At 47.8% G+C, this 135,850-nt stretch overlaps 17 protein-coding genes and 1 long non-coding RNA gene across 25 annotated transcripts; 6 read left to right on the forward strand and 12 right to left on the reverse strand.

The window, feature by feature from the left end:
• Positions 1-2,252: 2,252 nt before the first annotated feature.
• On the forward strand, positions 2,253-6,879 carry LOC117837450 (phospholipase D beta 1). 2 transcript variants are annotated; one of them, XM_034717079.2, is made up of 10 exons: positions 2,253-3,735; positions 3,945-4,061; positions 4,184-4,378; positions 4,533-4,781; positions 4,872-4,940; positions 5,033-5,180; positions 5,360-5,508; positions 5,645-5,815; positions 5,969-6,166; positions 6,368-6,879. In XM_034717079.2, exons 1-10 carry the CDS (start codon positions 2,839-2,841, stop codon positions 6,659-6,661), a joined length of 2,487 nt encoding a protein of 828 aa, XP_034572970.1. In that variant the 5' UTR covers positions 2,253-2,838; the 3' UTR covers positions 6,662-6,879. The 2 variants fall into 2 exon arrangements, with proteins under 2 accessions (XP_034572970.1, XP_034572969.1); XM_034717078.2 differs by having other exon boundaries at positions 5,645-6,166.
• Positions 4,106-5,870, reverse strand: LOC117837454 (uncharacterized). Of its 2 annotated transcripts, none has more exons than XR_011897126.1 (3): positions 5,732-5,870; positions 4,714-4,810; positions 4,106-4,610 (listed from the first exon to the last, which is right to left on the reverse strand). It is a non-coding gene; the product is annotated as an uncharacterized lncRNA (long non-coding RNA). The 2 variants fall into 2 exon arrangements; XR_004636358.2 differs by having other exon boundaries at positions 4,106-4,618.
• Positions 6,880-7,887: 1,008 nt separating the features above from the next.
• Positions 7,888-9,736, forward strand: LOC117837451 (uncharacterized). Its single transcript, XM_034717080.2, has 4 exons — positions 7,888-8,105; positions 8,542-8,789; positions 8,897-9,083; positions 9,422-9,736. The coding sequence occupies exons 1-4, from the start codon at positions 7,914-7,916 to the stop codon at positions 9,542-9,544; spliced, it is 750 nt and encodes a 249-aa protein (XP_034572971.1). The 5' UTR covers positions 7,888-7,913; the 3' UTR covers positions 9,545-9,736.
• A 437-nt stretch (positions 9,737-10,173) lies between these two features.
• On the reverse strand, positions 10,174-12,892 carry LOC140221355 (uncharacterized). Its single transcript, XM_072290885.1, has 3 exons — positions 12,298-12,892; positions 11,074-11,924; positions 10,174-10,557 (listed from the first exon to the last, which is right to left on the reverse strand). The coding sequence occupies exons 1-3, from the start codon at positions 12,830-12,832 to the stop codon at positions 10,552-10,554; spliced, it is 1,392 nt and encodes a 463-aa protein (XP_072146986.1). The 5' UTR covers positions 12,833-12,892; the 3' UTR covers positions 10,174-10,551.
• Positions 12,893-14,345: 1,453 nt separating this feature from the next.
• Positions 14,346-19,286, reverse strand: LOC117837452 (hydroxymethylglutaryl-CoA synthase). The gene is made up of 13 exons (XM_034717081.2): positions 18,980-19,286; positions 18,733-18,839; positions 17,474-17,580; positions 16,946-17,078; positions 16,607-16,750; positions 16,306-16,464; positions 16,137-16,210; positions 15,979-16,054; positions 15,751-15,806; positions 15,549-15,636; positions 15,322-15,462; positions 15,072-15,221; positions 14,346-14,890 (listed from the first exon to the last, which is right to left on the reverse strand). Exons 2-13 carry the CDS (start codon positions 18,802-18,804, stop codon positions 14,696-14,698), a joined length of 1,395 nt encoding a protein of 464 aa, XP_034572972.2. The 5' UTR covers positions 18,805-18,839; positions 18,980-19,286; the 3' UTR covers positions 14,346-14,695.
• A 2,503-nt stretch (positions 19,287-21,789) lies between these two features.
• Positions 21,790-24,295, reverse strand: LOC117836046 (protein HOTHEAD). The gene is made up of 4 exons (XM_072290884.1): positions 23,975-24,295; positions 23,233-23,880; positions 22,077-23,145; positions 21,790-21,978 (listed from the first exon to the last, which is right to left on the reverse strand). Exons 1-4 carry the CDS (start codon positions 24,063-24,065, stop codon positions 21,915-21,917), a joined length of 1,872 nt encoding a protein of 623 aa, XP_072146985.1. The 5' UTR covers positions 24,066-24,295; the 3' UTR covers positions 21,790-21,914.
• Positions 24,296-26,570: 2,275 nt separating this feature from the next.
• On the reverse strand, positions 26,571-27,292 carry LOC117836047 (uncharacterized). The gene has a single exon (XM_034715405.2). It carries the CDS (start codon positions 27,175-27,177, stop codon positions 26,839-26,841), a length of 339 nt encoding a protein of 112 aa, XP_034571296.1. The 5' UTR covers positions 27,178-27,292; the 3' UTR covers positions 26,571-26,838.
• Positions 27,293-30,522: 3,230 nt separating this feature from the next.
• On the forward strand, positions 30,523-34,057 carry LOC117840439 (uncharacterized). Its single transcript, XM_034720950.2, has 5 exons — positions 30,523-30,948; positions 31,723-31,984; positions 32,611-32,810; positions 32,896-33,083; positions 33,622-34,057. Exons 1-5 carry the CDS (start codon positions 30,839-30,841, stop codon positions 33,906-33,908), a joined length of 1,047 nt encoding a protein of 348 aa, XP_034576841.1. The 5' UTR covers positions 30,523-30,838; the 3' UTR covers positions 33,909-34,057.
• A 3,578-nt stretch (positions 34,058-37,635) lies between these two features.
• On the reverse strand, positions 37,636-41,203 carry LOC117841103 (cell division control protein 2 homolog). The gene is made up of 8 exons (XM_034721677.2): positions 40,985-41,203; positions 40,727-40,911; positions 40,324-40,444; positions 38,744-38,917; positions 38,416-38,579; positions 38,239-38,326; positions 38,068-38,121; positions 37,636-37,977 (listed from the first exon to the last, which is right to left on the reverse strand). The coding sequence occupies exons 1-8, from the start codon at positions 40,991-40,993 to the stop codon at positions 37,888-37,890; spliced, it is 885 nt and encodes a 294-aa protein (XP_034577568.1). The 5' UTR covers positions 40,994-41,203; the 3' UTR covers positions 37,636-37,887.
• A 6,177-nt stretch (positions 41,204-47,380) lies between these two features.
• Positions 47,381-50,589, reverse strand: LOC117837042 (UDP-galactose/UDP-glucose transporter 2). 3 transcript variants are annotated; one of them, XM_034716601.2, is made up of 8 exons: positions 50,456-50,589; positions 50,052-50,331; positions 49,618-49,646; positions 49,330-49,531; positions 48,604-48,846; positions 48,425-48,526; positions 47,932-48,039; positions 47,381-47,837 (listed from the first exon to the last, which is right to left on the reverse strand). In XM_034716601.2, exons 2-8 carry the CDS (start codon positions 50,178-50,180, stop codon positions 47,601-47,603), a joined length of 1,050 nt encoding a protein of 349 aa, XP_034572492.1. In that variant the 5' UTR covers positions 50,181-50,331; positions 50,456-50,589; the 3' UTR covers positions 47,381-47,600. The 3 variants fall into 3 exon arrangements, with proteins under 3 accessions (XP_034572492.1, XP_034572491.1, XP_034572490.1); XM_034716600.2 differs by having other exon boundaries at positions 50,414-50,565; XM_034716599.2 differs by lacking the exons at positions 50,052-50,331; positions 50,456-50,589 and having other exon boundaries at positions 49,618-50,045.
• A 6,156-nt stretch (positions 50,590-56,745) lies between these two features.
• On the reverse strand, positions 56,746-61,830 carry LOC117835051 (uncharacterized). Its single transcript, XM_034714399.2, has 3 exons — positions 60,951-61,830; positions 58,984-59,179; positions 56,746-57,601 (listed from the first exon to the last, which is right to left on the reverse strand). Exons 1-3 carry the CDS (start codon positions 61,488-61,490, stop codon positions 56,895-56,897), a joined length of 1,443 nt encoding a protein of 480 aa, XP_034570290.1. The 5' UTR covers positions 61,491-61,830; the 3' UTR covers positions 56,746-56,894.
• Positions 61,831-64,417: 2,587 nt separating this feature from the next.
• On the reverse strand, positions 64,418-65,890 carry LOC117836249 (ethylene-responsive transcription factor ERF024). The gene has a single exon (XM_072291103.1). The coding sequence runs from the start codon at positions 65,500-65,502 to the stop codon at positions 64,888-64,890; it is 615 nt and encodes a 204-aa protein (XP_072147204.1). The 5' UTR covers positions 65,503-65,890; the 3' UTR covers positions 64,418-64,887.
• A 136-nt stretch (positions 65,891-66,026) lies between these two features.
• On the reverse strand, positions 66,027-69,154 carry LOC117836248 (protein-ribulosamine 3-kinase, chloroplastic). Its single transcript, XM_034715638.2, has 9 exons — positions 68,941-69,154; positions 68,403-68,556; positions 68,196-68,286; positions 67,780-67,854; positions 67,603-67,691; positions 67,392-67,510; positions 67,111-67,251; positions 66,815-66,891; positions 66,027-66,376 (listed from the first exon to the last, which is right to left on the reverse strand). The coding sequence occupies exons 1-9, from the start codon at positions 69,071-69,073 to the stop codon at positions 66,230-66,232; spliced, it is 1,026 nt and encodes a 341-aa protein (XP_034571529.1). The 5' UTR covers positions 69,074-69,154; the 3' UTR covers positions 66,027-66,229.
• Positions 69,155-74,000: 4,846 nt separating this feature from the next.
• LOC117836375 (uncharacterized) lies at positions 74,001-78,605 on the reverse strand. Its single transcript, XM_034715784.2, has 11 exons — positions 78,411-78,605; positions 78,021-78,172; positions 77,735-77,914; positions 76,851-77,009; positions 76,319-76,644; positions 76,103-76,200; positions 75,815-76,002; positions 75,547-75,720; positions 74,689-74,841; positions 74,405-74,575; positions 74,001-74,319 (listed from the first exon to the last, which is right to left on the reverse strand). The coding sequence occupies exons 1-11, from the start codon at positions 78,565-78,567 to the stop codon at positions 74,296-74,298; spliced, it is 1,782 nt and encodes a 593-aa protein (XP_034571675.1). The 5' UTR covers positions 78,568-78,605; the 3' UTR covers positions 74,001-74,295.
• Positions 78,606-88,179: 9,574 nt separating this feature from the next.
• LOC117838438 (riboflavin biosynthesis protein PYRD, chloroplastic) lies at positions 88,180-92,435 on the reverse strand. Its single transcript, XM_034718468.2, has 4 exons — positions 92,063-92,435; positions 90,750-91,048; positions 89,761-90,313; positions 88,180-89,221 (listed from the first exon to the last, which is right to left on the reverse strand). Exons 1-4 carry the CDS (start codon positions 92,339-92,341, stop codon positions 88,370-88,372), a joined length of 1,983 nt encoding a protein of 660 aa, XP_034574359.2. The 5' UTR covers positions 92,342-92,435; the 3' UTR covers positions 88,180-88,369.
• A 533-nt stretch (positions 92,436-92,968) lies between these two features.
• On the forward strand, positions 92,969-95,199 carry LOC117838440 (peroxisomal membrane protein 11-1). 4 transcript variants are annotated; one of them, XM_034718472.2, is made up of 8 exons: positions 92,969-93,119; positions 93,686-93,881; positions 94,017-94,091; positions 94,177-94,251; positions 94,348-94,428; positions 94,508-94,582; positions 94,686-94,859; positions 94,959-95,199. In XM_034718472.2, the coding sequence occupies exons 2-8, from the start codon at positions 93,690-93,692 to the stop codon at positions 94,998-95,000; spliced, it is 714 nt and encodes a 237-aa protein (XP_034574363.1). In that variant the 5' UTR covers positions 92,969-93,119; positions 93,686-93,689; the 3' UTR covers positions 95,001-95,199. The 4 variants fall into 4 exon arrangements, with proteins under 4 accessions (XP_034574363.1, XP_034574364.1, XP_034574362.1 ...); XM_034718473.2 differs by having other exon boundaries at positions 92,975-93,119; positions 93,681-93,881; XM_034718471.2 differs by having other exon boundaries at positions 92,987-93,197; positions 93,681-93,881.
• A 6,209-nt stretch (positions 95,200-101,408) lies between these two features.
• Positions 101,409-104,934, forward strand: LOC117839634 (uncharacterized). The gene is made up of 8 exons (XM_034720020.2): positions 101,409-101,810; positions 102,038-102,189; positions 102,679-102,861; positions 103,669-103,821; positions 103,996-104,252; positions 104,377-104,393; positions 104,497-104,684; positions 104,779-104,934. The coding sequence occupies exons 1-8, from the start codon at positions 101,792-101,794 to the stop codon at positions 104,932-104,934; spliced, it is 1,125 nt and encodes a 374-aa protein (XP_034575911.2). The 5' UTR covers positions 101,409-101,791.
• Positions 104,935-105,477: 543 nt separating this feature from the next.
• Positions 105,478-106,665, forward strand: LOC117835833 (uncharacterized). Its single transcript, XM_072290978.1, has 3 exons — positions 105,478-105,667; positions 105,804-105,974; positions 106,045-106,665. The coding sequence occupies exons 1-3, from the start codon at positions 105,533-105,535 to the stop codon at positions 106,396-106,398; spliced, it is 660 nt and encodes a 219-aa protein (XP_072147079.1). The 5' UTR covers positions 105,478-105,532; the 3' UTR covers positions 106,399-106,665.
• The last annotated feature ends 29,185 nt before the right edge of the window (positions 106,666-135,850 follow it).

Here is a 135,850-nt window from a genome sequence, read left to right on the forward strand (position 1 = left end):
CTGTGAAGGAGAAGAGAAGGGTGTTACATTGCTGTTGCTGTTGCTGGCTGGGTGTCCGTAAATGCCAGCCAGGAAACGTCACAGGAGTAATAGCGAGAGGCAGCAGGGAGCTGAGCTGAGCTCGCGCCATTTACTGAAGACGCGTCCGCGTCGTCATACGCGTACAAAAAGGCGGCCATAACTCCCCCGGTTTTTTTTTGTTGTTGATACTTAACTCCCCCGTTTTGAAGGCGCTCCTCCTGCTCGCCACCATTTCACTTTAAGACCACGCACATCACCTTCCCTTTCCTTTCCAGCCTGTAAAATTCATTTCCTGCGCCGTCGTACTAAGTGAAAACGGGGCAATGAATTCCTGCCCACCGCTGCTCTTTCTGTACGTGCCAGCAATTGTTGCAACCTGAAGCCGCAGCATACGGTACCATGCTGGTCCTGACAGTAGACGCGAAATTCCTCAAAAGGGGGAAGAAGAATTCAGCTCACACGATCAAGAACGGCGGTTACGGCCATTAATCGCAATGTAGTAGTGTAGGAGGATAAAGCATCGCGATGACGACTTGACGACCATGTAACTGCATGCCAACAGTCAGCAACTCCACTGTTGAGAGTTTAATCGTGCCTGCTGGAAGGAAATATCTCTCCTCTACCATGTGACACTGTATTAAGTGGGTAACAGCAGCAACAAAATGAGTAGGGACGCTTTGGTGGGTACCAGGTACTCCCGAGATCTAGCTTTGCGTTCATTACCTGCTTGACCGTAAAATTGGTTCTGTTACCATGCACTGCACACCAGCCCAAACATTCAGCTTCAGTCTTCAGCAATAAAATTCAGAAAGACTGAGGCCTTGTTTAGTTGTCCAACTTTGAAGTGCTCAAATTACTGTAGCAATACTGTAGCGTTTCGTTTGTATTTGTGAATTATTGTCTAAATATTGACTAATTAGGCTCAAAAGATTTGTCTCGCAAAGTACAACAAAACTGTGCAATTAGTTTTTGATTTCGTCTACATTCAGTACTCCATGCATGTAACGCAAGTTTGATGTGATGGGAAATCTTCTTTTTGCATAGTGCCAAAGTTGGGATCTGGGGATGAACTAAACAAGGCCTGAAAAGTCTTAGCTCAAAGCGAAGGATCTGATCATTAGTGTATCAAGGAGCTGTTACTTACCCAAACAGTGAGGAGTTACCTTCGTCTAGAAGGCTAAGAATCAAGGTGATGGGATCAGGTAGCAAGATTTCCGGCGCCGGTCGCTTCCAAAAAACAGGCGATGCCCTCGACAGCAAGCAAAGGAAGCTCCCCCGTAATGGCGATCGAGCAAGAGTTGCTCTTGCCCTAAAAGGGGAGAGATGCCTGCCACTCTAGCCAGTGTCGCGTTTCACTCGAGCATGGAGCATCTTCCCCGGACGTCACTGTGCGCTACACGACTCTTCCATGAGCCAAAGAGGAAAAGGAACAAGGACATGAACAGATAAAAACAGATGAGGTAGATACCAGTCAAGTCACTTTGCTCGCTGTCCCGAACTGATCGATCTGCGCGCGCATGATGATCTATATATTTATATATTTGCAAATAAAAGCAACTTCATCTGCCAAAAGCGCCCCCATTTTTTCCTCAGGGAAAGGTTCGCATCCATCCCCGATCTTTTGCTGACGGCATCTGCCAAAAGTTACCGCGCATCGACGGGCCGTGGAGCCACGTTGCGGGGTCTCGCTTGCGTCACCTGCCGTTCTGTGCCCGGACATCCTCGCTTTGAGCCTGCACGTTCATGTCGGAGACGCCTCCTATTACACTCTCGCTCTCAGCAAGAGCTGCGCTAGAGAGATGGGGCATGAACGCCACTGTCTTGTGCTTGGTCGCTTTTGAGCTGCGGATCGATCGACGATGGCGATGATGTTCCGGGCACACGAACAACTGCTGGCCTTGCTTGGTCGGCCAGGCCATCCAGTCAACACGATCACGAGACGCACACCGCACAGTCACACTGACAGGAGGAGTGATGGATCGGTCTCGAGCGGCGCCTTTCGAGCAGCAGCTGACCGCTAGAGACCAGGAACAGGGCTGGCGTGGCTCACAGGCTCGAGCGGGCGGCCCGGGGGGGGGGGGGGGGGGGGGGGGGGGGGGGGGGGGGGCGGGGGCGAAGGGAATCAAGTGGGAGAGTACACACACGACTGTTGAGTGGGTGCGTGTTTGCCGCAGAATCTCTCGGTCTCCACACGCTCGGGACATGCTGATCTCGCATATGGATGAGGAGGGGAGGTGACTAGGTGAGGCGGGGCTCTGCTCTAGTGTGTGTTAGCTGCAGGCGGCCTAGGCTGGACCACGGGTGGTATAGGAACAGCGATGCGTCCGTCCCTGACCCTGGCCGTACCCCGGAGCCGATGAGCCTGCAAAAAGGCGCCATGGCGTCAGGAAGGATCAAGATTCAAGAACCAAATCGAATGCACACGCAGGGGCGTCCCGTGCGTGATGTCGCCGTGGCAGGACACAGCTGTACAGTGTACCCGTGTTCGTTCTTTGGATTGAAAAATCCTGATGGAAAAGTCACACATCACTTGCGAAGCCTGTTGGGCTCTGAGCCCATATAATGTGGGACAAGGAAGGCCGAAGGCCTCTGCGTGTTTAAACCAGCCCATCCACCAAGTGAACGAAACGAAAGGGAACGTCGTTGCCACCGGGCACCGGCCACTCCTCCTCCCCTCCAATTCAGGGGAAGCAGCGACCGATCCAGCAGCGCCAACGCGACGAACCGGGACGAGAGAAGAGGAGGTTAACGAGATCGATCACCACGCAGGGGGAAGAGGAAGGAAGGAAAGCATCGGATCAATCAAGCAGAGACAAAATGCCTCAGGACGACGACGACGAGAGCATAACGTGGGTGGTGGCGGACGGCGCCGGGGACGCGCCGGCGGTGCTGCTCCACGGCAGCCTTGACATCTGGATCCACGACGCGCACAACCTGCCCAACAAGGACATCCTCTCCAAGACCGTGCGCGACCTCATCTGCAAGAAGTCCAAGGCCTCCGAGGCGATGACCAGCGACCCCTACGTGACAGTGCAGGTGGGCTCCGCCGTGGTGGCCCGCACCTTCGTGATCCCCGACAACGAGAACCCCGTCTGGTCGCAGCACTTCGTGGTGAACGTGGCGCACGAGGCCGCCGCCGTCAACTTCGTCGTCAAGGACAGCGACGTCGTCGGCGCGGAGCTCATCGGCGTCGTCTCCATCCGCGCCGACCGCCTCAAGACCGGGGAGAGGGTCGAGGGCACGTACCCGGTCCTGGAGCGCAACGGCAAGGAGTGCGCGCCGGGCGCCGTGCTGCGGCTGTCGGTGCTGTACGTGCCCGTGGCGAGGCTCACCATGTACCACCACGGCGTCACCCCGGGCCCGGACTTCGCCGGCGTGCCCAGGACGTACTTCCCGCTGCGCCGAGGAGGGAGGGTCACGCTGTACCAGGACGCGCACGTGCCCGACGGTACCCTGCCGGAGATCAGGCTCGGGGACGGCGCCTGCTACCGGCACGGCCAGTGCTGGCGCGACGTCTACGACGCCATCTCCCAGGCGAGGAGGCTCATCTACATCACCGGGTGGTCCGTGTTCCACACCATCCACCTGGTGCGCGACGGCACCGGCGGCATGCCGCTGGGCGATCTGCTCAGGAGGAAGTCGCAGGAGGGCGTGCGGGTGCTGCTGCTCGTCTGGGACGATCCCACGTCCCGGAGCGTCCTTGGCATCAAGATGGTGGGTCCCTGGCTTTGAAATCTGATTGTCTCTGACATTTTGATACTGCACTACTTCTGCAAAGGGTTCATGCATTCTCCAGAATCACGGTGCTGCGTTTCTAATCTAAAATTTGATGTCTGTTCCAAATTTCATCGCGGCCGAAATTGGGATCTCAAAAAGGAAAATCCGAACAAAACTTGTTTGCTTATTGGCATTCTTACCTGTAGGAAGGCTACATGGGCACGCGGGATGAAGAGACACGTAGATTTTTCAAGCATTCTTCAGTTAAGATACTGCTTTGCCCACGATCTGCTGGGAAAAGGCACAGCTGGGTGAAGCAACAGGTCTTATCCAGCCTGAATATTCTTACTGATATATAAGACTATGCATGCATACACCTCCATCCTACGTTTACTTGCAGCCATTATAATTTGGGGTGTGCACTGATGGTAACTATTGGTTCCAGGAAACAGGGACTATATTTACTCATCATCAGAAAACAGTGATCGTGGATGCTGATGCCGGGAACCATACAAGGAAGATTGTTGCTTTTGTCGGAGGCCTTGATTTATGCGGAGGCAGATACGATACACCAAGACATACTCTGTTTCATACTCTTCAGACATTTCACAAGGAGGACTATTACAACCCAAACTTTGCGGTGAATATCCTTTCTCACATATATCATCCCTTTGTGTCGACCTTATGCAATTGTCTAAATAGATTTCACCCTTATTTTCATGGAACTGTTCTCCTCTTGGAAGACCTGGGACTTGTTGCAATTCGTTAGGTCCTCATAAACCATTTCTTCGCAGGTTGAAGATGCCCGTGGCCCAAGAGAGCCATGGCATGACTTGCATTCCAAGATCGATGGTCCGGCAGCATATGATGTCCTGAAAAACTTTGAGGAGCGGTGGTTAAAGGCATCGAAGCGCAGTGGGGCTAAGAAATTGTCGAAATTGCGTAATGATACATTGCTCTGGATTGAAAAGATACCTGATATTGCAGCTATTGACGATGAAGTCTATTCAAATGACAATGATCCAGAGAGATGGGATGTTCAGGTAAATTTTGCAAAGTATTCCATTATTAACTGCAAAGCAAAATTTTCAGTCATCTGGTAGAGCCCTGAGCAAATTTAACTCGGAAAGCAGATTTTCCGATCAATTGATTCAAACTCTGTCAAGGGTTTTCCAAAAGACCCGCGAGAAGCCACCAGCAAGGTAACTGAAATGTACTACATCACATCAACATTAATCACATATGTAGTGCTCCATTTATTTTACTAAATACAACTTTTTGTTTTGGCCGACAGAATCTTGTTTGTGGGAAAAATGTATTGATTGATATGAGTGTCCATACAGCTTACGTGAATGCAATCCGAGGTGCTCAACATTTCATCTACATTGAGAACCAGTATTTCCTTGGTTCTTCATTCAATTGGGGTTCGCATAAAGATGTCGGTGAGCATAAAATTACTTTTCCTTTCTGATCTGGAGTCCTGACATGTACTTGGATCCCTCTCACCCCCACGTCACTCCCCCTATTGTGTTCGCCAGTCCAAATTCTGTTGATTCCTTCATTTTCCCAAATAATTAAAAGTACTCCAAAATTTGGGAGACTGAGTTACAGTACATTGCAGGTGCTAATAATTTGATACCCATTGAGATAGCACTCAAAATTGCTAACAAGATTTATGCGAATGAGAGATTCTCAGCATACATAATAATCCCAATGTGGCCTGAGGGTAACCCTACTGGTACTCCCACGCAAAGAATTCTTTATTGGCAGGTTAGATTCTACAACCCTTTACCCTTCTGCTGTACTGAATCTGTTTTACTGTACTGCCCTATAAACTCCTTTTTTGAAACAATATAGTAACTTATCTTGTGCAATTCATTTGTCTCTTTCCTTTTGTCATTTATAGAAAAAGACAATGCAAATGATGTATGAGATAATTTATAAGGCGTTGAAGGAAGTAGGATTAGATGGTAAATATGAACCGCAGGATTACCTGAACTTCTTCTGCCTTGGTAATCGTGAAGCTGAGGACACTTCTTGTTCTTCCAATGGACCATTCTCAGCCAGCAACCCACAGGTGAGACCGCAGGTTGTAGTTCGGTTTTCTCCTGCTGATTGCAGCACACTTTCCAAGTGGGCAAAGCTGCACGCTGCATTTTTCTTTGGGGAAAAAAAGAATACAATTATGATGAACTCATGCTTCTCTCTCTCAACTTGGACATTCAATCAGGACCAAGCTCGGAAGAACAGGAGATTTATGATTTATGTGCACTCCAAAGGAATGATTGTGGATGATGAGTATGTGATCATTGGGTCGGCTAACATCAACCAGAGGTCCATGGAAGGAACTAGAGATACAGAGATTGCAATGGGTGCATACCAACCACAACACACATGGGCAAATACACTTTCTGCCCCTCGTGGACAGGTACTGTGCTTCAGTTCTGATAAGTAGGTAACTTTGTACTGCCGTTGGTGTCATCTAGTGTATCATATTTCCTGTGGCAAAGTGAGAAAAAGAAGTACATATTACATTTTGGATGTTATTATCTTTTCAAGAATACGCAGGAATATGTATTTTCATATAGAGAGGAATGAACTGTGCTAATCAGTGTGCTTTGACCTGCAGATTTTCGGGTACAGGATGTCTTTGTGGGCGGAGCATATCGGAGCCATCGAGGAGAGCTTCACCAGGCCAGAGAGCCTGGAGTGCATGAGGCAGGTGCGGCACATTGGGCAGCAGAACTGGGAGCAATTCGTCTCCAGCCATGTGACTAAGATGAGGGGCCATCTGCTCAAGTACCCCGTTAGTGTCGACCCCAAGGGTAAGGTGAAGCCTCTGCCCGGGTGTGCCACGTTCCCAGACCTCGGTGGGAACATCTGCGGTTCGTTCCTGAACATCCAAGAAAACCTCACGATATGAGCATAAGCTTGTAGGTTGGGAAAGTCACTAGAGGTGCCGTTGATGTGATTCCTTGTCAGGACAAAAGAAAATTCCATGTTTCTTTTTGGATTGATCGAAGAGATCACCTAGCTTTCTGTACAAAGGTCATTAACAGAGATTAATACTTTAATACTTTGTAACCAACAGCAATCCAAATGGTTCGTCAGTTCAGTTCCATAAACTGTAACATTAACAGATAAGTGAATTTGGCTCTGTACTTTTCTCTGAAACTTAGCTTTATGACTCAAAACTTAGTTCCTGACAGAGGAATTGTAGCTAACCATTGGAGTGCGCTACTACTTACAATTGTCTGAGATATAGATAATAGAGCATTTCAGAATTACCTAAGTGCATTTCGATGTTATTAGTAAGTAGCATGAAAATTTGGCACTTCCTATAAAATTCAAACATCACCAAGCCTAGCATACCAAAAAGAGAAAACTAAACAAACGGATTGGCAATAGTTTGCAGTCCAAATTCTACTACTGCGATGCACCGAAGTCATGCACAACAGAGGCCCAGAATGAAGACTGCAATGCTATTGGCATTTTTTTTTTGAAAAAAACTTCAGTTGGATAGCGAGATGCTAACCTCCGTTGTTGGTTCTCACCAAAGCAGTCGAGCACTCATCGTCATCCTCAAGCTCCCCGCATCACCCACGGCCGCATCGTAACGCCATTGCGGCCCCCGGGGTCGAGTCTCTCTTGTCTCCGGTAGCCCGCAATTGGCCACCTCCGCCCGCGCTCACTGGGTGTAGCGCCGATTTCGCTACTACGGGGAAGAACCGCCGGTCTCCCTCTGCTTCAGTCATCCGCCACGGGGAAACGCCGCGCAAACAACACTGACCACCGCTTCTAACCAGGGGGTATGCACTAGTAAACTTGAGATTGGAGAACAAAGCCGCCGCGTCGGCGCAGAGAGTGAGGACCGGGGAAGGATCGGGAGCTCATCGGCAATGACGTGGCGGCAGTCGCCGTCGCCGGGGGAAAGCGCCGTGAGATCGGGAGGGCGAGAGCGAGGCGAACAGCAAACGAGGGATTAATCTGAAAATATACAGGGTGTTTTATGTAAAATATTGGATCGCGATTATTAATCGCGATCCAATTTAGGGGTTCTTTTGCATATTATTGGATCGCGATTATTAACAGCGATCCAAATTAGGGGGTCTTTTGCATATTCGCGATCGATCCATTTGAAGGGCTATTTGCAAAACGGGTCTCCATCTCCCCAGATGCCACCGAACCGCAAGAGGCGAGCACCAGCCATGGAACCCGCGGCAGGAGGCGCCGGTCAGCAGCGCCAGAGCAAAGCTTCGGCGAGCAAGAAGGCAAAAAAGGGCGGCGGCAGCGGTGGGAGATGGCCAGCGGTCAAGCCTAAGAAGGATCTCCAGATCAATCGCCTCAAGGGCACCCAACTCCTCACCGTAAGCGCACCCAACCCCTGGCTCCGGAGTCCGTGTTTACCCATGCTTGCATCAAACATCCTTTAGCTCGAACTACATGTGAAGAGGGTAATGAGCAACTACTGCTGTATGATTGATGCCGCGAAGCAGCAGCCATGATTGGACTGGCCAACCTAGATTTCGGCTTCGCCTTTTTGGGGAAAAGAAAACCTTGATTTGAGCGTTAGATAGACACAAACAAGCAGGTTATTTGCCAAGCTGTGCTCTGTAAGGAAACACAAATCTTGTTATACCACGATTAGACTCCTGATAAGAATGCCTTTCAAAGTAGAAGCCTAGAAGGCGTCTCTGTGTCATGCTGTTCGATTGATAAGGAACCCGATTATGTCTAAGTTACTAATTAGGTCTAAGTTAACCCTATTATGTCTCTTCTGAGCAATTGCCACACTTTGTATAGATTCCAGACTTCTTCACTTCCACTGAGGCGAAGGCGTTCATTGATATCACTGAGTCTATGGGCTTCACGCACCAGGGCAGTTTGGGGCCACTAAAGGGAGAGGCTTACAGAGACAATGATCGGATATCTGTAACGGATCCATTGCTTGCTCAAGCCATTTGGGAATCAGGGATAAACAGAATATTTACAGACATCAACATCTCTGGCAAAGTAGCTACAGGATTGAATTCAAATATCAGGTTCTACAGGTATGTACTGCTAGGAGTTGAGAACCGATCCGCTGCTGGGCTAAAGTCACGCTGTTAGAAAGCTTGAGTCACTAATGGTATGAAAATGCTGATTTTTGTTGGTACAGGTACACTGAAGGTCAGCGTTTTGGTAGGCATATTGATGAGAGTGTTGACCTTGGGGATGGTTCTAAAACATATTATACGCTGTTAGTATACCTTTCTGGCAAAGGAAGTGCAAAGGATTCATCAGGACAAGGTCTTGTTGGAGGGGAGACTGTCTTTTATGATCAAAGAGGTGGAGTTGTTGCTGAGGTATACTTTCTAGCTACAGAACCCTCATCTCTTTGATAAAATCACATCAAGTTTGTTTCATTCAAAGAAATTCTTTCATGGAGAACTTGTGCTGCTGTTAGGGAAATGAATTTTTATCTTGTGTCTGGTTTGTCGCACGCGCGTATAAATATGCACTTGCTGCCATCTAGAGTTGTGGTCTAGATTGGGAGAATTATGCCCAAGATAGTAACAACTAAGGAGTATGTCACGCAAAAGACAGTTGTGCAATTCTTTCTTGCAGTTCAGAACTTTGTATAATCCATAGAGAAATAGTTCCACTGTCAGAATAATCCTAATCTTAGGCTGCTGCGTGATAGGTTGCTCCAGTGCAAGGAATGGCTCTCCTCCACCTGCATGGCGCCAAATGTATGTTGCATGAAGCCCGGGTTGTGAAAAAGAATGCCAAGTATGTACTCCGTTCAGATGTTGTATTCTCTTAGCTGGAGAAGTGCCTCAAGCTTGTTTCAGATCAATCAGTCGTCTGTGGGCTGTGGCACAATGAATCTGGGAAATACTTCTAGTTAGTTCCCCATTTGAAAAAGTTGACATACAGTGATACAAGAGGCTTGTAACCTTTGCAATGTTGGAATTGATCATTTGACATCAGAATCACGTTTTCTTCTGTTGCTGCATTTGCTGTTGCTTGAGAGTGCAAAAGAAACGATAGCTGTGGACGTTGGCTATACCTGGCAGCAGCAGTTTTAGTCCCTCGTCGTGCTAGCTGTGACGGCCTGAAGCCAAACCGATGGCTTCTAGTTTTGGTAGCTCGCGCAATCCGAACAAAATATGTGCAGAACTTCAGGAGATCGCTACTTATGTAGTAAGTAGAGTATATAATCCAATGAACCATACAGGACAAGAAGAACTCTAGGTTCTGATACCGAACCAAATAAGGATTTCAGAAACGCAGCCTAGCTACTCACTACTGAGTATCAAAGACAACTTGTTCGCCCAGATTAACTGATGGGCACGGGGACCCAAGGACGACCTGCTGAGTTTCAGAAACACTGCGCAGTGACCAACTTACTAGCAACAACACCATGTCTGCCCAGATTAATTGATACACACAGAAAGGAAATTTTGGAAACTGTAATTATCGATAGCATAAACCTAAGTTTTCCACACAGAAAGGAACAGATGTTTAGAACATAGCAGCGTTTGCCGTGCACGGATTTTAGTAAATGAAACCGCAAACCACATACTTTTACGGCACTGCTTTGCTTACAACGAATCACTTTTCTCGAAATCCACATCAATCTTGTAGCAAAATTCTGTTTTCTCAACCATGAGCACCATGGAAAGACAGTAGCATCTATACAAGATATTGGTATATGCTAGACCTCTTCATCATCGGAGTACATTGCAGACCTTTCAACTAAAAGGTAGCGCTGGTATTCCTAGCCACAGCATCGACATAACTTTACTCCTGGCAACATGACCTGAGAATTTAAGCCTGCAAAACGAAGTATGCTGTCAGCTAACACTGCTGCTGACGCATTGCAATGCAACAGTATATCCAGTTTAATGACAAATTGCCGGCAGCCTATAATCCCATATTCAAAATTGCAAACACTTGAGATTCGTTAACACAGTTTTATGCAACCACAGCCCACAAGCATCGGTATGTATTTTGGTCAAATTGTCAATTTATATGAATGATGATAGGGAAGGCAGAAAGACAACAACTACAGCTCATATTCATGTAAAAACTAAAAAGTAGAGCCTACATCTAGATAGTAAATCAAGAATTGCCAAATAAGAAAGTACTCATATATAAGATAAACACAATACAACATGGCTGCAGTGTAACCCAGATTTCAAATATAATATAATGTTCTTGATAAGCAATTAAGCAAACTGATGAACGAATTATTTAGTTTAACAAGTATTTAGGATAATAGGATGTGGATATTGGCAGATGCGTTTATACATAAATACCCAATACAGGCTTTAGATCAGATATACTTACATCAGAAGTATTGACCAGTTTTGGACGCCCCGTTTCCTTGTCTATCTCCACCTTGAGACCTATGTTAGCAATTTCTGGAGTTATAACAGGTTCTTGCATCTCAAGTTCAGAAATCTCCTTCTGATTTTCTTCATTTTCTTCAAGCAAGTTCTTAACAGCTAGCAGACCCCACTCCCTCAAGTATGGATTATCTTCATCGATGACACACTGCTGCAGTAGTAACAAAATCCCACCTAGCTTCCTAATCTCATCCTGCACCTTCTTCCTTCCGTGTAAGCAATTAGCAATGACCGCAACTAAATCTGTCCTGTAACCAATGTAAGGGCAGACATTCCCATTCTCAAGAGCTGGATGGTTATCTCCCTGTCCTCTTGCCATTGATTTTCTGATTGTGCTTGGTGGCTCGAGCTCACCTAGGTATTTCAGAAGGCGTTTTACAAGGCCAGTCTGCAATAGTGAGCCAACAGGACCTTGAGTCTCTGATGAGGGGGATTCCCAAGCACATATGTCCCTCAGGAGCTGCAGCGTGTATCCAAGGACATCAATTGCAGGGCGCCCAGTTGGGAGACGAGATGTACCACGGTGAGTAAAATCCACAGTTTCAGCTGCATGCTTGTGTACATTGAAAACATGATGCGCAAAACTGTCAGATACAGTAACTTCTTTGGGATGATTGTTCAGGCACCTTGATAGCGTGCCCAAAAGAAAAGCATGCTTAGCATTATATTCGCCACTGTCTGTGCACTCAACATCATTACTTGAGCATAAGGCATTGAACAAAATCTCAAACTTCTGCTCCTCGACGCAAACTTTGAACAGAAGCCACTCCAACCACTCTTCCTTGTGCTCCACTGCATTACATAATTCAGGTTAGGGTCATATACAACTCTGAACTTCTACAAACAAAACAACACAAACTTCTGCAAGACGGCAACAACCTAATAAATCCTAGCGTTGAAGGCTACTCTGCATTGCATCTACACTTGTCGAATAGACCAAACAAAATAACTATTGCATTTTCTACATCAGATATGAGCAAGACTATGCATTCCAAATATGATAGCAAGCTCAGACATCTTGTCATGCAACAATCTGATAAAAGGCACCGTAATTTCAACTGACATACCTAATAATTTAGAATCTGAATAAACTATACAAGTTCATAGCACTAATTTTGTTGACCCTAAAAAGTCTGTGAACAACAATGCGGCGACCTCAACTCACCTTGCGAGGCCGTATTGACAACTTGGACGAGGATTGGCAGCCCCAAGTCCTCGTGGCACAGGTCGTTGAGTCTCCAGCGACCACCTTCCTCGCCGCAGCACGTGTCGAGCACCATGCACAGGGGGTCCAGGACTCCCGCGTCCCTGACCCCGGCGAACTTCCGCAGCGCCTCGGGGAAGATCGCCTCCCAGACGGCGTCGCGGTGGAACTCCCCGGCGAGCGCGGCGTTGCCCAGCGCTTGGAGCGCGGCGCGCGCCACGTCGGGGGCGGGGGAGGGAAAGGAGAGCACGGCGGCGGCTACGACGGCGGGGCCGGAGTGCTCGATGAAGGCGTACTGGTTGAGCTCGTCGCCGGCGAGGAGGTTGCGGAGGAGGCGGAGGCGGAGGAGCAGGGGGCGGGACGGGGAGGCGGGCAGGAGGAAGAGGGTGTCGGCGAGCACGTCGGAGAGACCCCGCCGACCCTCCGGGGTTTTAGAAACTTCTATGAGCGCGGCGAGGATCTCCTCGTCGGCACCGATCTCGCCGGAACGAGACATGGTGGCGGCGGGGTGGGGGTTTTAGGTGTCCCGATTGTTCTTCCTTCTGAAGAAGCTGCTGCTTTTTCCCTGCGCTTTGTCGTTTTATTATTCATTCACGGACGGGACACGGCGCGCCGCGGCATCTTCTGGCCGTTTGATGAAGCATTGACCGACCGACCGACGGTTGTGATCAAGTGTAGTTGGTTTTGGGGACGGAATAGATTTGGTCAAAATTGGTTGCTACTCTAAGATGAGAACATATCCTGGTACTCCCACAACGAAGTTGTACTTACTCCCTTAATCCCGTGTACAAAAATCTAATCAGAACGTGTATGTAAAATTCAACAAAAATATGGATGGATAGATGATGCAAAAGTCTAAGTTTATGCAAAATTTGATATGCAACAAAAATCTGTGCAAGAATATATAAAAAAAAGTGAAATCAACACTTGAATAGTGCAGGTTGCACCTGTTCATCATTGGACCCACACCGTTAGTTCAATCGCTGATTTGTCTTTTTCATTTCTTGATGCACAGATTTTTGTTGATGCTTAATTTTTGCATGATGTTAGAAGCAAGATACATCCATTTATAATTTTTGATAGACTTTTGATGCACGTTTAGGGGTGCATTTGCGTGTTGGAAGTACGGGAGTACTCCAACCAACCCGCAGGAGCACCAGATACGTTCTTAGGATGTTTGATCTGAGAAATGTGCTGATCCACTCTTCTTACTTGTAGTTTGGTTTTGGTTTCAGAAAATGGATGTGTTGATAAATAGTTACCTTATCCCTCGCAAGCATATAATCTTTAGTAAAGCAATGAGGAATAGAGTTATTTCACAAGAATTTATAGGCTAATTAATAACCTATATAAATTGATCATCTCGATTAGGAACTCGTCATAAATTATCCAGCAATGCAAGAATCTAATTGTGCCAAAGCTTCTATGGTAAATTATCCAGATTGTTAAAAAAATACGTGTTGCAGTACATCAATGTTTCAAGTACGATGATTGCGAGGATTGGTAATTTACATGATATAGAAGGAAACCACAAGTCGACCGTTTGCGTGCAAATTCTTTACGTATCAAAGTACGGCATATTATTTAATTGAATTTGAATACAGGTTTGCTCGAACACAAAATTTAAATGATATAATGAGATTGAACTCCAATTAAGTTCAAAAAGTTTTATAACTGGCCAGTGGCCACACAAAGTGCAGCTGTGCAAGACATATAGTTTTCCAAATTCAAATATGGATAGAGATGATTCAGATGCCAGAATTCTATACATATTCATAAATCCATATTTTCTGTGAAAGGAAATTCGAATAGAAATACTAGAGAAGTTGTTATTTTACTACTAGCAAACTTCGTGCGTATCCTTTAGACCTACTCATAGGCGTTTTTTTTACTAGTAGTATTCTATAGCAGGAAAAAAAAACGCCCATGCCATTCAGCCCCCTTCAGTCTGCTCAGCTCATCCAGACACTGGAATAAGAAACTTTAAGGGAAAAAAACACGATGCCAAATGCTCCAAGAATACACCTGATCCTATAATCGGAGTATTAACTGTATTAGAACAAGCAATCATTCTTTTTCACCAGCATAACTTAAATCTAACCAGTACCTTGGCAGATTATTCAGAATTCTTGCAACCCAGCAGTGTGCTTGATTTGAATTTCGGAAGCACTGCGATTCCTGCTAGTGCTAAGCAAGCATTACAACAATCACGTAGCTCTAACTAACTTTACAACCTTAGAACTGGGTAGAGATTGATCTATGCCCCAGCTTCCCCTCCTAACAGATAATCTAAGAACACTCGCATGCTTAATACACTGCCTCTGTTATTGATTTGTTGCAGCTTCAAGCTGAAGACAAATCAGTGGCCATTGGACACTGCAGTGGTGACACCGTCATCTTTCGCAGCGTAGAACCTTCGGTACATGGAGTCGACGTGTGTGAGATAATAAGTGCCTGCAGGTAACAAGCTTGTGTCCTGACTGGTCACAAAATCCTTTGCCCCATAGCGGTGCTCCATCAGTTTCAGTGCCTCGACAAATTTCTTCGGGGGGACCTGCATGGAAGATACCGGTGAATTAATATCAATCTTGAGGTTCACGGACATAAGACCAATGCAGCAATAGAACTATTACAAAGAATTATTATAGCAACCCAAGCAATTCACTTTATATTAAAACACAATGGATCTCAGTGACAAATGGAGGAATTTCTGAAAGAATATCACTAATATTTACCACATGTCTTGCCTCCAGTTTCTTGGAAACATCCAGTACGTTTGCAATGTTTAGCAGGCTGAATGGATGCTCGCCTTCATTAATTTTGAAAGAGAACATTGTTGATGTCAAGCCACTTCCATATGAAAACATAACAATCCTCTGGCCTGCCTGGACATGTCAAAAGGACAGGGAAAAAAGAACAACTTACTTCAACATCAATTGCACGATCTTGTAAAAAGCGGAAGAAACACTGTAAATAGTATTATACCAGAGTTTCATGTCTATTATAGATAACTGAAGCAAAAGCCGCATAGAGTGATGCTGTATACATATTCCCAACTTGTTTTGGGATCAATGTTGTTGGTTGAACCTTGGACTCGTACAGGTTCTTCGCAACTTGCTGAGATGCCTGTGTAGCACAGCTTAATTGATTAGCGCCAGATGACTTGACCATGTGGAGATATTTCTAGTTCTAGGAATCTATCCGTTTTATACCTTTTCAAGGTCTCGACTCTGGTAGCTTTCTTCAGATGACAAACCAGCATAGGGTGCCAATTTTTCCCTAGACTCTTCATCGACCGTGCTGATTGACATGAGTGGGAAATCTTTTAGTTGACCCAGTTCAGTTTTTGACACATGAATAAATTAAGTACTTTTTTGTTTGATGCATGAAAGGATAATATAGTAAATGAGGAACCTGCAATTTCTCAAGAAATCGTTGTAGCACAAACGAGCAAAGCTTTTCTGTACAAGCTGCACCAAGCAAAAACTTGTAGTAAGGAAAGCAGATAACACAAAAAAAAGAATTACTTTGCAGAGAGAAGAAAATGTTAAACTGCCTTTGTAAGACCATTGCTGTAAAGCCACTTGTCATGTGCACTTTGCTACAGAGATGTTAAAAGCATGTATATGGGTTTTCTGATACCTTGTTGTATGGAGAATGGAATACAACATAATCTGCATCAAAAATTGAAAATTGCTTTCCCTCATGTTTTTCATACCTGAAATGTGGGAATAGTGGATAGAGATTCGATCACCTTAATCAACTTGGTTAATGTGCTAAAATAGAGGGGTATAACTTACTTTTTACAAAATACATTATAACAGGAATCCAATGCCATGAGATAGCATGTCTGTGATAGCTTTCCATCAACCACCTACACACATTGCATATGACATGAATTTCTTTCCATCGAATTTCAAGTTTATTGCATCCGTTTTGGTGTCCAAACGTATTAGACTAGGGACAGACCGGATATTCACTCGCAAGATCAGGCTTGTAGAAGTCGTATGCATGGGCCATATGAGATCCCCTATATTTGCTTTCAAAAGAAATAGGAGCATTAGGTCCAATCAACATTGCAATAGCAGCTGCACCACCAGTAGGACGAGCCGGACCTTCAGCATAAACCTGTAAAAGGAGTCAAAGGGGATAAAAAAACTGTCAGCACAAGAAATAGCAAGCACTTCAAAAGCTCATGTTACAATAATGTTGTTAGCCAAAATCTGAGTTATTCAAGTTAGAAATGGAAGACTAATAATATGTTGCTTACCGCACTGTCTGTGCAAACAACAAGTCCATAACGCCCGTCCCATGAGTTGCTTTCAACCCAGTTAACACAATTAAACAACGCAGCTGTTCCACCATAGCATGCATTTGAGGAGTCAACTCCTTCAATATCAGTGTTGCCATATTCCTGGATTCAAATAAGGCTGTTAGAAACTGTAATTAAATCAAGCTCAATTCAAATTTCAAGATGATATTTTCAAAAATATAAGGAATTTATTTCACTTTTTAGTTTTATCAACAAGGGCCACTGGATCATGCCTGAAAGTTTCTACTATCAAAGATTAAAAAAATGAAAATCCTACTTGTACTGATAGGAACAGACCTCAAATATTTGCATCAGCCATGTCTTTATAGACTTGCTCTTGTCTATAACTGTTTCACTGCCAACTTCCAAACGTCCAATGCACTTCGGGTCGATGTTATAATTTTTCAGGAGGGACTTCACAACTGTCAAGCTGACCCAACATCTTAACAAGTTACATTTTATATAAAAATGAGGATTAAATGAGAAGCAAAATATGGTATGAGAATTGAAAACGAAATATTAGGTTTCCGATTGCATTATCTAAACAGGCCATAGCCATTTGGAATTTGGATTTCACAGTTGTCTGGATAAAGTTTGAACGTTGAGGGCAGAATCAAATAGCTTGAAACCAAGCATGGAAAAGTGTTGTAATTTTGCAATAGGCCATTGCTTAAGTTTGCACGTGATAACTGAGCATATAACTCGCAAATCGAAGAAAGATCAAGATAATAGAAAAAATCATGAGCAAATCTATACAAGAAAGATATAAAGAAAATAAAAAACAACGATAACAGAAGCATTAAGTACTAAGAAAAGTAGTAATACCTCATAGAAATAACATCCTCAACGTCAGTGCAGAATGCCATGCTATCCTGCCCAAGTCCAATGGTGTATTTCCCTTTGCTCACGCCATCATGAGTTTCCAACTCTTCCTGTAGCAAATAGCATGTAAATTAGCAATACACTATGTCAACTAGAACCAAACATATAGATAGCATGCCAATAAGCTGAAGAAAGACCCAGACATTATCAGTGATTACAAAATATTACTGAGTGTATTCTAAAAGCACCAGTTATTTTGAACGGGATGGTGATCATAAATGTCTGAAGCCCTCATTCGATTTACAGTCTCTTTTTTTCTCCACCTGTTCGAGTATTTTTTTTTCTTCTTCTCCTACTCAAGCATATAGACATCTTGAGGCTTGAGATGTTGAATTATTATTCCAATCTAACAAATTATATAGTAGAAATATAGGCATACGCTTGACAACTGAAACTACAAGACACGAGTGAAGTGAAGCTTATAGGTTTCTGTAGAATGGTAAAATTACACAGCAATACGTGATGGATTCTCCATGGCCGTATGGCTGTGCACAGCTAAAAACAGGTTTCGACAGCTGTTGATCAGCATCCGGTGCTTAAATGCCACCATCAGTAACTTGAACAGGCCACAAGGGTCCTCCTGCTACTAGCTTAGCAAGCTCCTTTCAGTCGGCATCGCCTTTTTCCTCCCAGACACAGCATATTCTTTTTTTTCCCCAACTAGTGCCAACAATTCCCACGTCAGCAGTTGCGTCTAGTCCCTTTTGAGATATCTGGCTTCTTGAATAAAACCGTACAACTAGTAGCAAGATTGCTACTTGCACAGTTCAGCTACAGTTTTCCTTGGGCTCAATCCATCATGCATGGTTATCTAAGTACAGCTAGAAGCACTAATCAGGTATTAATAAGAGTAATTGGTGCATTTAGTGGGATGCAGTGAGCACGGGACACGACAGACATTCACAAACAGGTACATGAAAACAACTGTGACCGCTGCTCTGCTCCGCGGGAAGAAGAAGGGCGCCTCTACCTGAAAACTCTCACCGCAACCAACAAACAGCCTCAGTCTAAAACCCCGCCGCACCGCAACCGTAGAACCCACAGGTCCCGCGCAGGCGCAGAGGAAGCACGCAAAGCGCGTGGTGGCGTTTACGCCGTTCGCCCAAAGACGAACCCAAGGGCGCCTACGCCGTTGGGCCTCTACTCTTGGCCAAGTCAGAACACGATTGCAGGTGCGCAATAACCAAGTGTGGCGTTCGTACCTGGAGCACGCAGGTGGGCGGGAAGTAGATGTCCATGGCGAGGATGCCCACGTCCTTGGCCTCCGACGCCATCTCTCCCTCCGCCGCCGCCGCTACAGCCGAAGAAGCTGCAACCGTGCAAGAGAAGACAGCAGGTGGTTAACCCAAAACGCGCCAGGAGAGTAGGGCGAACGAGGCCTTGCAGTCTGGGAATCGGCAATATCTCCGGCCATGGATTGGGAGAGAGGGAGGGAACAACATGTGGTACCAGTAGGATGGGGGAAGCCTACAAGAGCGGATCGCAGTCGCGGGCAAGCAGAGATGCGGGATGCGCGAAAACTCTCCTCGGCGCCGTATATATACTCCGCTCTCTCGGCAACGCCGCTTTTTCTTTTGTTGAAATTCTTTTCGCGATTCGTTTCACTCCTCGTCTCCTCCCGTCCGTCAGGACTCGGGACTTCGGGGGTAGGAGGGGGTTGGCCTCGCTCGATGGCTGCTGGAGCAGTGCCGGGGGTTGGTGGTGCAATTGTTGTTGCGGCCGCGGACGCTGGAGGCTCGCTGGACTGGACGCGATCGCGATGCCCCTCGGTAGTATCGCCTCTCTTGCCGGGGCCCCCCGGGGCGGAGAAAAACTGGGAGTCGTCGGCGCTATCTTCTTGTGGTGCCACGCCACCACGCCCACGCGAACAGGATTCCCCACGGGCGGCGAGGGCGCGTGGCGGGCCTGGCCTGCTCGCTCCTGTGCTTTTTTCAGATCGGATCCGGCTTTTAGCTTTGCATCACCCATCACGTGTTCCTATAATACTACCACACGGCACGATGTTTGGCAACTGCTAATTTTGGAACTTCCCAGTGCTAGTGCTGGAGGATGGAGCCCATGTCTGATGTTAATTTTAGGCCGGCGGAAAACTTATCAAACTGGTCTGGTTGGGTTACTCAACAAGATCAAAAAGCTAACTTAGCGCTCGGTCAGTATTCCTAGCACTGGTACGTGTTTTTATTTCAAAAAAACTCTCCGTGCACCACGAAAAAGGCATCATTGGTGGAGTGCTAGAATGGACTATGGAGGGTGCAGTACTTGTTTAGACTGTCATCAAGTCTAATAGCTATCTATTATTCTTTCGTAGGAAAAAAGGAGGCATGGCCGCATGGTGCGCGGGAATGCCATGCCCGCATGGATGGGGATGAACGGGCGGCCGGATGGGAACAGCGAGTACGAGAATTAGTTGGCCGTTGGGGCTGCAGGTTCAATGGGGATTTTAATTTCGGTCGCGCGGTGTTGGTGGGGGGAGAGGCATGCAGGTATAGTAGACAAGAGACAGGGTCCAAGTTCGCATCCCATGGATATTTTGCGCAAGGTTCGCGTCACTTCCGCATGTCCGCCAGCCAGCCACCGGGCGACGATGGATCGTCGTCGGGGGCTCGGCTCGGCTTCGGCAGATGTGGATGCTGGACGGGGCGAAGGGATGCGATGGACAACCGGCGCACGCGCAGAGCATGGCGGCGCGGCAAGTCGCGTCAGGTCAGCCCGGCGTCTATGGTATGTTTGTTTTCAACGTTAAACCTGTTGGATACTAATTAGAAGTATTAAATATAGGTTAATTATAACTAATTACATATATGGAGGCTAATTCGCGAGACGAATCTATTAAATCTAATTAATTCATGATTCGATAAGATGGTGCTATAGTAACCATGTGCTAATGATGGATTAATTAGGTTTAATAGATTCGTCTCGCAAATTAGCTCAGAACTTTTGCAATTAATTTTGTAATTAGCTCATATTTAATTTTTCTAATTAGTATCCGAATATTCGATATGACAAGAGCTAAACTTTAGCCAAGAACAAGCAAGCCCTGTGTCTCGCTGGTGTGCTCTGTCTAAACTTGTCCTGCCCTTTTGCCGTGTACGTGTACCACCCGAGCAAGTTGCCTTCAGCAGTTTTGACGAGAATAAGTTTAAGGTCAAAACGAAAATAATGAGCAACGACGACGACTGAGGTCAGTTTGGTAGGGCTCTGGCTCCTCTAAAATAGCTCCGGCTCTGGCTTCTTTGGTGGAGCGGCTTCTTGGGTAGAGTTGAAGTCATTTTAAAAGCCGTTTGGCAAAATAATTTCTTTCTTTTTTTTAATGAATGCATTAAAGATGTCAATTGTCCAATATACCCCTCACTATCTAACTTTGTTGTACAAATGAATTTCGTAGTCTCATTTAGATATAAGATGATTTCAATGAAATAAAAAACAAATACTAATTATAATTATAGATTAAACAAATAATTTCTCTTTTCCTTTTTTCTCTCTCTTCTTTTTCTTCCTCCCTTCTATTCTCTTATCCGTTCCTCCACCATTAAGGACCTCACGTCCTTATCCTTTCTCCAGCTCCCCGCCACCTACTTCCTCCGTTCCTTGCCGTGCGCTACTTCTGGCTTGCTGCCTCTTTGTCGCCACTGCGCAGGCGCTCATTTTGCTCCGCAGCTGCTGCCCGACACGCGCCGTGCCGCATCTCCGCCGGACCACGCGGAGCATGGGTGGGGCTATCGACGGCACACCCTTTGCTCCCGCGCGGTCGCGCTCTGCCCCGACGTGCCGCTTCCCCGCCGCCGCGCTCTGAGCCCGGCATGCTGCTCCCTTGCGGCACGTTTTGGCCAGCCCCAGCACACCACTCCCTGATGCCGCGCGCGCTTCCTCGGTGAGTTGCATTTTTGCCCTAGTGTCTGCAGATTTGGGGGTAATTGCATACTTTTGCATGTGGGGATGGAGGAGCCGTCACCGAAGCCATATTTTTTGGCTCCGTGGGCGTAGTACAAAAACGGCTCCGGCTCCAGGTGGGCTTCGGCCTCGAGGCAGTTTTGCAAATGGCCGTTTGGTAGGGCTCCCGGTGAAGCCGGCAGTGGAGCTGTTTTGGGAGCCCTGCTAAAGGGGGCCTCATGCATGATCAAATGCTTTAGGGCCTTAAGTGCAGCAAGCCCATGGGCCGTCGGTGCGGCCACGGCGTGTCCAATGTAAATTTGCCATAAAAATGAATTCAGGTTAGAATCTGTTTTCTGAAACTTCTATTTTCTGGAACACCAATGATCGATGCAAATGCTGTTTTCTCGCATACCATGCATTATCCCAACAAATGACATGCGTATATAACACTATAACCTACAAATTATACAAAACAGTCTCGGCAAGAGCTGATGCTATCTGGATAAGTGAACTAATGCTTGTCCTCGGCTCCCTTCCTGATCCACCGCTCCTTCAGAATTCTCAGCCCCATGTACCTGTTCAATTGAATTGAGGCCGTCAAAGAATCGAATTTCAGCCAAATGCAAGCAATTTCCTTAACCAAACACTTGTGTGAACTTTGTATACCACCTACCTGCCAAGCATCATGACGGTGGCCTGCGGGTTGGTGCCCGGCGAGTACTTGAAGGTGGAGCTGTCGATGACGCGCAGCCCCCGGACGCCGATGACTCGGTAGTCCCTGTCCACGACGCCCCCGACGTGGCACCCGCCGTGGTAGTGCCAGATGGTCATCACCGTCTCCCTGCAGTACTGGTGCAGCGGGCGCGTGTCCCTGGGGTGCCGCGGCAGCAGGTTCACCGGGAAGTATGCCGTCCCGGCGGCGCGGCGGAAGACGGCCTCCATGGCGGTGTGGTTGGCGTAGGTGAAGCGGGAGAAGGCCCGCGACCGCACCACCCGCTGGATGGCCTCGATGCCCCGCACGCACCGCTCCACGTCCCGCGGGTCCCGGAAGTAGTTGAAGGTCACCGCCGGGTTCGCGTGCGCGTCCGTCGACCGCAGCTCGATGTGCCCCGTCGACAGCGGGCCAAGGATCTTCTCCAGGATGAAGCCGCCGCGGAACGCGCGCCTGTCCAGCCGCCGCATCACCTCCGCCGCGCGCCGCATCGCCTCCGGCGTCCGCTCCCTCGGCGGCACCGTGCCCAGCTGCCCAGTCTGTTTCCCGACGACACAGTGTGAACACGCGCCAAGCTTTGCTTTGAACTTTGAACGACGGCTAGTACGTACCATGGGCGAGAACATGCCGAAGTTTCGGGCGGCGCGGCGGGCGGCGCCGCGGCCGTGGAGCGGGATGCCGAACTGCGAGCCGCTGACGCCCTCGATGAAGCTGCCGAAGCGGGTGACGCCGACGACCTGGACGAGGGAGTGCGCGACGGGGATGGGGGACGGCACGAACACCGAGTTCATGGGGTTGTCGGCCACGCCCTGCCCGACCCCCGGCTGGTCATGGACGGTGCGGATGCCGTGCTTCTCCAGGTGCAGCCGCGGGCCGACGCCGCTCAGCATCAGCAGCTGCGGGCTCCCCAGCGTCCCCGCCGCCAGGATCACCTCGTTCTTGGCGCCTCCCCGCCGCAGGTACACGTGGTGCTGCACGCCCACCGGGTCCGTGAACACCACACCGTACGCCACAGGGTTCGCCACCCCCTCTGCACACCGCGGCAATGGCCATGTGAGACGGTGATGATCTATGTTCTGAAACACCCACCAATATAATGGAGTTATGCATTGCATACCAACACGCCTGAAGAGGACCCGTGAGACGGTGGCGTGCAGGAAGACGGTGAGGCGCCTGGGGTGGGCTTTCCGGAGGAAGTCGGCGGCGGTGTGGCGGCGGCCCCTCCTGTCGAAGATGGTGCCGCCGATCTTGGTCCCGGGGACGTGCTCGAGCGTGTAGCCGTTGTCGGGCGTGATGCCAGCCTCGATGAGTCCCTCCCGCAGCGCGCACTGCCACCGCGGCACGCCCGGGCGGAACACGAGCGCGCGCTCCACCCAGCGGTAGGACGCGTTGACGAGGCGGTGGTCCCAGCCGGCGGCGCCCACGTAGCCGCTGCTGGCGCGGGTGTAGAAGCCGGCGTTGAGGCAGCTCCCGCCGCCGAGCACGCGCGCGCGGGCGTTGACGACGCCGTCCTCGGAGACGAAGCGCTGCGCCGGTGACAGCGGGGAGGTGTCGGCCAGCGCGTCGGCGAAGTGGTACTCGCTGGACACGTTGCGGTTGCCGTAGGGGAGGCCGCCCCGCTCCAGGAGGAGCACGCGCGAGTGCTCCGACAGCGTGGCCGCCAGCGGGCAGCCCGCCGTGCCGCCGCCCACGATGATGTAGTTGTAGTAGGACACCAGCGGCGCGTCCCGCGCGTGCCGCACGAACCTGAAGTTGTACCGTTGCGCTGCACCCAACATTGTTCCCAAGCATCGTCATCGTCACAGAAAAAGTGGCTGCAAAAGCTTACGGATTTTTCCATCACCTGCGTACGTACGTACCTTCCCGCGAGGCGGTGGCGTTGATGCAGAAGGAGCCAAGAACGGTGGCAAGGATCAGCAGGGCCGCTGTGCTCATGTGGCCAGCCGACATGGTCACTCGCAGAGTGATCTTCAGCGTTGGTGATGAAATGTGATGACTTTGTTTATATGCTGGATGATGTGAATCGATCAGATGAGTAGTAGATACCAATTAGGTTGTCAGGAAGCACATCGGATGTCTTGCAAAGATGGTCTCCGAGTGATGCGGTCATCAGAAAGACGGGGCCCGGCGTTGTCATGAGAACCTTTGCATGTATGGTAAACTACTGGGCCTGTGCATCAATGGCGTGCCTGGCCCAAAATAGCGTACTATTTCTTTATTAATTGGGCTAAGGCCTTGGGCCTATAAAAGTGGACTAAACAAGTGAACACCTTTGTAAATTGGTCCTTAATTAGTTTGTGGCAATAAAGTGGACTGGAAAAGTGAATCCTAGCCTGTTAGCTTAACAACGGTCAGATCCTATTTCAACGCTCGAAAAGTAACCAAAGAACCTCTCTCACGACGGCTTGGATCCTCGATCGTTACGATCAAATTACTACAAGCAATGGAGCAACGAGGACCTTGGGTTGGATTGGATCCTTGGCTACTGAGAGAATCCCAGAATCTGCTGCCATCCATGGCCCGAGCGCCAACGGGCCTTGACTAGTGAGAAACCAGTGGCAAACAACGGTGCCATGAGGTCGCCTTCTTTGTTATTTGGGTACATTTATCGGCGATGTCTGTAAGACCCGGACGGAATTATCCGTCTGCCGCTCGGCGGTTGCTGGTGCCTTCCTCTCGTCGACGACGGACCCTGACAACGCGGCGCGGCAGTACTGCTCATGTCGACTCCATTCGTATCCCCCTGACTCCCTGACCGGCCACGGGTTGGTGCCTGGTGCTAACGGGCCGTCACGACCTGTCCAATGTCCACTTGTCCAGTCTCCTGAACCGATAATTGGCCCCGTTTGTTTCCCCGTTCCGCTCGCGGTGCGGCCCGCCGAACGGGGCGCGGTGACCACGCGGTAGCGCCCCGCGAGCCCTCCTCCCGCACCGCGACTTGCCTGCGCCTGAAACGCGCCTCTGCCCCCGCGGTACGAGAAATCGCTTCTGATTTTCCACCGATACCCCTCGTCCCTCCCGTTCCTCTCTCTCGCTTGGGTTCATCGGCGCCGCCGCCCTCTCCGAGCTCCGGTGCCTCCGTCCACCACGCATCCGGCGCCGGCCAAGATGGAGGCTTGGGGACAGCGACCGTAGGCCGCGGCGCAGCAGCAGGGAGGCGCGGCGTGACGGGCGGGATTGGCGCGGCATGGCCAGCAGGGAGGCACCGCGCGGGCTTTCTCTCTCCTCCTCTCAACTCTCAAGGCGACGGCGCACCTGATCCTCGCCGATGGCCGACGGTCGCGTGAAGTTTTGCAGCCTGGACCTACGGATGCCGGACGAAGAGGATGCGCGTTGGTGCAGGGCGGGAGCTGCGCGGGGCGCCGGGCGGCGTGGGATGGAGGCGCAGCCAGGTGATGCGAGCCACGGGCGGCTGCGTGCGAGCGTCTCGGTGGGCGAGTTCGAGGCCGACGGCCGCCGCTCGTTCATTGCAACTCGCAAGGCCTACCTAGAAGATAAGGCACGCCAGTAAAAAAAACGAAAGGGAAGAGTCATGGTGGGGATAACCCGGGGAACAAACAATAAGAAAAAAGAGAAACAAATGGAAAAAGAAATGAAGAAAAATAAATAGAGATAATAAAAGAGAAAAAAGAAGAAGATAGGATAATAAAGGATAATAAAAGAACGTATTACTAATTATTTTCTCAAAATTTATGTTTTACAAACTTCAAAAATATTGTCAAAATTACTTTCTGCTCGTACCTAGAAACCAAATAAGCTACAGGAGTATATTCTTTCAAATTCTCACACAATTGATTTTCACGTCAGCTCAAACAAACGGACAGACAGAGCCAATCAAGGCTCCAACGGTCTGGTTCAAACGACCGGAATCTTCCACTACCAGGGCAGACGCACATGCCCACTTGCCCAAGTATGCTGCTAGCATTTTCGTACCTGCTCGACCCAGATGGCCAGATGACGATTTTTTTAAACAAGGTCCCGTTTTGTTTTTTTAACTGTTCCATCGTGTTTTGTTTTTTAAAAATCGCTGCCCCATCACGCTGGTCAGCCGAATCCCCCGAATTTCTCGAGCTAGAAGCAAGCAAAAACGGCTCAGGACCATATATATTATCAGGTAGTATTAAATTCCTGACGCAGCCGTTGGGCTCACGTGGCATCGGCCCAGCGGTCGCCCGACGCTACGTGTCGCCGCAGCCCGCAGGCAGAGCTGTCTCGGGCAGGGCGGGCGGTGTGGCGAGAGGGGCGGTGTCACTCCACTCGTCAACCACGGCGCAACCAGCGCAACGCAAGCAGAGCACCGTGGCCATTTTAGCAACCATCAGCTCCCTACACTCGTCGTCCGACCGAGTTTATTTTAGCAACCATCATCTCCCTGCACACAGTTTGAGCCGTTGAGGTAAAAAATGCAGAGCAAAGCAAGATTTTGCTCGCAAATTAACAACGGAGCCAGCAACATCAGCAGAGAAGATATGTTCATCTCATGAACTTCTCTATTCACAAGTGATGTCCCATACACACAGGAAGTCAAGTCAACCAAACCACGCTACAGAGTTCAGAGCCGCTACATCCTGTTCCTAGCTACCTCCTCTGCATTGCTACAACTCACTCTGCTATGCAGAGAGACAGAGCAATGGACCTTCTTGATTTGCTCCAACAGAACACTCGTGTGTTGTGCTTGCACTCAGTCACAGATGCCCAGCCGACGGGGCGATCGATGGGTGGTCTACCTGGGCCTGGAGGGCGTGATCTTGATGACGAGCCCTGGGAAGACGTCGTCGGGGTCGTGGACGTGCGGGTTCTGCTCCAGGATGTAGGGGTCGCCGCACTTGTCGCTGATGCTGTGCAGCGTCTCGCCCTCCGCCACCACGTAGATCTCCTCGCACGGCCGCGCCGACAGCGCCGCGCCCCGCACCACCGCAACGCCATGCCTAGTCTCCCCCGCCCCTGCCCCGCCGGCGCCGAGCGAGCACACCAGTAGCAGCGCCACCAGCGACAGCGCGAAGCACCACGACGCCGTGTCCGCCGCCGCCGACACCCACCCCTTGAGCTGCTGCCTCGCCATACGAAGGGATGCTGCGATTTCGCTCGCGCCTGCCTCTGTTGTTAGCTTGTTATTGCTACGGTGTGTTTTGGTGCTATTATGATGCGTTGCTGCTTGGGAGAGTTGTTCTTTTCTTGGGGGTGGGTGGATGCTTTATATAGAGAGAGCCGGGGAAGGGAGGAGCGGGTAGCCGGGTAGCACAGAGGGATAGGAAGAGTGGCCTCGTGGGCCAGGGCGCCACGCAGTGGGGTGCAGCTTTGGGCAAGTATCCGTTGGAAGATAAGCTCAGCGCTCTTGGTCTCGGGAGGTGTCAGTGTCGCAGGGATCGGCATGCAGGCTGATGCCGTGCAAAAATAGCAAGATTATCATGCACGTTTTTCTGGTGGACTGCCTCCTCATCTTTTGTGGATAGGATTTCCATACATCTTTGCAAATTCGTTCCTTTGGTTCTTGATTAAAGTTAAGGAAGCGCCGAGGTGTGTTATCGAATGCGGTTTTTGAATTGTCATGTGCTCTTCATGTTTGGAATATAGATAAAAATGCTTAAATTCTGGTGGGATAACCGCATTGTGTTGAGCAATCTGGTTGAATCGAAATGATATTGTCATCAACAAATTTAGAACATGTTCGTATAAGTAGGTTATGGACAAGGTTTTGGTTGCATTTCTCAAGGGAAAAGGAAGATATCTGCACCGAACAGGTTCTTCTTAACTCGTCAAAATATCATGTGGTCCTAATAGCAGCCGGGGAAACCTGGCACGAGCTGAATCGGTGGCCGGCAGGGGCGGCCGGGCGCCTACAATGGGCGCAGGGTCGAGGGGCACCGCACCGCAGTGGAGCCAATGATGCACCAAGTGGCGTCCCGGTGTCCACGAGAAGCCCCTTTCGGTGCCCATCAACCCCCCCAGTCGTCGGCTGCGCGCCTAGGCAAAGCGCGGTCGAGCCAAGTCTCACAACAGGTGCCCCACCCCACTCCCACCGTCCCAATGCAATGCAAGAACCCACGACGTAAAACGACCTCCACAACCGTCGACGCCGACTCCTCCCCTCGTCCTCGTCGCCTCTGGACCACGCACGCACGCATCGCGAACCACCCGCTGCTTCGCTCGAGAATACGTGTGCTCGCTGCCACCGGAGCGCGAAAGGGAGCGAGGAAATTCGTGGCCCTCTGCGTCACGCGCGGAACGGAGAGGCGCGAGTGCTTGTGGAATCCTTGGAATCTCATGCCGCACGCTTCGGCTTTGGAGCTACCCACTAGCTAGAATTACTATAATAGCCTTTTTCGGCGTAGTGGGATCCGGTGTCGGAGCTCACACGATGGTGGGCTGCTGCGCTGCCGTGCCCGTGCCGATGATGGTGTCCAAAGCGAGACGCCAAGCAACGAACGGGTCGCAGCAGGGATTTCGCAGAGCACTAACGCATGCGAGCTTGGCTTTGCTTTGCTTTTCCCGTGGAAGGAAGCAAAAGGGGGGGCGAGAGTTCAGACCAGTGAAAACGCTAGACTGGTGTGGTGTGCCAGCGATACGGTGGCCGGTGGGTTTGGCCAGACGCACAATAATGCTTTAGTTTATGTTATTTCAGTTGCTGCTCTGCTCGTGCAATCCTTCAGTCCTTCTTCCTCTGATGATCACACAGCAGGAATGCAGGATGGATCCTCGTGTTGGCTGGACTGGCTTTACTAGATGCCTTGCTTTTGGACAACTAACCCTGACGTTGACGATCCATGCATTATTGCATGGGCTGAAAGTAACAGATGCCATGGCCCAGCAATGAGGCCCATATGTTATTTGCAGATCTTTCTCGGCCCATGGACTAATTCAGATGTTAGCCCGGCGAAAGCCTGGTATGCCCAGAAAGGAGCTAACCGTTTCTGAATCCACTGAATGAATCCGTTTCCAGAAGAGGAAGGAAGAATGCTGCAATCAGCTGCATCTATGTCGCTGTCATTCTTTCAAAGGCTCAAAGCAACTGATTTCTTCAGGATGATGTTGTTTACAGTTGCTCGGGCCATCGATGTTGACATCCGGAACCTTTTTATCCTAGTTTATCTTGTCATAAGATGTCCGATCTAATCTAATCATCATCGCTCCCGGCTAAAGCTATGTCAACGCCTAACGTGCCTGTCCGTAAACGCGCCCCCTTTTTCCCTTTCCGTTTAGAAAAACGGGAACAGGAATGGTGGGACTCTGGGCCCACGAGTGCGATCGGACGGCGCTGCACGACTTGCCGGTGCCCTGCAGCCTATCCGGCCCGTCGGTTCGTTGATTAAGAAATCTTGATTTGATATACCAACGCTACGCTACGCATCCGGCGCCTGTACGCGCTGCACCTGCGAGTAAGACCCGTCGGAGCATCCGGGCCCACCCACCCAACGACGGGTGCGGCGCCTGTAATCTTCTCTCTCTGTCTGAGTTTTCATTTCATCGACAGGGAAAGAAAACTCTGCCACTCGTGTGGGCCCCTGCAGCGGCCGAAGACCTTTCAAAGCTCCCCCAAGAAACCCGGAGTTTTCAGGTCCTCTCGCTGTTTATCAGCTGGTGGCTCTTTTTCTTTGTATTCTTTTTTTTATCAGCTGGCTTTGTGAAAAGGTTGCGTTCAGCTTTCCGATGGCCTACTTGTAATCAATTCATGTTTCTTCATGAAACAATCGACAAGGCGCATGGTTAAATTCTAGAAACCCACAGGAGAGACTGCCGAACGAGAAAGAAAAGGAGTGCGTAGTAGCAAGAAAATGGCAATTCTAGAACAAGGCGCAGTTGTCAGGGGCCAAGATGAGCACGACAGAGTAGGAAAATTTGAACGGGGACCCGAAATGGACAGACAAAAAGTCGCCGGAGCAATGGCCGAAGAAGCGAAACCGCGGCTCGACGAGTACCCTCGGCAGAAGGAATAGTTGCCATCGGCCGCCCAACCAACGACGCCGTAGAAGAGCTTCTGTTCGTTGCAAGATCCCGAAGAAGATCGAAGCGTGCACTCGCGAGCTGCGAGATCCCAGTCTTCCAAACGATCCTGCACAATAATAATCGCAAAAGGAAGGAACGAAAAGGAGCTCGTACCCATATGCTGTGGCCAACCAATGCAAAAGAGACATGGAGGACAGGGCATCTTCACGAGCATGGCGCTCCACTTGCGCGTTCAGCAGATCAAGGGGCGCTTTGGCTTGAATATTTTACGGAGATCCGGCATTAGTTTATGCGCGCCTCACCGGTCTCGTGGGGGAGGACTGAGGAGGCCTTTGGCCTCTGGCGGTGGTGGTAGCGTGGCGCCCTCCCAAAACAAACCCGAAAGCAAAGCACAAGCAAGCAAACGACACATCAAAATCAAGGGACGCCAGGCAAAAGAACACGGCGCGCACGCACACCCAGAGTCCCAGACCCAGGGGAAGGGAGAGTCCCACGCCCACGCGGCCACGCCCTCCTCTCCTCCCCTGCCCCTGCCTGTTGTTATCATCATCGTCTCCTCACCCCCGCCCCGCCTGGTGTCGATCTGCTCCCCCCAAACAACACGGACGCTACGCAGGAATCAATCACACACGCGCACGCACACCACCCCCTCCCCTCCCCTCCCCTCCCCTGCGTCCCGGAGAGAGAGAAAAGTCTCCTCCCTCCTCCCTCCCTCGCTTCCCCCGCGCTGATGGATCTCCGCCTCGCCCACTAGGCAGCCAACGCGACTGGGGGAGAGGATGGGGCTCCCGGGGCGGAGGCCGTGGCTGCTGCTGCTGCTGCTTCTCGGCCTCGCTTCGGCGGCCGTCGCCGCTGCCGCCTCCGAGGGCGACGCCGATCCGCTCTACAAGTACGCCCCCTCTCGCCGAGATCCTCCCCTCTGTTATTTGCCTTGCTCTCTCGGTCCCGCCCGCGGGTGGTGTCGTTTCTGCTGCTGCGTCGTGTGGTGGGGGCACTACGAGTATGGGCCTGTAGACGCCTTTCCTTCTCTCCCTTTTCTATCAATCTACCCCAGCTGGACTAATGGATGCGAGGTGCCGCAGTGCTTGAGATTTAACGCGTGCTTTGTTTGTTTGTATTATCCGAGATTAGTTCAGTTCTGGGTTGCTTGATACAGCTGCAGTTTCCTGACAAACGAGAGCCTGAAAAAACATATTATGCTGCTTATTTATGCAAGCCTTCTGAGTCTGCTCAGCTTATTAGCTGCGTGCTGTCCTCAACTGTTTGGACATATGGCATTATGGGTGCAAGTCCCGGTTACTTTACATGATTCACACTTTTCTCAGGTTGAGCTAGCAAAAATGTTTGTTATAGTCGACTGAATCTGCTCAAATCTCCTGCAGAGGGAGGAACATAGCTAGCTTTATAGCTACCTGAATTCTGATCCTGACTTTCAGATTCAGTATACTGTTCTGCTAAAAATTTAGCAGATAATAGCAATGATGGGTCTCAAAAAAGAGCTGGTCACCATCTCTGTAGTACAGTAGTAATAGTAAAGCCCTGTGATGAGTTGCTGATTTGTTTCAACATTTTTGCTCTGACGAAGAATGCCAAAACCGTTGTTAAAACCATCTCTGTAATAGTTAAAACCTCTGATTACTCATGTTTTCTGTTGTTTTACCAGAGCTTGCGTCGAAGAATGCCAAAAGACAGGCTCCCTGAAAGAGACTTCGATTAAGCACTGTATGGTGCCAACCGATGGCACACCTGCTCACAAATCATGGTACACGCATGAACCGTTGTACTTGCAATGGAAAGAGTGGAACTGCAAAAGTGAATGCAGATACCACTGCATGATGGAAAGGGAAAATGAAAGGACAGAGCTTGGCTTACAGCCTGTTAAGTATCATGGCAAGTGGCCTTTGAAGCGGGCTTCTGTGTTTCAGGTAGTTCATTGCTGCTTTGAACTGAAGTTCTCATTTCTTCACTCCTACAACTAAATTGGACCTTACTAGAATTTTGAGTAAAATGCACCAGAGGTCCATCAACTTGTAAGGAGGTGTCACTTAGGTCCATGAACTCTGAAAGTGCATTTTTGGGTCCATAAACTTGTTAAGTCGTTCACCCTAGGTCCATACCCCTCCACATGGGCATCTAGTGCTGACATGGCACACTGACTGGGCATCTTCTCTCTCATCCCTCTCATCCTCCTCTCTCTTCCTCCAGCATTTCATCGAACATGTCGGCAGCAGCGGCATTGAGCTCTTCATCGGTGGAGGTGAAGCGGATGAAGTGCTCCATGCTGCCACCGCCGTCGACATGTTACATGAAATGCCAGAGGAAGAGAGAGGAAGATTAGAGGGATGAGAGAGAAGATGCCTAGTCAGCGCTAGAAGGGGTACGGACCTGCGGTGAACGACTTAACAAGTTTATGGACCCAAAAATGCACTTTCGGAGTTCGTGGACCTAAGTGACACCTCCTTACAAGTTGATGAACCTCCGGTGCATTTTACTCTAGAATTTTCGTGTTTCCTTTTCACTTTCTCATATACCTCCATGCTTTCATTTCCAGGAACCTTTATCTGCTGCTCTCTCTGCTCTCACTCTTGTCGTGCAATTCAATGGGTGGCTATCATTTTTCCTCCTGCTTTATTATAAGCTACCGCTATGGCCCGAAACTCATAAGACCTACTATGAATATACTGGCCTTTGGCACATTTATGGGCTCCTAGCCATGAATTCATGGTTCTGGAGTGCCATATATCACAGTTGGTATGTTCCATCCACGATGGATGCATCTTTTCTGATAAATTGTCTGTCCGTAACTCGTTTGACCCAGATCTGCTATCTATTGCAGTGATACTGTTTGGACAGAGAAGCTACATTTTTCATCCGCTGCTGCCTTTCTGGGGTATTCTCTCATTTTGGCGATATTGCGGACTTTAAATTTAAGAGATGAAGCTTCTAGAGTTATGGTTGCTGCTCCTATTCTGGCTTTTGTGACAACCCACATTTTATACCTCAACTTCTACCAACTTGACAAAGGTAATCCTGAGCATGACGTGTTACCGCGTTCATGATATTTTGAATACAGGCATTTTATCTGTGCACATAGCAATTTTTCCCCAGAACTAAGTACTCTAGATTAGGTTATGGTACCTAAAATTTCATCAATATGCTAGTTATGGGTAAAGTCAGGGTAGGGATCAATATCTTAGTACCTGGATGGTTGTTTACTGGAGTTTCTTGACCAAAAAATTTTTACCTCAAGTTTGAAATTTTTCTCAAAAGATTATGAATTTGTTTCAACAGATATAAATCGGTGAAGTTAGAATATATATGGGAAAATCAATGAAAGATAGTAGAATTTATCAAATTGAGTTTAGACTGTAGACTAGCTGCTTAAAGCAGGTGAGAATTTGTTTGTTAGCCCATTAGGTGGGTGGCATGGTGCTTTATTTCAACTCGTTACCTTATAACTGTAAAGTCTTCACCATTTTCATGGGATATGGATGTTCAGAAGCAAACAAATGCAGCACTAGAAATTTGACACGTCAATTGCTTACGCCTGTATATTTTGCAGGCCTGAACATGAAGGTCTGTACTGTGATAAGTATTGCTCAGTTTCTCCTGTGGGCACTATGGGCCGTCATGACTCGGCATCCTTCACGTCTGAAGATCATATTTGTTGCCATTGGAGGTGTGGTTTCAGTATTTCTGGAAGCTTATGACATCCCTCCACGATGGGGATATGTAGATGGTCGTGCTATCTGCCTCGCTGTGGCTATCCCCCTGTCGTACCTTTGGTGGAGCTTCGCGAAGGAAGATGCTGAAATGCGCACATCAGCAATTACGAAGAAGACACGATAACGAGCAAATACCATGTGCCATCTGTGTGATAGTTTTATGTCTGCACCCATCCTTTGTAAAGATAAACGTTTCACGTGTAATCTTAGGTAACTTAGTATGTGAATTATCATCTATTTTTTACCACGATGTTTCTTGGCTTCTTACCTTCAGTTCAAAAGGCCATATGGTTGAATTGGCCACTTCTATTCTTTAATTTATACTTAGTAAATATGCCCGTGCGTTGCTACGGGCATTGGATAATTTTTTTTAATTTTGACTTTACTTTAAATAACGTAATTGTAGAAAATTTCAATTTTATTCTTTTTTAGTATTACCCTGAATCTATATACTTTTTTTTATTATTTACATTCTACGTAATTTTATTCATAATTATTCCAATGTAGAAGTCTTATTTAAATCGAATTTATTGATTTTTTTCTTTATGTCATTACCTTGGGCCTATAGACCGGTGCACTTGCAACACCTGATTCACAGCTCAGGCAGGGCATTCCCTTCGTACTCTGCTTCTATCTAGATACCAGGCAGTCGCCGCCGCACACAGCCACGCGCATATGCAATTTTTTCTCGTTCTTACAGTTCTTTCCCTAAATCTGTATGTTTCCTAGATTTGTCGCCCTTGCATTCAGCTTCCGTATCGAGCTACCGGCTTCCTCTTTTGGTTTTGGATCATCTACACGGATTGGAAATTTCTATTACCGCCGTGCACTGTCATGCTGTAAGATTCCATTGTTGCGGTGGATTGGGTTCACGTATGTATGTTGTCTGATTGCTGGAGAGGAGCAATCCGAATTGTATGCTCTTTGGTGTATCCTAAACTGTTTCGACTATTCCTATACAACCAGTTCGTTCTTACAGTATGGAGGTTTTGCAGTGATTTCATTTCCTTGCAGTACGGCTGTTGATACGTTATTTGGTCTATCAAGTAATTTGTTATATGGTTTGCACTGAACATTAGACATAACTCGCTGACTATATGGCCCCACTAGCTCAGTCTCATTCGCAGCCAGGTGTCGCCTGGTCGCTTTCGGTGGCCAACGGTGGCGAGGCACGCGCACGCCAACGGCGGCTTCTTCCAGCTCTGGCCGATCTTCTCGTTCGCTATGCTGCGGAGGAAAGCGCTCGAGGTCGTCACGTGCGTCGGTGTCGGATGTGGCGGGGATGGAGGAGGCTCCTGTCGCGGTAGGACGGCGTGCTTGTCGCTGTAGCCGAGGCCGTCCTGGGCTCCTGGCTGCTGTCTCATAGGTTCGTAGCGGCCGGAAGGTGAAGCCGTTCGAGGAGCTGAAGGGCGTAGTGAAAACGATACAGCAGGCGGAGGCGAGGGTTGCATGTCCACGGGGAAGGCAACGGATGATTCCGGCGCGAGGGATATGCTCGCTATGCTCGGCGCCATCGGGTCAATCGTTGCTAATTGCTATACTGGACGAGGGCAGCAAAGTCTAGGAGGTCACTACGGCCACCATGTACGCATTGCTCAACTTGGAGACTGGCAATTACAAGTGAGTCCATCGCGTCTTTTTTTTCTCCTCTGTTCTTGATCAGATCTGGGAGTTTGGATGGTTTCTGAGTCGTTGGAGTTTCACAATGAGGCTCAAAGAAACAATTTACACTGAAGTATATATTGTTGTAAACCATGGATCAGCAGAACCATGTAGAGGGCTATTTCTTCTTGATTAATACAACAAACAATCATTCATGTACACAGTACATGGAAGCAATAAATTTAGATATGATTAAGACCCAATTATCATTTCTTTTCCAAATTCAGCTGTTGGTGGTACGGTGCACACAGGTCTGAAAAAAGAAAGAAAGTGAGAACAGGAACCTAGCTAGATTCATGAATTACTTTATAATAACTATTCCTACAAACAAAAAGGTCCAATGCTAATAATAGAACAGTTTCAACATGATCTCATGCATTCTCTGTGCTTGCATAACTATTTCTAACTCTGAGTAGCATTGATACACCTAAGGAAGTCTCGAACACCGGCAGACATATTGTCTTCGCATTCATTCTCCTTGTAAGTTAATAGTTGTGCTATAAATTGCTTTCTTAGTTCGTAGCCATCCTGTACATGCATATATGTATGCAAATGATCAATAATTAGCATCATATGTGTAAAAATAATAAACAGTAATATTTCAAGTTCTCATGGAGGTTTCGGATGTAACTAGATGCTGTGATCCGTCACCTTTTTTAATCCCTGCCATATTTTCCTAAAATCTTCGCACTAAAAAAATGTAAATTCGGTGTGCATAATTGAAATCGCAATTAATTTATTATTATAATGTATGTTGATCCAATCAAGCAATTTTAGTACTAGAGTGCTCCATAAAATTTGTATTTGGTCCCATGCAGATCCTCAGCTCGTTCTCCAGCTGTACAATCATTAAGTTAAATTTTAAATTAGCAATTCTGATTAAATTAAGGAGGTTCAGTTAGTAAGATTGTAGAGCAGGCCTTGAAGTTGTCTAGGTTGTTTTGCCATTATTTAATTTATAATGTACGCAACATCAGGTTTAAACATACATCGAAACTTCTGGTATATAGATTCAGTATGCACGCAACTCTAATTTTAGCTTTCATGCATTATACGCAACTCCAATTTTAGCTTTCATGCATTAGCATGTTATTACAAACGTATTGCCCACAAAATTTTCAACCTATAAAAAAAAGAAAAGAAATTGCAAAGCTAAATAAATGCTCACCCATGATTAGAATTTGCTGGACCACTTCTAAATTTAAAACTTTCACTGCATGCAAATTCATCTAGCAATTACCGAACCAGCTTGAGCATACTCCAAGCCGTATAGTACCAACGAACACTCCAGGCAGCACCATTGCATCAGTAATGTCAGGCGGATGCCAGGCACCGGTGATGGCCTGCGGTCAGCGTCCGCAGCAGGCTACTGGGTGGAAATGCCACACTTTGCGTCTGTGCTAGGTAGAATGCAACGACAACAGCTTATGCTTTGCTGCTTCGTGGATTATATGTGAGATTGCAGCGGACCGCTTCCGAGAAGGCCGGTGCTAGATCAGGGTGGCGGGCGCGCACGGGTGCAGCAGTGGGCGACAGCACCCGTGCACGGCGAGATCAGAGCTTCGTGATGCGCCACTAGTGCGGCACTGTGGGGAGCTCGGAAAACAAAGGAGATGGATCGGAACTACTGGGCCGTTTGACTAGGCCGCAACAAGAAGTTCATGCTCCTATCAAGATGGTGGGTTGATTACGAACATGCTCCTATCAGGATGGTGGATTGATTATGAAAAATGCGAGATATCTTTTTTGCAAATCGTCAAGAAATATGGATGGTGGATTGATTATGAAAAATGCGAGATATCTTTTTTGCAAATCGTCAAGAAATATAACTGTTTAACTCCAGAACTGTAGGTTGATTATAAAAAAATTGAAGAACTTTTTTGCAAAATAACCATAATGGTTGGGAGAAACAACCACCCTCCAGTTATAGATAAAGCAACTGAAGACTTGGTAGGCTCCAGCTGTCCATCGCTTATTATATTCTCAGAAGATTGTTATGATGCATTAGGGACTTGCTATTGTAACAATTGTTTTTTCCTCTACCGTTTGCCATTCCTCTGAGGTCCTGAACAATGTTGATTACCGTTTCAATAAAAAAGGAAACTACAGATAAATCACACGCTTATAAAAACATCACAGTATAAATGTTCAGAAAAAAAGAAACCATGGAGGCTTGGGAAAACAAAAGATAAACATATGAAGAATATTTACTTTCAACGAATAGAGACCAAGGAGGTAATCTACCTGATATTCCTGAATACATCTCAAAGCACACCAGATTCGAAATATCCAGCTGAATGACAAAAATGCGGAGAGAGAGAGAGAGAGAGAGAGAGAGAGAGAGAGAGAGAGAGAGAGAGAGAGAGAGAGTACACGGGTTCATAAAAGGAATGAAACAAGGGACTCAGCTCATACAAATGCCAACACACCACACTAGCAGGTCACTGTACCATCTCAAGGTCCTTGAAGTACTCATGCTCAAGAGCCTGCCTAGCTGTGATTCTTTTGCTTGGCTCGTACCGAAGCATTTTCTGTCAGCGAACAGAAATAGGTGAATTGAATGCAGTGAAATTATTTGATGCCACAGTTATTATCATCAACAGAAATCACATTCGACTTACAGAAAGAAGGTCCAAACCAGCAGGTTCAAGATTTGGGACGATTGCTGCCAGGTCCTGAAATGAAGACGCAAACAGGGATCTCAGTGGCATGGGATATATATAACAAACACATATTGTAAAATAGTGAAACCCGCTTGCAGCGCATGCCTGACGAAATGCTTATGCTCATACCTGGGCCGGCCACCTGGGGAAAGCAGTCTTGAAGTCAGGCAAACAGCTAACTCCTGGCCAACTTTGTTCATTTGGTGTACCTAGTACCCTGCAACAGTGTTGGGTTCAAACCAAATCAGACAGTATAAGATATGGAAAAGGAAATGCAGTAATTTAGTGCCATCAAAGTCAAGGAACCTGAATATCTTAAACAGCTCATCGATCTCAGAATCACCAGGGAATAGTGGCTTTTGGTTTACCATTTCCGCAAAGATACAACCCACAGACCATACATCAACTGGAGTGGAATACTGTCTTGCTCCAAGAAGAATTTCTGGGGCTCTGTACCATAATGTCACCACCTGAAAAATACTTCCATAGGCATCTGTTGTGAGTTAACGCAACAGCAATTATATGGGTGTAAAATAGCAGGGATCCCAAACTTTTGTACCCCCCACAAGAGTAGTTTTTTCCTATCAAGAGACTTCAAATTCTCTTTCTGAAATTAGCAGTACAAGAAGTGTACCTCATGAGTAAATGTACGGACAGGAATTCCAAATGCTCTGGCTAAACCAAAATCTGCAAGCTTCACAGCATTAGTACGCCGATCTATCAATAAATTCTGAGGCTTCAAATCTCGATGAAGAACTCTATGAGAATGGCAGTAAGCAACACCACGGAGTATCTGGTAGAGGTATGACTGGAGAAAGAAAACAATAGTCAAGTTTCTGAATTAAGCCACAAGCCGATCCATTTTCTGGTAATGCATATAAATGAGAAAAGGGAAATTAATAGAAAAGCAAAATAGGAGGCAAAGCTTCTAGTCGCATTATTCTTAGTCACTATGGGCTTGCTTGGTTCCCTGCCATGGGTCGCCAAACCACAGCTTTGGGACTGCCGCAAAAAGCAAGGCTGCTATTTGGTTGCTTAATCCTGCTGCGTGCCACTGCTTTCCTTGTGGGTTCGAGTTGATTTTCTCGCCGCAAGCGTGGGGCCGCAGCTTTGTGGTGTGGCGACCCATGGCTGGGAACCAAACACGCCCTATATAACACAATCCAAGCGAGCATCTGTTACCATATTTGAGTACTCTACGAAAAGCTTGATGCCCTAATGGGACCAGCAAATCCCTAAACAGGTTAGTGGATTAGTCCAAGGAAATGCAGTACAAATACTGAGTTAGTACTACACAAAAACAGCAGGCATTGCAGCAGTGGTGCCCGTAAAGGATCACACAGTACTGGGATGATCAGGCTACATTGCCAGTCATTTTACAGCAAAGAATCAGCACTAGCAGTGGAAACATGTGGCGTTTACAGGAGTTACTGTGGAGAAAAAGTTGATTTAAAGTAAGAAAGGTAGTGTTTCTGTTTATTTGAGGAGATAAAAGTATAAAACCATGTGCTCTGCAAAGCCCCAACATAAATACACTCATTAACAGGTCCTACCATGTTACTAAAAGAGGCATTTGAGGCTACATGAACAGTCCGATCTCACCACAACAATGTTAGCCAATGGCATATCCAAAGTTTAAAATACAAAAATGTCATGCGTTTGTTTTCCCCCAAAAAAACACACTGCTGTTTCCAGTGCCATGAGTCGGAAACCAAAGAGGTGTTTGAAGCTATGTACACGTGGATCCTTCTTCCCCAATTGTGCATTCTGGTTTACATTACAACAATCCTAGTGAGCAACAAAAGCCAAAACAAGTACTTTCCTCCTACCATATAGCACAGTGATGTTCGAGTTTGACGGAACAAGACAACAGACGATACACTCTATATGGAGCTCACAACATTCCGTGCATCGGATGGGAACTGAGATTCTTTTACATGAAATAGGAAGGCACTAGATGAAAGTCTAGTCTACAACCATGAGCCATGCTTTAGTTAGATTAGTTTTCAGTACCACATGGACATTGCAGACTCAATTCCAGGACTAGCATAGCGATCTGTGTTATATATTACTAAATCAGTAATCAATAAATCGACGTCCAAGTTCATCTATAGGCCAAGATCGATAGAAGCAACTCACAGTCACAAACTATCATATTATCCACTTTATCGATAGAAGCAACTCGCAGTCACAAACTATCATATTATCCCTCACCTTGATCAAAGTGGGATTTTTCGCAAACTCCGGACAAGAATCCATGAACTTCTTGAGGTCCAGATCCAGGTATTCAAAGACAAGATATATGCGCTTCTCGCTGTGGACAACATCATGTAACCTGCACGCAGTGAGTAAAGCTTCTCAGCATACTAACATTGTGAATCATCTCATCATCAATGCGGCGACATTACTTCATTGGATAACACCATAGTTCTCATCGATGAACAAGTCCTAAATGACACCTACCCACTGTTGCATAGAAGCAAAGCTACCTCGAGCAACTGTCCACTCGACCAACCAATCGATCGATCACGGAAAGCTCGGTCGATCAATCCTAAATCCGCACAAGTAACAATTGATACGAGCAATGCAAAGAGGAATGGAGGACCAAGTAGCAGACCTGACGATGTTGCCGTGGTTCATCTCCTTGAGTAGAGAGATCTCGCGGATGGCGGTGGAGGGGACGCCCTCATCCTCCTGCTCGAGGCGGATCTTCTTGAGCGCGATCGTCTCGTTGGTGGCCTTGTCCAGCGCCTTGTACACCACCCCATACGTGCCCTCCCCAATCTTCTCCTTCTTCTCGTACTGCAGCACGAACACGCTCAGGAAAACCGAATCAAAACCCCCGAATCCGAATCGAACCAGATCGCTCGCTTACCTGCTCCATTGCGCCCCCCTCCTAGGCGCCCAATGCGGCGGCGGCGGTTGCGGAACAGACAGGTGAGGAAGGAAGAGGGGGGAAGGGATGGGGGAGAAATGGAGGGGGATCAGGAGGAGAGGGAGAGGAGGTGGGGAAAAGCGGCAGCGGCAACGGCGGGCAAAGCTGCAGCAGCCATTGGGGACGCCTCTCGCCGGGGGCTGGGGTGGGGGTGGGGGTGGGGGGGTAGGGGGGGGTGCTGGTCCTCCTCGCCCCGCTGCTGCTCGCTTCTATTGCTGCCTGCTGCCCTGGTGGCTTTGGCTTTTATTTGCTCTTTGACTGCAGCTTTCCTCGCTGCTGCCCAACCCAACAACACTCATGGCTTTCATTGCCTTTGCTGTTTTTTTACTGGTGATGATCTGGGGGGTTACTGGTTTTTGTTGGGCTGCCTTATTAGGGTTTAATGGGGCCTGTTAGGCAGGTTTCTATGCCTAGCTTTAAGTTCCTATTATGCGCTATCGAATATTTAAAATATCAGAATATTATATTGGACTATTGGACGGTTTATGATGTGATTCACAACGGTTGTACGGAACTTTACCCGTTTCAACTCCTACTAAAGGACAGTTTGTGATGTTATTGGTAACAGTCGTACGGAACTTTATCCACTCTTAACTTTTATTGCAAGGATGGTTTGCACGTGATTCGTAACGGTTCTTGACGATTGTTATGATAATGGAGTGATTGAAATATTATGATTAACAACAATTTTATCATCGAGGTAGTTGCACTGGAGCTAGTTTTTTTTTTTATCATTGTCTTTATGCACAAGTTAGCCATGAAATTTGGAAACTAGCCCAACATGTAACTGTTCGCTTTTTACCCTCTAGCTCTAGCTACACATCCACCATGGTTTTTTTTCCTAAGTGCAAGATTTTGCTCTTAGGTCCATACTGGTCCGATGATAAATTGCGAATTTATGTGTGTTTTAGTGAAACAAATATTAGATTTTGGCTCGCCATATAGTATACTAAATGTTATCTAATCGCAAAGCAAAGGTACAGTTTGTAGAGTATATTTGAGCTCGTGAAATGTAAACTAGCTGATGTTGTGACTTCACTTCTACCACAACGACAGTGTATGTACAGATGTTGTTTGGAGACTCGTAGTTGTGTGGGCGCTCAATATGGTGATGCACATTATTTATTGTAATTGCCGACATCATATTTGCATGTAAATTCTGATAGTATAGATCACTATAATAAACATTGATTTTAACCCCCGTCCATTTGCTTTAACTTGGTGTCCATCATGTTTTTTTCTTCACCCCTATTGCTAGTTGTTTTTCTCTAGCCTCAACGTCTATTTTCTTGTATTTGTTTCCCCAGTTATTGTAAAACCATTGCCCGGTGTCGTTTATTAAAGAAATGCATAGCCACTGCAGTTCCTTATACCGTTGCTTTATTTTTTTATTAAAATTAGAGTGAATTGCACCCACCATACAAAAAGTTGTGTGGTTATATCCCTTTAGTCCAACAAGTTGCAAAACATACAAATTGATACACAAACTTGTTAAAATGTGTGCATATACGATCACATGTACTCTGTATGGATGTATTTTACGACCATGTGAAGTGACGTTATCATTATCCCCTTCTCATGCATCTACGTCTTAACCATGCATGGCTTAACCATGTGTTTCTCTTGTTTATTTAACATTGGTGAATATACTGGTGAAAATATAAGAAAAAACTATGATGATGGCAACCACACACATCAGCGAACAAAGCAGCTCATGTAGATTCGGTGGTCAATTATTGCTTCTAGCCGGATTATGGAATTTATTAAATCAAATTGTGGATTATGTTTATATATATACAGATGCAAATATACTATATACTTGTTCTTCTAAAAGAAATTGATTCACTTATTTGAATCCGTAGTGCAATCTAGTACTCCTGAAAACGACAGCTGCCCATACCTTGTGTTAGTAAAATGAAAGTGTGTTTTCTGCAAAGCTGAACCCCGCAGACATTCATAAACATCTGTACAATATAGTCTACACGTACACATGATCGAGCGCCGCCCTCCCTCTTAAATTATCCATATGCCAACAGGTTTGGTAGGTAAGCCCTTGTTTTCGTAGTGTTTTGGAAGCTGAAATCGGCTTAATTAGATTGAAATGGACACCGACAGGAAGATAAGGCTATATATGGGAAAGAGAAATTTAACAACCCGGACCACCACAAGCATGTGGACGCTCAGCATAGAATAACCGTTCCCGCCGAGCTCTTGCGTGTCAGGACGGGCGAGACACGAAGAAAACATTGATCCTCGACTCATTGGCGAGGTCCACGTCCATTTCCATCGATCATCGATACTAACACTGGAACAGAAATATTTTAGCGACCAGCACCAACGCCGGTGTGGGCTCACGTCGACAGATTTGCTGACTTGGTAACCTAATTAGTAGGAGAAAGCAGAAAGGAGTTTCATCCCCATAAAACCTAGCTGGCATAGTTACTAAGTCCATAAAACTCAATAAAACTTGCACTGTGGATGTTATATAGTTTCATCGCAAGACACGTTTAATCATAACTCCATGCAAAAATTAAATGCTCCAGATTATTATGAAACTGTGCATAAAACTGTGCAGTTTCGTTTCATTAAAAAGATGTAGCAGTGCGATGAAACAATGTACTACCCAAGCTTTATACGCGTGGTCATGGAGCAGCGGCGAAGACAAAAAAAGAAAAAAAGAAATACAGAGAGGACGCCGAGACACAGTGAAAAGACGAGGCCCCGCTTTGGCAACGGCACCACCAAGGCCCGATAGGGCACGGAGCGCTGAGCCAGCCGAGCCGCCGGCCGAGGGAGCAGGGAGCTTTCCGGCCGCTTTCGATGCCACTCACGATGTCTCATCCCCTTGGTTTGTTAAGGTTCCTCGTCGTCCGCGCGCGGGGCAACGAGGAGCCGGCGAAATGAATGCGCCCCGGTGCTCGGCGTGCACGGGCGCCATGGTGGTGGTGGCCGGCGCTGCAGCTGCACGAGCACCATGCTCCCGAGCCACTGTTGCATCAAAAGCGACGACTGCGGCATGTGACGCCCATAAAAGCGGAGGAGTAAAATCGACAGGGTCGCGGCAGCATAAAGCTTCCTTCTTCTACCCCGTGCCTGCCGTGGATCCGTGACCAAGTAACAAGACGTCTCCGCCTCCGTGTCCGCTTCGGTTTGGCTTCGGAACCTTTCCCTGCCTGTCCTGGCCTCAGCGGATCGACGTGGTGCATGGGACAAAGGCAGAGTACATCTGGCCGGGTTCAGGACTTCAGGTAGGTGGCAGCCATTACTAGCTCGGTGCTCCCTTCTTCCTGCCGCACGGCCGTCAGGCCACGTCGCCGTCTCGTGCCGTGGTGCCATGCCAATGCGGCAATGCCCCATGTCCTTGCAGCTCGATCCATCGGCAGAGCACCGACGTGCTAGCTGCTGCCCAGGGCCCTGTCCAGGTCACCGGTCACACGTACGTGCCATTGTACCACAGCCACACAAGCTCCAGCGCCTACGCAGTCCGTAACCCCGTACTATGCATTTGGTGCAGAGTGAATGGAGTATTTAGCAGGTTCGCCGTCGCGCAACGCATAGTGTGGACTCAATGGTCCGGGCCATCCAAACTTGACCAAGTGAGTGGGTATTGGCAGAAGCCCATACAAATATCAGCCAGCGTCGCACCTGCCCACTGCCATGGCCCATGGCGCAATCAGACATTGCGCCATTGCGGAATTGGTGGTGTAATAGGGTCAGGTTATATATATCGGTAGGCTCGGGCAATAGCTCCATTCAGTCTGTAGTTCATACATGAACCAGTGTTTAGATTCAATGGTGTAAATAAGGCATCTCACCATAGGATATTTCCGGCATGGAGATGTTCCAGCTTCGAATCAGTTTCATAGGAACGATAGAAAAACTTTAAGACCATATAGAAACCTAAATTTTAGTAAATAAGGCTTAGATTATCCTTAGCACAATATAATCTATATTTAAATCAGTTCATTTTAAATTGCACGATCTTCTTGCTTCCGTTCGCTGGTTGCAGTCAAGTTTATTATGTGTACATGTTCCGCTCATTATGCGGCGAGCGAGCAATGTTAGGCACGTTATCATGATCTTAAGAGAAGGTCTTCTAAAACTAAAAGTGTTTTAATAAGAAAAGTCTTAATTCTACTATCCCGAATGATTATAATTGTTGTTTGAACCCTATAGGCCCACCAGAAGGTTTGGACAGTCATAAATATGGGGCTGGACACCGAGACGCGTCTGACATGGAGACCATGGCGCAGGACGGCATGGTCTACATAGAAAGATAGGAACTAATCGAGGATTAGAAAAGTACTCCTCTAGTCGTATCCGACTAGTATTCTGGTAACTAACCGACCTGTAACCCTGCTCCCGGCAATATAAGGTGAGGTAGGGACCCCCTCCAAAACAATTCAATCAACCAACATACAGGACGTAGGGTATTACACTATTCGATGGCCTGAACTAGTCTAAATCGTATGTTTGCGTTTACCTTTAAGTTCCTGATCTCGATGAGCCCCACTAACCAAAATATTACCTTGGGTATCCCTAGGTTGCCGGGTTTATACACCGACAAACCCCGGATAAAAATCATGATTTATTTTAATGTTTTTTTAAACCTTTTTTTAGCAACACGCATGAACGAGATGATAAATTAGTACCCTAATGCTGTTGTTTTGTTTGGTTGTCACAATAATTGTGGTCGCCAAGGTTCCAAGAGATTTTTCGCAAGTTCTTGTTCACTGGCCTATTACACCTCGACATCAGGTTACAGTTCGGCTCTTCAGATCATGAGTATGTACAACTTGCAAGATCGACCATGAAAGATGTAGAACGATTTAACAGCTCATGTTATTAGCAAGATAAATTTACGAACGAACACCAAATGCGTCAGATATCAACTGAATGTAAAGGTGTGGTGTTTTTAGGGAGGGAGGGAGCATACGTCCCCAAGTTAAGTTAATACAAGCACACAAAATAACACAGAGCTAATGTAATGTAGGGTATTCGTGTGTGCTTTCATAGGGTAAGTGGTTAAGTGCACATGCGTATGGCAGCCGATTATACATTAGCGGATAAGCTAACCGATCTTCAATTCAATTTATCATCAACTGTTTCTTCATTGTTTGTATTGTTTCTCATGAGCGCCCTATTTTTTTTTCTTGTTGCTTCATAAAAAAAGATCTTTTGTAAAAGTAGTTTCACAATTTGATTAACTTGGTTCATTTGCATCCTATGTTAATGCATTAGTGTTGAGGCAAAACAATGACTTAATTTTTAGTGTAGAACCTAGCCAATATCCAGGTGGGCGGGTGGGTCAAGCCTTTTATTTTTAAATTGTTTTTTTTAATTTCTCTTTTGCCAGCGTGGAGGTTTTAAAGAAGCTCTAATAACAAATTAACAATAACAACAACATTGTTTTCCATTTGCATTCCTTGTCCGGTAGTTACACACAGTCGACAAAATAATTTCACCACAGTGAACAGTAAAAGCGTGAGGTGGGTTGCGGGGCGGCGCGACGGCAGGGACGACGGCAGGGGGCGGCGGATGGACAGCCGATGGGCCAAGGACGGGCGGGGTGAAGGTTGGAGGTGAGCTTCCCGATGGAGCCGGATTAGGGCGGCGGAGGGTGGTGGTGGCGAGAGCCACCAGAGCCGGAAGAGGAAAGCGGTGCGGAGGCAAGCAGAGAAGAGGAGGAAGGAGTCGGAGGAGGAAGGTGGAGGGGAGTCGTGGTGGGACTGGGTTAGTGCTCGGAGGAGTGGGAGGGTCGCTGACGATAAGAGTCGTCGGAGACGATGTCTTGGAGGGTGGCGTGGGGGCATGCAGGGAGAGGAAGGTGGTGGCACCGTGGGGATGGGCCGGTGGTGGTTTTGGGCCGCGTGCTCGCTGAACCGACGCATAACCGCATCATGTCAATGCCCCGTGTCCTTGCAGCTCGATCCATCGGCACAGCACGGACGTGCTAGCTGCTGCCCTGGGCCCTGACCAGGTCACGGTCACACGTACGTGCCATTGTACAAAGCCACACAGGAAGCTCCAGCTCCTGCCTACGCAGCCCGTAATCCCGTACTATACATTTGGTGCAGAGTGAATGGAGGAGTATTCAGCAGGTTCGCAGTCGCGCAACGCATCATCTCCAGCAGTGTGGGCTTAATGGTCCAGATGGGCCATCCAAACTTGAGGAGGGTCTCTTCTGACCAAGTGAGATTAGGTATTGGCAGAAGCCCGTATAAATACCAGCCAGCGGTCACATGGCAGTATGCAATGTACGAACACCAAATGCGTCAGATATCAACTGCAATGTAAAGCTAATAACATTGGTTTTAAAGAAGCTCTAATAACAAATTAACAATAACAATAACATGGTTTTCCATTTGCATTCCTTGTCCGGTAGTTACACACGTCGACAAAACAATTTCACCACAGTGAACAGTAGAAGCGTGAGGGAGAAAGAGACTATCGATTCCTGCTATCCTGCCTGTATTCTATCCTTCTTAGGACTGTCTTCCTTTTGGGATTGTTGCTCATCGAGCTGGCCTTAGTTCTGCTTGGGGTCACTGTCGCACTACACCAAGTTTGTTTTCTCCTCTAATTCTCTTCTCCCCCGCGGCTTGCCGTCATCGTCAGAGAGTTCCACCTTCGCCGCCCGCCGGAGCGGACCACCTTCCTTGTTCTCCGGCAGGAGCTTGAGCACGATCGCCATGGTTATCAGGAGGAGCCCCGTGACGTGCTGCTCCGTCAGAGGCTTGGTGAAGATCAGGTACGACAGCAGCAGCGTCACCGCCTTCCTCGCCGTCGTCACCTGCAGAGAATTCGACATGGTTTTCAGCTGTGCTGTGCTGTGCATCGTTGTGAGTGTGTTGCGTGAAGATGAGGCGAAGCGCTCGCTGACTGACCATGGCGGTGGTCGCGGCACCGAAAAGCGCGATGAGGGAGAGCACGGAGACCTGACCGACGAACGTGGCCATCGCCTCGAACACCAGCACCGCGTACACGTACAGGTGCTGCAATGCATGGGGTTCAGTGGACACAACGTCAGCCTTGCTGGGTCAATCTAATCCTCTTCAGAAAAAAAAAGGGATCAGAAGCAACAACCAAGAACAAGTTAGCTAGCAACACTTTTTGAGTGGATCTGATCCTTTGCCTGACAATCAGTTATAGGCACTAGAATGAGGAATGCAGTATCCTACACTTTGGATTATTTTTGTACAGACTGTAAAAATGGATTCCTTGAAAGATACTATAAAAGAGCACGGAGTAGTTGATTCTTTTCCTTTCTCCTGGGCTATGCACATTCTGATATTATCATAATGACGACTAAATTCTGATATTATCATGAGCAACAGACAACAGCTAAATTGAGCTCCGAAGTATATAGCATTCACTCACCTGGGAACATGAAGTCCATGCCGTCATGAGCTCCCCAGTTAACACCATTGGCACCGCTAGGAATGGGAGGCCAACAACAGTGGAGCAGAATAGCATCTCCATCTAATTGCGCAGAATGTCTCACTGTCAGTACTGTAAATTGTGACGGTAAAAATAACACTGAATTCTAGTCAGTGTACCTGGGTCGTGTCTGGATTCATCTTGAAGATTGCTTCTTGCAGGTTGCCAAGGAAGGCATCCATGACGAGCGCCCCAGACACCATGGCCACGCCAGCCATGCTAAAATTAGGCGATGTTTGCGCATCCGCGAGCGTGAAGAGTATGAGGCCAATGACAAGCATCACGGCTGATACATACTCTTGGAATGGGTATTTGCGTCTCAAGCCAGGGATAAAAGCCCCCATTATCATCACTGGTAGAACCTGAGCACAAGGACAGAAGGCTAACTTTTCTCTTCTGCTAAATACTACTGTGTTACGCGAGAACAATAATTTTGGTGAAATCAAATTTCCTGCCCTTCAAATTTCTTTAAAATTGTTGATGAGTAAACCTCCAACGCATAAGGTTAGAAATTATGAAGTGCCATGAACAGAAGCACACTAAACTAATTCTCCCTTGTCGGTAGTACACTGCTACCGCATCGTTTATAGTCTCCCCCTAGAAGCGCGCATTAGGTTTCCCCAAGAACGTAGTCACTTGGTCAGACATGCGAACTCGAATTTGTAGGTGCCAACAAATTGAAAACGACCAAACAACAATGTAAGAACTAAGAAGGGTCCTCCTGTGTGTACGATGTTTCAAACGGCACTGAAACATCAAGAATTATATTTTTGCAGAAACAAAAAAAAAACTAGAGTACTATATATACATTTTGCAGTGTATGGGTCACGGTGAAAGAATATTACCTTAGTTGACTTGAACATGATCTGTGCAGGGTAATTGAGGAAGGCGAGGGAGCCCTTGGTGAGGCCATTGGAGCCCATGAGCACGGCCGAGAGGCGCACGTACGTCCGCCAGGGGTTCACCATCTGCTTCATCGTGAATCCCTGCAGGCGTATCAGCGCCAGGTACACGAACCCCTGAACGAACGTGAAGTACCAGCCGTAGCTGCGGCATACAGCAGAAAAGTTTCAGAAATGCAACGCAAGTGATCGTTTGCAGGTCGTAGCAGGTACTGCAGTCGCAAAAGTCACCTGAACTGAAGCCTGTTGTACACGTATTCCTGGAGCACGGGAAGAGCAGAAGTTAGCCAGCAAAGGATGAGAGAATAATCAGGAGCAGGAGTTTCACTGTCAGGAAATTTTGTGCAGGCAATGAAAAGTATATGGGGGAAAGTCGGGGGAATTTTAAGGAAAGTTTCAGAAATCCATGCTGACCAAGCAAGCGTATAAATTGAAGTCCGTGATGACGAAGACAAGGAGGAAAAGAATGCAGTTGTGTCACACAATTCCGCCTGTGAAGCAATATCCAAAAACCGTTCGTTCCAGAAAAAACAAAAAACAATGCGCAGTACGTCGTGGCCACGGATTCTCAGCAAAAACCCTTTCATCATAGTAAACAAAGAAGTGATTACACTGCATCATGATTCATGAATACTACTGTAACAAGGAGGAGGAGGAGAAGTCACCTCGCAGACGCCATTGACGAGGTAGCCGAAGAAGAAGCCGGATGCGCAGATCAAGAACTGCTGCCACCTGGGCCGGTCCGTCAGCGACACGCCGAAGAGCGTCCTCCCCTGCTCCTCCGCTCCGGTCATGGCGCCTCCTCTGTTCTCCTTCCCTCTCCCTCTCTCTCTCGACTCGAGAGTCTCGGCGCACCCCGAGAATGAAGGAAGGATCCAGTCAATGGCCGCCCCGCCGGGTTGGAGGGCTGGTAGTTACGGTATGAGGACGACGAACGAAGCCGGCCTGGACAAGGAAGGAATAGATGGAGTACTGGGACGGAACGCCTACTACTAGTAGTAGATATGCAAGCAGATCAAAGAAATACGATACGACGGCGGCGGCTTCTTCCTTGTGCGCGCGCTGCTACCTCTACGTAGGAGTCCTCCTCACTCTCAGCAAGTCAGCAGTCATCAAGAGCAGCCTGCCTGCCTTCCTCTGACGAGCTTCCCCCAGAGCCAGAGGAGAGGACCCGGTGTTGGGCGATGCGCGCCACGCGGAGCGCCACGGCGCGCATGCAACGGCGTCTTTCTCTTTCCGCGGGTAGTTACCCGATAGTCCTTGACAGGTGGGCCTGTGATCTTGGTGGGACCGGTTGTCATAGATCGGAAGGATTTCGGGTTTTTTTTTTGGCTCCGGAGTCCCGGACGGGCAGGCGTGGGGGCCCTGCCATCGGTGCCATGCGGCCTTGCGTGCTGCGGCTCGGCTACTGCTGCCTACTCCTCAGAATTCGGAAATGAATGCGGGATCGTCTTGTTCAGGAAACGCTACCGATCGATCAATGTTTATTTTCGACAGGGGTTCGACACTACTACAGGGGTTCGACACTACTACTTTAGTCATTTTAGTCACTTGTGCTCCCAAACAGGTAGGCTAAAACTGGTGGACTAAATTTTAACCCCCCACTAATCCTTTAGTCACTTGGGGTAGCTAAAATGGACTAAATGGACTAAAAAGTGGTCCTGGGGACCACTTTCCCCCCTACCCCCTCCCCTCTCTCTCCTCCCCTCAGTCTTTCTCTCCCCGCCTCCTTCACCCGAACGCTGCCCAGACCTTCGCGTCGGTCCCGCCGCCTCCGCCCCGCCACCTCCTACTCCGGCCCGCCCCACCGCCGCCGCCTCCGCCTCGGGCCCGTCCCGCCACCTCCGACCCGCCCTGCCGCCGCCGCCTTCGCCTCCGGCCCGCCCCGCCGCCTCCGCCTCGCCGCCTCGCCGCCGCCGCCTCCGGCCGGCCCCGCCCGCCCGCGCGGCCTCCACGTGCGCTGGACGAGCCTGACCTCCTCAGCGCCGTCCGCGCTCAGGGCCGGCTCCTCACCTCCGGCGCCGGGCTCAGAGGCAGGACGGCGTCGAGGGCGACGTCCGTCGTGGCCTCCACGAGCCAAGCGCCCTCGCCGTTGAAGAGGATGGCCCGGTTCCCGCGGCCGTCCACGCCGAGCCGCCCCCGCCCACTCGGGGTACTCGGCGAGCGCCCTGGCGAGGTCCGCCTCGAGTGCGGCGTTGGGATGTGCCACGAGCAGGAAGAGGACGACGCTTTGAGAAGGAAGAGGAGGGGTGAAGGAGAGAGAAAGCAGGGGTAAATCTGTCATTTGTCAACACATGTGCTAAAATTTAGTCTCCTTCCCAAACACCTGAAGAGCTAAAGTTTAGCACCCCATTTGATGGTGCTAAAATTTAGTCCAAGGCTAAATTTTAGCACATCCCTTCCAAACAAGGTCTACTAGTGCCCCTGTCAGATCAGAGGAAATGGTTTGCCGTGCTTGTTCCTGTCTAGGGTGTTGTGCAGTCCTCCTCGATCCGTGTACCGTATCGCATCAAGTCTACCAGTGGAGTAGTAGAGGAGCATGATCCAGCACAGGGACAATTTCTTTTCATGCGACGGTTGAATCGTTAAGCCAAAGGGATGAGTTTACTAAGCTTCCTTTGGACACAAGTAACTTAACATAGCCCGCGAAGAGTTGACTGTCACAGTGTTACTCGGATCTCTTTCACCCTTCTTCACGCACTGGCATGGCACGCAACTGTACAGATCCACTCACATCGGTCACACGAAACAGAAGAGAAATGAGGATGCCCGAGAAAGGGGCCCATAAATGGACTAAGCCCAACTTATCCGTCAAAGCTCACCGGGCCTATGGACCTGGTGAAGTAAGCCCATGAACTTTGCAGGCCTGAGTAAAACCACAGCAGGAGCGAGCAAATTTGGATCGCCGAATTTTTTATTTTTATATTATTTTTTTACGATTTTGCACAAATAAATAGTCGATCGAAAAATTTGCAGAAATAGGACTATACCGCCGATTGAAACGGTAGTAACACTGCTACCGCTAGTTGAAATGGTGGTTGGAGGGCCGGATTGCTGCACAGCCTCCTACCGCCGTACGAAACGGCGGTATCTGGGCTACCGCCATTTCAGGCAGGTTCCAAGGCCTTGGTTTAGCCGGGTTTATTTGGGTGTAGGATGCTATAGCCAGTTGAAAATGGCTATAGCCATTTGAACCGGCTATAACTCTGTTTTAATTTTTATTAATTATTTTTCATATAATTTTATCTGATATTTTTAAAAGTGAAATATGTAGTTTCATTGCAATACGTAACTTCGTAATTTGAGAGAGGTATAGTGATTGAACGAAATAATTGAAAATAATTTAACTCGCGGCCATTAGATACATAGCTGTTTCCATCGAGATTACAACAGATACAAATGAAATTCGTGCACAACATACGAACAACAACGACTCTAGAGTGAACAATTAATTATAGATTGCAGTGGCATATGCGGCACGGATGTTATCTTAAACCAGTGCCGTTGCTAAACCTAGCATGCCTTAGGTAATTGAAATAGCTGGGGAAAGAGCCATGTCTACTTCCTAGAAGAACTGGCTCTGTGAGAACTGCGACGACCCACCTCCATAGTAGCCAGCACCCCTAGAGGATGGCGGAAACGAGGGGGGGATCCTTATTGTGGTGGTAGGGACACTTGCACCATGGATCAATACAAATCAAGTCACTTGCGATATTAACCGTCCAAGGATTTGCATCAACTTTGGATTGAAGATCCTCGACCTTATGCTCCAAGTCAAAGGTCTTGCACTTGAGATAGTGGATGTACTCTTGGGTTAGCTCAAGAAATGGTGGATCGACCCATTTGGCATAGCGGCAGTTTCCTTCATCGAGATAAGACTGAACGTGACATTAGTTTGTAGCACGAGAAGCTTAGGAAGAGTAATGAAGTAAATACTTGACTCACCAAGCCATACATGTATTGAAAGAAACGTCGGCTTCCATCACCGTAGCCATCATAGAGCTGGACGACACAAGCCACGCCATGGTGACATAATGACCATGCATCATGGCGGTCGTCATAAGACTTGAGGGAGTTTGGAGGGGCGTAGTTAGCCCTATCCTCCAGAGGGAACTCGTCGAGGGGTGCCTCATACTCCGTTGGACCAAAAGAACCTGGCCAAGTGATGGTGGGAATAGGAGCATCCTACCTCTTCCACTGTGAGAAGCTCTTGATGGACCTTCCCCGTCTTCGCCTGACATTCGATCCATCGAGTCCGATGTCCTCCAGAGACACAGGATGGTCGGTCTTGCCTAGCTCTTCGGATTGTTTCTTTGTAAACTCCTCAAGTTTCTTCCACACTAGGTTGAATTTCCTCTCCTAGTTCTGGATACATAGCCGCTTGACATTTTCATAAAGGTCTTGTTCTTAAATTGACTATGGAAGTTTGCCCCCATATATCTTATGCATCACCTACTCTTTATCTCCAGCCATATCGACACCCTGAAACGCTCCACACTGCTATTCTATAAGTTTTCGATTGCTTGTAGAATGTCTTTTGTGCCGATCATGAATTAGACAAACATTCTCCACGTCCTTCACAATCATCTGCTTCACTCTCTCCAGGAACTAATATCAACTATCTCCAGACTCCTTCTCCACAAAGACGATTGCAGCCGCAACACTTGATTGTTATCGTTGGACCCAATAGCTGTCAAGATTGTGCCTTTATAACTTCCAGTTAGAAATGCGCCATCAATGCAAACGACTGGGCGACATCACTAAAAAGCCTTAATGTAAGGATCCAAGGCCAAGAATGACCGTTGCAGGACCTGTTTGCCTGGAAACCGAGCACATTGGTAGGCTTTCAAGTCGTAGTAGTTTTCTAAGTTCCTCTAACATATGGTGTGCAATAGGAGGGGGAGGTTGTCATACGATGCTTCGTACGTACCCCGTTTCATCTCCAACGCCTTCTGCTTTGCTTGGTAAGCTTTGTAGTAGCTAATCTTGTACTTGAACTTCTCCTCTATGGCACAAACAATAGACTTGGACTCGAAGCTGGGATTCTCCACTATCTGAGAATACAAGTATTGAGCAACAAAATCAGCTGTGAGGTTGCGGTGTGTTCCTTCCAATTCATCCAGCAAGCATTGATGCTTAACCACTCTAATCATCTTCTAGTAATCCTTCCACTCCTCTTGTATGCATGCACCCTAAACGGGCAATTGCTTCTCACACAGCAGACATCATACACCGTCAGGTTGCTCTTCACCACCTGAAGATAAAGTGGACCATCGCTTCTCAGCTGCCTTCACTTCATTGACTTGTAGGGCAGAATGGTCATAAGTTGACCAGTTCCGTGGGACAGGGTAAGCATCTTCCTCATCCAATGAGTCATCATCCATGGCACCATTAGCCTCTTCTCCTTCCCTCTCCACCTGCTCAACTAACTTAGGGATGTCTTCCCCCTCATCAGCCTTCCCATTTGGCTCACGGGTTGCAACATCATCCTCTGCATCTCCCTCTTCTGCCTCATCTTCATCATCTTCTTCATTTGGGCCATCAGTACTCTCCACACCTTCCTCGGCTTGAACTTCATCACCTCCCACTCCTTCTTCCATCTGACTGCTAGACCCAACCTTCGTGAACACTTGAACATACAATATGAGCGGTAAATCGCGCTTCATGCAACCATTTACATAAGCCCTGTGGTTCTGGGTTCCTTCAAGCGGAATCAGCTCACTAAAGCCCTAACAGACAGATCCACTTTATCTATATCAAGATCGAAAGCCTTACAAAGCCACTTGTATATTGAACCCCAAGTCCTCTCTCTTGCTCTTGATAAATTCTTGCAGAACGACTAAAATTTAGACAAATCTACCCCTTCTGGACCATATCTAACCTCCCCCGACCATAGAACACTTGGAAAAATAAACTTTCCGATATGTCTGCCAATATACACGACACGAAAAGTGGAAATTACTCTCAAGAACTTAAATTAGTTAACTCCAACGACACCTACATTTGAATATAAGGTATAAACATCTAACTCTATCATCAACATTAATAACCATTTTAAAGTTATCCAAAATTACCAACTAATTCATTTCATTTTACCCGATCAATATATACGATATTACCATAGGCAATTACTAATTATTACTAAATTAATCTAACCCTAAACAACAGGTCAATATACACGACAAGAACAAAAATTCTAACTAAATCTAATAATTTCAACTACCCCTAAAACAACTACATTCTGAATACCTATGCACAATATAACCTTAGCATTGCAAATAATATCATCTAAAATTAATCTACATAAATCAACAAACTAATTTTACTGTCAACTAAGTACCTAAGCTAAATCTACTAAACTGACTAAGCTACATTTTTCTATGTCTCAAATCCACTAGTAAGCTATATTTTTCTATGTCTCAAATCTACTAAACTTACTACTAGATCTATCTACTACGAGCTAACTTAAACTAGGGGATTAGAAAAAATACCTCTAACAAAGTGAGGAACAAGGCTTCAATCTCCCCTCCCCTCCCTTCCTTCTTCTCTCCCTCCCTCCCTTCCTCTTCTCTTGCGCGGGCTCGCTCTCTTGCTTCTAGGCATGCGCGGGAGGAGGGGACCAAATGAGTGGGCGTGCGTTCGGGAGCGGCTGCGCTGCGCGTTTTAAAGGGGGAGCTACCGCTGTTTGAACTGGCGGTAGCTTTCCCGCTTCCGCCGGTTCAAACGGCGGGGCCTGCTACCGCCGTCTCGAATGGCGGAATAGCCTCGTCCCCCGCGCCGCTGGAATGTGTGTGCAGCCTACCGGATGGGAGGGCGGTAAGCGGGATTCTGCGCTAACGTGACGGGTGCGGGGAGCTACCGCCGTTTCACCCAGCGGTAGCTCCTCTTACCGCCGTTTGAGACGGCGGTAGCCCATTACCGCTGTTTCAAGCGGCAGCATAGGTCTATTTCTGCAAAAAAAATTTGACTATTTATTTATGCAGAATCGTGTATGTGTGTGTGTGTGTGTGTGTATATATATATATATATATATATATATATATATATATATATATATATATATATATATATATATAATCCTTGGATCGGCTATAACACCTCTCAGCTCATTGCTCAGTTCGTCAGCTCCCTGACATCATCATTTGTTGTTTCTTTCTCTGATCAGTAGTAGGAGTATGGTTTTTGCGTACCCGGCTACAAGTTGAAACAGCTACGCTTATGCCCCAGAACGGTTTTTTTTTTTTGAAATGTTCATCAGGTGTTATTGTAGCAAACGCTACGGTTTTGCTGTTCAGGACATATATCCCGACGGGGCGACGGGCAACACTACTACGAGTTCACCATGGGACGCATCACGCATGGATCATAATCCCAGCTATAAAACCACAAAATTTTGAACTAGTAGCTACCTCGGACATGTACACGCTCTTCTGTCCACGGCCGGACCTCGTGACGTCAACATTCAAGTTAACGTTCTTCGGACAACATCCAGTGATGACGAGCACTTCCTACCTGCTACTCCGTCGACGGCCATCACCGTGCCAACAAGGCGCCAACTCCTCGACCAGCTCGTCCACGAGCTCGTCCATGACGAACCCCTCCACCGCCGCGCCGACTTCCCGCTCCTCCTCGCCCACGCACATCCACCGCCGGCCCCGCTCCATGTCCTCCAGCGCCGCCTTCCCCGAGAGCATCACGTCCCTGATGCCCCACTGGGCCCCCGCGCCCCGCAGCCACTCCGCGGCCGCGCGCACCAGCGCCTCCGCCGCCACCTTGTCGCGCTCGTCGTCCACCCGCGGACTGATGATCGCCCCGACCACCGATCCGGCCGCCGAGGAACAACGGAGACGGTCGAGTCCCTCCGTGAAGAACTCGAGCAGAAGCACCTGCGAGACCTCGTCGACGACGGCCACCGTGTCTTCCAGGAGCAGCCGCGCGAGCAGGCGGTACTCGTCGGGCTCTTCCGGCTCTTGTGATGGCTGCTCGACGCTTTGGTGCTCCTCGCCGTGGCGTGACGCCGTCTTCGTCGTTGTCGCGCTGCTGGTGGTGTCCGTGCAGGAGCTCGTGGTTGCGGGATGCGTGCTCGCGTCGACGGACTCGCCGGACTCGGAGGTGGTGGTGAACCGTGCCTCGAGATCCACGGGGTCGACTGCCTGCGCAATGCCGTCGTACCGTCGGATCTTGTGCAGCAGCTGTGCCTGCTTCGTCATCGTCCCTGCAAAAACATTTCCACGACGATGAGATCAAAAACTATACTAAAAATCCAAATTTAAAAAGGGCAGTTAATCGATTGGTTAAAGTACTCGTTGCTATCTCAATGAATGGAAACAAATTTACTATTGCGGATGAGTTAGGGATGTTTGGTTCCACGTACCAAAGTTTAGTCCCTGTCACATCGAATGTTTAGATACTAATTAGGAGGACTAAACATGAGTTAATTATAAACCAATTGCACAGATGGAGGTTAATTTGCGAGATGAATCTATTAAACCTAATTAGTCCATGATTTAATGTGATGCTACGGTAAATATGGGCTACTCATGAATTAATTAGGCTGAATAGATTCGTCTCGCGAATTAGCCTCCATCTATACAATTAATTTTATATTTAATCTTCCAAATTAGTATCTAAACATTCGCCCCCTAGTTTAACCGGGGCGATGCATCGCAGTTACCTAGTAGCTAGTTGACCTAGGTAGGTACGTGGCGTTGATCATGGCCTGCTACTGCTACTACACCGTGCCATGTTAATGCGTGATCGAGGACAGTTATTGATTACGGATGCAGTGATCGAGAGGGAGGGGGAGGCTACAAACAAGAGTCAAAATACTAAGGTCTCTAGCCAAGGAGACCGGGCAGCACGCGAATCGGAAACGGGGAATATTCTTTTCGTTCTATACTACAATGCGGCTGCCTGTGGTCCAGTAGTTGCAGAGGAGATTCTCGGAACGGTTTCGGCATCGGAGTGCTCCACGAACGTCCGGCTGGCCGCCGGCAAGAAAGACCGGCTGAAGAAGACGGGTGCTTCGTTCTTTCATGCCCATATCGAGTTGGCACACTAACCGAGCAAGTGTTAATTCGATGGGCATCGGCATTTACATTGTGTCTGTTCTACGCAAGACCTAGGGTATGTTCGGCTCTTAGGACTAAACTTTAGCCCCAGTCACATTAAACATTTGATACTAATTAGAAGTATTAAATATAGACTAATTACAAAACTAATTGCACAGATGGAGGCTAATTCGCGAGATGAATCTATTAAACCTAATTAGTCCATGATTTAACAGTGTGGTGCTGCACTAACCATTTGTTAATGATGGATTAATTAGGCTTAATAAATTCTTCTCGCAAATTAGCTCAGGGCTTCCGCAATTAGTTTTATAATTAGCTCATATTTAATCTTTCTAATTAGCATCACAACATTTGATGTGATAAGGACTAAATTTTAACCTCGTATTAAACAGCATGTCTGGTTATTACCGGTGGTGGCGGTTACTGCATATAACCATGTTGCTGTACTACCTTATAGCATCAACAGTGCTGGGTACAGTAGTTAGGAATGAACAGAACAGAGAGAGATGCATGTAATGTGACTTACTACTGTGGAGAAGATCAGGTGGTGGCGGGCAGCGGTGGAAGGAAGGCGAGCACGTGCCGGCGTCGCTCCGCTCGTCGCCGTCGTCGTCATCGAAGGGGAAATCCAGAACGGACACGGGGCTCAGCTGTTGCTTGTCCTCCATCCCCAACTTGCCGCGCCCCACCGCCGAATCGCCATCCGCCGCTACCGCCTGCATCTGCATGCCAATGCAAATGGATCATCCACTGCACCCATCATTACCAATTCTTTGCCAGTAAGTAGGAGTAAGTACAAGGCTGCTGTTTGTTACAGCAAATCAGCAATGTCAGACCAAGGCCCGGACAGCAGAAAGTCCAAGATGCACGCCACGGTTGGTGCCAAAAGAGGGAGCACGCATGATTGTGACTGAACGATCTATCACACTGCCTTTCCATGGCAGACTACTTGTCTTTTCTTTATCTTCGAGACCACAGATTATTCGTCCTTTTTCGGGGTACATTATTTCTATGATGACAAGATCGACAAGCGCTGATGATCGAAACCGAAAACTCAGGGGAAACAACAGCCATTGTGGTACCACTAGTCCTGAGTATCGGCAGGTTTTTGCTCCTTGATTGGTAATCTGATCCACGTACTAGGCCTGCATTGGCTGTTGGCTAAAGAATACTCCGGCTCGACATGCACATACTGACATGGTGGTGGCGCCATCCGTATTTTGTAATCCGAGATCCAATCATGCGACGTGGTAGTGCCAGTAGATATTGATTTTTATTATTTTAGACAGTTAATGGAAGTAGATGCTGCCACCATAAAGGCGGTAATAGTACTCTGCGTAGTAGGATCCCATTCCCACAGGCAGCATCTAGCTAGTGTGTGGATTGGCCGGACCGGACTGTGTATCCCAAGGGGGGGGAGGAGGAGTAAGCGGCGGAGCAATCATCAGGCGTAGCTGCTCGATAGCTACACACAACAATATCTTTTGGAGCAGCGTGACAGGGATATACTAGCTAATTTTCATGGCCGCTCCATTGGGCTCACTTCCCACCGCAAAGGGATAGTACTCCGTCGTGACAGTAAAAATTACAACACCACCCTTTTCTGGGCACAACGCCTTCGCCACAAAGGGTATTTTTACCACGGAGGCCCCTCGTGTCAGGGAGTGAAATGGCTCGAAGCAGTTGACGCTGCCTGTCAGACTGTCAATCCATGGCTGCTCATCACCTGAGTTGACGAGGCACGCGCGCGCGTGCTCCCAGGACAGGTGCAATCTAAAAATATCAGATCCTTTTCCATCACATCGATGCGGGAATATTTTGGGCTGCACCGACGAACACAAAACCAAACCTGACCATCCCATCACTGCTGCTGCTTCATCACAAGCTCTCTACAAATAACACCACTTCGCGCCACATGTAAAAACTCCTACGCCGGCCGGTTCTAGTGTTCTACTAGACGAATTAGTCTAGTGGACTATAAATAAAATAAAAGTCCATTTACCACCGTCACCATGAAGGCAACCATTGGATTAGCATCTTGTAGTCTTGACTTATAGTTTCTAAAATTTTTCAAAGTTGCACAGGGTAGATGGTTTGCAAGACATGTTCCCATCTTAAAATACCTCTACTCTAGTGATCTGCGGTCTTAAAATACCTCTACGATTTTAAAATTTGCAAAGCTTCGCAACTGTGTGTGTGACAATCATTAAAAGGACGGAAATTTGGCTGGGTTTTCCTGCTGCCTAGTGCCGAGATGCTACTAGATGTGTGAATTGCTACGACTGAATTACCACCACCATGAAGGCATGAACAGAATGGGTAATTTTGCATTATTGGCCCACACTGTGCATGGACATAGCAGCGATGGATCACCAGACGGTTTCGAATTTATGCTCGCGCAACCAACAAGACTCACGATGATTGAAGCGGCATTAACACACCACCACGAGGAGCAGAAGCTGGGCTGGGTGGGATGGGCAAGCGAGCACTCACCTTCTTCCCGTCTCCTGCGGCGCCAGGCGCGCCGGCGTCGGTGCAGTCGTGTTCCGCCGAGCTTGAACACTGGAACGCGGGCTGCGACGTGGACGGGCACGCCATCTTCTCATCAATGGCGACGTCGTCGGCCTCGGCGTACTCGGACTCCGAGTCCGACGCGGAGCAGCTGCTGACCTGCGGCGAGGGGAACCCGCACGAGTCCCGGTCGTCGAAGTAAAGGTCGTCCTCCTCCTCGTCCTCTCGGCGCCTCCAGAAACCCTCCTTGATCCGGCGCGAGAAGCTCCTGGAAAGGCTGGAGATCCTTGCGAGCGCGCCGGGGCCGGGGCTCTTGGCGAGGGAGAAGAGCGAGGACGGCGACCGCGAGGGGCTCCGGCGGAGGTGGTCGGCCTCGACGAGGAGCCGCACGGGCACCTGCAGCGCTTCGTCGCTCCATGGCAGGCAGCGCGGGTAGGAGCGGAAGCCGTCGCTGCTGGAGTCGCAGCCCAGCTCCAGGAAGTCCCGCAGCGTCACCGGCGGTCCCCTCGCCGCCGCCGCCATCGGACCAGCCAGCAGCTAGCTAGCGCGCGCGTCGGTGCCACGTACGTGTCGGCGACGGAATGCTGCCGCTATGGATTCCAGTAATCAAGAAGAACAAGAAGGAGCATGTGGGGGCTGCGCTGGCGCGGCAGAGGCCAGTGAGGCTTGGTGTTCGTGGGGGGTTTAAATGAGATGGAGGATGGATGGATGGGTGGATGGATCGACGCGGAGGACGGAGAGGGAGAGGAGTGGAGTGGGAGTGGGCGATGGGGATTGGAGAGGGGGAGAGCGATCTGCCTGCCTGCCTGCTTGCCCGGGGGCCGGGGCAGATGATGAATGGAATGGAACGGACCCCGCCGCGGTGGGCTCGGTTTAAGTAGATGGAGTAGGTGCCGCGCGCAGCCGCCGAGACTTGAACGAGCGTTGCTGCTGCAGGTGCGACGTCGTTTTTCCTCTGTCAACTGACTCCATAGTCCCTCCCGAGTAGTGAGTCGTGACCACTCCACTGGGCCTCTGGGGCAGTTCAGTAAGCAGCAAGTTGCAGCCTGCAACTCAGAGTCAAACCAGGGCGGGTGGTCTTACTGTATGCTGAGAACGGCAAAACGATCGAGCGTGCCGAGTACTAGTGATGTTTTAGTTTGAGCTCCCGCATTGAAACCGTGTTTCATACTTTCATGTGCTCTTGGTTGCGATCTTTCACTTTCGTTTCTGGCATGTCCTACTGCGCAGTGAACAATGAGGTAGTTTAAACATCTGCATCTTGAGAGGCTGACCATCGAACTTTTTTTTTTTCTGAGGAGAAACCATCGAACCATTTGATTCGATGAGTAATATTATTGCTCACCTATGCAGAAAAAAAACACTTCAGGGGTAGCAGGTGAAGGATCGTTCTTCGATCAGTATCTGTAGCATTATTTTCTAACCACACAACAGAATACTGCAGCAGCATTAGTAGTAGTTCACCACTTCCACCTGCTGATCGACTCCGTCGCTTATTCAGTGTTTAGGTGAACAACAACAAACAAGTTATACATGTACTTCCTCCGTTCTAAATTACTATTTATTTTGGCTTTACTAAAGGCATCTATTTTGCTATGCATATAGACATGAGTATATATTTAAGCGCATATCAAAAGGTACGTATCTAGAAGAATCAAAACGAATATCAAAACGAACGGTAATTTAAGATGGAGGAAGTACGTAGCCGTTCACCTATTCGTGGAATATACACTACTGTAGTACGTACTTGTTAATTAAACATAGAAATAATTTTTATTATCTGAATTCTCAAGTTTGCATGCGGAGTGGTTATGCTCCGGCCGGTTTGTATAGATGGAAGCTCGATCACACCGGCCCAACCAAACCACCACCATTGCTGTCGGCCTCTTATTTCGTCGCAAGCGAAACGTCTTCGTTTCCGTCGTATATACATCCATGTCACCATTTATCACGTGAATCGCCTCCATGCGTGCATGATTGTTCCGGCCAACCACACACGAATTTTCTTTCGCTGCCACGGCCTGTCCGTGCTCGGCTGGACACGGGTGGGCCCTCCCGAATTCACTGTCGTGTCAAGCGTCAACGTCGCCGGTTTCAGAAAAGAAAAAAAGAAAAAAGAATCGTGGCAGACAAGAAGGATCCCTGGCGATAAATTCTCGTTGACAATTCCTCCACCAGTCGTACTATCGTGTACACGTAGTACACAGTACACTGGGGTAGCAAAGCTGTACGCGGTGACGTGTCGCCTGCGTGGATGTGTACACACCGGAGATGTTGAGGAACACGGTGCTACCGTGCAGTGTGCACGAGGGAGGCCATGGCGATCGAGGCATTGACCTTGCAGTGAACCTTCGCCGCTGTTTCCGGGGACGCACCCGTCGCCGTGAGCGCGGGACTCGGCGATTCCCGGCGTCCAGGTTTCGGCGTCTCTGTACAATCGCACGGGTACGGACGCACACGTGTAGCGGGTTTGTATATGCTGCATGTAGGACACTGTTGGAGCATCAAAGTCTGTTCTCCAGCTGTGCCATTAATCGTTAGATGCGTCTTGCCTGCCTGTTTGTCTCGGCTCGTCACCCCTGATTTGGAAAACAACCTGGATCCCGTCAGGGTTATTTTATTTTATCCCCACGAGATTAATCTCTGACGATGTGCGCCAGTTTGATTTGCAGTCAATTGGCATTTAAGGGTGCAGGGATCTTCTGTATCGTCGATGCGTCGTTCATACCTGAATGCAAAAATTTGAAATTTCTAGTTCTGAAGAATGGGCAAGCCGCAAGCGGACACCTGAACAAACCCGTCGGTCTGCACACTGCACTGCACCAACAGCAGCAGACCCAGACCCAGACAGAGACACGTAGCGCCTGCCCGCACCGTCCTGACATCACGGTACGCACATCCCAGACCCAGACAGAGACGCCGGGCCGCGCCCGCCGCCACCACCACCTCCTCCCGTCGCAACGGCACACGCACCAAAAGCAACGTGTCAAATACGACCACCTTTATACAGCCCGTTCGGTACAGATTATTTTGCCGGTTAAAGAATCCTAGCTGTTCCATAATTGCCGGCGATAGCAAGCCGATTTCTTCGAGGAGCGGCACCATCCATTTCTGCGGCCGAGGACGACGAAGCGCTGCTAAGACGAGGACAGGGCACCACCACCGTCCACGGCTGGGGCACGCCATCGCGCTGGATCTTCTCGCGCCTAGTGCAATCACAGCAAAGCTCATGCCATTTCGGGCATGGCATTCCATTCACTCCGTCAGTCCGGCACCTGTAGTCTTGTACAGCCACCAAACTTGCATGCCCTAGTCCAGCAGAAACCTGGCGTCCAGCTCTAGGAGAGAAGGGTCTCCTGCATTTCCATTTTCCAACCAATAACTACCTCGCGGATCAACCTTTTGCGTTGGTACAGATTCGAGCACGTTAACATGCTGGCGATCTAGTGAGATCAGATCTTGCAACGTGCCGTACGAATAGTAGCCGTAGAATAATGGCAGAGCTAGCTATAGATATTAGCTCCTGTACTGCAGAATTGATACTTCTGGGCTGGGACGCCTCCTTCATGCTCTCTGCTTTTCCAGTGAGAGTGTGCAGCAGAGCCCAGTGCAGTACTGGAGTTGCAGATACATGTGTTGAGCGATTTGGCGGCAGAGTATCAGGAGCATCAACTCCGCTCTAACCTGGCTACGAGGACAAGCTCGCTCCGCACGTACATTCTCTAGTTACTTACTTACTTTTGTGGTGAACCTGCAGGCTGCAGCCGTAGAAAATGCAACAACAGGCTGCGTATAGAAGTTGTATCTTACCATAATACCATATCATATCACGTAGGCATAGCCAAAGCTGAAAAAACATACGCCTCGTGGTCGTCAGATTTTGTACATACGCTGATGTGCAGCAGCGTGTCAGGATGGTTCAGGAGTGATCCCACAAGCTCATGCCATCGTCGTTGCCGTCCTCCTCCAGCGACCCGGCTCCTTCCGCCGTGGGGCTGAGCCGCGGCGGGCTCATCATCAGCCCCTCGGCCATGCCCTCCAGCAGCCGCGGCATCTGGAACACGTCGTCCTCGTCCACAATGCGCTTCTCACGCTGCTCCGACGCCGACACAGCGCCGGCGTTCTCCGACCCCGACGACGTGCTCGCAATCGCAGCCGCCTGCGGCAGATGGGAATGGCCGGCGGCGCATTCACCCGGATAACCGACCATCATCGTGGCGGCAGCCGCGGAAGCCGCCGCGCGGATATCGTCGGGGGAGCACGACACCGGTGCCGCGCGGGACGCGGCGGCGCCGGGGAAGTTGAGCGCGGCCTCGGCGCCCCGCAGCGCCAACGCGGCGGCGTCGTACGCGGCGGCGGCCATCTCGGGCGTCGGGTACGTGCCCAGCCAGATCCTGTTGGACTTGCGCGGCTCCCGGATCTCCGACACCCACTTGCCCCCGCGGTACCGGATGCCACGGTACACCGGGTGGCGCGTGTCCGCGCGCACGCGCCTCCCGGGCAGCGGCGTCCCAGCGTCCTGCTCCCGCTCCATCTCACCGGACCAAGGTTTTCCTACAAGAAACGTGCTGGAAATGCTGCGATCACGGCCATGGACGCGGCCATTGTGATGCTACGAGCACGAGGGTTTAAAAACAGGGGAGTAGGTGGCGGGGAAAAAAAAGAAACTTGGGACGACGCGTCTGATCGAGTTGCTTGTCTCGTTAAGGCTTAGCTGGGGAGCACAGGATGCAACAAAGCCTAAACTTTTGAAGCTTTTTTGGCAGTGGGTCGAATGGCAAGTCGCCACGTTATGTGGTCACCGGTTGTCAAAAATGTTCGTAGTGGGCGGACAAGGATATGGCCTTTTCACTAAGGTTGTTAAGAATATCGAGGTCGCAGGCATATATCCCCTCATGGTGTGTGTCGTTCCAGTTGACGGAGGTTAGTTTATGATGGGTCACAGGATCACTATCATGTTGACTCGTTCTTCTTGGGACCGAATCATGATTGCCACCACACACACACACAGATGACTGGGGACGCGGAATACATTATTCCTCTCAGACACCAAACGAGTATCCAGAAACAAGATCACCATGGATTAACAGCGAGATATTTACATAACCCAGGATCTTTTAGTTGATTGATACAGTGATGTAGTATGATACTATGCACACAAAAAGCTAGAGATTTTACATGATAACGATTCACGACATACAGTGAGGTTATGAACACGCGCATTGCTGCCTCTGTTTTCATGTGAGAATAAACAGAAGAAACTAAACCGCGAGCAGATATAAGTAGTCTTCGATTATGGACATCGCTGATGAGCGGTACCCAGAGCCAAAAAGATTGTAGTGATTCAGGTAGTGGTAGAGGAGATAGAGGTCCCTCCTCTTCTCAAACCCTGGCTGTTTTGGCACCACCTGTATCAGAGTAAAGCACCGTTAATATCTCCACCAAAACAGTGAAGAATTGAGTAATCCACCGACCATAAGGCCTGTGGTGTTAAATAGGACTAGACATAGACAAGCACTCAGGAAGTAAAGCTGGAGGTGGGAATGATCCATAGACATTCCCTACAAAGCAAGTAAGCAATTTTCATGCCAACACATGGACCGCCATATTAGGTGGTGTAAGACCTATGTTACTGACACCACTTTACGGAAGGAACCTTCCTGCTAAAATTTTCAGGTCCGCGACCTAATGACTTTATAGGCCAACAAAAGGTAACTCCGCAAAAGAAATCTGACCCGTAACCAACAACCTTGAACGGTGGATGGTTATAATTACGTCTATGATTCATTTTCATGTGCAGATTTGCCGGTGCTCCGGTCAGATATGCAGCAAAAACAAGTAAATACCTGAAAATAGGCATTATAGAAGTCCCCACCGAATCCAGCACACCAGGACATCCCAAACTCTGCCTCATTGTGACCATCTGCAGTTTTAGAGCTGGTAAGTATGTATTCATAAATTGTATATTGATTGCAAATTGCTACATTTCAAGACAGTACACAAATACAGAAAATGTTCAACGACAGCACAATAGAAGTAAAATAACTTGATGAAACTACCGGAAAGAATCAAAATTCATTTTTTTTGCAACAAGCATTCATGATTCTGAATTTGGATGCTAAAACCAGTGAATTTTACTTACAGTAGCAAGCGGGATCCAATATCACTGGTTCTCCATTAGTATCAGAGCTTATGTTTCCGCTCCACAAATCACCGTGAAGCAAGCAGGGCTCAAGAATGGCGCCATCAAAAAGTGGACGGATATTCTTGATCAATCGCTGACCTGTGCATAGGAATTTAAGCAAAAAAAAGAGAGAAAAATTCAGTTACTGCATTCTCAGCAAAACATAGCTAAGAAGAACAATTTGGCAAACAAGGAGAGAAATGGTAAGTGCTGACTTAATTCCACTTTACCAACTGTACCTTTTTCATATATGGCTGAATCTCCGTATCGTCTCGATACCAACTCCAACTGGTAGCCCAATCTGTGCTTAGAGTAAAACTCAATCCAGTCAGCAGTCCAAGTGTTAATTTGTGGAGTGCTGCAATAACAAAATAGGTGGATTAGGAAGCCTGGGATAGCATTCCTGACGAACCTCAAGTAAGATGCCAAGTTTAATCAAATTGATTCTACCTTCCAATAGTATTGTCAACATGGAAACCATATCCCTTATCAGATTTAGCAGCCTTATGCATTTCAGCAAGCTTCCTTCCCAAAACTGACTGATGAAAGTTTTCTCTGTTAACTATAAAAGAGAGAGAAAGAGATAAACAGGCAAACTAAAGCTTGAAACATTTGGTATAGAGTTACCTGGTCTCCCCTAGAACGACCAAATTCAATAAACTCCATGATGATAAAAGAGCCGCCAGTGGGTAATGATCCAACCTATACTAATGGACAAACATAAAAACAAGGATTAAAAATCGGAAATGTCAAGTGAGTTCAGAGAGCTATTGAAATAAGTAAGCCTACATATGCACAACCATTGGCAGAGTTTGGGTCGCCTAGATGATTAATAATCTTCAGATCAGTGGAATAAAAATACGAACATGTATGCTAATTGGAAGGAGTAGGGCTTAAGCTTTCAGAAGTACTATACGAGTATTTCCATCGTGTATGAGCATCACAATGATGGACTGTTGGTCATGCAAAAGTATCACAATGTTGATGTTAATGCATTCAACATATGCACTAGTACATATTGCCGAATCTGCCACTTCACTCACCTTGTATGGCAAAGGAACCCGGATCGACTTTGTGTCATACATTGCCTTCAAACCAAGAGCTTCTCCTTCAAACATTTCAGGACCAATGCGGCTGGCATGTGAAAAAAATGTGTCAATCCCATCATTTTGCCAAAACAAAACCCAAATCATCAGTACTTGCACAATTCCAGGACTGTCATGAGTTCAAAAGAGATTTTTTTAGCACACCTATTGGTCTTCACAAAGAAGGGGCCCGCATCAGTATCATAGCGCTGAGCGGAGTTAATGCAGCCACCACCAATGGACCTGGTCCCTTTGATCTGCGTGGCCTTCCCTTCTGTAAGAATCCATTCCCTGATTGGGTCATCGCCCAGCGCCGCCACTGCCGCGGCACGAGAAAACAGATTACAGGCAAACAGTTAGGGTAACTCAGAACTGAAAGATGCATAATACAACAGTGTATTATGAATCTAAGATGTCATGAATTGGGGTTGGAATCTGCTAGTGCTAGGCAATTAGGCATAAAGCCACGCATACAGCACTACCAAACGTCCAACCCAATGTCTCTCAACCTTCGATCCCCTGCATTTCAAATTCACCAATCCAATTCTACCGCAATTCTCGCTGATGCTACTAGAAGTCTAGAACCAATCGAGACGGCAAGCACGGCGCAGCTAAGCTAGAGATAACAGCGAAGAAATTAAATCGGCGCGAAAACTCTGAGAGGTCAGTTGGCACTGGGCGGCGAGCGGGGAAGTGAGCTTACTGACGGAGAGCCGGGAGCTTGCTCTTCGGGGGAAGGCCGCGCAGCAGCGAGGTAGGGGGCGGCGGGAGAGGAACGAGGAGGCGGCGGAAGTGGAGGGCGAGGAGGCGAAGAACAGCGCCACGTTTGCGGCCATCGCGCTCGCTAGAGCTGAGACTAGTGGGTGCTGTTGCAAATAGGATTCGCTTTCACCTCGTACAAGCGAGTGGAAATCTCCCGCCCGCGTACGCGTATGGTCGTGCAGATATGCGCACGTTCACGTACGTGAAGGAGGTGGAACTGCCCACTACCGTCTTCCCAGGAGTTTATCTCCTAAATCTCCTGTAATTACCCTATAAATATGTACCATGAATGATTAAGAATACAAGCATCATTACTGTTTATCTCCATCTCTCTCCCAAGTCATTTTCTACTTACAACACGTTATCAGCACGACAAATACTATTGCTATAGAATAGCTCCCGCACATTTGGTACTCATTGGCAGCTAGACCACACGGGGGGCACCAACCAGAGAGATGATGATTTGGCAGTCCTGTCCGATTTGGCACCCCAAGACGGAGCCGGGGTGCAGGAGGGAAGCCCTGTCCAATTTGGTGTCGGTGCGCAGGAAGGAAGAACTTTTGGGTGGAAAATGACTGGGCCGCGAACCAACCCGAGCCATCTCTCTTCAGCCGTGTCAGCTGGACCCGATGGATGGAACACCTCCGGGGGCCTACGCGCACAGCGGTTGGTTTGCCACGTGTCGCCCGGTCCGCCGGCGGATGGACAGCGCCACGTCGTCGGTCGGCGTCCATCAGTGTTCAGTGAACTGAAGCGTGCGTGCGGTCGGCTCTAGCTGATCTGCCGCCATGGATGGACAGCAAAGACGCCGAAGGCCCGCCTCACGCCGACGTGGATCGCCTCCCGAGCGATCTCACGGGCCTGCCGGTACGCCCCGAGGACACGAGCTGCCAGCATGCTCGTCCCCTCCTCTTGGACTACACTAAGGTCCTCGCAGACGATGCGAACGGCGTCCCGCAGGTTGGCATGCTCGACGTGCTCCGCATCGGTGGCGTCCCTCAGCTGGGCGAGGTAGCCCTCAAGGCCTGTCCAGATAAGCCCACCAAGTCAGAAACCAGCGCAACGCTGCAAGCAAGAGGACAACGAAAACCTTACCCTCTGATTGGGCTCTCAGCAGACGTTTCCGGTCGAGCCCTTGGGACACGGCGGTCTGAAGCTCCTGCACCTGCAACTGGAGCCGAGCAACCTCCGCCCCAAGGTCGGCCACCACCTTCTCGACCTCAGCCTTTCGACCCGCCTCTAGGTCGCGCTCCTGCTGAGCCGTGTGTCGCTCGTGCCGGATGCGCTCAACGGTTTTCTGAAGGGCCTCATGCTCCTTCCTCAACCGTGCAAGCTCCTCGACGTCACGACGGGCCTTCTCGGTAGCGGCTCAGAACTTGTCCTCCGCCCTCCGCGCGCCTTCCCGCGCCTCCTGTTCCCGCGCTCGCAGGTCTGCGGCATTCTGCTGGGCAGCGGCGAGCTGCCCGGTCAACTCCCCGGTCCGCTGCATTTCCCTGGCGAAGTGCTCCCAGACCCCTCGCTTGCACCGGAGGAACTCGGACTTCCCCCGGCTGCATTCCTGGAGGGCCTACAGAATGATTTACGCTCAGGAACGGAGAAATGAAAGAAAAATAACCACCAAAGAGAACACCATACCTGACCGGCGGGAAAAACAACGCTGTCCAACTTCCCCATCGCGAAAGACAGGGCGGCACGAACGTCTTCGAGTCCGCCCTGCACCTCCTGCCATCTTTTCCGCTCCCCGACATCGTCCAGCACGAAGCGGAGCCTCTGCGGGTCCTCACAGGACATCCAGCGCACGGTCGGCCCTCCCCACGCATTGGGGTCATGCTAAGCGGGACAAGGGCACGGGAGGACTCTCCGACCAGCCCCAACGCTGCCGTCTCCATCGCTGCCGTCGGGGCTGCTGTCGCCGCCGCCTCCGTGACTGGCGCCTCGGACACTGGTGCCTCCCTTATCGGCTCCTCCTCTGCCTCGTCGTCAAGGTTTATCACCTCGTTGGATGGAGGAACCCCAGGGGCAGCATCTTGTCCTGCGGGGTCGGCTGCGGGGGCGGAAGGCGGTCGGCCCCTGCTCCATGCCCGACTGCGGCACTCTTTCTTCAATCGCCGCCGTGGAGGCCGCCTCCACAGGGGGCACCGCGGCCTCGCCGACAACATCGCCACTCGCTCCCAGCGGGGTCATCGTTGGCCCCGCAAGGGCGGTCGATGCCTGGAGCGCCTTCTTCGGCGCCAGCGGCAGGACGGAGTCTCGAGGAGCGGCACTGTGAGACGACGACAGCTTCATCAAAAAACAGCTCGACGCTAAGAAAAGAATAAGGTATGCGAGAACTTTCCACCTACCTCGCCACGGTACGAGGACGGCGGGCGCGCTTTGCCCCCGAGCTCGACGCCGACCCCGGGACATCCAATAGCGGCCGCTTGCCACTACCCCTCTGCTCGTGTGACGCAGGCAGAGGGTTGGGGGTTGGTCCTGTCGATCCCTGAGGCGCGCCCCTCGCCGACCCCTGGGGCACGACCTCCGAGCCCCGCGGGGTCGGGCCCTAGGCGGGCGGTCCGCTCGACCTGTCCCCCGCGGCCGGTTGAGGGGGCTGGTCCCGGATGACAAGCGCACCCGGCACGAGGGCCGGAACATAACCCTCTGTCGGTCTAGGTCCTTTCAATGTAGTTGTCAATGAAACTAAACCTGCTACTACCCCTATTTCTTTCAAAACTGTTATTATTATTGTCATGATGGTGTACATTTGTGTGCTTTGGAATAAACTTAGCATATGCCAGTGATGCAACTCTATTGTTTCGTGAACATTGTATTTAAATTTAGCTGATAATTACTGTTAGTTAGCCTTGGACAAGCTTGGGATGCAGGCAAACAAACACAATATGTGCTTAGCCAGGCCCAACTGGTTTAGGACAACCAAACACCTCGGTTAGCACCCGATGGGCCTGGCTGGTGCTACCTTGGCCCGGCCCAACCAGTACAGGCTGCCTGGTCCAAGGAAACAAACACGCCCTTAAATCCCCCTAATGTCAAATCATATACTGATTTTATTATTATGGTAGAGTCTCCTCACACGGGTCAAAAAAATAGACTCTAATGGTTACTTCATATATCATTCTAAAGCATCACATGTACTTGACTTTGATGAATGATTGATTATGATTCTACTTGATCACCAACCATTATTTACAAACACAAGGTTTCTTGTATTATCAAGATGCAAACATGTCATATAAAAGCAATATGAATAAATGTATTGTCCAAAATGTTTTGCCCTGTAAATTGCAACACATTGGGAAATAAACATCTTGCAAAAGTAATCTAGCGATAATTTCAAAGGTTCACTCACTAGGTTCATAGCTACATCCACATTTCATGAAATTTATATTCAATGACTTTGAGAGTTGCAAGGTTCAAGGAGAGTCTTCTCCTGGACAATAACTTGTTGAAACATCATACTCTTTTCCTTCTGAGTTTTTCCTCACAAAGGTTTCTTATAGAAGGTTTCTAATGAGGCAATATCAATATACGAATATATGTCATATCTCCTATTTTCTCCATGGGGGGTTTTAAAGGTGATATTTAAGACATATAATATGTCATATCTTCATTTTTACCCACGCGGGTTTTTGAGAGAATATCAAAGACATCATTTCTTTGTCATATTTTTCCCATTGGGTATTTAGAAGGTTATTTTTCATTACAATTCGTAGATCATACTATTGTTATCTAAACTTATTTACGAGGTTTTTCTCTAAAGGATTTCTCATATAAGTTTACATGGGACAATAACAAATATATGTTGTATCATTTTTTTTCCTGATTTTGCCATTATATTTTACATGAATTTTGATAGCATATCAACATACCATTCTCCTCATATTTTCCGAAAGGTTATGGCGGAATTTTTGTATTATATGTCATATCTCCGAATTTTTGCTACATGGGTTTTTGAATGGAATACCACATAGTGGTTTTTCAAATCATAAACCAATGTGGCATGATTTTATGGCATATCTATCCATATATATTCCTCAGATTTTTCTCATAGAGTTTTTTGAAAAAATTCAGCTGCATTGATCTTAAGAAAGATTCGATCAGGGGGAGTGTTATGAAACGACACCTTCACCAACGAACACCTTTTCTAAAGATGATCTCATCCATTGATTCTAGAGATTATGATTGGGATTAGCAGTTACTTATGTCACCAAAGGGACATTATCCTTTGGCAAATGACGGTGTGATTAATGATTGCCTATATATTCAAGAAGAGGCATATTTTGAACACAACCTTTCACATGTATAATTACTTTTTGTAGGTCAACTTCGAGGGGATCAAACAAATCCCCACTTGCATTTCTATTCCACAGAGACCGGTGGGTGGAAAGGCAAAGCCTTCTCAGGGTTACACAGGGTTTAAGCGGGTTGGGGGGGCAGATTACGTAGACAACGTTTGTCTCCACTTCCTAACCAGAGCTTCTTCCTTCCTGGGAATGTGGCAGCTCCAGGATCTCATCGATTCCTTGCATGCTGAGGTGAGTCTGATGTCGGGGGCTAGCCCCCGGAAGATAACATCATTCCTGTGCTTCTAGATTTCCCAGCCGAGGAGTAGAGGGTGTTGCACTTCTTTTGGGATTCGTTACCTTGGCTACTCGGGCATTGTGATAGGATGTGGTCCGCTGTTTCATCTGCTGTCTTGCAGATCTCAAAGAGCGCACCATCTAGGACATGCTTGCACGCCACATGTATAAATACTTCTATAAACATCAATGAAAACAAGTTCTTCCTTTCTATTATTTCATTTATATTTATACTTTAACAAGAGCTTTGCTGTTAGCTTGTTAGGCTTGGGAGCTTTTTTGGTCGGATGGGCCATAACTAGTGGACTTTTCACGTTTGCTTGGTCCAAATAATGCCCAAATTCATAAAATACCCTCCGATAATATGAAATTACAACCAACCTCGTGCCCTATAAGGAGAATTCCGCATGACGAATCAGATAACTAGACCAGTCCGGTGTCACCCACCAGTTCACAGATTTATTTAGCGCAATATAGTATCACGATTGATATACAAGATCGAATGGTGCCACATACTGGTTGACTGGTTGTACTAGCTATTGGATTGACACGCATAACCCAGCAGGTTGTTAACCCAGTAGATCAAACACAGATCTCCGAAGCATAAAAATGTATTACAAAACATACTAGGACCATATAGCTAGTGTTCCAGGCCAGTAAAAAGAACAAACATCAAATCCATGTGGATCCCATCCTTGATCCAATCCGGCATTGTTTAGTCATGGCATTGCATCATCCGGCGTCTGCAGTGGAAAGAATAGAATCAATTAGACAATTTTTCACAAGGCCCACACGGCACAAAAAAAAAAGTATTTTCCACTATATAACCTTGGAGGATGGGAAGGAAGACTCATGCAATATGCTGGTCATAACATCCAAGGCTGTATTCCGGATCAAGTGGGAAACCTCGAGTCCACGCGGCTCGGACAAGCTTAAGGTAACAAGCTTGTTCTCTCTCTTCATCCAATCGCACATCTCTTCGGCCTCATTTGCCATACCCTTGAATTGAATACATTCATCATTTTGCAACCAGTGCCAACGTGCGTAGGTAATTTACAGAAAAGAATGGATCGATACTTGTTAAAATTCAGCACACACAGGTAGGCACTAACCATCATTGCAGCAGCAGAAGCAAAAGATTGGTGTCCTTTGAGAAGGCCCAAGGCGCATATGCGGATTACGCTGCTCAGCTGGATGAATTGAGAAGAAGGCTGAGCACCATGCTTCAGCAGCTCACACATCAGTTCAGCCTCCTTGGTAATACACTTGAAACCAACGCTAGGCATTAGTCACAAAAAACTGTAGGAAGAATCAAAGAAATACCCTATATTCTGCCCAAAGAACTGCTTTACTGTATGTGCTGCTAAGTTGGATGGAACTAGTCCTAGCTATCAGTGTGGACAAGTGATACAGTAAACATTTAAGACTTGGGTTCTCAAGGCCATACTTAAATATTGTGCAATGAAACCTGTCAATATTTTATATCCCTCCCTCAACATAGGTCAAAGTTCAAGCCTTCTAGGGTAACACTCAACGTTGTTTGGCCATCCAGTGAGTGAGATAGGCAAGGATTTCAACTACGATAAAACAAGTGTGGAACCAAGATTGGATAATCATGCTATTAATTCTTAGCGCTGGTTATATAAAAATTTGAACCAGTTCATGCAGCTGCCAAATTCAAACACCGTCGAGGCAGTGTTTCAAGATTACATGAAAGATACAAGATGATTGCCTTTAATTTGCCACAATGAGTAGCACATCACAATGCCAACATGACAGTGAGACAAAGGTTTTTCATTTCCCTGCCCTCCGAGCATGATTTTCATCCCCCACCCCTCATTTTAGAATTTTTTTTTAATAACAGCAGCACAAATTCAGTCACTAGGATTCAGAAAAGAATAGCATTCCGGTGGTACAATACGAAACAGCATGTTTTGTTTGGTCTGTTCAGGCAAGGTAGGCGCACATACCACAAAAGCAATGGCAGAAGGAAGATCCAATTCAGCCCCTGTGCCACAGATTAAAAGCGCATGCTCCTTGATCAGGCTACTCTCCGCGATAGCGCTGGCTGCTAGGGGCTCACCAAACCTACGCAACACTTGAGTATTCCACACAGACAGGAGTTCCTCCTCCATCTCGAGACACTAATTGAAAAAAATTGTGAGTTTGAAATATGCTACACAAACAGCTTCAGTAAGATCATCGGTGGTTTAGTAAAGATGCAAGAGGGTTACTAACAAATTTGGCAACAGCAAGGCCCATGTCAGTAACATTTTGCGGATTTTTAGCAGCAGCAGCAGCAACGAACCCAGAAGCATTGCTTTCATAATACTTCTCAAGGTAGCTCCTATAGTCAGACCACTTAACAGAACTGTCTGGTGGAATCACCAGCCTTTCCCAACACCATATTTTACCCAAAACATCTTCTGAAAACAACACCAAAACAACATTACATATGAAGTATAATGCAAGGGAATTAAGAAAGCTCATAAGAATCGTAAGTTTTGTGATTAGCTTATTTCTTACCTTCTTTCCTCTTCCTCTTATTACTCTTCTCACCACCGAAATTCTCACCACCTTTCCACTTGTTACTCTTCTCACCACCTTTCTTATACTGAGAACCCCTGGTAATAATGCAGACAAATGGCATATTATGACAATGCTTGTCACCAAGAAGTAGTAACAAACAAAGACCACATGGAGCTGCATCAAGAAGGAAGAAAACAAGTGGACCATCCATACCCTGTGGTGTTTGCTGCTCCATCAGCAGCAATATTATCCCCATCACCCCCAGGACCACTTCTAGCAGGTTCTTCCGTAACAGTCATGTGCTCAGCAGCAGGTTCTTCCTTGACAGTCATGTGCTCAGCAGCAGGTTCTTCCTTAACAGTCTTGCGCTTGGCAGCCGAAGAATTTTTTAGTAATTTGTTGACCATAAATTCCAGGGTACTGCGCCGGATAACATTGCAGTCCCACATCTCACTAGGTGCGGCATAAAAAGAGAAATCAATAGGCTTATTATTTTTACGCATCCACGAACACATCATTTCAGCCTCCTTCACCATACCCTTAAATTGAAGCCACACGTTAGTATACCATTAGAGCCGACAAGCTAGTAGTAAAAAAATTGTGTAAAGTGCAGTTCATAAGGCTCAAGAATGGATGGATGGTATTATAAAGTTTGACAGATGATCCATAAGGTGATGATCGTTGGTTTGTCAAATGGATGGATGGATGATAACATTAGGTGGGTTTTTTGAAGGCAAGCACGTACCAACATAACAGCGGATGCAGAAACAGAATTGTCCCGAGTGCAGTTCATAAGGCTCAAGGCACACAAGCGTATTGTTGTGCACTGGGTGATTAATTCATCATCAATGGGTGCTTCAAGCCTCAGGAACTCAAACATCAGCTCAGCCTCCTTAGCAATACACTTGAAACCATCGTTTTGCATTAGTACAATGACCATAAAAAATCCGAGCAAAATAATAAAAAAACATCCAACTCGTCAAGGCAAATTTAGGTGCTAATTTATCCTTAACAAAAAAGGGAGCCACCAATTTCTTCCGGTTGGCCTACTGCATTTCTATAATGCACCTGAATATTTCTGCTATTTTACCTACGGTGTATACACCAAGTTGGACAATGCTAGACTGCCAGGTTGTCCTACATTTCTATAATGTACCTAAATATTTCAGCTATTTTAATTAAGGTATACATACCAAGTTGGATAGTGCTAGACTGCCAGTTCAAGCTACCCATATGGATGACAAATAAAGGATAAAAATTGAGGAACCAGGACAGATTTACTGCCTTGCATCTACTCTGTTACTGCCACAGGATACTACACACACTAAACAAATTCTTTAGGAGAGAGTTACTGTAATCTCGTGAATGAGCATAGTAACGATCGTAACTCAAAGTGGCCAGCTATATATAGTCATGTAACAGTAAGTAGAACTAGTTTTCCAGGAGACAATGACAGCCTGACATTGATAAAAATGGTTCAGTTATAGTTGGGACAACAGATTTATTTTTCAGCTAATTGTCCGGGCCAGATACAGAGAAACTACTACATAACATATTTTCATGGTCAAATATACATACAAGAGAAATGCTTGGTGTGTTACAGCCAGGCCAGGAGAGGAATGAACATACCAACAAAGCCACACCAGAAACATCAGAAAAGCTGCAATCTGCTGTGTGGACCACTGAACGTGCATGCTCCTGGATCAGGCAACTCGGAATGATTGATCTCCATATCATCAAGCTCGTCTCCTGTTCAGTTTCCACCCGGAGCTTCAACGCAGATACAAGTCGCTTCTCATTCGTGAGACACTGCTTGATTGAAAGCATGGATCATTAAACAGGAGTAGCATATAAAAACGGGTGTGTGGTTTGGTAAAGTGGCACGCAACGCAGCACAGGAGGTTTAATTACTTACAGTCCCAGCGGGAGCAGATAGGCTCGTGAATGTAGTAGCTGCATGCACATTGTGACGGTGATACTCTTCAAGGTATGTGGTATAGACAGACAAGGGCACGGCAATCCCCAAGTCAAGCAGCCTGTCCCACCCCCATAATTTCTCCAAGAGATCTTACGAAACAAGTAAAAATGCAGAAGAGGCGAGAAGAAATCATCATCAGAAATAGATATGGCGGCAAGCGTGCTCTTATTCATGTTTGTCGAACAAATTAATCTATAGAGTAGACAATAAAGGAAAAATGCCCCGATCTTGACAAATTTTGGATGCTAAAGGCCCCCATAATCAAGGAAAAATTCGAACTACAAAGTAATTAGTACAAAGGAATAGCATACGAATGCTGAACTTTACCATGGTACTTGACAATGTGTGGAAGAGGCCTCTCCTTTGTAATTTTACCGGACTCCTCCTCCTCCTCCTCCTCCTCCTCCTCTTCCTCCTCCTCCATCTCCATCTCTTCAATGAGACGAGTAAAATACTTCCTCTCTGACTCTTCTCCCTTGCTCATTGCCACGACCACCTTCGTCTTCGCGAGGTCGACGGGACGGGGACGAATGCAGGAACGACATCGGAGAGGTGGGACTCGGGAGCGACATCGGCCGTCGGATGCGTCGAACGGACGAGATCACCTCGCTATTAGTTGGGCCTGCGGGTTCAGGAACCCTAGCGAAGAAACGCAGGCCAAGGCCCGGGTTTCAGAACTCAGGCCCGTGCGACGCCTACAGGGAGAAGGTGGATCAGGCCCAATGCGACCTGCCCCGAGAAATTTATTGGGCAAGTGAAAAAGGGGTGAAAAAGAGGCATTTTCTGAGTACCATTACCATTAAAAATTCGGAATTGTATTCTCTGAGTGCTATCCAAACCGTTGTACAAATTTTGTGTTTCCCTTATATATTTCTACTACATTTACTAGTAGACATGCACGTACGACGCCCACGTGGATATCAATACAAACCCATACATAAAGGAGGAATTATAGTTGGCATTAAATCTTTTTTTTTTGTTTTCACGTGCAAATTAACCGGTATATACTACACTCAAGTCGCAATAAACTGATATATCAAAGCTATATGACTTCAAAATTTGCACTTGCTAATAATCCTCAACATTTTCAAAGAATAGAACTAATTAGAAGTTTTCATGAGGCCCGCATGGGGCAAATAAAATAGAGGGCTACAGCAATCATGATAACATTGCCAGAAACGATAGGGAAATGCATTCGTTTTGTCCTTGAAATGTAACTGTAATTTTACTAATCAACTAAGAATCAAGGCAGCAGGGCAAGTGGGAAGAATAAAATAAAAGAATCATGATGTCATCCATATCTCATAATTGCCCTCCTTGTTCAAGTGAGGAGACAATAAGAAAATAACACCAAGGAACTCAATTCTATATTTTTCCTATGTTTCCCCTATATTCGAAAGGGGGCCTAAATGTTTCTTGGCTCTTGCATACCAGACAAGAACATTGTGCCAAACATGACTAGTATGTGAACCAGTACAAATACAACAACAGATGTCCAGAAATGAAAAGGCTGGGGGAAAAAAGAAAAATTAGTCACAGCTACGGTGAGTATTTGTTAGCAGCACGAGCAACGGGGAATAGAGAGCAGGGAGGAAGGAGCAGGTAGGAGGAATGATGCAGTTTGAATTCAGTAGTTCCTTGTTCGATACAGACTCAGACGCACTCACTAGTCGCTACATCTTATAGCTAGACTTCCAATTCTGGGCCAGCTTAAGTCTTGTTGGGATTGGGCCGGCGCTTGGGATTGGGCGAGTCTTCGACTGAAGCCTGGGAGCCGGCGCCTTCTTCTGGAACAGCATCAGGTTTGTTGGGCTTGGGCTTGGGCGAGTCTTCGACTGAAGCCTGGGAGCCGGCACCTTCTTCTGGAAGAGCATCAGGTTTGTTGGGCTTGGGCTTGGGCGTGTCTTCGACTGAAGCCTGGGAGCTGGCGCCTTCTTCTGGAAGAGCATCAGGATGGCCCGAGGTTGCGGCAGTGCGAACAGTATTTGGCTAGACCAGAAATGCATAAAATTATGTCAACCTATTGCCATGAACCAAAAAAAAGTATTTTCCACTAACCTTGGAGGAAGAAAAGAAACACTACATTCTGGTCATAACATCCAAGGCTTTCATCCGGATCAAGCAGCTCCGGTGGAGCTCACGAGGCTGAGGCAAGCTTAAGGTAATAAGCCTGTTCTCTCTCTTCATCCAATCACACATCCTTTTAGCCTCGTTTGCCATACCCTTGGATCGAATGCATTCATCATTTTGCAACCAGTGTCAATATGTAAGTGTCAATATGTAGGTAAATTTACAGAAAAGAAATGGATAGATATACTTGTTAAAATTGGGCACACATATTGGCGGGAGGCAGGATGGGGGTAGGGCACTAACCACCATTGCAGCAGCGGAAGCAATAGATTGGGGTTCTCTGAGGTACACAAGGCTCAAGGCGCACATGCGGATCACGCTGCTCAGCTGGATGATGTCATCAGAAGGCTTAGCACCATGCTTCAGCAGCTCACACATCAGGTCAGCCTCCTCTTTAAATACACTGGAAACCAATGTTAGGCATTAATCAAAAGACCATAGCAAGAATAAAAATACCCTATATTCTACCCAAAGAACTACTGCTTATTGTATGTGCATGTGCTGAGTTCGATAGAACTAGTCCAATCCATCCACACGGACAAGTGAAACAGTAAACATTTAAGACTTGGTTCATAAGGCCATAATTAAATATTGTGCAAACACTCCTACACACGAGTCAATATAATATATATGTTTGCCACATTTAATTAAAAGAGCAACAATTGAAGCTTTCAAGTGTAACACTCAACTTTGTTTGGCCATCCTTTGAACTACCGCAAAACAGTAGTGTGGAGCCAAGACCAGAATTGAAACAGGCTACTAATTCTTACCGCTGATTATCTAAATTTGCACCAGTTAATTTGTGCAGCTACCAAAATTTAAACACCATCCAGGTAGTATCTTCAAGCCTAATTCTCTTATAACTCATGTAGCTGCATCAAGAAGGAAAAACAACATCCATCCATACAACCATACCTTGTGGTGTTTGCTGCTCCATCAACAGCAATGCCATACCCATCACCACGAGGACCACTTCTACTAGCAGGTTCTTCCTTATCAATCTTGTGCTCAGCAGAAGACTTTTCTAGTATGCTGACCATAAAATTCAAGGTACCATACCGGACTATGTGTCTGTCTCGAATCTCATGAGGTATGGGATCATCATAGAAATCAACAGGCTTGTTATTTTTAAGCATCCACATACACATCATTTCAGCCTCCCTTGCCATACCCTTAAATTGAAGCCACCCCTCAGTATACAGTTAGTGCCGATAGGCTACTAGTACAAGTTAAAACAAAATTTTGCAAAGTGCAGTTCAAAAGGCTCAAGAATGGATGGAAGATAGGCCCATTAAGGCTCATGGATGGATGATAATATTAGGTTGGGTTTTAAGGCAGGCACGTACCAACATAGCAGCAGAGGAATAAACAGAAGTGCAGTTCATTAGGCTCAAGGCACACGAGTTGAGGTCTACAAAAGTACTCGGAACTGCTGCATTTGACTAAAAAGTACTTGAGGGCTTGTCGTACATACATCTATAGGCCCACCAGAAGGTTTGGACAGTCCTAGATATGGGGCTGGACACCGAGACGCATCTGACATGGAGACCATGGCGCAGGACAGCGTAATCTACATGGAAAGACAGGAACTAGTCGAGGATTAGGAAAGTACTCGTTGTAATAAGAGTAGAACTCCTCTAGTCGTATCCGACTAGTATTTTTGTAACCAACTGACCTATAACCCTGCCCCCGACAATATAAGGTGAGGCAGGGACCCCCTCTAAAGCAATTCAATCCAACCAACACACAGGACGTAGGGTATTACGCTAATTAGTAGCCCGAACCTATCTAAATCATATGTTGGTGTTTACCTTCGAGTTTCTGATCTCAACGAGCCCCACTAACCAAAACACTACCTTGGGCACCCCCTCAATAGGTTGCCAAGTTTAAACACTAACACACGCTGCTGGCCCCTAGCTGCTGCGTGCGACGCCGGCCCCTCGTGCCTCCCGCGGGTGCCGCCCGTCCGCCACCGCCGGCCCAATCGGGGGCGTCTTCTGCCGAAGTCTTGAAACATTAGGCGGTCGTGGAGGCTGTTTTGGAAGCAGTCAATGACGTCACGCTACGTGACAACCATGATTGTGGCCTTTTTGAAAAAGTAACATAAGTAGCTCCGCAGGGTCTCGCCTTCTTGTTACTTGACCTGAGACAAGTCCTGTGTAGTTGTTGGTGAATATCACCTTTAGGTCCTTCCATGAGTTGATGGAGTTTTTATCTAATGATTCGAACCATGTGAGTGGCACTGCCTTCATGCAGATGGGAAAGTAGACGACTTTGGTGTCGTCGTTTCCCCCAGTTGCTTGTACTGACAGTGAGTAGCATCGGAACCATTGGATTGGGTCTTGCTTACCATTGTACTTGTGAGTAGCATCAAAACCATTGGATTGGATCTTGCTTACCATCGTACATGGTGATGCCTGGGGGTTTGAATTTTTTGGGTAGAGTTGCCCTCCTCACACGTTTGGAGAAGGCGGGAAATCCGTCGGTATCATCTCCTGGGTGTTCAACTTTTTGCTCGCACTCGCGGCATCATTCATCAATGATGGTATGGGCGTCACGGCTGGAGTTGATCTTACTGCGGAGGTCTCCTACTGGGCGTTCTAGCCGTACGGTGGTCGCGGCCTCCCGAGGGTCCTGCCCGACTACCTTCAGCTCCAACTTGGCTTGGTCTAGCGCCGCCGAGTTGACTTGGTCTGGACGGAGGGCCTCTACGGCTGCTGCCATGTTGACTTCATTGGGATGCGGTGCATTGGACTAACTGTATTGGATTCCGTTGATCGAGTTGTTCATATGCAAGTTCCGCCAGTTCAGCCAACTGTCTAGTGTATTTATTATGGGGCATTGCGCGGGTAATGAGATCATTAAACGCGACGATAGCCAGGGGAGTATGATGGTGACGCGTTTGAACTGCTTCAAAGCTGTTATCAAGGTTCTGGATTGGTAGGTCTACTGCAAGACAGTGGTGGCACTTTGCTCTTTCGGTGTTTCTCGCTCGTCGTTGAGTTCTTTGAGCTTCAGTCTCTGTCGAGGATGGATCCTCAGTACCCGCAAGGAAGGAAGAAGGCGGACTCATACTAGAATTCCCCTATAATCCTACTAGGACTCATACCATGTAATCCTGCTAAGACTTCTCCTTATAACCGACTAGTAATCCTACCCCTTGAAGTATATAAAGGAGGGTAGGAGTCCCTAGATTGGTAGGTCAAGAGCTCTAAAAACTACAACAGAGGACAAAATCCTGAACACCAAACAACACCCAAGCGCAGGGCGCAATATACAACACCCTAAACAGGACGTAGGGTATTACGCTACTTTGGCAGCCCGAACCTATTTAAATCCGTGTCTTATGTCCTCACTTTTACCTTCGAGTTGTAGGTCCAAAAATTCCCCACCAACCAATCTACTACCTCGGGATACCCCTTGGTAGGTTGTTGGGTATAAAACACCAATATCTAGCGCGTCAGGCAGGGGCGATCGTCGAGATTATCGGGCGGGCATGAAGGACTTTATCATCAAGATCAATTTACTTGGGGCGACAAGGTTCCTATTCTACATCGTCTGATCGACGACTTGTTTATGTTTGAAATTGAAGTTGCCGAATTGGGTTCCGGAACGGAATGAAGAAATTCAACAGAAGTTTACCAAGCATCAAGATTGAGGCAGGATCGAATTCGATCTTGCTCCGTCTGCACAAGCTCAACAAGGACGTGAAGAACTTAGCGGCATCCAGCCAGAGTCAATTTCAGAATTCGAGTCCAAACCAGAGCTCCACACCTACAACAGCTGATCTGTTGCACCGCTGAAGACCAGATCAATTTCAAGATTGTTCTACCGTACATTGTTGCAGCTGTAAAAGTAAAGCATCAAAATCAAAGAACCTGCACACGTATCGGGATAGAGCAGACCATCGAGTTGTTGCCCTGGTTATGCGGCTGAGATTTCAATTTTCTCAAAATTGCTACACGCACATGGAAGGCCACCGCAAGAACTTTCAGATCTTCGCCTAGCTTACACAGAAGATGTACGCGAGCATTATTATACCAACATCCGGCTACATCATCTCACCGATGACTACTTCGACTACTCGTCTCGACTAGAAACTAGTTGAGGACAGACACTACATCATCGACAACTAGTCGAGGACAAGTCCCAACTAGTCATCTTCATCAACAACAGTCACAGCTTCATCAACGACCGCCATGGTTTCGTCGACAATCGCCCAAGAATCAAGCTAAATCATTTTTTTAATTATTTTATATAATTTTTTCGGCTTGTTTTCCGCATGCAGGGCAACACGCCGAGTACTTATTTGTGTACATCTCTCAATGGAAATTACCCTCCAGAGCTGCACTTTGCCAATTATTCCTAGGGCATGTTAAGTGACAGCCATGGGCTTGGTACACCGAATTACGGAGGCTATAGGCACGAGTTTCGTGCACTGAGTTCCGGAAGCTCCGCCAACAGGCTTGGTACATCGAATTTCAGAGGCTATGGTCATGGGTTTGGTGCACTGAGTGCTGGAGGCTCACAGCAACTACACCCTAAGAGGCACAAATCCTATGAGCGGCAACACGCGCTCTCCTCGCCAAAAGGTAGAAAAGTCTCAATGACTACTTTACGCGCAATCACGCAGTCTTTTTGTTACAATGCCGACTACTTATTTTAAATTTCTTCTCTTAACGGTCATTAATCTCCTTGAGCAGAACACGCCTTAATTCATGAAAACCTCGGATCTTCTGTCATGCCTTAATGCTAGAATACGAGACAAAGATCTCCGTAGCAGCAGTGCCAGTACGCGTACACGAGACAAATATCTCACACGCAGTGGCGATGGCTAAATAGGGACTCGGAGCATAAACGTAATAGGCTAACTACTTGGGAGAAATATGGCCGAAACAAGAGCATGACACACGACATTTACATTACATTCATCACAGAATAAATTTCAGTAGTTTCAACATTCCACAATATGCTACATAATGTATGCATCTCGTTTTGCAGGTCAAGCTTCGGCGACGACTCTCTAGGACGCTCAGCGTACCTCCAATGGCTCTGCTAGCTCCCAGGCTCAGGGGCTAAGTGCCAATTACTACTCAAAATATTTCCAATGGCTAAACTAGCTTCCAAGATCGGGGGCTAAGCGCTAAATAACTACTCGACATGGCTCCTACGACTCACTTGTCGCATAAGCTCGGGGGCTGAACGCCGTAAAACTATTCAGATGATGTATGGGGCTGATAAGCTACACCCAACAGTTGATTTTTTCAAGATGAAAGAAGAAGATTCAAGATTTTATTGACCCTCAGCCTAATTCTTCGATTCAACCTAAGGCTCGGGGACTACTCCATATGGAGTACGACTTTCCCCGCCCTCCATATGACAATGAAGATTACAAAATCAAGACGATTAAGGGCTTGAGCACACCATAGCCTCATGGCAGCTTTGAAGAACTTTGAAAATTCAGCCAGATAAAGTACTGGAGAAGCACTAAATTACTCGGCGAGGATCTAAAAAGTACTCGAAAACTGCTGCATTCAACTATGAAGTGCTCGGGGACTTGTCAGGGATAGATCCCCAGCACTTGTAAGGAAGGAAGAAGGCGGACTCCTACTAGAATTTTCCTGTAATCCTACTAGGATTCATACCATGTAATCCAGCTAGGACTCCTCCTTGTAACCGACTAGTAATCTCACCCCCTGGAGTATATAAAGGAGGGCAGGGATCCCTAGATCAGTAGGCCAAGACCTCATAGAACTACAACAGATGACCAAATCCTTAACACCAAACAACACCCAAAGCATAGGGTGCAATACACAACACCCCAAACAGGATGTAGGGTATTATGCTACTCTGGCGGCCCGAACCTGTATAAATTCGTGTCTTGTGTCATTGCTTTTACCTTCGAGTTACAGATCCAACAATTCCCCACCAACTAATCTACTACCTCAAGATACCCCTCGGTAGGTTGTCAGGTATAAAACACCGACAGTCTTTTCTCCGACAACGTTGGCGGTAAGCTCATCCTGTGAGACATCATCTGGGTGACGCTCGTGTCGCGGGTTTCTATCCCGTTGCTCTTCTTCTTCATCCTCTTGTGCAGCAATGACGGCGAAGAGTTCTCACTATGGAGAATAGCTTCCCGAGCTTGAAGTGATGACCTCCGTGGTGCCGCCTTCCTCGTAGATGGGCAACAGAGGAGCTTCCTCTTGGTACGGGGGAGTGTCGAGGTAGGTAATGAGATGCGAATCTGCCTTGAGAGAGGGTGGCTTCATGTTGGGCCAGTAGACAAAACTGCCTTGAGGAGTTGATGTGATTACCAGGCCCTGTTGTGGACCTGATAAAGGAATCTTCTTATCCGGATCCGAGTAGTAGTCGAGGTCATCGATCGCATCTGTATCGGATTGTGATCTGGATAGGGCCATCTGATAGACATTGGTCACGTTGCGGAGTCCGAACGGGAATCGACTTTGGTGGGAATCTGACTCGCATGATGGCTTATGTGTCAGCTCGTGAAAGTCAATCCGACTGGTGGAAGAAGTCGAGTGGAATTCGAACTCGTCCCCGCAGCCTCTGACTAGGTTCGAAATTGAAAATTCATCGAAATTATCGATGAGATCCTGCGGAGCTTAGCGCTGGAGCTTCATGGTTTGCTGCTTCTTCTTCGGGGTCGAGGCAATATGATGGTGGAAATTTTCAGCACCATCTGCGATGCAAACCCAGGAGCCAAAGACGAACGTTGCGCCTGCTTCAAACGCAACGATTGGCTTGATGATGACTTGTGCCATCGAGTTCGCCACTGGATTCTTGGCGAGCTCCCCTACTTGGCGTACCAGCTGTCGGTGTTTAGACCCGGCAACCTACTGAGGGGGGTGCCCCAGGTAGTGTTTTGGTTAGTGGGGCTCGTCGAGATCAGGAATTTGAAGGTAAACGCAGGCATATGATTTAGATAGGTTTGGACTGCTAAATTGCATAATACCCTACGTTCTGTGTGTTGGTTGGATTGAATTGTTTTGGAGTTGGTCCCTGCCTCGCCTTATATAGCCGAGGGCAAGGTTACATGTCGGTTGGTTACGTCGGATACGACTGGAGGAGTTTCACTTTTATTACAACGAGTACTTTCCTAATCCTCGACTAGTTCTTATCTTTTCATGTAGACTACGTCGTCCTACGTTATGGTCTTCATGTCAGATGCGTCTCAGTATCCAGCCCTATATTTAGGACCGTCCAAACCTTCTGGTGGGCCTATAGATGTATGTACGACAGGCCCCGCGCGCCGCCCCTACAGCTACTAACACCGGGGAAGATGAACATTTTTCTTAAAAAAATTGTTGATATTGGTTTAAAAAAATGTTGAATATATTTTTTCAAGATGTTGAAATATGTGTTCCGAAAGGTTGAATGTACGTTTTATAAAATGTTGAATCAAGTATTTTGCTATTGTTGATCAGACTTTAAACAAATGTTGAATCTGATATGCTAAAATCTTGAATCTCTTAATTTGGGTCTAATGAACTTTAAAACCATGATGCTTTTCCAACAATGAAACCTACATAGGAGCCTTGCATTCCTTTTTGCATCGCCATGACTCCATGACTTCATGTTTCCATATACTGAGCAATGCTGCATTTGTTTCATCGGATTTTCTTATTGCCAAATGCATCCATGCAAAGAAATCTAAGGCAGTGGTAGGATAGTGCCTGCATATCCTAATCGATCTGCATTATCATTTTTTTTTCTGTGAACGTGCATGACACGTTTTTCATTACAGATGGCAAAGCTCCGGAGAAGAACAGTGTACAACTTGTGAGATGGAGAAAGAAGAAATAATCTAGTCCGTCCAATGAAAATCCAGTGTCTGAAACGATCGAGTGAAAGCAAATAGCAGGTCCCGTTGTACTCCACCCCTCGCATGATCGGATCGGAGATCAAAGATAGCCAACAGTAAATAATCATACAGATACTGAGATGCAAGGACCAAAGTTGAGCACTTTCATTTATTCAATGAACCAATCACGACAGAAGACGTACACTTTCATTGCATACAGTTTTTACTTGGCAGCGACAACAAAACGACAAGGCAAGATCACCAAATTCCAGATGGCTGCAACCTGCAAGCGCACTGAATCTGTGAATCATGGACAAAGCACCACCAAGATCTAGTCTTTACCGACGTCTTCCACAGCAGCAGCAGCGCCGGCGGCCGGATCATCATCAGCAGGCGCATCTCGGGGATCTGCATCCTGACACTTACCTTCATCGTTCATTGCAGGCGCGATGGCCACTGCATCTGTCTCTTCTTCCACAACAGCAGCAGGCGCATCTCTGGCATCCGCATCCTGACATTGTTCATCGTCTTCCACCCAAAACTCAACGGGGGGCACCACCACGTCCTTGTAGCTGCAGACGTAGGGCGCGTCGCTGCCGTGGTACGTGCCGGTCCACCTCCCCTCGTCGATGTCGCTGGCGTCCCACACGGAGGCGTAGAGGCGCATCGGCTTCTCCGGCCACGGCTCCCCCTCGCGGCGCTCCTCCCTCCGGATCAGCTCGCCGTCGACGCGCCACTCGATGGCCTTGGCGTCCCAGGCGATGGCGTAGTGGTGGAAGCCGTCGGAGGGGTCGAAGGGGAGCCGGTGGATCTGCTCCCTGCCGCCGCCGCCTCCGACGTGGTAGTTGGTCTGGAGGGCGCGCTTGTCGTTGCCGAGGAACTCGAAGTCGATCTCGTCCATCTCCCTGCAGCCCTCGAGGGAGGAGAGGTAGAGGTTGTAGTTGAGCCCCGAGGCGTCCCCCGCGGGGGCGCGGATGGTTGCGGCCACGGCGCTGCCGGGGAGGAAGCGGTGGCGGGAGCGCCAGCGCGAGCCGTCCCTGCCGTCGTGGTCGTAGGTGAAGGTGACGTGGATCTCGCCGGTGTCGGGCTCGTGGCGGCACGCCTCCGGGCGGTAGTCCACGGCGATGCCCGCCAGCGGCTGCGTGCCGTGGGGGTGGTGCGCGTGCGGCGCCGCGTTGCCCGGCTCGGATTCGGACGCCATGGTGGATCGAATCGATCGGTGGTGGAGCAGCGGAGTGGAAGGAGAGTGGACTGCGTCTCGAGACCGAGCTGTGCGGAAGAGCAAGCATTCTCGTGGGTTTTTTGTTGAGCCGGTTCCGCTCCGCGACAGGAGCCGGTGGTGTGCCGCGAGCCCGCCACAGGCACAGGCACGTGCTCTCCACCGCTCTCTATTAGCCGACCACGGCGCAGATTGCCGCTTGCCGCAGAAGCAGGAGAGCGTAGGCACGTTCTACTTCAATAACCATTTCAGCAGCTCGATGCTAGATTAGAAAGCACGATACGATTGAGACGATCAGATGAGAACAGTGGAGAAGCAGTAGTGCACAAACATCTCATGACATGGATTCAACTCTACAAAACAAATCCCACGGTTGCAGCTTACGAGCCAAGCTTACACGACTATCAGTTTACAGGAGGACAAACCCATACTGGCATGAGGTCACCAATCATCCTGCAGAAATGATTCTAGACATAGCCCTCCAGCAGCACACTTCCATTCACCTCCCTGTGCTCCACGTTCTTCAGCGGGAACGATTGGCTTCCACCAAACGCCAGGTTGTTGAGCCCTTCGCTCGCTAGCCATACAGGCAGTACCTCCACGACAACCTTCTGAACCAGCTTTTCCTCCTGGAAGTCGTTTAGAAGCGACGCAAAGCTTTCCCCGGCCTCTCTGAAATCCACCAGCACGCTGCAAAGCCCTCGCTGTGCGAGGAGTTGAAGGATGGAGTCTAGATCTATCTGACGAAGGACGGCGACTTCAACCCCGGCTGGCTCCACGGTGATAGGGCTATCAGCAAGAACTATCGCCTTAGATGCATGCTCTTCGCTGAGAGATGGGATATGTAGTCGGGAACTTTCTCCCTGTGCTATGATGATATACTGAGGTTGGTTTGCGCCAGCTTCGTGCGAGACCGGTAAGGTTGACATTTTGGCCAGGTCGCTTGAAATTATGACTCCGTCGTATTCTTTCATCAATTGCGAGTAGTACCCACCTGACAGATCAGCTCCCTTCCCAAGTTGGTTTGTGACGATTCCATTCATTGAGAGTGTAGCTCTGTTATTCGTTTAACGAATAAAAACCATCACCAACATTGCATATTGTATCTAAAGGGGGGCAGCATAAAGCACTGTTTGGGAACAAAGAGTGTGATAAATTGAAGTGAATAACTACACTAACATAGATGAAGCAAGCAATGGCATTCAACATTTTGCCAGGACAGAAATGAGCACAATTTTGGTACACAGACTAAGAAAATGAATATTGTTACCCTAACAAGCATGAAGCACTGAGCACTCAGCATTTTTTTTTCCAGATCACAGTTTATAATAGGATCTATGGTCCAACATATATTTCAATGTCCAGCTATGCACACCAAGCATTAACACTGCCTATCGATTACCAGATCCCTTGGTGCAAATGTGAACACAGACTTTAGCAAAGTTAAAAGATTTTAGCTGAGATACTTAGTCACTTAGAGTTGGATATTTACCTCAAAGTCGCAAAAGCCTTCCCGGTGAGCATGCGATGAATGTAAGCTTCATTTAGTTTGCGACACAACACTTCCTCCACGCCCACCCTCACATCTATCCCAGCACCTTGGAGCTTTTCAATCCCTTTGGATGCCACAATAGGATTTGGGTCAGTCATCCCCATGACAACTTCCTTTACTTTTGCATTGATTAGTGCTTCAGTGCAAGGAGGAGTCCTCCCGTAGTGGTTGCAGGGCTCCAAGCTCACATAAGCAGTTGCATTCTCAGCTAAATCACCTGCATCTCTCAGAGCAAAGACCTGCACATGATTTTAACACCGTACTCAGTTGTGATATTGCACAGACAATGATAATTGGCATTGCAAGTTCTTAAACCAGTGTAATTATTAGAGTATGTATAGTCATATATTGTGTTGTACTCATCTTACTTGTACCCCAAGCCTATATGGCTATATATATATATGAAGGTCACCCCCCATCTAAGGGTGTGTGTTTCCCTCTCTCTCTATCTCTCTACAGTAATACATATACAAAAGTATAGCGATTTGAGAATTAAAAATTGGGAACTGATTTAAACTGTTTATAGTAGGGAAACTTTAAGTAGAGTGGAGTAGGAAGATTCAGCATCTAATGTCCAAAAATAAATTATTAAAAATTCTTCTAGAATCATTCCTGCATAAAAGACAATTGTTGTCACTGTTATACACTGATGGAGATTGATATTTTGTTTGTTTAGGAGTTACTTGATGGTTATTTTTATACACCATGATGGTATAGCTATATTGGAAAGCTTAGTGTTTTGCACCATAAAAAAAAGTGGATGAGTGCTTGGTTACCAGCTACAAGTGAGTAGTGACATCCACAAAGTAAAGAGACAAGCTTGGTATACTGGCGGGTATTTTTACAATATGTAATTTTTGCTGTGATACACTAATTTTCTTCGCACAGCAATAAACTTTGTTGATTCATACTGGTGTGTAGGGCACTCTGTGAAAACTGAAAATTAGTGATTACTTTCCATAAATTTTAAGAGTTGATGTTTAATGAATATATGTTCGGCATCGAATGTCTCGTTGGCTAAAAGTGCAGAACACTTGACAATTCAACATAGCAATCAGTTCTGAATATCGAAGAACTGGTTCTTACTACAATGGATAATTCGATCTACTCCTCTATGATCCACAGTTTACTTAAGAAATCATTTGTTACAAGCGGTGAATTCCATTATGCTTTACAATGATCAACCATCAGAATATTTTCCTTTAGTGAGATTAAAGCATCCAGCAAAAGACTGAGAGTGTGAGACGTGTGACCTCGGCGTGTGGCTGGCCGGCTTTGGGGTGGAATCCCTCTCCGACGACGCGGCCGTCGCGGACGATGACACATCCCACCATAGGGTTGGGGCTGGTGTGGCCGGCCGCCTTGCGCGCCAGCTCCACGCACCGCCGCATGTAGTGGCGGTCCAAGTCCCCCGCCGCCTGCGCCTGGCACCGCACGCCGGCCGCGACACAGGCGCGGGAAGGGGAGGCCAGGGAGGCGGCGCGGACGGGGCGCGCGGAGAGGTGCGGGCGCGAGACGAGCGAGGAGGCCATGGTCGGCGCGCGGAGGCGAGAGAAGCCCAATCCGAGGGGCAGTGTGTGCGCGGAGGCAGGGAGAGGGAGAGTTTGGTTGGGTTTGGGACGGTTGGCTGCGGAGGGCGCGTACCTTTCAATCAGTAGCGAGCCCGTGCGTGAGGAGCGCAGCCGCACCCAACTCCATCCCCCCGCGCCGCCACGCGCCCCCGTCCCGCCCCTCCACCCTCGCCGCCGGCTCCTGTGCCGGGCTGCCCTCCCCGCGACCTCATCGTTGTCGTCTGCCGCGGCTCCAACCCTTCATCCCCAACCGTAGCGCGGCGGTTATGACTTGCCTGGCCGCGCTGCAAGACGTCGCCGGCGCGGAGGTGCCTCTCCCTCTCGGCCTTCGCCTCCAGCCCCCTTTTCGTCACCGGCCGTCATTGGTTTGGCTCGCCGCCGGCCACCGCATCTTCTCTCGCCGGTGCGTCCGTTCCTCCCTCGCTCGGCGAATCAGGCTGTATCCGGCCCACGTGCGCATCATGGCCCAATATCTTCTATAGGGTTCCGGCCCAGCAGACAGTGTCAGTAAAGTGAATCCGGAATCCAACAAGCTTCCTCGTTGCTTCATGTGGCCACGCGCCCACACCCAAAACGTTGCAAACTTGCTTGCTATGCTAGACTCCAAACTTGTCGGCCAGCGGAGGCAGAGCGAGCTCGTCCCTCCACGTACTTGTCATCTCATCTCAATCCAGTGAAGTAGCTGAGCAAGCTACTCCAGCAGGACTTCCTTTCCTTGGAAGGCCTCGGCTAACACCAGGTAGCCGTCCCTCCTCTATCCACCCCTTCGCTTGGTCTCATATCTCAACCATTCTCCCTGTGCCATCACCGGCAAGCGGTAAGTGCACTTCCCTCCGTTTTTGATTCAGTACTTCAGTTCCAGTGGTGTTCTGGAATTTGTGCTGCCTGTCTGTGTGATTGATAGATAAGCTACTTCAGAAGTGATAGTGATGCTTGCTAAGTTGCTAGTGGTTTCTTTTGTTTGTCAGTCTAATGGATGGATAAGCTACTTCAGAAGTGATATTCCAGTGATGCTCTGGAGTTTCTGTTGTTTGTCAGTCTAATTGATGGATATGCTTCTTCAGAACTGATGCTGTGCTAGTAGTTCGTGCTTCATACTGATGCAATGCGCTGCTGCTCAGGATGTTTTGCTGTCTGCACACTTCCACACTGGCTTGTTCTGTTTTTTTTTATTTCATTCATTGAGAAACTCCGCCTCAGAAACAGAATAAGCAAAACAAGTAAAAGATATTAGCGTCTTCTATTGTACTTACTGCCTGGGCTTTTCTGAATGGAATTTGTGCGTCCTCCTGTCACTTAGGACAGGAAGATGGGCTCGTTAGATGCCACACGAGCTGAGCTCGGCCTCGTTGTTCTGTACCTGAACAAAGCCGAGGCTAGGGACAAGATCTGCAGGGCAATTCAGTATGGATCAAAGTTCATAAGCAACGGGCAGGCTGGCACCGCACAGGACGTCGATAAATCAACCACGATAGCTCGAAAAGTTTTCCGTCTCCTCAAGGTCAGCAAGATATGATTCTCCCATCGTATCAAATCAATTGATCTCATTGTTGTATCACTCAGATTTTTCTTTTTGAAGAGAGATAGTGTATCACACAGCTGATGCTTGTTTAGTTGTTTGATGTTGCATCTCCAGTGGGTCAATGATCTGCATGCTCTTATCAGCCCACCTGCAAAAGGAACTCCTCTGACACTTGTCCTGCTTGGCAAGGTACTATTATTCATCAGTAATCACCAAAAATTCCTCCGTTTCAGAATGATGTGATCGAATTAACCTGTACTTTGTACAATGTCAGTCCAAAAACGCTCTGCTTTCGACGTTCTTGTTCCTGGACCAATTTGTGTGGTTAGGACGAACAGGGATAATCAAGGTTTGTCGGGATTTAAAGGCTTACTTGCCTTGTCTTATGATGATCAACTACATAGCGTATGATTTATTGACAGATTTGTTTTGCTACTGTTGGTAGAACAAGGAGGCTACGGACCGGGTTGGCAGGATATCCCTATACTGTTGGATGGCTTCTTCAGTCTGTGCAAGTCTAGTTGAGGTATACATAGTTTGTTCACTTACACTTAAAATTTATCTATGGCACACGATGAACTGATCGTGTATCTGCGAGTTTGCAGCTTGGAGAGCTTAAGAGGCTATCGAAATCAATGAGGAAGCTTGCAAGAGAGCTGAGGGACACAGATAAGTACGAGGTACATATGCTTTCGTTTCTGCTACTGACTGATCATACATGAGAGCATGGAGTGTTTGCAGTCCCTTAAATTTTCCACCTGCTTCCTCTGTGGCCACTTGCAGAATGAACAGTACCAGAATAAAATGAAGCAGTCAGATGAAAGGCTCCTGGCCGTGGTGAAGGCCGCCATGGACGTGGTCGTGGCCATCGGGCTTCTTCAGCTAGCACCTAAGAAGATCACTCCCAGAGTGACAGGAGCTTTCGGATTCATCACCTCGCTCATCTCCTGCTATCAGGTAGTAACCTCTGGCCTCTGCCTCGGCGTTGTTGTGCACGTGTTCTTCAGGAATGGAAGCGCAATGCTAAATTGGTAACGTTTCATGTGTTCTCTGCAGCAACTTCCTTCCCGTGCTCCTGTGGCCAAAGTCAAGGTTTGAGGGGTGTCGCAACCAAATTGGAGTCATCGCTGGAACTTGAGCTGTGCGTCAGCCTGGATCGTACCATAATTATATGCGCGAGTATAGAATACAAGGATGGATTGGCAGCGCTCCTGCCTTATTTTTAGAAAAAAGAATCAGATTTACTAGATGTCAAATGCTTGATTTTTACCTTTATCTCAATCGATTCTTAGAGTCATCAGATCTGCATCAGTAGATGTTGCGGTAGGAATTTTTTACGTGCAACATTGTTGTGACAAGCATACGATGGGCCTGTTCGCTTCAGCTTATAAGCCGGCTGAAAAGCTGAAACGGCTGATTTGTTGTGAGAGGAAAATACTGTTTGGTGGCTGATAAGCCGGCTGAATAAGCTGAAGCGAACAGGCCCGATGATGTTTGCAGCGGTGAAGTGGCACTCCAACCATAGCAACGAATATTGCAATAGGGAACTTTTACTCCTAGCAACATAATTGTGTTGCTGCGACAAATATCGTATGTTGCAATAAGTTAGGGGAATGGCCTAACTCATGAATGGGTTATTAGAAGGGGACTCACTTGATCTCTTCGCATTTGCTCCCATATTTTTGCGCCTTCATCCCTCTTATTTCCACTCTTTCACCTTCCTCTCACTCTCTCTTCTATGTTCAGAGGAGTACATCCCCAACAATCACACATCAAATGTTGCAATATGACATATCGAATGTTGCAATCTTATATATTGGGGTATTTCATTACGTGCTACCAAGAAATGTATATTTTGATTAAATTTTCAGTATGCTTCTTAGGATGTTGCAACTGTAGTTCAACAATGTTGTGATTATAATTTTGAAATGACACAAAAGGTATGCATTAATGTGCAACATATCTCCTGATGTGCATTGGATAATGGAATCTGATGGGTTATCAACCTTTGGAAGGAAGTTGGCGCTAGTTTAATCCAACATTTCTAAGGCTCGAAAGCAAAGAACTCCAAACTTCCTCCGCACTCCAATTCGGCCAAACTTATATTTAAATTTTCAACGAGGCATACTTAAACATGATCTCTGATTTTTTTAGGCAGCCAATATTTCGAAGGTCAACTTCTGGTCAACTACTTGACCAGATTATGTCAAAATCATTTTTAAATTTCAGAGTTTTATGACGATCAATTTTGCGAAGGGTTTCGTTTGTATAGTATAGTTTACCGAAATTGCCTTAGGTGAGGAAATATAATACTTTGATAGGTGTTTTACCAATGAACAATCAACTCTAGGTATATGATCTAGTAAATTTTGGAGTAATAAATAAGCAAAATTCTTTCCCAAACAAGGGTCGTCCCTAATGGAGAACTCAGACGAAATTGGCAAGATGAGTTCTGAACAAGGCCGACTCTATAATTCTAAGGGTCCTTGGGCAAGCATGCGCTAGTTTTGACATCTTCGACGCGATGGGCTCCGCCTCCTCGAGGTACTGCGCATATGCTTCTTCTGTGTAGTTGCGAGCCACGCCGTCACCAGCTGCCGCCAAGTCCGCCCTCGGGTAGTATGACTTCACCACAGCAAGGACCTGTTTGCAAACAGCTTTGCAGAGACCTGTCACTTTACCCGGAGCAGCCTTCGATCGCTCGACTAGCGATTGGTGCCCTGCGTTCTTGTCTACGGGGGCAATGGCGTTCACCAAATCTTCCGCTGCTATAGTCAACTCCTGGAGTTCGCCTCGGAGTCTTCCCATGGTCTGGGCATGATCTCTGCATACCACCATGGCCATAGAAAGCATCACGCCATTCTGCATCTTCCTATCTCGCTGATGCTCACAAGCAGCCTGTGCTTCAGTCAGCGCGGCCCGAAGACGTTCAGCTTTATCCGCCACTCGATCGTGCACGTTTCTCCAGTCAAGGACTTGGCTCCTCGCAACCGCCTCTTGCCTCTTGAGCTATGCAAACTAGACAAGTTCAACCACAGCCGACTACAATTGGACATACTCGGAATATGCAAAGTACTCACCTTGATACTTTTTGTTCAGAGACTTGTAGCGGCTCTCCAGTTTTTGCTGCAGGACTTCGTGATCCGACCGTTTCACAGCAAAAGATTTCGCTCCAACCTCGTGAACCCTTAAGGCTTCTGTAAGTCGCCCACATTCCTGCTCCAATTGATGACTTCGTTCCTGAAGGGTCCGAGTGTGCAAAGTGTGAGATCAGTCAAAAGCCTCACAGTTACTCGCTATGTAACAAAGCAAAGGAAATTCACCTGGAAGCTCCGGAAAACATTGATGACCCTCTGGAATTCTGAGTCAGATGGCATGCTGAGTACTGGTCTTTGAGTGCTCTCCGCAAGATGAGGAGTCGCACCCAAAGTGGCACCTAAAACATTTATCATCAGTCACCTGATTGCAGCGACTACAATAACAGGACTACAGAGACATACCTGGAGCAGTTGCTTCTTTGGATTTTTCCACACCCACTACAGCAAGAGATCCGCCAGTGGATGTTGATAAGGTAGCACTTCCCGAACCCGACGTGGTGGCGGGGACTTCCACCGAACGGATGACGTCTTGAAGCATAGACATAGTAGCTCCAAGGCAACCGGCGTCGACTTCGGGTACTTCATCAACAATCAAATCTTCCAAGGGAGCAGATAAAGTGGTCGGAGGATCCGACTCTACCCCTGTCCCTACAGGGATAGTTTCCTCTGCATCTCTGCATCAAAATACGTCATTACACAACTTCAAGACAACTTAAAGATATACAACAGACAAGCAAGCTCACCGAGTTGAGCGTGGCGGAAATCGCACACGTTTCTTCTCGGCAATAGGTGGCCGAGTACTCGGCGCCGCAGGAACAGCTGCCGGCACTGTCTTCTCACCAAGACCTGGCAAACAGAAGTCAAGACTACAATACAACTCAGACAAACGACACTAGTCGGGACAGAAAGCTTACCACTGGCGATTACACTGGACAACAAGGAACCAGTAGCGACTACTGGCGACACCTCCTTCGCAACACCCGCTACTCCGGCAGGCAACCCCAGGACTATCTGGTCAGTAATTGGCAGCGTGGTAGTCGGCGGAGCTTGTGCGGTCAGCTCGGGGGCTACTCCAGCATCTGTTGATGGCACTCTCTCTGGTACCTCCTCAACAGATGCAATACCAACGTCCGGGTCGGTCACGACTACTTCTCCAGACACAACCTCGTCATCACCAAGTGTCATCTCAACAGCCTTTTTGAACAAGACAAAATAATCACAATGATTGCAAGTTCAAATTCATCAGCTACAATTGAGTACACGACTACATACCTTGGTACCCCGAGATTTCTCAGGAGTTGAAGCAGACTTAGCCGCAGACATTTTACGGACTACTCTGCGTTTCTTCACAGGAGGGGAGGGCTCGTCCTCCGACTCCTCAACAACAGTTCCCTCTTATTCTTCCGACTACGCCAAGTAGCCGGCAAGGACTCGAGACTACAAAAAACAAGTCGACATTAACAACAAATGTCACACAAGTCAAAAGGTACAAGTCAAGCGCCAGAACATACCACTTCTGGCTCATACCAGGCATCATATTGCCGAAGAGCTGCAGGGATCACTGGTACTCCCTGGTAGTTCCTGAAGAACTTGGCCAGCAGCGCCTCTACATCATCATCAGATATATCCTCATCGAACATACGCGATGGATCATTAAGACCTGTGTACTCACTCCCCGAGTGAGCACATTTCTGAAGCGGCTGGATTCTTCTCTTCAGAAAACTGGCCGCCACATTAATCCCAGTAAGACCGAGTGCCTTCAACTCAGTAATCTGCTGCATCAAGTGGTCAAGCTCCGGGGTGTCTTCGGGTTCACTCACCTAGTTCTCTGCATGCTTTGGCACGTGGCCAGTAACCATGGGCAAGCGAGGATCATGGTTCCCGATGTAGAACCACCTTTTCTTCCACTCCCCATGGGAGTCAGACAAGTTGTACTCAATATATGCGGCCGAGTTCCTGAGTTGGAACCCGGCGCCTCCGAAGACTTCTGTTCTCTGTGCACTTGGCTGAGGTTTACAGCGGAACAACTTCCTAAACAACTCAAGTCTTGGAGGAACTCCCAAGTAAACTTCGCAGAGGTGTACGACAATGGACATATGTAGCACACCATTGGGGTTCAAATGAACAAGTTGGAGCTTATAGTACTCGAGGATACCTCTGAAGAAGTCGGAGGTGGGCATGGCCAACCCCCTCTCCACAAAGCGTGTGAGCATCACTGTCTCACCCGGGTGTTCCTCAAATTGCCATGCATTTGGAAAAGCTGGGCGCCACTCGAGTATCTCCTTCGTTTGCAGAAGCTTGGCATCGACTAGCGCTTGCACGGCCTCCTCCTTCATCACCGAATGCTGCCACGTCACTCCAGGCGGCGGCGGCGCAGTCTGATTCGTCGGCCCCACCTTCGGTGCCAGCAGCACCAGTTCCTTCTCCTTCTTAGACTTCACCTTGCCCGCCGCTGGAGCCTTGCCCTGGATCTTCTCGGGTTTTTTTGCCTATCTTCTTGGTGCGCATCTGCTGATTTCAACCTTAGCAAAAGGCACTCACTCTCGGATCTCTCTCACGGAGCAGCAATGGCGGTGGTGGCACTTGGCAACTGCGACGGCGCAAACGCGGAGCAGAGGCGTAGGGGAGGAAGAAAAACAAATCTGATTACAGCAGGGCGTAAACCTAACCGAAAGGGGGCCCTCCAGTTTTATCTCCGCCACCTCCAGATTCCAAGTGTCAGTTACGCAACGGACAGATTTTAAGCGGATTAATTGCCTTAAACACCCAACAGCTATTCTTTTCAACGATTTGTTGACTACTTTAACGACAGAGATCGCCTAAGTGCTCGGGGGCTGCGGGTACCGTACCCGATGGTTAGTTTTTTCTTTTTCAAGATTTCTAAGGGTAAAACAGGCAAAAAGCAGGATTGGCCCTAAGCCTGACTCTTCGACTCAACCTAAGGCTCGGGGCTACTCCATATGGAGTGCAATTGACATCGCACTACCATATAAAAATTCTCGGAACAGAAACAACTCGAAGGAACAAGAAGAGTACCTTCTAGCCACGCGACAGTACTCGAGCACTTCGATCCGCAACCTCTACGACGAACTACTCGGATAGTGCCCGCAGTACCCAAGACTGTGGCGCACGACTACAAAGTACTCGGGGGCTTGTCGGGCATGCACCCCAGACCCACAAGTAGACCTTGGACGGCCCACTAAGGGGCGTACTCGGATGTGACCAGAACAAGGGATAGGCGTATCCTACTCGGACTAGTCAAGTGTGTATATGGAAAACTACTCGGGCCATACCGAGCAGAACTCTGTAATAGTACTCGACAAGGACTCAGACTTGTAACCTTGCCCTCCTGTGCATATAAGGGCGGGCAGGGACCCCCCTCAAACAGAACAACTCTAGTTCATCCAAGATCAATACAAACCAACACACAGGACGTAGGGTATTACGCGATCTAGCGACCCAAACCTGTCTAAATCGTGTTCCTTGCGTCACCATTGATTCCTTGATTCTCGACGATCCTTACCGCATAAAAGACTACCTAGGGTACCCCCTAGGTGAGTTGCCGGTCTAAAACACCGACACGCGCCCGTTGTCAAGATTTGCGGATCAAGACTACGGTTAGTAAATTTTTTTTATGCGCGTAAGGCTTCGGATGGTGGCGTGAGAAGACACGGGGTTAGACTGGTTCGGGCAAGGAAAGCCCTACGTCCAGTATGAGGAGCTGCTCGTGTTACTCACGCAAGGTCTGTAGTAGGGGGTACAAACGGGTGAGAGAGAGAGCCGGTCCCAAGTCTCTTGGGTGTGCACTGATGCTCTAGAGGTGAGTGTGTGGGCTCTGTTGGCTTGAGAGTCTTCCCGGTATTGAGACCCCTGGTTCTCCCTTTATAGCGCAAGGAGGGCTCAGGATTACAGGTGAACCGGGTGTGTGGAGAAGTAAAAGAAATAAGCTAAGTAAAGTAAAGTACAAGGAGAAGGACCAAGTCCCCGGGTTGCCACCTCCTGCCCCGGTCTTCGGCTCCTGTCAGCGCGTCCACCGGAAGAGGGCGGCTGTCTTCGGATCCTGTCGACGATCTTCCTGGCGACTGCTGCCACCAAGCATGATGATGGTGTTCGGTCGTGGCAACTGTGCACGTTGGGGGAGACGACTGACCCCTGTTGTCCTGCTTACGGTTCGTGGGACACGGACGTCGCGTCCCTGTCGCCGGATACGCGGGGCGCGAGAACGGGCGGAGCTCCCTCCTATGCCGGGCGGCGCATACCATGAGTGCCTTATAACAAATCAGGGGGAGCCGCGGCCACTGTAGCCTGTGCGGTCGTGGCTACAGTGTTCCACCCGGGTACTTGTGGCGGTCACATCGAGGGGCGCGGGCGCCTTTCTGCGCGTCAGAGCTGCGGCACATTTATGGCAAGATCGATGAGGGGCCCACACGATCCACGCCCTCGTCTGCCGGTCTGCGCCCGAGGCGGACCCTTGTCTTGTGGGCCCGGATGAGTCCGACCCCCTACGCCCGGGGTCGGGTGAGGCGGAACCTTGCGGCGAGGGGTCGGGCGCATCCGACCCTGGGACCGTGAGTCGGGCGAGGCGGAGTTTTGCCATCGAGGGGTCGGGAGTGTCCGACCCCAGGATCCTGGGTCGGGCGAGACGGAGCTGGATGTTCCCTACCCATGCTGGGCCGGCGGCAATCGTCATCACCGCAGGTGGGCCTGGGCCTTCATGATTGTTGTATTAAGGGGCATTAGGAGGTCGTTAATATTTTCCCCTAACAAGAGGAGTACTTTGGGCCGAAGCCAATGATTGTCAAGTACCATGGTAAAGTTTAGGATCCATAGCTGGTTATCATTCTTTAGTCCTTCATTATTGAAGGCAACCGATTTCTTGCTGTTACACATACGTTGCCTTGCCTTTACCCTACTTGCTATTGTACTGATTATTATTACTTGTTAGATTTCCCTATGTACTATATGGATTTGTTCGACAAACTTCAATAATCATCTCGCCTCTTGTTGTGTATTTTGTTTATTTACTTGTTCGGAAAGATCTCTTGGAGAAATTATGGGGATGGGACAGACTGCTACCAAAGGCGACTTCCGTGTCTTTGTCTGTCTATATCACATACCTTGAAGAGTATCACCGTCGCAATGTGCACGCAGTTACTACGGACACGAGCATATCTGCTCTCGCTGAGACTGTAAGGGGTGTTTGTTTCTTTAGTCCCTCCTAAAATTTCTGTCACATCGAATGTTTAGATACTAATTAGGAGTATATATAGACTAATTACAAAACCAATTGCACAGATGGAGACTAATTTGCGAAACGAATCTATTAAGCCTAATTAGTTCATGATTTGACAATGTGATGCTACAGTAAACATGTGCTAATGATGGATTAATTAGGCTTAATAGATTCGTCTCGTGAATTAGCCTCCATCTGCGTAATTAGTTTTATAATTAGCTCATATTTAGTTCTCCTAATTAGTCTCCGAATATTCGATGTGACATAAATTTTAGGAGGTCCTAAAGATCCAAACACCCGCGTGCCCCTTTGCCAAACCACCAGTTTTTATATCCTGCTCCTGTTTAATTTTTTTTTATATCGATTGGCTTGTCTTTTTTCCTAACTTAAATTTTGATGATCGATCGATTGTGTGACTGACTATCTGATGGTTTCAATTAAGCAGTGTCTCAGCAATGAGAAGCAACTTGTATCTGAGTTGAAGCTCTGGGTGACACGTGAACAGGAGCCGAGCTTGATGATACAGAGATCAATCATTCTGAGTTGCCTGATCCAGGAGCATGCACGCTCAGTGGTCCACACAGCAGATAAAAGCAGCTTTTCTGATGTTTCTGGTGCGGCTTTGTTGGTATGTTCATTCCTCCCCTGGCCTAGCTGTAACACAGCAAACCTTTCACTTATATTTGACCATGCAATGTTATGTAATCCTTTCTCTGCACCCCGGACATTTAGGTGAAATAGAAATCTGTCGCAACTATAATTGAACCATTTTATTTTCATCTATGTTCAGTTATCATTGTCTTCCAGAAAGCTACTAGTTGTACTTATTGTTACAAAGGTTCAGTGGCCAAGTCTGATGACGTTGATCTTAAAAAAACTGCTAGGTCTTTATACTTTGGGCAGTTTTATAAACTGCAATGTGATTGACATTGTAATCACCAACAACCTCAATATGACCTACAAATTAATTGCATTGGTCGAGTTTTCCTCTTTTTTTTTTCTGGTACATAGTTTTGTTTTATTAAAGACCAACTAATGGTGTTTCCATCTTCTGACATTTGGTTTTATTTTAGTCAAGCATTGCTTAAGTATTTGTTTACTGCGTGTACCCTGTGGGAGAAGGGAGTAGGGAGTAGCTGCAAGATGGTAAATCTGTCCCGGTTCTTCAATCTTCATTGTTTCATTTGGTATGCATGTGGGTAGCTTGGCTGGCAGTCTGGCACTATCCAACTTGGTTCATGCACCTTTTTTACTAAAATACCTGAAATATTTGGGTGCATTATAGATGTAGGCCAACCTAGGAGGAAATCGGTGGCTTCCTTTTTGTGAAGGATAAATTAGTTCCCAAATTCGCCTTAAACAGTTGGATGGTATATGGATTATTTTGCTCGACTTTTTTATGGTCATTGTACTAATCCAAAATGATGGTTTCAAGTGTATTGACAAGGAGGCTGGCCTGAGGTGTGAGTTGTTGAGGCGTGGCGCTGATCCCATTGATGATTATTTAATCAACCAAGGCAGAGTGATACGCTCGTGTGCCTTGAGCCTAATGAACTGCACTTCTGTTTATTCCTCTGCTGCTATGTTGGTACGTGCCTACCTTAAAACCCAACCTAATATTATCATCCATCCATGAGCCTTAATGGGCCTATCTTCCATCCATTCTTGAGCCTTTTGAACTGCACTTTGCAAAATTTTGTTTTAACTTGTACTAGTAGCCTATCGGCACTAACTATATACTGAGGGGTGCCTTCAATTTAAGGGTATAGCAAAGGAGGCTGAAATGATGTGTATGTGGATGCTTAAAAATAACAAGCCTGTTGATTTCTATGATGATCCCATACCTCATGAGATTCAAGACACACACATAGTCCGGTCCGGTACCTTGAATTTTATGGTCAGCATACTAGAAAAGTCTTCTGCTGAGCACAAGATTGATAAGGAAGAACCTGCTAGTAGAAGTGGTCCTCGTGGTGATGGGTATGGCATTGCTGTTGATGGAGCAGCAAACACCACAAGGTATGGTTGTATGGATGGATGTTGTTTTTCCTTCTTGATGCAGCTACATGAGTTATAAGAGAATTAGTTTGTTACTTCATGATAAGCATTGTGATACTATGCCATTTCACTGTATTATCACCAGGGGCAGCATGGAAGAAGGTAACAAAGAAGCTGATCACCAAAATTATGGTTGCCATGAGCTTTTCATATTTCCCTTGCAAAACGCTCATGTGTAATGTTGTTTTCGTGTTATTTTGAGAAGGTTTTTGGGAGAAACTATGGGGTTGGGAAAGGCTGGTCCCACTATGCAGTTATGTTAAGTGGTCTGACTATGGCAGATATCTTGAGGAGTATTACAAACACAATGCTAATGAGTTTGTTGCTGCTGCTGCTGCCAAGAATCCACAAAATACCAATACTACTGATATGGGTGCTGCTGTTGCCAAATTCGTTAGTAACCTTCTTGCATCCTTACTATGACCATTGGTTATATAACTGAATCTGTTTGGGTAACATATTTCAAACTCAATTTTTTTTGAATTAGTGTCTCAAGATGGAGGAGGAACTCCTGCGGTGTAGCCTGGATGACGCCAGCACTATCATTGAGAGTAGCCTGATCAAGGACCGTGCACTTAAAATCTGTGGCACCAGGGATATTCCTTCTATTGTTGCTTTTGTGGTATGTGCCTACCTTGCCTGAAGAGGCCAAGCAAAACATTTTTTTTTACTGTACCAGGAATGCTATTCCTTTCGGAATCCTAGTGATTGAATTTGTGCTGCTATTAAGAAAAATAGGGGGTGGAAGAAAATGAAAAACCTTACATGTAGGCTTGAAGATACTACCTGGATGGTGTTTAAATTTTGGTAGCTGCACAAATTAACTGGTGCAAATTTAGATAATCAGCGGTAAGAATTAGTAGCCTGTTTCAATTCTGGTCTTGGCTCCACACTACTGTTTTGTGGTAGTTGAAAGGATGGCCAAACAAAGTTGAGTGTTACACTTGAAAGCTTCAATTGTTGCTCTTTTAATTAAATGTGGCAAACATATATATTATATTGACTCGTGTGTAGGAGTGTTTGCACAATGTTTAATTATGGCCTTATGAACCAAGTCTTAAATGTTTACTGTTTCACTTTTCCATGTGGATGGATTGGACTAGTTCTATCGAACTCAGCACATGCACATACAGTAAGCAGTAGTTCTTTGGGTAGAATATAGGGTATTTTTATTCTTGCTATGGTCTTTTGATTAATGCCTAACATTGGTTTCCAGTGTATTTAAAGAGGAGGCTGACCTGATGTGTGAGCTGCTGAAGCATGGTGCTAAGCCTTCTGATGACATCATCCAGCTGAGCAGCGTGATCCGCATGTGCGCCTTGAGCCTTGTGTACCTCAGAGAACCCCAATCTATTGCTTCCGCCGCTGCAATGGTGGTTAGTGCCCTACCCCCATCCTGCCTCCCGCCAATATGTATGCCCAATTTTAACAAGTATATCTATTCATTTCTTTTTTGTAAATTTACCTACATATTGACACTGGTTGCAAAATGATGAATGTATTCGATCCAAGGGTATGGCAAATGAGGCTAAAAGGATGTGTGATTGGATGAAGAGAGAGAACAGGCTTAGTACCTTCAGCTTGCCTCAGCCTCGTGAGCTCCACCGGAGCTGCTTGATCCGGATGAAAGCCTTGGATGTTATGACCAGAATGTTGCATGAGTGTTTCTTTTCTTCCTCCAAGGTTAGTGGAAAATACTTTTTTTTTGGTTCATGGCAATAGGTTGACATAATTTTATGCATTTCTGGTCTAGCCAAATACTGTTCGCACTGCCGCAACCTCGGGCCATCCTGATGCTCTTCCAGAAGAAGGCGCCAGCTCCCAGGCTTCAGTCGAAGACACGCCCAAGCCCAAGCCCAACAAACCTGATGCTCTTCCAGAAGAAGGTGCCGGCTCCCAGGCTTCAGTCGAAGACTCGCCCAAGCCCAAGCCCAACAAACCTGATGCTCTTCCAGAAGAAGGCGCCGGCTCCCAGGCTTCAGTCGAAGACTCGCCCAAGCCCAAGCCCAACAAACCTGATGCTGTTCCAGAAGAAGGCGCCGGCTCCCAGGCTTCAGTCGAAGACTCGCCCAATCCCAAGCGCCAGCCCAATCCCAACAAGACTTAAGCTGGCTCAGAATGGGAAGTCTAGCTATAAGATGTAGCGACTAGTGAGTGCGTCTGAGTCTGTATCGAACAAAGGAACTCCTGAATTCAAACTGAATCATTCCTCCTACCTGCTCCTTCCTCCCTGCTCTCTATTCCCCATTGCTCGTGCTGCTAACAAATACTCACCGTAGTTGTGACTAATTTTTCTTTTTTCCCCAGCCTTTTCATTTCTGGACATCTGTTATTGTATTTGTACTGGTTCACATACTAGTCATGTTTGGCACAATGTTCTTGTCTGGTATGCAAGAGCCAAGAAACATTTAGGCCCCCTTTCGAATATAGGAGAAACATAGGAAAAATATAGAATTGAGTTCCTTGGTGTTATTTTCTTATTGTCTCCTCACTTGAACAAGGAGGGCAATTATGAGATATGGATGTGTTGGCGCTAGAAATCGGTCAACCGAATCCCAGCGACCAACACACGACCCGGGAGAATCTGCTTAGCTCCTGTTCGGGTGAATGCCCTGGTGCGGTTCACGCGGCGTGCCAGCCAATCTGACCTGTTGATTGGCAAGGAGGAATACGTGTCAGGTTCAGAAATCGCGATCGGCTATGTTCCGATCTTAAGAGAGTTTATCAGCGAGTCGGCCGATTTACTATGATAACGAAATCGGCTATAAGACAGCCCGATCTCTGTAGCCTTGTAGACAGGAAATTGCTAAAGTAATCGGTACAAAGCTATGATAACAACACTAGGAAAAGATCTAATCGGCAATAGATGAATTTAATAGCAGAACGTGGAAAGAGCCGAGACTACCGATTCCTAGCTGGATAACTGGTGATAAAGACTAGAAAAATAGGTAAAACCTATGAATCTAGCAAATATCGATAACTAGTGAATAAATCTAAACGAAACAACAGCGATACGCCCGAAGTTAAAGCTTAGATATTACTCGATAAACGGAACTTACAGAATCGGCCGGAGATCAAGATGATGCAGCCCTGCCAACCCGCACGAACTCGTGAGAAACGAAAAGTGATGGCGAAGTCGCCTGCTCGAAAGTAAGTACGAAGAGAAAGTAGCTTGTTGTATTGATTGATTGATGACTACAGATTTACAAAGGTAGCTATTTATAGCCCCGTACAGATAACTTCTTAACCGACTAGAATTCTATCCCTAATTCAAACAGAAAACGAATATCTACAAGCACAATTCGTGCTAGGTTGGTTACTCCATGTTGGAGGTATGCCCTAGAGGCAATCATAGAGATGATGATATTCCATTTGTATCCATGATTTGTATATTGTGTTCATTGAATATCCATTAAAGGCTACTTGAATTGATTTGCAATTATGTGAATTGTATGTGAAACTCTTTACTTGTATGGTTATTCTAAAGTTGTCCCTAGTCGGAGTTCATGTGAGGACACACATGAATATTAGACTAGCACATGTATTAGTTGATGACTATGTTTCACAAGTCATGGACATGGAGATGTTGAACTAATAATGTGGACACATGTGGAGACATGTGCTAGGACTGACCCAACACGAGAAGTAGTTCTCTCTTTAAACAACATATACGCTTTGTCCTTAGACCTGAGATTGTCGCATGTATTCTAGATGTGGATCGACCTACTTAGGGGCTATCAAACGCTACGCCGTAACAGGGTAGTTATAAAGGTAGCTTTCGGGTTTGTCAAGAAGCGTGCTATGAGACATGGTCAATCAAGATGGGATTTGCCCCTCTCTGATTGAGAGTGATATCTCTGGGCCCCTCGAGTGATCGGATCCGAAAATGCATGGCCATGCTACATACGGTTAAGAGTTAACCTACAAAGGGATTCCGAATCACAGGATCGAGAAAGAGCGGTCGGCTTGAAGCTAGACCAAATATCGTGAGGCAAAGGGAATAGCATATATATTATGTTGTGATGGTTCGTCTGATATGATCTTCGTGTACGTATAGGAGTTGGCACGTCTTGCTAGAGGCCGCTACCGACTATTGGGTCGAGTAGGAGTACTCGGGCCATGTCTATACGTATCTGAACCCATAGGGTCACACACTTAAGGGGCTGGAAGCCCAATTCGGATCTGATCCGAGTTGGATTAGGTTTAGAAGTACTAATGGGCCTCGGACCCAGAGGCCCGTCAGGAACCTCTATAAATAGAGGGGTGGGGGCGCCCTAGGGTTTACACCTTTTTGGCGAAACACACCTGCCGTGCCTCCCACGCCCTCGCCTGTTGCAACTCGCGGATCTAGCAGTCCGGCTTGCGACGCTTCCTCCCTGCACGTGTGGATACCTTGGAGGTGTTGCGCCTGCAGCACATCGACGAGCCGCCGACGAGCCACGACGAGCCGACGACGAGCCGCGGCACCGGAGGCGATCTTGCTGCACGTGGACGATCTGTTGAGGAGCTGCTGGACGTGATGTGATCGACTACGTACGACTACGTTGATCGACTACGTACGACTACGTGATCATCTTCACTGCATCGACGCATATCTACATCTTCCGCACCAGTAGTGCGTCGAGTGGTAATCCCGTGATCCTTATACGGCAGTTCTTCCTGGTTATACGCGGTAGAAATTTTGATTTGCGCTAGTGTAGCCTACCTCGTATTCCAACAGTGGTATCAGAGCCGTAGCTGCTTAGTTTTGGATTCGGGATGTGTGCATATGGAGATATGCGAGTTTTCCGTTTGATCTATGTCCTGGTTTCGTGCCCTTGCTGCAATGGTAGTGTAACGACATACTCCTACCGGTCGGTTTCCGCCATCGGAGTTAAGTGATACACGTAAATCCAGTTGCAGTGAGCGAAGATCAATATGATTGGTCGAATCGAGATCCAGGGTCATACGCCAGGCGCATTAGATGTGCAATAGTAGATGGGATCTACTGCCGGGGTCGGGATTTTTGCCGTATGCGTATGCTTCGGTAAATCAGCCGTAACTTTTCGGTACGATCTCGGATCGGGGCGAATTTTATATGAAAATTGATCTACGGAAAAAGTTACACATGAAATTCAACCGCTTTGCCATTTTCGGCGAAATTAGATTTCCCAAATTTGGCTTGGAAGATGGAGTTTCGGGCATCCGAAGTTTGGATCGTTAGGGCGCCTAACTCTGTTTTGCAGGATGTATGTATGTATCTTGTGATCAGTATGGCCCCCTTGTGTATGTGATGCATGTGTGTAACTCATTCGTGACCTGCGTGTCGCGCGTACGGCAACACGGCAGGAGCCATATGTGTTGTCACCTTATTGTATTTAATGGTCTGCGTACCAATCTGTGATGATCCAAGCAACCATGTAATCTTCATTACTAGATTCTTTACTAGCTATTAGACGTAATAGCATGTTCTAGTTCTTGGAGGACTCATCACCAGGAGGATGGCGCACATGGAACATGGAGATGGAGATCACCATGGTGAACAGGTTCTATGGAGATGGAGATCACCATATGAAAATGGGCCATACTGTGTCACAACTGTGTGAATGCTATTCTGTTTATGTTTTACTTTCTGCATGCTGTGATGTTAGAAGTAGAACGATCCCTCACAAAGTTTAAGTTAGTATGCCCTCCCAACTAAAACTTGCACCGTCCTATGTCTTGTACAATTAGTGGTGGGTCTATGAAATTAGAGTACCACTAGTTTTCCTTGACTAGACGGGTTTGTGTCGGACACTTACACGCATAAGGGTTGGTTTGCTTAACAAGGTCATCTTAACGGTTAAGGACCTTGGGGCATAAAGGTTGGGCGCTGAGACATAGAGATGTCACCCAACAACAGGAGTCATACGTGATATGATTAGCAAAAGTTGCTTACCGATCTACCTTGTTTGCTAGCGGTGATGCTAAAGCTCACTAGTAGACTTGTTAGTTGTGGATCCTGAATCACTAAGTTTCAATAGAGGGATATTGTTTTTAGTGGGAGTAGATTCTGTTAAAATAGTTTAATGTGATTTGCTCTATCATGGATACGTTTGTCTTAGTGTATTTTGCATTACTTTGTTGTAGATTAAATGGCACCTAGCAGCACTACACCGTTTGCTTTGCGTTCGGTCCTTGAGAAGGATAAGTTGAATGGAACAAATTACTCGGATTGGATCCGTAACCTGAGAATTGTTCTCAGGGCTGAGAAAAAGGAAGATGTTCTAGACAACCCACTACTAGAAGAACCTGCTGATGATGCACCCGCTGCTGCTAAGAATGCTTACAAGAAAGCATGTGATGCTAACCTCGAAGTAAGCTGCCTTATGCTTGCTTGCATGGAACCCGAGCTGCAGATGCAGTTCGAAACAAACCATGAGGCGCACGATATGATCGTGGCGCTTAGAGACATGTTCCAAACACAGGCCATGACTGAAAGGTTCAATGTGTCTAAGGCCTTTGTTGAGAGCAAGCTAGCAGAAGGCACAGCAGTAGGACCACACGTAATCAAGATGGTTGGTTACACTCAACGGTTGGAGAAGCTAGGCTTCCCACTGGGCCAAGAGTTGGCCACTGATTTCATTCTTTCGTCTCTTCCGCCTAGCTATGGGAACTTCATCTCGAACTACCATATGCATGAGACGGAGAAGGGTCTGAATGAGCTGTGTGGCATGCTTAAAACAGCAGAGGCTGACATCAAGAAAAGCGCTAGTACCAGCCATGTGATGGCTATACAGAACAAGCCCAGCTTTAAGAAAAAAGGCAATTCTTGGAAGAAGAAGGGCAAGGCTGGAACGTCCAAGCCAAACCCAGCGCCCAAGGTTAAAGCTGGACCTGGACCTGCTCCAGACAAAGAGTGCTTTTACTGTCATGAACTTGGTCACTGGAAGAGAAACTGCAAGCAGTACCTAGCTTCCTTGAAGAATGGCGGAAGTAAGAGTACTTCTACCTCAGGTACGCTTGTTGTTAATGTTATAGACAACATATTTCTCGCTGATACAATTATTAATTCTTGGGTATTTGATACCGGATCGGTTGCTCATATTTGCAATTCGATGCAGGGAATGATAAGAAGTAGAAGTGTGGAAAGAGGAGAAGTTGATTTCCGCGTGGGCAATAATGCAAGTGTTGCTGCGTTGACCGTCGGGACGATGCAACTCCACCTTCCGTCAGGATTTATTATGGAGTTGAATAATTGTTATTTCGTTCCTAGTTTAAGTCGAAACATTTTGTCTCCTTCATGCTTGATGAAGGATGGTTATTCATTTGCGAGTGAAAACAATGGTTGTGTGATCTCTAAGAATAATATGTTTATGGCTTTTGCACCCATTGTGAATGGATTATTTGTTTTAAATCTTGATGGTTCACCTGTCTGTAATGTAAGTGCTAAAAGGCCTCGGCCTAATGATTTGAGTCCTACCTACTTGTGGCATTGTCGTTTGGGTCATATAAGTGAAAAGCGCATGAAGAAGCTCCATTCTGATGGACTTCTAACTTCGTTTGATTTTGAATCATACGAGACATGTGAGGCTTGCTTGCTAGGCAAGATGACCAAGACGCCTTTCACAGGATTTCCTGAGAGAGCAGTAGACTTGTTGGAACTCGTACATAGTGATGTATGCGGACCAATGAGCACGACGGCTAGAGGAGGATTCCAATACTTCATAACTTTCACTGATGATTTTAGTAGATATGGCTATGTCTACTTGATGAGGCACAAGTCTGAAACCTTTGAAAAGTTCAAGGAATTTCAGAATGAAGTTGAAAATCAGCGTGGCAAGAAAATTAAGGCCTTACGATCTGATCGTGGAGGCGAGTATTTGAGCCACGAGTTTAGCAATCATCTTAAGAGTTGCGGAATTGTTCCACAACTTACGGCGCCTGGAACACCTCAGAGAAACGGTGTATCCGAGCGACGTAATCGAACTTTGTTAGACATGGTTCGATCAATGATGAGCCAGTCGGACCTACCGTTGTCATTTTGGGGATACGCTCTAGAAATAGCAGCTTTCACACTTAATAGGGTACCATCTAAATCCGTAGTTAAGACACCATATGAGATATGGACTGGAAAGGTTCCTAGTTTGTCTTTTCTAAAGATTTGGGGATGTGAAGTCTTCGTCAAGCGACTTCAGTCGGACAAGATCACACCCAAGTCGGATAAGTGCATTTTCGTGGGATATCCAAAGGAAACTTTGGGATATTATTTCTACAACCGATCAGAAGGCAAAGTGTTTGTCGCTCGGAACGGGGTTTTCCTAGAGAAAGAATTTCTCAAAGGAGAAAAGAGTGGAAAAACAGTGCATCTTGAAGAAGTTCAAGATGAGCCGATCGGGCAAGAACCAATGAGTGATGCTAATGTAGCAGAACAAGTTGAGATACCCATGGCAAGAGAAGCACCGCCACAACCACGAAGGTCAGCAAGGCTCCGCGAAATGCGGGAAATATTATTGTTGGACAATGATGAGCCTGCGACATATGCAGAAGCAATGATGGACCCAGACTCCGACAAATGGCAGAGTGCCATGCAATCCGAAATAGAGTCCGTGGGAGACAATCAAGTTTGGAACTTGGTTGACCCGCCTGATGGTGTTAAAGCCATAGAGTGCAAGTGGATCTATAAGAAGAAAAAGGACATGGATGGAAATGTTCACATCTATAAAGCACGACTTGTCGCAAAAGGTTTTCGACAAGTTCAAGGAGTTGACTACGACGAGACCTTCTCGCCTATAGTGATGCTTAAGTCCATTCGGATTATTCTAGCTATAGCTGCATATTTCAATTATGAGATATGGCAGATGGATGTCAAGACAGCTTTCCTGAATGGAAACCTAGCTGAGGACGTGTATATGATACAGCCCGAGGGTTTTGTCGATCCGAAAAATGCTGGAAAGGTATGCAAGCTTCAGAGATCCATTTATGGATTGAAGCAAGCATCTAGGAGTTGGAACATTCGTTTTGATGAAGTGGTCAAAGGGTTTGACTTCACCAAGAACGAAGAAGAGTCTTGTGTTTACAAGAAGGTTAGTAGGAGCTCTGTAGTATTTCTAATCTTATATGTGGATGACATATTACTGATTGGAAATAACATTCCTATGCTTGAGTCCGTAAAGACTTCACTAAAAAATAGTTTTTCGATGAAGGACTTAGGGGAAGCGGCATATATTCTGGGCATTAAGATCTATAGAGATAGATCGAGAAGGCTTATAGGTTTAAGCCAAGATACTTACATTGACAAAGTGTTGAAGCGGTTCAGCATGGAAGAGGCAAAGAAAGGGTTCTTGCCTATGTCACATGGCATACATCTCAGCAAGACTCAGTGTCATTCGACTGCTGATGAGCGGGATCGCATGAGTAGAGTGCCATATGCCTCGGCTATTGGATCTATCATGTATGCAATGATAAGTACTCGCCCAGATGTTTCATATGCGCTAAGTATGACAAGCAGACACCAATCTGATCCAGGTGAGAGTCACTGGACAGCGGTAAAAAACATTCTTAAGTACTTGAGAAGGACTAAAGATATGTTCCTCGTCTATGGAGGTGAGGAGGAGCTCGTTGTAACAGGTTACACCCATGCTAGTTTCCAAACCGACAGAGATGATTCAGAGTCACAATCAGGATTTGTGTTCACACTGAATGGTGGTGCTGTTAGTTGGAAGAGTTCCAAGCAGGAGACGGTGGCCGATTCTACGACAGAAGCCGAGTACATCGCAGCTTCGGAAGCCGCGAAGGAAGGTGTTTGGATAAGGAATTTCCTCATTGAGCTTGGTGTGTTCCCGAATGCGTCCAGCCCATTGAATCTCTACTGTGATAATAATGGGGCAATTGCGCAAGCAAAGGAGCCAAGGAACCACCAGAAGAACAAACACGTAATGTGGCGATTTCATCTCATTCGAGACTTCGTTAACTGGGGTGAGATCAAGATATGCAAAATACACACGGATCTGAACATTTCTGATCCGTTGACAAAACCACTCCCGCAGGCTAAGCATGATGTGCATGTAAGAGCTATGGGTATTAGGTACCTTCTAGATTGACTCTAGTGCAAGTGGGAGACTGTTGGAGGTATGCCCTAGAGGCAATCATAGAGATGATGATATTCCATTTGTATCCATGATTTGTATATTGTGTTCATTGAATATCCATTAAAGGCTACTTGAATTGATTTGCAATTATGTGAATTGTATGTGAAACTCTTTACTTGTATGGTTATTCTAAAGTTGTCCCTAGTCGGAGTTCATGTGAGGACACACATGAATATTAGACTAGCACATGTATTAGTTGATGACTATGTTTCACAAGTCATGGACATGGAGATGTTGAACTAATAATGTGGACACATGTGGAGACATGTGCTAGGACTGACCCAACACGAGAAGTAGTTCTCTCTTTAAACAACATATACGCTTTGTCCTTAGACCTGAGATTGTCGCATGTATTCTAGATGTGGATCGACCTACTTAGGGGCTATCAAACGCTACGCCGTAACAGGGTAGTTATAAAGGTAGCTTTCGGGTTTGTCAAGAAGCGTGCTATGAGACATGGTCAATCAAGATGGGATTTGCCCCTCTCTGATTGAGAGTGATATCTCTGGGCCCCTCGAGTGATCGGATCCGAAAATGCATGGCCATGCTACATACGGTTAAGAGTTAACCTACAAAGGGATTCCGAATCACAGGATCGAGAAAGAGCGGTCGGCTTGAAGCTAGACCAAATATCGTGAGGCAAAGGGAATAGCATATATATTATTGTGTGATGGTTCGTCTGATATGATCTTCGTGTACGTATAGGAGTTGGCACGTCTTGCTAGAGGCCGCTACCGACTATTGGGTCGAGTAGGAGTACTCGGGCCATGTCTATACGTATCTGAACCCATAGGGTCACACACTTAAGGGGCTGGAAGCCCAATTCGGATCTGATCCGAGTTGGATTAGGTTTAGAAGTACTAATGGGCCTCGGACCCAGAGGCCCGTCAGGAACCTCTATAAATAGAGGGGTGGGGGCGCCCTAGGGTTTACACCTTTTTGGCGAAACACACCTGCCGTGCCTCCCACGCCCTCGCCTGTTGCAACTCGCGGATCTAGCAGTCCGGCTTGCGACGCTTCCTCCCTGCACGTGTGGATACCTTGGAGGTGTTGCGCCTGCAGCACATCGACGAGCCGCCGACGAGCCACGACGAGCCGACGACGAGCCGCGGCACCGGAGGCGATCTTGCTGCACGTGGACGATCTGTTGAGGAGCTGCTGGACGTGATGTGATCGACTACGTACGACTACGTTGATCGACTACGTACGACTACGTGATCATCTTCACTGCATCGACGCATATCTACATCTTCCGCACCAGTAGTGCGTCGAGTGGTAATCCCGTGATCCTTATACGGCAGTTCTTCCTGGTTATACGCGGTAGAAATTTTGATTTGCGCTAGTGTAGCCTACCTCGTATTCCAACCCTCCACACTTCATGGGCTGATTTCCACCTTATCCTTCTATTTCTCTCCAAGCCCATACAGGCCCAACTAGCCCATCCTCCTAATCGGCCGATTCCTTATCGGCAAAAGATTACCGATTGGGACTCTGGTATATTCGACTCATAGCGAGACAGAGGTCAGCGGCCGATCTCACACTGTAGCACCATTTGACCGATTCCCAACTGTGCTTCTCCGATTCCTTCTCTTCTTGGCGCCGATTCTACTAGTGACGAAATCTGGCGTCAACACATGCCCCCCAGTTTCGGAGTAAAACATATTCTTTTACTTCGAATTTCCTTATAACCTCCCCCCCGAAACGGTTGCAGTGAAAATATCCTTCCGTTTCGCGGTCTTCCAGCTGATCATTGCAATTTTTCGAAACGGGCGCCCACGACAACCACTACCCCCGAAAAACTTGAAGCGCCGGCGCGGTAAAAATTCCATTTTTACCCCCCTTCAGGCATCCTTTAAATAGCGCCTCACCCGCAACTCATCTTCAAGCTCACGTCTCTTTTCCCAGCGCGCGCGCATTCTTCCTCTTTCAGCACCTTTCCCTTGCCGCCGAAGCTTTCTAGCTCCACCTCCTGTTACTTCTTCCCTCTTCTCTTCCAATGGCGGCTCCTTCCGGCAGCTCTCCCGCACGCGGCGCCCCAGAGGTAGCACCTCCGGTGGTGGTGGCGACAACCATCACTCCTCCCACAGATGAAGGAGCTTCATCGGAGATCCCAATGGCAATCCCCATCGCGACCCCGTCGTCCGCATCCGCATCGGCGACCACGCCGATCACTCAGAACTTCATCCCATAGGTAAATACCGAATCCTACCTCTATCGGCAATGTATTTACCTTAGATCTGTTTCTTACTTTTCCACACTCCCTTTCTTTTTAGGCAGTTAGGCATAGAATTACCATTCACCTTACGGGAAGTCTCGGCCTTATTTGTCTCGGTCCCATGGGAAACCCAGATCCAATAGATCTCATAAATTTGGAAACCGACCGGATACCCTTCAAACGGTCTGATATGAACTTAGATCACTGGGTGGGTACTTTTAGATCCTGGCCGAATGAAACCCCAGGTTGGAGGGAGTGGTACCAACGGATGGCCGCATCAAAGAGCGTCTCATGGGAAGAGCTCAAAATCGGCCAGTGCATCAACCTTTCCTTATCTCAAATGGAGAAAAATGAGCCGTTAGTGATAGCGGCTTCTTATTTTTGGTCTGATGCACTTAATGCATTCTTATTTGGGCACGGTCCTATGACCCCCACACTGGCCGATGTAGTCATGTTGACCGGCCTTGACATATCCTCCCCGGACACACCCTTCCGCCTTTTAACCACAACATCACATCGGCTGGACACAAGGGGAATCGGCGGATGGAAGGGTTTCATCAGAAGTAATAAGAAAACCGGGACCGTTGAGAACAGGGAGCATACGGCTTTCCTAATGATGTGGCTAGAAAAACACTTCTTCTGTGGAAGAGCCGCCGGCCCAACAACCAACACCCAAGCCTTGGCTGAAGCACTGTCCAGGGGAGACCATATCCCCCTCGGTAAACATCTACTAGGGGCCGTGTACCACATGCTTCATCAAATCGGCACAAGACTATCCAAGGGAGAGCCGATCGGCAATCAGGGCGGGCCTTGGTGGTTCGTCAATTTGTGGTTGAATCTTTACATGAGCAGAATTACCCAGCAGCCAATGGACCACATGACGTTCCCCAATATCGAATCGGCAGAGGACCCCACCGAACGTCGCCGATGCATGTCCTTTGGCGAAGCGGCGTCAGCTTTTCCAGGTTGCGCGTATTCTGCTACAAAGGTAGCCGAGTACTTTCGATGTTTCTACAATGGATTTAACGAAGACGCAACCATTTGGTTTCCGAATCAGCGAGACAACCCGATCTTTGAGCTCCCCACTTGCTTCGATTCGGCTTCCGGCCGATTTGATGAAAATCTCTATGAAGGGTTGATCAAGCCAGGACTCCTACCGGCCAACTTCTTCTCAGGGAAGGATGCCCCTACATACGAATTCTACAACCCCTCCGCTGCAGCACGACAATTCGGCATGGGTCAGCTGCCGATTCAAGTGTACTTTGCTGGCCGAATCAAGTTTAGAGATGAGCTCAAATCTGGCCTGGATTACGGTCGGTTGCGAGACCGAATTCCTGACTCCAGTACAATTAACTTGAACGACTGGCTAGTAGCTCCATTTGTTGTCCAGCCGTTCAAACTCTGGTGGGCCGATTGGAAGCAATTTCTCTTCTGCAACTCAGCATCGGCATACTGCAATCTTCTGGACCCGGCCAACATTGACCCAAACGCTGAGGTACTTCACATAGCCGATTTTTATTCCTTCTTATTCCTCCTAACATGATTGAGTACTAATGATTTTATTATTTCTTTAGGCCGAGAATCGGACCCCTCCAACACACAGCCGCAGCGGTCGGCTAATAGAGAGTCATCCATATACCACTTATCCTCTTATCGGCTATGACGCTCCGTCTGTTGATGTGATTGCCGGTCGATCAAAGCAAGTTCATAAGAGGACCACTAAAAAGACCAGTCGCCGAGTCCGGGCTCGCACGGAATCGGCGGATCCTCCTGTGCTCGTATCGGCAGGAACTTCGGCCGCACCACCTTCTCAAGGCATTCAAGATGCTGATACTCAAGCCATCACGCAAGCCGGGGTGGCTACCGCATCATTATTGTTGGAAGCTATACAGGTAAGCCTGAGTTTTACTATCTCCGATTGTCATTCTGATATTAATCCTTCTCAACTTTGTACTCCACAGAGCACCCCTATGGAAATACAACAATCGGCGACAACTCAACCGGACACCGACGCGCCCCCGCCCCCATCTATTGAGGTATAGTATTTATCTTACGGATTTCCTTCGGGTATTTGCGTAATGTACTTAATCAACCCTCTGACACAGGCCATCGGCACCCCGAGCGCTCCTCGACCACCGATCTCTTCTCAGGGAGCTGGTCTAAGCACCGCGCCGATTATCGTGGAATCTTCCTCATCCGATGAACCCATGGCGCAGGCTCCTGAGCAAGGCACGACGGCTTTACAAGTGCAGCATGAGGAAATTCGCTTCAAAATGGTAAGTTCCTAACTCGGCTTTCACCCAGCCGATTTGTTCTCATTCCCCGCCGGCTCATCCTTCTTCTTTATTCTCTTCAGGAACAAGACTCCCTCGATAATAGCCTCTTTTCCTTTGCGGTTGCACTTTCTGATGACGAAGAAGTCGCTTCCCGCCAAGTCGCCCTGAGCTCCGTTCCTGATGACGTCCGAGCTAAACTTTCCACCATCCTACCCTCCTCCAGGGGGACATCGGCCGACTAGTAGAAGATGCTTCGCCGATTCGGCAACTCTTCAGTGACGTCAGCGGACGAGTACCGGAGGAGGCGGAGGAGGCCCTGGCGCCGGCGGCCTTCATCGAGTCCATGAGGATCCCAGTCTTCAGGGCCCTTCGTCATATGGCCGATCGCGCAAAACTGGCCAAAACTCGTGAAGATGAAGACACTTTTAAGCGTCAGGCTCAAGAGGCACATCGGCGTATCCATGTTCTAGAGGACTCCCGCCCGGCGATCATCAGTGAGATAGACCACCTCAAACGTCGAAGGGCGGAGCTTGCCAAGGAGATGGAGCAAGTGACTAAAGCAATCAGTGCCGAAGAGAGTAAACTCCAAGAGCTGCCCTCTGTTATTGCCGATTTGACACGGGAGAGACAGCGCCTTGCTCATGAGGCCCTGAGACTTCATCGCAGTGCATCGGAGGTCCCTGGATCGACGGAAGAAGACCAACGGGTTCTTGACTCTGCCGATCAGATCCGGCGTCGGGCCATCACGGCTATCGATACCCTTCTGGGTAATCTGTAACACACTGACCGTTTTGTACGAACATTTACTATCTTCTTTGACCGTCCCTCGCGACGCCCTTTCTGTTTACTGCTTTCTTGTTACCGATGGGACGTGGCCTTACCAGATTTCCACGCATTTTTTCCATAAATACCGACCTCGGCGTCTACTCCCGATAGCATTAACTTGGCTCTCATTTTACTTCTCTTCTTCTTCTCATCGGCGCGACTGCTCTGTCATGGCTTCGTCGTCCTCTTCTTCTGTAAACCAGGTGAAGTCTTTTACCTTCCCTTAGATCTTAGGAAAAGAATGTTCTTTCTTATCCCTTCTTTGTTTCAGCCTCAACGTCTTAGCCCTGAGCTCGTGCGCGCCATCGAGTGTATCCACTCCGAAGACCCATTATCATTGGAGGACAAGGCGCTGATCCTGGCTCACCGAGAGGAACTCCGAGACCACATAACTGCGGAAGCTCGTGTGGTCTTGGATTCCGTGGTGAGTGAAAGTAATCGCCGATCTCCAACCGTCAGGGGCCCTTGCCGTGGCGAACCTGAAGATGACGTCACCTCGGCAGCCCGCACGATTTTGGACTTCATGGAGAGGAACGGCGGCCAGCGACCTCCCACCGACAGGAACCGTCTACTTCCTCGGCCAGTCGTCCTCGCGGCGGCAGAGACCTCGCGCCTTCGTGTCGTGAACAAGTTGGAGCAGAAAGGGAAGGCGTCCAAGAAGAAGAACAACTAGTTTGTTTTTGTATTTTTTGTTCTAAGGGCGACTAAATGTTTTGTCGGCCATGTAACCTGTCGTCCGTACCGAATGAATGTAATCGGCCGATCCGGTCGACTATGTGTTTGAACCGATTTGTATCGGTTATGTGCTTGAACCGATTTGTTTCGGCTATGTGTGATTGTGTCATGGTCAATTTCTCACGCTCCGACCCATATACTAGGGTAGTATCTTTTTAAGTACCTTCCATTTAGAGCTCTAGTAAATTCTTCTCCTTCTATGGTTTCCAAAATATAAGCATTTCCTGGAGCGCATCTGCCGATTTTATACGGCCCTTCCCAGGTAGGGGACCATTTTCCGAATTTAGGATCTTTCGACCCGATCGGCAACACTAACTTCCATACCAAGTCTCCGGGGGAGAACTGTTTGACTTTGACCTTCTTATCGTACCACCTGGCTACTCTCTTCTTATTCTCTTCAATGCTTATCAAGGCCCTCAATCGTTGGCTAGCCAAATCGTCAAGTTCCCTTTTCATAAGTGATGAGTAATCATCGGCCGATAACTGGTCCTGGAGCGAAATACGCCTCGATCCTGCCCTCGACCCCTATGGTAGTACTGCATCGTGACCGTACACCAACTGATAGGGAGACAACTTGGTAGCCCCATGACAAGCCATCCTGTACGCCCACAGGGCCTCAGTCAAACATAGGTGCCACTTTTTCGGATGTTCTTCAATCTTCCTTTTGATCAATTTGATTATTCCTTTGTTGGAGGACTCTTCTTGACCATTGGCTTGGGCGTAATACGGAGAAGAATTTAACAATTTGATACCCATATCGGTCGTAAATTCCTCAAATTCCCCCGATGTGAACATTGTTCCTCGATCGGTTGTTATAGTCTGAGGGATGCCGAATCGGTAGACGATGTGATCCCTTACGAAGTCGGCCATGATAGCCGATGTCACGGCTCTCAACGGGATTGCCTCCACCCATTTGGTGAAGTAATCAGTAGCCACCAGAATAAATTTGTGCCCCTTGCTTGACGGTGGGTAAATTTGGCCGATAAGGTCTATTCCCCACCCCCTGAACGGCCATGGCTTGATGATGGGATTCATGGCCGACGCGGGTGCACGTTGGACATTTCCAAACTTTTGACACTCCTGACAACCTTTATAATATTTGAAACAATCTTCAAGGATTGTAGGCCAATAGTACCCGTTGTTCCTGATCATCCACTTCATTTTATGTGCCGATTGGTGTGCTCCTGTTGGCGCTAGAAATCGGTCAACCGGATCCCAGCGGCCGACACACGACCCGGGAGAATCTGCTTAGCTCCTGTTCGGGTGAATGCCCTGGTGCGGTTCGCGCGGCGTGCCAGCCAATCTGACCTGTTGATTGGCAAGGAAGAACACGTGTCAAATTCAGTGACTACGATCGGCTAAGTTTCCGATCGAGAGAGCTTATCGGCAGATCGGCCGATTCACTGTGGTAAAGAAATCGGCTACAAGACAGCACGACCCTTGTGGCCTTGTAGATAGAAAAATATTAAAGTAATCGGTACAAGGTACGTAGTAACAGCACTAGGAAAAGATCTAATCGGCAACAGATGAATCTGGCAACAGAAAGTAATAACAGCCGATACTACCGATTCCTGGCGGGATAACAGGTGATAAAAACTAGGAAAGCAGGTAAAAACCTATGAATCTAGTCGATATCGATAACTGATGAATAAACCTAAACGAAACAACAGCGATGCGCCGGAAGTCAAAGCTTAGATATTACTCGATAAACGGAACTTACAGAATCGGCCGGAGATCAAGATGATGCAGCCCTGCCAACCCGCACGAACTCGTGAGAAGGAAAAGTGATGGCGAAGTCGCCTGCTCGAAAGTAAGTATGAAGAATAAAGTAACTTGTTGTATTGATTGATTGTTGTCCTTACAGATTTACAAAGGTAGCTATTTATAGCCCCGTACAAATAATCTTCTTAACCGACTAGAACTCTATCTCTAATTCAAACAGAAAACAAATATCTACAAGCACAATCCGTGCTAAACTAATTACCCCACGCTTCGTGGGCTGAATCTCCACCCTATCTCTCCATCTTTCCAAGCCCATACAGGCCCACCTTAGTCCACCTTCCTGATCGGCCGATTTCTAATCGGCAAAGGATTGCCGATTGGGAATCTGGTGCATTTACCCTGAAGCGAAGTAAGAGCTACTGACCGATTCTGCTTTATAGCATCTTTTGACCGATTTCATCCGTACTTCTTCGACTTCTTTCCTCCTTGGCGCCGATTCTACTGATGACGAAATCCGGCGTCAACACATGCCCCCCAGTTTCGGAGTAAAACATAATCTTTTACTTCGAAATTCTTTATAACCTCTCCTCCGAAACGGCCGCAGTGAAAATATCCTTCCGTTTCGCGGTCTCCCGGCTGATCATTGCAATTTTTTGAAACGGGCGCCCACGACAGCCACTACCCCGAAAAACTCGATGCGCCGGCGCGGTGAAAATTCCATCTTTACCCTTTCTTCAGGCACCCTATAAATATCATTTCACCGCAACTCATCTTCAAGCTCGCATCTCCTTTTCCAGCGCGCGCACCTCCTTCTTTCTTCAATCTTGCCATCGAAGTCTTCCAGTTTCAGCTCCAATCACTCCTTCATGGGGACATCGGCCGATTAGTAGAAGACGCTTCGCCGATTCGGCAGCTCTTCAATGACGTCAGCGGACGAGTACCAGAAGAGGCGGAGGAGGCCCTGGCGCCGGCGGCCTTTATTGAGTCTATGAGGATCCCGGTCTTCAGAGCCCTTCGTCACATGGCTGATCGCGCCAAGCTGACCAAGGCTCGCGAGGAGGAAGACGCTTTCAAGCGTCAGGCTCAAGAGGCGAATCGGCGTATCCATGTCCTAGAAGATTCCCGCCCGGCGATCATAGGTGAGATAGACCGTCTCAAGCGCCGGAGGGCGGAGCTTGCCAAGGAAATGGAGCAGGTGACCAAGGCAATCAGTGCTGAAGAGAACAAACTCCAAGAGCTACCCTCTGTTATTGCCGACTTGACACGGGAGAGGCAACGCTTTGCTCACGAGGCATTGAGACTCCATCGCAGCGCATCGGAGGTTCCTGGATCGGCGGAAGAAGACCAACGGGTACTTGACTCTGCCGATCAGATCCGGTGTCGGGCCATCACGGCTATCGATACCCTTCTGGGTAATCTGTAAAACACTGACCGTTTTGTACGAATCATTTACTATCTTCTTTGACCGCCCCTCGCGACGCCCTTTCTATTTATTGCCTTCTTATTACCGATGGGACGTAGCTTTACCAGATTTCCACGCATTCTTTTATAAATACCAACCTCGGCGCTTGCTCCTGGTAGCATCAATCTTGGCTCTCGGTTTTAACTTTTCTGCCCCTTCTCATCGGTGCTATTTCTTCGCCATGGCCTCGTCGTCTTCTTCTTCCTCTGTTAACCAGGTGAAGTCCTTGGCCTCTACCTTCCTCTCTTTTTTTAGACCCTAAGGAAGAGAATATCCCCCCTCATTCCTTCTTTGTTTCAGCCTCAACGTCTTAGCCCTGAGCTCGTGCGTGCCATTGAGCGCATTCATTCCGAAGATCCATTAACGTCGGAGAACAAGATGCTGATCGTGACTCACCGAGAGGAGCTCCAGGATCACATTACCACGGAGGCTCGCGTAGTCTTGGATTCCGTGGTGAGTGAAAGTAACCATCAATCTTCACCTGTCAGGAGCGATCTTTGTGGCGATCTTGAAGACAATATTGCCACGGAGGCCCGAACGATCCTGGACTTCATGGAGAGGAACGGTAGCCGGCGACCTCCCATTGACAGGAGTCATCTACTCCCTCGGCAAGTCGTTCTTGAAGATGCGGGAGCGGGGACTTCGCGCCCTCCCGTAGATCTCCCCCGTCAAGTCGAAACGGAGATTTCAATGAAGGCCATAGAGGAAGAATACATCCGACTCATGATAGAGTTAGGTCGGGCTGAGAGGGAGCGTAAGAAAAAGAATAATTAGTTGCTGTATTTTTTGTTCTAAGGGCGACTAAACATTTTGTCGGCCATGTGACCCGTCGCCCGTTCCGAATGAATGTAATCGGCCGTTCCGGTCGACTTTATGTGTGTCTTAAGACCGAATCGTATCAGTCATGTATGATCATGTTGATTCTTTAGGCACCGACCCATATACTTGGGTAATATCTTTTTAAGTACCTCCCATTCAGAGCTCTAGTGAACTCTTCTCCTTCTATTGTTTCCAAGATGTAGGCATTCCCTGGAGCGCATTTGCCGATTTTATACGGCCCTTCCCAGGTAGGAGACCACTTGCCGAATTTAGGATCTTTCGACCCGATCGGTAGTACTAACTTCCATACCAAATCTCCGGGGGAGAACTGCTTGACTTTGACCTTTTTATCGTACCACCTGGCCACTCTCTTTTTATTCTCTTCGATACTTATCAGAGCCCTTAGTCGCTGGCTGGCCAAATCATCGAGTTCTTCCTTCATCAGAACCGAGTAGTCATTGGCCGATAACTGATCCTGAAGTGAAATGCGCCTTGATCCTGCCCTCGACTCCCATGGAAGTACTGCATCGTGACCGTATACTAACTGATAGGGAGATAACTTGGTAGCCCCATGACAAGCCATTCTGTACGCCCACAGGGCTTCGGTCAAGCATAGGTGCCACTTCTTTGGGTATTCTTCAACCTTCCTTTTGATCAACTTGATTATTCCTTTGTTGGAAGATTCTGCTTGACCGTTGGCCTGAGCGTAATACGGAGAACAATTTAGCAATTTGATGCCCATATCAGTCGTAAATTCCTCAAATTCTCCCGATGTGAACATTGTTCCTTGATCGGTTGTTATAGTTTGAGGGATACCGAATCGATAGACGATATGATCCCTTACGAAATCGGCCATGATAGCCGACGTCACGGTCCTTAGTGGGATTGCCTCCACCCATTTGGTGAAATAATCGGTAGCAACCAGAATGAACTTGTGCCCCTTGCTTGATGGTGGATAAATTTGGCCGATGAGGTCTATTCCCCATCCTCTGAACGGCCATGGTTTGATGATGGGATTCATGGCCGATGCGGGTGCACGCTGGACATTTCCAAACTTTTGACATTCCTGACAACCCTTATAATATTTGAAACAATCTTCGAGGATCGTAGGCCAATAGTACCCGTTGTTTCTGATCATCCATTTCATCTTATGTGCTGATTGGTGAGCTCCGCACACCCCTTCATGGATTTCTCCCATTAGAGTCTTGGCTTCTTCTGTCCCAAGGCATTTAAGAAGAACACCATCGATCGTTCGGTAGAACAGATCATCTTCGAGCAACACGTACTTGGTAGCATGAAAACGCACTCGTCGCTCAACCTTTTTGGACGGATCTTTTAGGTAATCGGCAATTTCCTTACGCCAATCATCAGCTGCAAGCTCTAAGGCCATGGCGCCCGGAATCGGCCGATACCCAGATGCGTGTTGAGCGAGTTTGTTTGCTTCCTCGTTGTGGTCTCTTGGGACGTGCTCGATTACTGCCGATCTGAATTCTTTCAAAAGCTGTAAGCAATCTTCGTGATGGATTCGCAATATGTCATCTTTGCACTCAGCTCTTCCGGTTAGTTGATCCACAATTAGCATCGAATCTCCGAAGACCTCAACAGAATCGGCCTTGACTTCCCTCAATAATTGTAAGCCTTTTAATACAGCTCTGTACTCCGCTTGATTGTTTGTGGCGGCGTTTTCTATCGGCAGAGAAAAATCATATCTTGCCCCCCGAGGCGATATGAGAACGATGCCGATTCCCGATCCGACTCCGCATGATGACCCATCAAAAAATAGTTGCCAAGGAGCTAGTTCCACGAAGGCAATCTCTGGCCCACAATGCTGGGCAACGAAATCGGCCATGACTTGACCTTTGACGGCTTTTGCCGATTCGTACCGTAGGTCAAATTCTGATAAAGCTAAAATCCATTTTCCGATTCGCCCTTTCAATATCGGCAGTGACAGCATGTATTTCACTACATCATCTTTGCATACGACTATACACTCTGCCGACAGTAGATAGTGTCTGAGTTTGGTGCACGAGAAGTAGAGACACAAACACAAACGCTCTACTGGAGGATATCTTGTTTCGGCATCCAGGAGTCTTCTACTAACGTAATAAATCACCCGTTCTTTGCCTTCAAACTCTTGGACTAGAGCCGACCCAATAGCTTTTTCATCGGCTGATAAATATAGTTTGAATGGCTTACCCGTTTGAGGGGGAACCAGGACTGGGGGCGAGACCAAGTATCGCTTGATGTCTTCTAACGCCTTGCGCTGTTCTTCTCCCCAAATAAATTCTTGGTCTGACTTCAACTTCAGAAGTGGTGTGAACGCCTGGATTCGTCCAGATAGATTAGATATAAATCTTCTGATGAAGTTTACCTTGCCGATTAGAGACTGTAGCTCAGTTTTGTTCTGTGGGGCGACGACTTTGTTGATAGCCGCTATGGTCTTCTGATTGACTTCAATGCCTCGTTCGTGCACCATGAATCCTAAGAACTGTCCGGCGGAGACGCCGAAAGCGCATTTATTGGGATTCATCTTGAGACCATGTTTTTTGGTACACTCTAGGACCCTTCGCAAATCGGCTAAGTGTTCTTCGTGGCTTTTGGACTTAACCACAACGTCGTCGATGTAGATTTCCACCAGGAGGCCGATGAGTTTGTGGAAAATATAGTTCATGGCCCTCTGATACGTAGCACCCGCATTCTTCAAACCGAAAGTCATCACCACCCACTCGAATAGACCAAGATGGCCTGGACATCTGAAAGCCGTTTTGGGTATATCCTCTTCGGCCATAAGTATTTGGTTGTATCCGGCGTTCCCATCCATGAAGCTAATAATTTTGTGCCCCGCGGCAGCGTCGATCAGTACATCGGCCGTAGGCATGGGGTAGCCATCCATCGGTGTGGCCTGATTAAGATTTCTGAAATCGACACAAACGCGTAGCTTCCCGTTTTTCTTATACACCGGTACGATATTAGAAATCCACTCGGCGTAACGACATTGCCGAATAAATTTTGCTTCAATTAGCCGAGTTATTTCGGCTTTTATGTCAGGTAGAATTTTAGGATTGCATCGCCGTGCGGGTTGTTGGTACGGCCGATACCCTGGTTTTATGGGTAGCCGATGTTCAACAATAGATCGATCTAATCCGGGCATCTCGTGATACTCCCACGCAAAACAATCCTTGAATTCTCTTAATAAATTTGTCAGTTTACACTTGTACTCTGGATCTAAATTTGCACTAATAAAAGTCGGCCTTGGTTTGGTTCCGTCACCTAAATCTACCATCTCTAATGAATCGACCGATGTGAATCCGTGTCCCAGCTTCCCGTCTTCTCGGGCGAACTGATCCATTTATTGCGATTCTTCGGAGCCGACTGCTCGGATCGGCTGTAGGCCAAAATCGGTGACCTTCAGGAAATCAGTTTCCCACACCCTACCTGATATGCACCTGATGGTTTCGCAGCTCCATTGCTGTGCGTCGGCTGCTGCGATGCTGTACGCGGAGTCGGCTTTGACCACCTCGATGTTGTCGCCGACCCATTGTACCAGGCATTGATGCATAGTTGACGGGATGCAGCAGTTTGCGTGTATCCAGTCTCGGCCAAGAAGCATATTATAGGACCCTTTGCCATTAATGATGAAAAACGTGGTAGGAAGGGTCTTACTGCCGATGGTGAGGTCGACGCAGAGGGCACCGCGAGCGTTTGACACCTTGCCTTCGAAGTCCTTGAGCATCATGTCCGTCCTGGTTAGGTCGTCGTCGCTCTTTCCCAGCTTTCGGAGTACGGCATACGGCATGATGTTGACGGCAGCTCCCCCGTCGACCATCAATTTAGTGAGGGGGCGACCGTCAACATGCCCTTTAAGAAACAACGCCTTCATATGTTGTCGTTCGTCGTCTTCGGGCTTTTCGAACGTGGCCATCATTGGCTCCAAAGCCAACCGTGCTGTTTGTTCCTCTATTGCCGACACGTTCTATTGATCGGCAGGGGTCATAAACTCCATTGGCAATATGAAAACCATACCGATTTCGGCTGCCGATTCATCACCCGCCGATTCATCGTTACCCTTGTCGTTTCCTTTGGGGCGCCATACCCGAGGCCTCTCTTCCTTCTTGTCCATCGCGCTTTCTTCTTCTTGCTGTTCCCATTGGCGGAGGCGTTGGACTCTTCGTTTTTGTGATTTGGTCAAACCATCGGGACACCATCTGGGGTTTATTGGCCTCCCTTCTTTCCTGGCGCGTTCCCATTCTGGCTCGCGTCCTAATGGGTTCTCGTCTGTTACCCGAGCATCGGCCATGTCTTGGAGCCGACTGTGGACGCTGGCTTTGCTACTTGATTGATCGTGTCGATCGGTCCTGCCCCCCTGCCTATTATGGCTTCTATCTTCTGACCGATCATATCGGTCACTTCTGCCCCCCAGCCGATCACGCATGGAAGGGCGCTGATCATCTGGGTTGCGCCGATTCCTGCTGATCGGTTCTGGCATTCCGTCTCTGGAGCGAGACCTTGTGAACGGCCGATTGCTCCGATAGGGACCGTTGCACTCTGGGCAAGTATCGGCTGATGGAAGCCTGAGGTTATTTTCCCAACAATGGATGAAGAATGGGCATCTCCAATGTTCTTCGTGCCGACGCATTGCTTCTTCTCGGGACCTCGATCGTTCATGTTGGCGTTGGTACTTTTGGAGCAGGAATTGGGAAGTAATACGTGGTCCTTCTGGCTCACCGTCGTCGGCCTCCATCCATCGCTTCCCCTTGATGTCTTCAGACGTGACTTGATTCCTGGGATCGACAGCGCCACTCCTTTTTGCCGATTCGGATGTCAGCACCTTTGTCTGGAGGGGGTTCTTACCCGTATCCACCATGTTGGTAGGAAAAGGATGCTGATCAATCTTCATCGGTTTGGCCGGTTTTGTCGGCATTTCAAATTTGAGTCTGCCCTGCTCAATGGCCGACTGTATTTGTTGTCTGAAGATTTTGCACTCATTGGTATCATGTGACGTGGCATTGTGCCACTTGCAATATTTCATCTTCTTCAACTGTTCGGCAGAGGGTATCGTGTGGTAAGGCGAGAGTTTAATCTGTCCTTCCTGGAGTAGAAAGTCGAATATTTTGTCAGCTTTAGTTGTATCGAAACCAAACGCTTCCGGCTCCTTTTTGCCGAATGGGCATGATATCGGCTTCTTTCCCTTAATCCACTCTGCAAGTCCGATTTCGGCGTCTCCTTCATCCTCTACTTCTTCCAGGAATGCTACTTTCTTCTGGAAATTCCTCCTTGGATCGAATGAACGTACCTCTTGCCCGGACAATCGGTAGACAATTTGGCTCAAGCTCTCGAACTCTTGTGAAGCATATTTCTCCTTAATGTGTGGCAGCAGGCCTTGGAAAGCTATATCGGCCAACTGAGCATCGGTTAGGGCCAGGGAGTAGCATTTGTTTCTGATTTCCCGAAACCTTTGTATGTACAAGGGTATCGGCTCATCACCTCGTTGCCGGAGGCTAGTTAAATCAGACAACTTCATTTCGTGGACTCCAGCATAGAAATATTTGTGGAACTGCCTCTCTAGATCGGCCCATGTGATAATTGAGTTTGGTGGCAAAGTAGTGAACCATTGGAAAGCCGATCCAGACAAAGATGACGAGAACAACCGTACCCGCAGGGCATCTTGCGTAGCTGCCTCTCCGCATTGGATGATGAATCTATTCACATGTTCCACGGTAGAAGTATCATCCACTCCGGAAAATTTAGTAAAATCCGGAACTTTGTACCGATGGGGAAACGGCAACAAGTCGTACGTAGATGGGTATGGTGTCTTGTAGGTATAAGTTTGCACCTTCGGCTTCAGGCCGAATTGTTCTTGCATCACCTCCGCGATTTGCGCCGTCCAATCTGGTTGTTGTTGGGGAATAATTGGCGGCGGAATCGGCACATGTTGATAAATCGGAGGTTGAATAAAAGGAGGTTGATGAAAAGGTGGTATCTGAGTATAAACCGGCGGTGTAGTAAAGGACGGCTGCTTGTAGGCACCACTCGTTTCATCATATAGCATGAGCTCTGATGTCTTGTTGACCTCCGGAGCGATAGGTTGGTATGGTGGTATGATCGGCCGAGTGGCCGTTTGGGAGGGTGTCTGGAACGGAGGATTTCCTTGGCTGACCGATTGATTCAAACCGGTCGTGTTTAAGGGTGCCCCCCAGGGTAAGGGGATGACTGGAGGGAGTGGTGCAGTGGACGGCTGGATGGAGCCGTATCCCAAAGGAGTTGATGACGTAGAAGCACCAGATCCTCCGACAGAGGATTGGATCGGCTGTGAAGCCTGATAAGCCTGATTTGGTGGAATCGGCTGAAAATACGTAGGCCCCCTGTACCCCTGTGGTATACCTCCGGCGAAGGAGTTGACAACAGCATTGTGTACCATGTTTGAAAGTACTGGGGACTGGTTGATGAAGGCGTGATGAAGAGATTGCTGAATCATATCGGATATTTTGTCCGAATCTTCTGAAATCGTAATCTGGCGGGGAGTAGGGAAAGGAGACTTTTTAACAGTTTCCCCGCTCCTGGAACGACTGAAGGATTTCAAGCAAGTTTTCCGTACTTGCTCCAAATACTGATTGAGATCTTCTTTCTGGTCGTCCTTTAGATCTGCTTCCGTCACTTCGATGACGTTATCTTCGGAGACTTCAGCAGCTTTCGACATGACAGCGGTTGTAACGGTCCCACCGGGCGTGCCAAAAGTGTGTTGGCGCTAGAAATCGGTCAACCGGATCCCAGCGGCCGACACACGACCCGGGAGAATCTGCTTAGCTCCTGTTCGGGTGAATGCCCTGGTGCGGTTCGCGCGGCGTGCCAGCCAATCTGACCTGTTGATTGGCAAGGAAGAACACGTGTCAAATTCAGTGACTACGATCGGCTAAGTTTCCGATCGAGAGAGCTTATCGGCAGATCGGCCGATTCACTGTGGTAAAGAAATCGGCTACAAGACAGCACGACCCTTGTGGCCTTGTAGATAGAAAAATATTAAAGTAATCGGTACAAGGTACGTAGTAACAGCACTAGGAAAAGATCTAATCGGCAACAGATGAATCTGGCAACAGAAAGTAATAACAGCCGATACTACCGATTCCTGGCGGGATAACAGGTGATAAAAACTAGGAAAGCAGGTAAAAACCTATGAATCTAGTCGATATCGATAACTGATGAATAAACCTAAACGAAACAACAGCGATGCGCCGGAAGTCAAAGCTTAGATATTACTCGATAAACGGAACTTACAGAATCGGCCGGAGATCAAGATGATGCAGCCCTGCCAACCCGCACGAACTCGTGAGAAGGAAAAGTGATGGCGAAGTCGCCTGCTCGAAAGTAAGTATGAAGAATAAAGTAACTTGTTGTATTGATTGATTGTTGTCCTTACAGATTTACAAAGGTAGCTATTTATAGCCCCGTACAAATAATCTTCTTAACCGACTAGAACTCTATCTCTAATTCAAACAGAAAACAAATATCTACAAGCACAATCCGTGCTAAACTAATTACCCCACGCTTCGTGGGCTGAATCTCCACCCTATCTCTCCATCTTTCCAAGCCCATACAGGCCCACCTTAGTCCACCTTCCTGATCGGCCGATTGGGAATCTGGTGCATTTACCCTGAAGCGAAGTAAGAGCTACTGACCGATTCTGCTTTATAGCATCTTTTGACCGATTTCATCCGTACTTCTTCGACTTCTTTCCTCCTTGGCGCCGATTCTACTGATGACGAAATCCGGCGTCAACAGCTCCACATACCCCTTCATGGATTTCTCCCATTAGAGTCTTGGCCTCTTCTGTCCCAAGGCATTTGAGAAGGACTCCGTCAATCGTTCGGTAGAACAGATCATCTTCGAGCAGTACGTATTTGGTGGCATGAAAGCGTACTCGTCGCTCCACCTTTTTAGACGGATCCTTCAGGTAATCGGCAATTTCTTTACGCCAATCGTCGGCTGCGAGTTCTAAAGCCATAGCGCCCAGAATCGGCCGATACCCAGATGCGTGCTGGGCGAGTTTGTTTGCTTCTTCGTTGCGGTCCCTTGGAACATGCTCGATTACTGCCGATCTGAATTCTTTTAAGAGTTGTAAGCAATCTTCGTAATAAACTCTTAATACGTCATCTTTACACTCAGCCCTTCCGGTCAGTTGATCCACAATAAGCATAAAATCTCCGAAGATCTCAACAGAATCGGCCTTGACTTCTCTCAATAGTTGTAAGCCTTTTAATACAGCTCTGTACTCCGCTTGATTGTTAGTAGCGGCGGTTTCTATCGGCAGAGAAAAATCATAGCTTGCCCCCCGAGGCGCTATGAGAACGATGCCGATTCCTGACCCGACTCCGCATGATGACCCATCGAAAAATAATTGCCAAGGCGCTAGTTCCACGAGGGCGATCTCCGGTCCACAGTGCTGGGCGACGAAATCGGCCATGACTTGACCCTTGACGGCTTTTGCCGATTCATACCGTAGGTCAAATTCTGATAAAGCTAAGATCCATTTGCCGATTCGTCCTTTCAATATCGGCAGCGATAGCATGTATTTTACTACGTCATCTTTGCACACGACTACACATTCTGCCGACAATAGATAGTGCCTGAGTTTGGTGCATGAGAAGTAAAGACACATGCACAAACGCTCTATCGGAGGATATCTTGTTTCAGCATCCAGGAGTCTTCTACTGACGTAATAAATTACCCGCTCTTTGCCTTCAAACTCCTGGACCAGAGCCGACCCAATAGCTTTTTCATCGGCTGATAAATACAGTTTAAACGGCTTACCGGTTTGAGGGGGAACCAATACTGGCGGCGAGACCAGGTATTGCTTGATATCTTCTAACGCTTTGCGCTGCTCTTCTCCCCATATAAATTGCTGGTCCGGCTTTAGCTTCAGAAGCGGCGTGAACGCCTGAATCCGTCCAGATAGATTAGATATAAATCTTCTGATGAAATTCACCTTGCCGATTAGAGATTGCAGTTCGGTTTTGTTCTGTGGGGCCACGACTTTGTTGATGGCCGCTATGGTCTTCCGATTGACTTCTATGCCTCGTTCGTGTACCATGAATCCTAAGAACTGTCCGGCGGATACGCCGAAAGCACATTTGTTGGGATTCATCTTAAGACCGTGCTTTTTAGTACACTCTAGCACCTTTCGCAAATCGGCCAGATGCTCCTCGTGACTTTTGGATTTGACCACGATGTCATCGATGTAGATTTCTACCAGAAGGCCAATGAGTTTGTGAAAAATGTAATTCATAGCTCTCTGATATGTGGCGCCCGCGTTCTTCAAGCCAAAAGTCATCACCACCCACTCGAACAAACCGAGATGGCCTGGACATCTGAAGGCCGTTTTGGGTATATCCTCTTCGGCCATAAGTATTTGATTGTATCCGGCGTTCCCGTCCATGAAGCTAATGACTTTATGCCCCGCGGCGGCGTCGATCAGTACATCGGCCGTTGGCATGGGGTAACCATCCATCGGTGTAGCTTGATTAAGATTCCTGAAATCAACACAAACGCGCAGCTTCCCATTTTTCTTGTATACCGGTACGATATTAGAAATCCACTCGGCATAACGACACTGCCGAATAAATTTTGCTTCGATTAGCCGAGTTATTTCAGCTTTTATGTCTGGCAAAATTTTAGGATTGCAACGCCGCGCGGGTTGTTGGTACGGCCGATACCCTGGTTTTATGGGTAGCCGATGTTCAACAATGGATCGGTCTAAACCTGGCATCTCGTGATACTCCCAAGCAAAACAATCCTTGAATTCTCTTAACAAATTTGTCAATTTACACTTGTATTCTGGATCTAAATTTGCACTAATAAAAGTCGGCCTTGGTTTGGTTCCATCACTTAAGTCTATCATCTCTAAAGAATCGGCCAACGTGAACCCATGCCCTAGCTTCCCATCTTCTCGGGCGAACTGATCCATCTAGTCTGAGTCCTCAAAGCTGACTGCTCGGATCGGCTGTAGGCCAAAATCGGTGACCTTCAGGAAATCGGTCTCCCATACCCTACCTGATATGCACCTGACGGTTTCGCAGCTCCACTGCTGCGTGTCGGCTGCTGCAATGCTGTATGCGGAGTCGGCTTTGACCACCTCGATGTTGTCGCCGACCCATTGTACGAGGCACTGATGCATAGTTGACGGGATGCAGCAGTTCGTGTGTATCCAGTCCCGGCCAAGTAGCATATTGTAGGATCCCTTGCCATTAATGACGAAGAACGTGGTAGGAAGGGTCTTACTGCCGATGGTGAGGTCGACGTAGAGAGCACCGCGAGCGTTTGACACCTTGCCTTCGAAGTCCTTGAGCATCATGTCCGTCCTGGTCAGGTCGTCGTCGCTTTTCCCTAGCTTCCGGAGTACGGCGTACGGCATGATGTTGACAGCAGCTCCTCCGTCGACCATCAATCTAGTAAGGGGGCGACCGTCAACATGCCCTTTAAGGAATAATGCCTTCATATGTTGTCGTTCATCGTCTTCGGGCTTTTCGAACGTGGCCATCATTGGCTCCAAAGCCAGCTGCGCTGTCTGTTCTTCTATCGCCGATACGTCCTGTTGATCGGCGGGAGTCATGAATTCTATCGGCAAAATGAAAACCATGCCGATCTCGGCTGCCGATTCGTCACCTGCCGATTCGTTGTCTCCTTTATCGTTTCTTTTGGGGCGCCACACCCGAGGCCTGCCTTCCTTCTTGTCCGTCGCACTTTCTTCTTCTTGCTGTTCCCACTGGTGGAGACGTTGGATTCTTCGTTTTTGAGACTTGGTCAATCCATCGGGACACCACCTGGGGTTTATTGGTCTTCCCCCTGACCTGGCGCGTTCCCACTCCGGTTCACGTCCTAACGGGTTTTCATCTGTCACCCGAGTATCGGCCATCTCTTCGAGCCGGCTGCGAACGCTGGCCTTACTATCCGACTGGTCACGCCGATCAGTCCTGCCCCCCTGCCTATCATGGCGTTTATCTTCCGACCGATCATATCGGTCACTTCTGCCCCCCAGCCGATCACGCACGGGAGGGCGCTGATCCTCTTGGTTGCGCCAATTCCTGCTGATCGGTTCTGGCCTTCCGTCTCTGGAGCGAGACCTGTTGAACGGTCGATTGCCTCGATACGGACTGTTGCATTCTGGGCAAGTATCGGCCGAGGGTAGCCTGAGGTTATTTTCCCAACAATGAATGAAGAATGGGCATCTCCAGTGCTCCTCGTGCCGACGCATCACCTCTTCCCGGGACCTTGAGCGTTCATGCTGACGTTGGTACTTCTGGAGCAGGAACTGGGAAGTAATGCGTGGTCCTTCTGACGCGCCATCATCGTCCTCCATCCGCCGCTTCCCCTTGACATCTTCGGGCGTAGCTTGATTTCTGGGA

Source organism: Setaria viridis, chromosome 9 (genome assembly GCF_005286985.2).
Source record: "Setaria viridis chromosome 9, Setaria_viridis_v4.0, whole genome shotgun sequence".
In the NCBI taxonomy this organism is placed as follows: Eukaryota; Viridiplantae; Streptophyta; class Magnoliopsida; order Poales; family Poaceae; genus Setaria; species Setaria viridis.

Excerpts from the sequence above, each read along its gene's own strand:
- LOC117837450 (XM_034717078.2), top strand. The coding sequence starts at position 2,839 with ATGCCTCAGGACGACGACGACGAGAGCATAACGTGGGTGGTGGCGGAC. Across the intron at positions 3,736-3,944 it reads GCGTCCTTGGCATCAAGATG|GAAGGCTACATGGGCACGCG; the intron begins GTGGGTCCCTGG and ends TCTTACCTGTAG. Across the intron at positions 4,782-4,871 it reads CAGAGAGATGGGATGTTCAG|ATTTTCCGATCAATTGATTC; the intron begins GTAAATTTTGCA and ends CTCGGAAAGCAG.
- LOC117837451 (XM_034717080.2), top strand. The coding sequence starts at position 7,914 with ATGCCACCGAACCGCAAGAGGCGAGCACCAGCCATGGAACCCGCGGCA. Across the intron at positions 8,790-8,896 it reads TCAAATATCAGGTTCTACAG|GTACACTGAAGGTCAGCGTT; the intron begins GTATGTACTGCT and ends TTGTTGGTACAG. Across the intron at positions 9,084-9,421 it reads GAGGTGGAGTTGTTGCTGAG|GTTGCTCCAGTGCAAGGAAT; the intron begins GTATACTTTCTA and ends GCTGCGTGATAG.
- LOC140221355 (XM_072290885.1), bottom strand. The coding sequence starts at position 12,832 with ATGTCTCGTTCCGGCGAGATCGGTGCCGACGAGGAGATCCTCGCCGCG. Across the intron at positions 11,925-12,297 it reads TGTCAATACGGCCTCGCAAG|TGGAGCACAAGGAAGAGTGG; the intron begins GTGAGTTGAGGT and ends TATGTAATGCAG.
- LOC117837452 (XM_034717081.2), bottom strand. The coding sequence starts at position 18,804 with ATGGCGTCGGAGGCCAAGGACGTGGGCATCCTCGCCATGGACATCTAC. Across the intron at positions 17,581-18,732 it reads CGCCCACCTGCGTGCTCCAG|GAAGAGTTGGAAACTCATGA; the intron begins GTACGAACGCCA and ends TATTTGCTACAG. Across the intron at positions 16,211-16,305 it reads ATCTTGCGAGTGAATATCCG|GTGGTTGATGGAAAGCTATC; the intron begins GTCTGTCCCTAG and ends CAATGTGTGTAG.
- LOC117836046 (XM_072290884.1), bottom strand. The coding sequence starts at position 24,065 with ATGTCGGCTGGCCACATGAGCACAGCGGCCCTGCTGATCCTTGCCACC. Across the intron at positions 23,881-23,974 it reads CGCCACCGCCTCGCGGGAAG|CGCAACGGTACAACTTCAGG; the intron begins GTACGTACGTAC and ends TGTTGGGTGCAG. Across the intron at positions 21,979-22,076 it reads ACCGTCATGATGCTTGGCAG|GTACATGGGGCTGAGAATTC; the intron begins GTAGGTGGTATA and ends TCAATTGAACAG.
- LOC117836047 (XM_034715405.2), bottom strand. The coding sequence starts at position 27,177 with ATGGCGAGGCAGCAGCTCAAGGGGTGGGTGTCGGCGGCGGCGGACACG.
- LOC117840439 (XM_034720950.2), top strand. The coding sequence starts at position 30,839 with ATGGGGCTCCCGGGGCGGAGGCCGTGGCTGCTGCTGCTGCTGCTTCTC. Across the intron at positions 31,985-32,610 it reads AGCGGGCTTCTGTGTTTCAG|GAACCTTTATCTGCTGCTCT; the intron begins GTAGTTCATTGC and ends TTTCATTTCCAG. Across the intron at positions 33,084-33,621 it reads CTTCTACCAACTTGACAAAG|GCCTGAACATGAAGGTCTGT; the intron begins GTAATCCTGAGC and ends TATATTTTGCAG.
- LOC117841103 (XM_034721677.2), bottom strand. Across the intron at positions 38,918-40,323 it reads AAAATCCCACTTTGATCAAG|TCATACCTCTACCAGATACT; the intron begins GTGAGGGATAAT and ends TTCTTTCTCCAG. Across the intron at positions 37,978-38,067 it reads CTGGTTTGGACCTTCTTTCT|AAAATGCTTCGGTACGAGCC; the intron begins GTAAGTCGAATG and ends GTTCGCTGACAG.
- LOC117837042 (XM_034716599.2), bottom strand. The coding sequence starts at position 49,976 with ATGATGAAAGGGTTTTTGCTGAGAATCCGTGGCCACGACGTACTGCGC. Across the intron at positions 48,527-48,603 it reads TGAATCCAGACACGACCCAG|ATGGAGATGCTATTCTGCTC; the intron begins GTACACTGACTA and ends CTGCGCAATTAG. Across the intron at positions 47,838-47,931 it reads GTGCCGCGACCACCGCCATG|GTGACGACGGCGAGGAAGGC; the intron begins GTCAGTCAGCGA and ends AATTCTCTGCAG.
- LOC117835051 (XM_034714399.2), bottom strand. The coding sequence starts at position 61,490 with ATGGCGGCGGCGGCGAGGGGACCGCCGGTGACGCTGCGGGACTTCCTG. Across the intron at positions 59,180-60,950 it reads CCGCAGGAGACGGGAAGAAG|ATGCAGGCGGTAGCGGCGGA; the intron begins GTGAGTGCTCGC and ends ATTGGCATGCAG. Across the intron at positions 57,602-58,983 it reads ACCTGATCTTCTCCACAGTA|GGACGATGACGAAGCAGGCA; the intron begins GTAAGTCACATT and ends ATGTTTTTGCAG.
- LOC117836249 (XM_072291103.1), bottom strand. The coding sequence starts at position 65,502 with ATGGAGCGGGAGCAGGACGCTGGGACGCCGCTGCCCGGGAGGCGCGTG.
- LOC117836248 (XM_034715638.2), bottom strand. The coding sequence starts at position 69,073 with ATGGCCGCAAACGTGGCGCTGTTCTTCGCCTCCTCGCCCTCCACTTCC. Across the intron at positions 68,557-68,940 it reads AAGCTCCCGGCTCTCCGTCA|TGGCGGCGCTGGGCGATGAC; the intron begins GTAAGCTCACTT and ends GTGCCGCGGCAG. Across the intron at positions 67,855-68,195 it reads GGGTTCCTTTGCCATACAAG|GTTGGATCATTACCCACTGG; the intron begins GTGAGTGAAGTG and ends CCATTAGTATAG.
- LOC117836375 (XM_034715784.2), bottom strand. The coding sequence starts at position 78,567 with ATGAGCAAGGGAGAAGAGTCAGAGAGGAAGTATTTTACTCGTCTCATT. Across the intron at positions 75,721-75,814 it reads GCCTTGCTGTTGCCAAATTT|TGTCTCGAGATGGAGGAGGA; the intron begins GTTAGTAACCCT and ends TTTTTCAATTAG. Across the intron at positions 74,576-74,688 it reads CTTCTGCTGCTGCAATGATG|GGTATGGCAAATGAGGCCGA; the intron begins GTTAGTGCCTAC and ends ATTCAATTCAAG.
- LOC117838438 (XM_034718468.2), bottom strand. The coding sequence starts at position 92,341 with ATGGCCTCCTCGCTCGTCTCGCGCCCGCACCTCTCCGCGCGCCCCGTC. Across the intron at positions 91,049-92,062 it reads CCGGCCAGCCACACGCCGAG|GTCTTTGCTCTGAGAGATGC; the intron begins GTCACACGTCTC and ends AATCATGTGCAG. Across the intron at positions 90,314-90,749 it reads AAGGCTTTTGCGACTTTGAG|AGCTACACTCTCAATGAATG; the intron begins GTAAATATCCAA and ends AACGAATAACAG.
- LOC117838440 (XM_034718472.2), top strand. The coding sequence starts at position 93,690 with ATGGGCTCGTTAGATGCCACACGAGCTGAGCTCGGCCTCGTTGTTCTG. Across the intron at positions 94,092-94,176 it reads CACTTGTCCTGCTTGGCAAG|TCCAAAAACGCTCTGCTTTC; the intron begins GTACTATTATTC and ends GTACAATGTCAG. Across the intron at positions 94,583-94,685 it reads GGGACACAGATAAGTACGAG|AATGAACAGTACCAGAATAA; the intron begins GTACATATGCTT and ends GGCCACTTGCAG.
- LOC117839634 (XM_034720020.2), top strand. Across the intron at positions 102,190-102,678 it reads TATCTGCTCTCGCTGAGACT|TGTCTCAGCAATGAGAAGCA; the intron begins GTAAGGGGTGTT and ends TCAATTAAGCAG. Across the intron at positions 103,822-103,995 it reads ATTCCTCTGCTGCTATGTTG|GGTATAGCAAAGGAGGCTGA; the intron begins GTACGTGCCTAC and ends CTTCAATTTAAG.
- LOC117835833 (XM_072290978.1), top strand. The coding sequence starts at position 105,533 with ATGTGTGAGCTGCTGAAGCATGGTGCTAAGCCTTCTGATGACATCATC. Across the intron at positions 105,668-105,803 it reads CTTCCGCCGCTGCAATGGTG|GGTATGGCAAATGAGGCTAA; the intron begins GTTAGTGCCCTA and ends ATTCGATCCAAG. Across the intron at positions 105,975-106,044 it reads GTTTCTTTTCTTCCTCCAAG|CCAAATACTGTTCGCACTGC; the intron begins GTTAGTGGAAAA and ends TTTCTGGTCTAG.